Below are 144,179 nucleotides of genomic sequence, written 5' to 3'. Positions count from 1 at the left end.
GTAGTTTGTATGCTAAACATAAACATGAACTTACTGCACCACAAGCCTAATCAAACAAATGATTTATGCTTTCAGAGTTGGCCACAGGGGGTCGCCATCTTGTAACTATGTTAAACACCTTTGCAAGACCAAGACTGTGCACATGCTCAGTGTGGTCTGGGCTGCTTAGGGATAAATTATCAAAACAGCGCAAGTCAAATAATATCTGCCAGAAGCCGATACAGCAAGACTGATTAATAATCAGAATATACAGACTGCACTGGGTCCTGTAATCTAATGTGGATTTTATAGTTTTTGTATTGTTTAATTCAAACTTTCTCCAACTCTGCAAAACCAGTGGTTGCAGCAAAATAACCCTCCAAATAGAATCCCAGTTTATCTGTTTAAATCTGGCTCCATGATCTTTGTCCCTGCAGCTGGAGTTGGTAACAGTAAGGGCAGAGACATACGCTGCTATTTCGGGAGATTAGTCGCCCAGCGACAAATCGCTGCTTCTTCGGGCGACAAATCTCCCCGAACTCATTTTCCGAAGTCTTCCGAAGTTGCAACTTCGGGGGACTAAGGAAAGTTGAAGTGATCTGAATGACATCCCACCGGCAATTTACATTCTAGCCGACGTGAAGGCAGTTCGGGGATATTAGTCGCCTGAAGAAGAAGCGATTTGTCGCTGGGCGACTAATCTCCTGAAACAGCAGCATGTGTCTCTGCCCTAAAGGGGTAGTAAAGCCAAAATAAAATCCAATACAAATCTGTACACAGTCGCCAACTGCTCTACAAGGAAACAAACAAAGCTGCTTGAGTTCTGCATGGCTAGGAAGTAGGCGGGGGCTTCCCCTGCTGTTCAAGAGTATGTTTGTTTCCCTGTCCAGCAGTTAGAGCCCGTCTGACAATTCCTATTCACAGCAGTAAATGAAGGGAGAATTTCACTGCATACAGTCAGGTTTCTTATAAAATCGGTACACATTTTTTATTAAAGAATATTGGAGATAGGTTTCTTTTTTCATTAAAGAAAGTAAAAATTGGATTTTATTTTTTTGCCTTTACATGCCCTTTCAACTACAACTGGGTTGCGACCTGTCTCGTTTTGAACAAGACAATCCAGTTTTTGCATGGGTTGTCTGGTTCAAAACTGCCTGTCTGAAACCCAGAGAGGACTCTTGTAATGCTCATAACTCAGCACCCTGATGCCATTGTTCTCGCTGCCCCCCACAGTGTCACCCTTGCTGTATGTCCTCAGATGAAAGGTGGCAACCCTACACCACAATGACTATAAAGTTATAGTTGAAGATTCCTAGAGGTAGAAATACCAAGCATGAATTTGCTGTGAATTTCCTTGTTTTGAGAAACTGTGGCAGAAATTCCCCCTGCAAAAAAACCAGCTTGTCAAAAAAATTTGGGCACGCGTGAAAAAAGACTGACGCGGACGTATATTTTGGAGCTTCCAATAAATAATGTTGACGTTGGTGATGGTGTTTTTTTTAGGCATTTGGTGCTAGAATAATAACATAGGAAATCAAGTATACACAGAGGAGTGAGGATGCATATTGGAGGCTCCCCTTGCATTCATTGGGTTTCTAGCCCTGAGGAGCTGGGAACATTTTAATCAGGCAATATTGTGTTAAAGGGGTTGTAAACCCTGCTGCACTGCGCTACTTAACCAAATTTTACTCATTTGTCGCTGGACTACAAATCTCAGAATAATGTAACATCAAGGTTGAAGTATGCTGGGAGCTGTAGTCCAGCAACATCAGGGTTGTATTCTTAAATCAGTATTGCACAATAACACCTTTCTAGAACATTCCTCCAAATCTCCACAGCCAGTGAATGCTTTAAAATGCAAAACATCCCCCAATGAGAATCCCAGCTGATCTGTTCTTTGTTCCTGCAATTGGAGTTGAAAGCTTAAGGGCGGATTAACTTGCACTCCCCTGCATTGCTCTTTCTTCCGTTCAGCCGCAGGGGAGTGCAGGAGTAGACGCACTCAATTAATGTGAAGTGGGCTGTACTCACACAGACGCATGTTTGCGCCAAACGCAGGGGAAATGCAACATGCTGCGTCCAACCTGCGTTTTCCACAGGTGTGAGTACAGCCCCCTTTGCAATAATTGAGTGCGTCTACTCCTGCACTCGCCTGCGGCTGAACGGAAGAAAGCGCAACGCTGGGGAGCGCAGGTAAAACCGCCCGTGTGTAAGGGCCCTTAAGCACAGTTTCCCTACACTGAACAAGTCTGTCCTTTATCCCCATGTTTGATAATAATGAAGAAATTACACAATTATCTAAGATATCAGCAAGATGCCTGACATGTTGCTGGGATTCAATATTCTTATTTGTTATAAGTTCTTGTAGGGCCCTATAGGGATACAGGCCCTATAGAGTTAATCTTTTCACCATTTCCTTGGGTTATTGGGTAGAATCCCTGTTACAGAATAACCTTTACAGTGATAGGCTGAGAGATTTGGTGACACTGCTCTGACTCACTCCTATATAGTGTGTGCAGGGAGTGGCCTCTTCCTCTTTTGCCTCTGGATGTGATTCCAGCTGGATGTGCTCAGGGGGACTGAGTGCAATAGGCCCAGAAGAAGTCATGTGCCCAAGTCGGGGACCAGGTAACCCCGTGAATGAGGAACAGATATACTAGGGCAGACTTGTCATAGTCTCTCTAGGAGAGAAAGGCAGATAGGATAGAGAGAAAGAGCAGCTGAAGCTCCAACAAGGATTTGCAGTAAGGGAGTAGCTTCCCAGAGGCTGTGTGTTGCCTCCAGTCAGGGACCTCAGTGAAGAGGGACTGTAGGGTAGAAGCTGCTTTCCTGACAATTTCCAGGAGGGAAAGGTTGTACTGCAATTGCCTGTGTACTCTCTGTGTGAGCCTGCCTTTGATCTGTGTGAACTCTCAATATGCTGTTTTCCTCAACTCCTGCGTGAGTACTGAAACCTGTGGTCATTTGCCCTTTTGGCATAATAAACCGTTCCTGATTGTTAAGAACCTCCTGGCGCCCAAGTTGTTTTTGTGTGCACAGTAGCCTGGGGGGGATGTAGTTGCACTATACCATAGAGGGAACACTTCCACTTAGCGAAGGCCCTGCCCTGGGTGTAAGTCGCATGTAACCCATGCTCTAATGTTCTAGCTGGTGAATTAACCCCGAGTGGCCCAAATAAGTGTTACATTCTTTTGCATTAATAATAAGGTTTTTGATCAGTAGAACTCATACTTGAATTTTCTTGCATTTAGAATTACGTTTTGTTTTAGCAACTAATATAGAAAGCTAGCGGGGCTGTGGGACGATGTTATGGCTGGGTTTACATCCCCTTTAAATAACTCCTTCATGTCAATGTTGTCCTACCAAATGTTGCTAAATTACAGCATTTTCTAACATTATCAAGGGTTAGAGCATGATAGGAGCTTCAAGTCCCTTTTAACAATCAATCCTTGATGGTGTTGGAATATTGCTTCCAACATACTTAACTCTTTCCAATATGCCACAAATGTTTGGCAAATGTGGTTAAGCACCAGTCAGTGGTGGAACTACCGGGGGAGCAAGGGGTGCGAGCGGGCCAAGGCCCGCACCCCCTCAGGGCCCCCCCCGGCAGTCTGTTCGCCGCTGAAAATGCGGCCGTACGGAGGGGGACGGGGCCCAGCTGCGCGTCACGCACCAGGGCCCGCCCCCCTCTAGGATCGCTACTGGCACCAGTGTTTACAATTCTGTATTATAATGACTCTATTTCTTGTTCTACAGATGCCAAAAGAGAACTATGCAGTTACAATGCCAACGAAAAGGAGCAGCAACCAGTCATGTGACCCTCGGAAAATAACTTTCTGATCCTCATCCGACTGGAAATGAAATGGAATATCAGCATTTAGCTGTTAATTGGAAATCATACTTATTTAGAATCTCCTTAACATTCACAATCTCAGTGGGCAACATCTCAATTACCTGCTCTAAATACAATGTTGATGAATTGAATTAAGCGCAGATTACACACTAATACTCGTGAAAATATCTTTTTATTTTTTCCCTGAGTAAATAATGGATTTGACCTGCTGGTTTTGATACAGTCTGACTGCCGCGTCTGTTCTCTTACAATTTGCCTCCCCATTAAACTCTCGCAGAACAGAGCTCGGCACAAAAGAACTGAATATGTATACGTACAGCAATGTCTAACCGTGAAAAGAATAAAATGGCACTTTCAACAGCTTTTAACAGAAACTTGAAAATGAACCAATGAGTAATTAAACCACTTGCAGAATAAAAGACCACGTAGTCCTTGCACTCTAGGCAGGAACAGGGTCACATGAGAAACTCCATTTCATCTCATATAATGGAAATGTTCCAGTCTCTGAATATAATGCTTTGCAGGAGGCAGACTATGGATTCTCTTTCTGTTTGGCTGCCGCAGTGGATGTCACAATTTATTTGCCGAATCCATGCTACATGTGACGTCCATGTCAACACTGTTGTATTGTTCATTGAGGGGGATTTAAAGAGAAATGAAGTTGCAACGTGATTATTATAAATGATGATAATGATTAATTAAAATAACAAATTACACAAGGGCACTAGAAAGCTCATTTACGAATGCAACCACATGTTCTCATTAGTGCCATTCATATATAATACCTAGGGATGGGCACATTTTTTTCGCCTTGTTTTGCCGCAAAAATGACGCCCATAGACTTGTATGGCATTGTGCGTTGTTTCAACAGCATTTTTTGGATGCCCATAGACTTTAATGGGCATCTGCGACATTTCGCCGGTGGCAAATTTTTGCCGAAAGGAAATGGGTCAAATTCGCCCATCCCTAATACCTTAGATGTGACTGGGCCACCGCAAATTGAATTGAGGACCCCCAAAATTTTGGTAAATTGACCAAATCTACCAAAATACTGTACCCACTATGCTCCTGCACCCCCTGCAACTACAGGATCTGCTACCTCTATAGTTATGCCCCTGTTCCTCGCAATTAAACGCACCAATGTGCCTGCCCAGATTCTACTGATGAATAGGGTGCAACTACATACTAGTGAGGATCCCTCATGACAGGATTGCTCACAATTAAAAATAAAAGTCAGCACATGCATAGTAAATCAGTTTGCCACCTTCTTAAAAACATTCTTATTGACCAGTAAGGGGGCAGGCATGAAAAGGGGTGGACTGTGATGTAATAGTGGGGGTGATGACATAAAAGCGGTGGAATGGCGCATGGACAGACTTGGAGTGCATTGGGTAGAAAAAGGTGGACCAGGGTCTCAGCTTAAAGGTATTATAATGTAGTTGTAATACCGGCTCTAGCTTTGGCTGGTGTTTTACCACTAAGATGCTGTCTTGGTGGTAACCCTAGCAGTAAAGCAGCACCAAAATGATTACTTTTATTGTGCAAACAGTGGCACAAGGGATCCCAGTCTGGACTGGGAGTCAAAATTGACCCTGGCATTCCAAGTGCACAGAGACCCAAACAGCCCCCCACCAGCCTAATAAATACTAACTTTCTAAGGCAGGGGTCCCCAACCTTTTTTACTCGTGATCCACATTTAAATGTATAAAGAAATGGAGAGCAACACAAGCATGAGAAAGTTCATGGGGATGTTAAATAAGGTCTGTGATTGGCTATTTGGTAGTCCCTATATGGTCTGGTAGCCTACATGAGGCTCTGTTTGTCAGTACATCTGGTTTTTATGAAACCAAAACTTGCCTCCAAGACAGTAATTGAAAATAAGCACCTGCTTTGAGGCCACTGAGAGCAACAGCCAAGGGATTGGTGAGCAACATTTTGCTCGTGAGCTACTGGTTGGGGACCACTGGTCTAAGGCAACTTACACCAGTCCCTCTAGTCCTTTGTCCCCATGTTTGATTCCAGTGTAATATAATGAAGAAAATAAATGACATAATTATCTCTATATGTCACATAACAGCAAGATGCCTGACATGGTGTTGAGAATCAGTATTCTTGTTTGTCAGTTCTTTTGTATTTATAATTCTCATTCGTGAATTTTCTTACATCTAGAATTACGTTATTCAGCAATTTCTATAGAAAACCAGGGGGCATTGTGGGGCGGCACAATGTGGCTGGGTTCACAATTTTCTATGTATCGTCTTAATGAGGTCTAGTAACCCATAGCAACCAATCAGATGTTTGCTTTCAGATTGCATTTGCTGGTAACATGTTTAAACGCAATCTGATGGTTGCTATGGGTTACTAGACCTCATTAAGACGATACATAGAAAATTGAAAAAGTTTTGTTGCTCAATGTTGTTTCAAGAATAGTACTAGTATCGCAGAATAAATATAATAGTGTTGCTGGACTATGGCTCCCAGAATGCTTTGACTCTTGATGTTATTTTGAAATATGCTGGGATTTGTAGTCCTTCCAAATTTTGTAGGGACTGGTCAACAGTAGTGATGGGCGAATTTGTCCCATTTCGCCACGAATTTCCCATGAAATTCGTGAAACTGTCAAAAAATTTGCAAAACGGTGATTGGGCGCAGGCTTCAACCTTGAAATTGGCGCCCATTAAAGTCAATGGGTGTCCATTAATCATCCCCATGCCCGATTTTTCACAGCAAATTCGCGCCTTCGAATTGTAAGAATAGATCCGAACACAGGTAGAACACAACGTGATGTGTCTTGCAGTTTTGTTACCAGTTGCCTAATTCTGTAAGCAGGAGTCCCTGGTCAATATAGAAGGCAGTCACACTAGAAATTGCTGCTTGACAAGGTCCCTTAATCTTTTTTGCCCAGACCAAAAGGAAAGTTTTATGCTGGGTTCAAAATGGAGACACAGACACATGTTAATGTTTGACACAGTGTTTGTGTTATACAAATAGATACAAGCACAAACAAACCAAACAAAGCTTATTAACTTTATTTTTTTTGCATTACATTCATCTGTGAAAAATGTCCTCTTTATGTTATTTCATAGAGCACCGCGCTTAATGTTTCCTATTTGCTTTACTCAGAGGAATTTCTGTACGGTACGTTAAAAATGTCAGGTGAATTCTCTAAGGGCTTGAACACGTTTAAATAGAAGTTAGCTGGCAGAGCGTGAGCGCTATTAAAGTTTAGATCATTCTGTGCTGTATGAGTAATCTGTACAAATGTTTCAGCTCCTTAGCAAACACTAACAACTAATAATGGTTATTTTACGGCTTATGTAAGACAATCACGGTGTAATCAATATATTATTTTGTATTTTAAAAGGAAAAAAAGGTTTTGCACAACTCTACTTCAGGCAGTACCCATGAGGGTTAAGAGCTGGTCCTGTTTTGTGGTTGGGAGGGGGAGCTGTTTCCCTACCCAAAGTCATTGGATAGGGAAAAAGAAGTCACCATTTGCTTGGTCTCAAGAGGTGGTTGGTGTCAGTAGAAGAGCCTGAGGTAGAGGTAAGCTTCAGTAGGAAAATACAGTGATACGAAAGATCTCCAAATAGCTCAAACTTGTAGTTAAAGGCAGGATTAGGGTAGCTAGTTGAGCAAACCGAGGCTTCAGCAAGGAGGACAGAAGGTCTAGTATCCTGACTTATTGAAGCTGAGTGATGCGTCAATCACCCAGTGCGTTAAGTGACACAAAAAGTTCACACACAAAAGTGCCAGTTGACTTGGTCTTAAAAAACTTACTAAAAGTCATATGGTCAAAAGGTGCAAAATGAAAAAGAGTTATTATCTTCAGAACCACCTTTGCCCTAAGGATAGGATGGGTTACTTTATCAAGACTCCCTTTGCTGCAAGCAGGGCCGCCATTAGAAATCATGGGGCACCGTACAACAAAATTTTCTGGGGCCCCTGGGCCCTGCCCACCCCCTGGCCCCACACCACAGTTAAAAGACCACACAGACATCAGCGCTAAAAACCGTAACCCCCCTTCACATAAATTATAAAAAGCCATTGATGGTGAGGGCCCCCTTATAAGTTAAAAAACAAAGCAGTGGCGCCAGGGCAACCCATGAAAGTTTTTAAAAAATCATTGGTGGTCAGGGCCCCCCATAAGTTAAAAAAAAACGTTCCTGCAAGGAACCCCCATACAAGTTAAAAAGAAAGATTGGGGCCCCAGAGAATATTTAAAAAAAAAAAAACAGTAGTGGCAGGGGCCTAGAGTATTAAAATAATACACTGGTTGCCAGTGGTTTAAAAAAAAAAGAAAAATCACATTGGTGTTCAGCAGAACTGAACTTGTGGCTTCAGGACTTCAATGTCAGCTCCTTTCTCGGCTTCAGGACTTCAGCTTCTGCTCCTTTCATAGCTTTAGGCCGTTTCGCAGCTTCAGGACATTAACTTTGGCTCCTTTCGTGGCTTTGGGTGTTTTCGTGGCTTTGGGACTTCAACTTCGGCTCCTTTAGTGGCTTGCATGACCTGGGGCACTAGAACTTGAGCTTCATAATCTATCCGGCCCTTGGCCAGAGGACCAAGCTGTTCTCTGCCTCCCAGTGGATGGGGACTTCTATACCTCCCTTAGCTAAGAGGTATCTGGCCCACTCATAAGAACAGATACTACACCTGTTCTTGGCCAAAAGGTAGAGAAACAGAGAGTCCAGACCACTTTGAGGGTACCGACCCACTGCAGTTCTCTAACTGGAGCCTTGGCTTGTACATACTATCTAATCGGGGTATATAGTCAGGGTGAACAGTGAAGCGAATTGAAAGGGACAAATTCAACTTCCAATGGCATCTACACTTATAAATAACTTTAATAGTCAATCTTTCCTACTCTATATATTCTGGTGCCCTAGAAGGTATGGGATCTCCACCGGCTTTCTACAAAACCTAGCATTCATAGACGCACTGCTTGTGCTTCATTCTACTGCTTTCCCTTCTCTCTACCTTTCTGCATTCCCTTTGGATCTATAGTATATCCTAGTATATCCTTATAAAAGGAATGTAAGCTTTTTATTTTTGAGTCTCTGGTATATTATTTGTACGTCATTGAGAACTGGTGGTGCTCAATAAACGTCCCTCTCTCGTTCAAGACAGTCCCTAGTTTGCATTTATATCAACTCGTAAGTAAGACTGTATGACATCAATGGCTTTGCATTTTTTATTTCATTTTCAGTAATCACTAATTAATCCCAAACCAACCAATAAATACATTTTATGCACTATGTTCTTTTTACGCCTGATGTTCGCTAAACGTCCCATTAGCCCTTTCCATTATGATACTTCGATTTTACTGTATCATAAAAACAATAAACTGTCAGGGGTTGAACATACACAATGGTTTAATTAATATACAGTATGTTTTGTGATGTTTGATACATTTATAGCACTGGACAATGCCGTTATTTGCTAGTTATTTACTTACTGTTATAGGCAAAAGCTATTTGATACACAATGGCATTATATGTCTCAAAACGATCACTTGAATGTTGATAAATGACCACTCTCATAGATCTAACTTGGAAATTGTAATAAATACACAAGAGCTGTGCAGAGATTTGGGGAAAATATTGTAAGGCTAGAGATAGGAGAGTTCAAAAGCAAAGGAAAAGCTCAGTAATTGCACCGCAAACACAAAAAAAGCTCAGAATTGCAATGCAAGGAGAGAAGGTTATTGAAGTGAACCAGACTGATATCCCCATGTGTAGTGGCTCCTACAAGAGAGACTGTATGTCTGTAAAGAAGAATACACAAACAGATATAAAAGGAAGATAATGGGACCAAACAGATACTATACAGCAAGTAATGGATATTATTATGGTTGAACTACACCTTAGGCTGCTGCATTGCACCTGGTATTTTCCAAAGCACAAGTTTTGATAAAAAAAGCTGTGATTTCCACAACAAATGAAAGAAAGAAGACTGACGCTTGCCTCTGTGGACCAAGTAACTGAAACCTTTTTTTTTTTACAATATATAATAAATAATACTTCTTTAAAAAAAAAACAGACATTTGGAACAGGAGATACAGCATTTATGACTCAAAAGGCTTTGTATATTTATCTAAGGCAGGGGTGTCAAAAAGTTAGATCGCGATCTACCAGTAGACCTTTAGTTGGTGATCAGTAGCTCTCAAGTCGACAAACAGCTTGACTTCTGTTTTATTCTTTTCATTCAGATATTTATTCTGTAAAGGTTACATGAGAAATAGTTGTTTTTTTAAGTATAGCAATATACATTTTCTTCTAGATCAATATAATATTTCTGTAATCTTTTCCATGGAACCGAATGTTAACAGTGATATTGAGGATGTAGATCATAATGGGACAACATCACTAAAAGTAGACCCCTCATTAGTAAAGAATCTAAGGAATATTATCTAAGGTACCAGAAATATTATCAAGTCATGTTTAGCTGACAGTCAGAATGGCACAAGTTACCAGTTCCAGAGTAAGTTGGTAGAAATGTACCAGGTCCTGGCCTTACAAATTAATTTAATATATTCAAGAACAGCAGAAAATGCTTGACACCCTTCTGCTTCTCTCCAAATGAATACATTGCAATTCTAAACACAAAGGGTAATATAGATGTGGAATCTGTTATCCAGAAACCAGTTATCCAGAAAGCTTACAGAATGGCCATCTTCCATAGACTCTATTTTAATCAAATAATCCAACTTTTTAAAAATGATTTCCTTTATCTCCGTAATAATGGATCTAACTGTATTTTTAAATACTTGAATATCGATACGCCTACCTCCTGGAGAGTGTTGTTCACTTGTTTGGCTGTTGTGAAGGGGTTTCTCTTCACCATCGAAATGATTCGGCGATCATTCACCACTGTTGTCTTCTATGGACGTCCAGCTCTTTTTGCGTTGCTGAGTTCACCAGTTTCCTTGGCTTCTTTCACCTGCATGGAGAGCTCCTTTTGAACCCCTGGTCCAATTACTTTTGAGCCCCTGAAATGAAGTGATTGTTTTAAAAAAGGCTTTAGTTCCTTGCATTTTTATGCAATCTTTTTGTTCAACCCACTGAATTAAAGCTTTAATTGATGGATTAGCATATAAACAATCAGTCAGTAGGTTTCTCAGCTCCAGGTTTCTCTCTGCCAAATTAGCGGCGTTTTGTGTGGCACACAATACTGGGCTCGCCTGTATGATGTCACAGCCGATGCGTTTTGTCTAACAAAGAATATACCACCAAGGGTCATATAAGGACATTTTCCCAATGGCTCCTTCAAAACACTTCCATGTTAGTGCCCATAGCAATACAAGCAACATGGAAGCCCTGTACTGAAGATTATAAAGGGTAATTTACTCCCTTCTTACATTTAAAAGACTATTAAAAGTCACCTTGGGATTCTGTGACCCATCTCTCATCTGTGACTGTCATCTGTAGCCTCCTCAATTGTCATGAAACTCTGTCTGCATATAGATTTGGCAGTACATTATCCTCTGTATGTAAGTATATATAATTCTAGGTTTCAAGTCCTCAAAACATAGCAATTAGAAAGCATTATACATTTGTACAAACATACATTTGTCAAACTCTAGTCCCGAATCGGCATTGTGTAGCTTGCCACCTGATCAGTTATCTCTTGCTATGCATCAGCAGCTGACTCACCAGATCCGCATCAGTACAGCTGTGACGTGCATCTCCACTAAGCAAAACTCTTTGTGCAATTACCAACATTACATCTACCAAAAACATAGATAAATGTTTCCGTGGCTTCCTCAGACGAATGCACAGCGTGAAAACATGATATGAATGAAAGCAAAAACAAAATTGCCTTTTTCTATCATCTCTAAATAAACTGCGATGATTACATATTTGTGTGAGATAAATCACGTGTATTCTTTGACAAAATTACCATTGAAATCTTAACAGAACCAGAAAAGGCTATAAAAACGGAAAACTATGACATGGAGTGTTTAATTGCCAAACAGGGTTTCAAGGCAACTGACCCAACTTTGAAGTGCCATTGAAAGCCTTATGAATGTATAATTATTTATTACAGATAAAAAGAAGTTGACCAATATGTATCCATGGTTGATAGACTTATTTATAATATACACTACATCATTCATTGGATACCAAAGGATGGACTTTTTATGAATGTTTTGATTAAACTACACTGCATGGCACTATGTTGTATAGAGAACAGGGTGGCACCTGATGGGATGTTCCCTCCTCTCCAAACCTTTTCTCTCCCACATTGGACCCACCTCTTAATTGGTACTTTGCTAAAAAAAACTTGCATTGGATGATGACTTCAGGCTTGATAAAGGGCCTGAGACTTTGCTGTTTTGGTGTAAGTCTTTACTATGAACCAATAAACCACGTTTAAGCACTGTTAAACGTATCCAGTGTGCCCAAGTAACTTTGGATGTCTCTAAATAAATACAGGTATGGGATCTGTTATCTGGAAACCTGTTATCCAGAAATCTCCAAATTACTGGGTTGGCCATCTCCCACCAACTCTATTATAATCAAATAATTAATCATTATTAAAATGATTCCCTTTTTCTCTGTAATAATAAAACAGTACCTTGTACTTGATCCCCACTAAGATATAATGAATCCTTACTAAAAGCAAAACAAGCCTTTTAGGTTTATTTCATGTTTACATTATTTTTAGTAGACTTAAGGTATGAAGATCCAAATTATGGAAAGACCCCTTATCCCAAAAACTCCAGGTCTCAAATATTCTGGATAACAGGTTACATACATGTATGTGAGACAAAAAGGAAAACTGACTTTTTAAGGATAACCTGAACCCCAAAGGCTCCTTCCTCAGAGCATCCTCTTCTTCTAAGTGGTGGCCATCATCTAGCCTCATACACTGTATTCTGGTAGTCTCTTTCATGAGTCTAGGTCAGAAGCAGGAGAAAGTGTATGTTTTTTAAACCAACCAAAACGTAACTTCCACCAGCCACATCTCCAGTCAGCCCCCCATCATGAGTGCTCTGTGCGGAAAGGTCACTGAAGAAGTTATTTTCCCCACCTACAGAAAATAGCTCCCCTTTAATTTGCGCCCGAGGCATCTGCCTACCCTGCCTACCCCTAGTTCCAGCCTTGTATATCACAAGGTCTTCCTTCACATAGAATAAAACTCATCATCATCAGGCAAACAAAGGGCACTCAAGGCACTCAAGACACTCTTTTTTTATACATATAAAAATAAATAACATTCTGGTTCTGCTCAGAAAAGTTCTGTAAGCACCAGCACTTTCACAAAGGATTTTGGGCACCAGTAGTTCTTGAAAGGGAATGAAAATTTACCTACATCCTTAGGCCCATCCAAAGGCCTTCCATCTGGCTCCCAAACTGCAGACAAGCATCTGTGTTGGCAGGTGCCACCCCCGGTAACTGTCCTGTTCTGTGCGAGCTTGTTGCAGGAGCATGGGAGGGACCTGTGGTTGTAGGTGATGCCATCCATATTTGTACAGGAAAGCTTATTTTTAGTTCCCTTTACCAGGCTGAGCAAAAGGATGGTACATTTTGAGGGATGGAAAATTATTAATAATTTACTGTATATATTTTAGACAGCAGTTTAACCATATTTCCTGAATCCGTTAAGAATTGTTCACAAGGGGTTAGTTGTCTATTCCAGTCTTTTAATCTATTTGTTTGTGCATAAACATGGCATTGATTATATAGTAATCCCAGTTGTCTCTTGGATGAGAACCCCATTGTTTCTGGATAGCTGCTAATGGGAACATTTTATTTTTCTTGATTATATCCCGTATTCTAGTACCTCTACCTTTTTTCATCCATGGTGGGAACTCCGGGTTATTTAGTAATGATAAAAGTAATTAGAGGGTGTTCATAAGGTTATAGGTTCCCTTGTTTTTTTTGCCACACCTTTAAGGTGGCTTTAATCAAAGGATGACACAGTGCTACTTTGAGCTGATTATGATCGTCTGATCGTCTGATAATTTTCTATAGAATAAAGCACAAAGCACTGTTCGAATACACTCCAATCTTTATTATTTTTTCCAGTAACACAGTTGTATATGATGGCCAGATGGGCTTATATGTATGAAAGATATGAATCTGGTCGACCTAGTCCACCTCTTTCTTCGGAAGGATGAGCAGATTGCATTTTAGCCTAGGGTGTTTCCCTTTCCATATAAATCTTGTTAGCATTGATTAAGTGGAGTTAAAAAAGGAATGGGGGATAAAAATTGGAAGGACTTGGAATAAGTACAACAAGAAAATAATTTTAATGGTCTGGATTCTTCCAAACCATGATAGCTGTAGTTTTCCCATTTCTCTAGTAATTTCTGAAGTGAATTCATTAGAGGGAGACAGTTGTCTTCATAGGCTTTCCCTAGATTGGAAAGGTACTTAATACTTGGGTTTGCCCACTTAAATGAGAAGTTTTGTTTTTGCAAGTTGGTGGGGGCTTCTGGAATGTTAATGTTTAAAATTTCTGATTTCGATAAATTAACTTTTAAATTAGTTAATTTGCCAAAAGTTTTCATGAGGCTCAAAATGGTTGGGAGAGATGTCAATGACTTGGTTACACACATTAATAAGTGGTCTGTGAAGGCTGCACATCTAAATTTTTCCCTGCCACAATAGGGCCTGTTATATACTAAAAGAGCCTCCATTACAAGAATAAAAAGAATCGGGGAGAGTGGGCAGCCCTGTCAAGTCCCATTTATTATCTGACCTTGTGGGAATAGTGCACCATACTATACAGAGCCATAATTCTTTGTCTGATTATTTGTCTTAGGCGGAATCCAGATAATTTCCTATCTAGGAATACCCATGATACCCTATCAAGGCTTTTTTCAGTGTCCATAGTGAGTATTAGGGAGGGGATGCATTTCTTTTGAACATAGTGTATAAGAGATATTACTTTAGCTGTATTATCTTTCCCCTCTCTTTTAGCGACAAACCCTGCCTGGTCCGGATGAATCAGGAAAGGTAAGTATTTGTTTTAATCTGTTGCCCAGCATTTTTGCATAGATTTTCATGTCGATGTTAATTAGAGGTATGGGTCTGTAACTAGAACATAGTTGGGGTTTTTATCTGCTTTAGGAATGATTGTAATATGAGCTTCTTGAGCTTGTGGGTGGAAACACCTTAAACTAGATATAGAGGGGTTAATGGTTTCTTGAATGTTTTATAGAAAGCAGCTGTATATCCATCTGGTATTTTCCCATTTAGGAGGGAATCTATGCATTCCTTTATGTTGAGGAGCAACATAAGCATGGAAAATGTCCCTATGTGGACTGGCAGTCTACAGGAGGCTCTGTTTGGCAGTACACCTGGTTTTTACCAAAACATGTCTCCAAGCCTAGAATTGAAAAAGAAGCCCCGCTTTGAGGCCACTGGGAGCAGCAGCTAAGGGGTTGGTGAGCAACATGTTGCTCATGAGCCACTGGTTGGAGATCACTGGTCTAAGGGATTTCAATCTCTGTTCCTGAGTTTTACCTATTTGGGTGCCTAAATCTGGCAGGCATCGTCTGAGAAACTACTCCACATTACAAATTTCCACAGTGAAGCACAACATTACTCACACTTTCTTGGTCAGACTGTACTATAAGAGGAGCTACCTGTCACTATCTTCACTGCATTTATGGGATCCCTGACTTCACCAAGGCTAGAGTTGTCTGGAGACTTTTTGCTGATACCTTCTGCATCAGGCCCCCAGCACATCCAGGTGAACTAAAAAGACAGAACCTTGTTTGGTGGAGTCCAAAGAGACAGAACTTTGTTCATCAGCCAAAGTAATAGTACGAATTGGTCAAACGCAGGTAATTGCTGCAAATTTAAGGTGCTTTCATTGACACACCACATGTTTGGAGCAGGAGCTCTTTTTCTACACACTTAAAAAAGAGCTCCTGCTCGAAACATGTAGTGTGTCAACGAAAGCACCGTTAATTTGCAGCAATTACCTGCTTTTACCAAATTCTTACTACTACTACTTTGGCTGATTACATAGCTTCACTGGATGGAAGCAGTGAGAATGGTCTAAGTGAAAGACTGAATCTGTATCTTGTGCATGTATGAAGATAGAACTTTGCTTATCTTCCCCTAGGGAAGAACTACACTCACTAACCCTGGACCAGTGGAAATACCTCCCACCAACAGGTCATAGGTTACATTTCCTCATAGTAGGGATGGTTAACTCATTCACGTCCTACGTGTGTGTGTTTCTGTGTGCACATACTGTAAGTACACTAGGTGAATAAACATTTAAGTAGACAGAGAAAGAATAGTCACAAGGATCTGTCATTTGCTGTCTCAGGTAATTCATCTACATGAAGAACACAAGTACAGAAAAATGTAGACTTTTTTTCTCAGCAAGATTTAATGCTTAATCATGGAAGAGCTCAAAATTATTAAATACTAATAAAACATTGTCAGGCTTCAGCGTTTTTTGTGACAATTTTTTTTTTTAAAATAACAATGTTTTATTGTCCTTTTAAACTAAATATAATACAATTCATAATGCATGTTCCCACTATTTAACTAGAATAACCCAACTCTTACTAGTGACACATAGAGAAGGGTTTTTTTTTTAAATGAATTTTAAGATACTTTTCAGAATTTCAGGAGATATACAGGGCATAATGTATTGCTGTGTCAAATATAAGGCTACATACTGACCACTGAGAACACAACAAGGCTTATTAAAGAGGATTAGTCAAAGAACATTCCCTGGTTCCATGTTTTATTCAAATAAAATAGAGTATCTTCCAGCGCATTACCAATACCATGCATACATTGAGTGCATCAATCTTTTTAAAGGCCTACCACCCGCCTTGAATATGCTACCAATGACTGTAGTAAGGAGAGTACTTTACCAAGCAGGATACTGCTAAAGTGAGGTTTATTTCAGACTAACTGACAACACATGTTTCGGGCCCCCTGAATGGCACCCTTTCTCAAGTGTAACAGTGAACAAAATAAAATGGCTTTTTTTGATGTGTGGCTCCCTCCACAAATTATTAGCATAATTAGTCAAATCTAGTGTAAGTGCTCCCGTGATTGATTATTGGAGGCCAGAAAGTATCCAGAAAACATCCTTATGTTAAACAAAGTTGCAAAATATTCATAGAGTGTCCATGCATAAATACATAGGGGCAGATTTACTAAGGTTCGAATTTTCTAAGTACAAAAAGTTTGAATTTCGAAGTAATTTTTTGGATACTTTGACCATCGAATAGGATACTACGACTTCGACTTCGAATTAGTATCCAAGTAAAATCGTTCGAATATTCGACCATTGGATAAAGTCTCTTTAAAAAAAAACTTCGACTTAAATACTTCGCCAAATTAAACTTGCCGAATTGCTATGTTAGCCTATGGGGACCTTCTACAAATTTTTTCTAAGTCTTTACACATTGAATAAAAATCCTTCGATCGTACACTAAAATAATTTGAATTGTTCGATTCGAACAATTTAATCGATATTCAAATTCGAAGTTTTTCAATTCGATGGTCGAATTTCGAAGTTTTTTGTACTTCGAAATTCGACCCTTGATAAATCTGCCCCATAATGTCCATCAAGGAAAGGAAACAATGATACTGCAGAATTAATGCCTATCTAATGTTACCTAGAACATGATATAAGAAGCATTAAATATAGGGAAAAAAATGCATTTTTATCAATACTCTTACCAATACTTTGTCTACACTGCTGGTGTGTTTTACATTCTTAAATGCAGGACCTGCAATTATCAAAAACATTATTTATTATCAAAGACATGTTTTTAAACTCCAAGCATCAGTCATCCCATTAGGTATCAATGTATTTAGCTTTTTAATCCATTTACCTTCTTTCTGCAAATCTTTTCTGTCTGTCATCACCCTTTCTATTTACCTTGATTGCATTGGATTATGTTTAAACTCAATACTCTTGATACTTATATATCAATTGATATAATTGATACTTGTATATCAGACTGTGTTTCTTTCAAAATATCTTATATTTCCTTTATGCTCCTGTACCCTGGTTTTCACCTCTCTTGTTTGGCCAACATAGTCATGACCACATAAACATTTAAGAAAATAAACGACATGTGTGGAATTACAAGTGGCCTAAATATTAAGTATCAATTTCATAGCCTTTGGTTGGATTATTAATCTGAGATCCCCTTAATGACTGAACAACAGTTGCAACCTAAGCAAGGATGTGTGCCTTTTTGGGTTTACCAAAGACTATCTGTCTCATGTGTCTAGTGTCTTATAGGCATAACTTATCCTTAAAGGAACAGTAACATCAAAAAATGAAAGTGTTTTAAAGTAATGAAATATCATGTAGTGTTGCTCTGCACTGATAAAACTGATGTGTTTGTTTCAGAAACACTACTATAGTTCATATAAACAAGCTGCTGTGTAGCAATGGTGGAAATTGAAAACATGCTACATTGCACAGGTTAAATAGTGGATAACAGATAACACCAGTATATTCTACAGAGCTTATCTGCTGTGTAACCTGAGCCTTTTCTCCTTTGAATGGCTGCTTCCATAGCTACACAGCAGCTTAGTTATATAAACTATAGTAGTGTTTCTGAAGCAAACACACTAGTTATTAGTGCAGGGCAACATTGCATTATATTTTTTTAAAACAATTTCATTTTTTGATGTTACTGTACTTTTAAGAGTAGGGCCCCTTTTGTAGCAGAATAATGGGGGGGGGGGGTTAAATACATGTCCAACATTATTATCATTTTGGATCAATGGCCAGTATTTACTGATCACTCTCTACATCTTGCTGCTATTGTGCTTAAAAGTGTTTTATTCAAAATTGAGTCTGTACATAAGTTTGTGCATTTACTTAAAAAATATGGAAAAAGCCATACCTATTGCCCAATCTCCCCTATTTGGTATGCTAAAATATATAATATTATTAGAAGACACCAACGAGTTCCATGTTGTGGGGGAAAGTTATAGCTGGGGGAGGAGTCGGTTCCCATTTAGTGTTCCATTTTAGTTAGGTTAGCTGATTTAAAGGAGAACTAAACCCTAAAAATGAACAGGGCTAAAAATGCCATGTTTGATATACTGAACGTATTGTACCAACCTAAAGTTTCATCTTCTCAATTTTAGCAATGATCCAGGACTTCAAACTTGTTACAGGGGGTCACCATCTTGGAAAGTGTCTGTCACATGCTCAGTTGGCTCTGAGCAGCTGTTGAGAAGCTAAGCTTAGGGGTATCAAGCAGAAAATGAGGTTGGTCTGTAATATAAGCTGATGCTATAGGGGTGATTATTAAATTTCTGTGCTGCCATGTATTAATTATCTGTATTAATTACTAATCAGCCTTATATTGTGACATTTCTATTCTATGTGTACTGTATATTGTGAGTGGGTCCCTAAGCTCAGTAAGTGACAGCAGCACAGAGCATGTGCAGTGAATCAGTAGAAAAGAAGACAGGGAGCTACTGGGGCATCTTTGGAGACACAGCTCTTTACTGCTAAAAGGCTTTGGTTGCCTGGGGCTAATACAGAAGCCCAAATCATAATGTACAGCATTTCTAGCTACTTCTTAAGTTTAATTTTCCTTGTCCTTTAAGGTCAATCTTTGGCCGATGGGTGGGTAAATTGTTATAGTTTTTGTTTTGCTCCTTGTTCCTTATTTGGCCTCTAAGGGCCGAGGTACAATAATTGTTTGTTCACCAGTTCGGAGTATTCAGGTAAATTTACCCTAACCATGGAAGTTGTCACAGCTGTTAGGCTTGCCCTTATGATTATGCCAGGGGTTATTGCATGGTGTGTGAGGGGTATCTTTCTGTGATGGTTTACCCCTAAGGTTGGTGACCATTGGTATGGATAGAGTTAAGTATATACCATAACAAGGGGACTCCTCAACTGACCTTTCCATTTCAGCCATCCTACTGAACCCATTGTAACATACCATAATAAATCACCAGGAGCCAGAAATGGGGTAAAATGGCCACAGCATTTATTCACATTTTATCATATAAATAGGACCTTGTCAGCCTTACCCCAAGGCAATATTCAAAGCTAGAATTCCATAAGAGATCGCTACTATGCTGTTCCCCGCTGAAGATATGAGATCAGCACTATGTCATTATATCTGCCACTGAATATTAGGCTTCTTCTACCTACAGAGAGGATGGCCCCTAACTCTGCTACTGGCAGAAGCTGCATCTCCCACCATGAGAGAAGTTCAGCAGCTCTGCACATTGAATCTGCAGTGTGTCGCTGAGGAAATCCAAGCAAGCTGTTACCTAGCTCAAGCAGTAGTAGTGTCTGGATCAATCAACCCATTGTGCAGTCACAGAAGAGAACCTCCTTTCTTCCATTCCTAAAATTTCCAGTGCGGTACTCTGGCAAGGTCCTACCACTGCTGTGAAAATTAAAACTTAAAATACATTATCATATATGCACTGTTTTAATCCAGAGGAAGGCAAAGATCCCAGTCTGCCACCAGTGCCAATTTTGTCTCAAGGGAGGGAAAGAATTCCTTCCTGACCCCAATGGCGACTGGAAACATTCCCTGGATCAAGCATTGACATTCATTTAACAAGTATTAATACAATGTAGACTCTCATTTGTATACTGTTTAACCATTTAATATTATCCGTGCATAGAGGAAAACACCCACATTCAGTTATTAATAGATCATATGAGAACATAAAGAAGAGAAACACCTGAAATTTCACAAAATATGAAAAAAAGTTTTTGTGGGTGGGTGGGATGTTTCTACCTGCTCAGAAGATAAGAAAGTGAACTGCTTCTTCCCTTGACATCACATTCCTCTCTTTCTTAACAGCTAGTTCAACTTTCCCCCTTGACCCTTGCTTTTCACCCAATCACAGCGACATCTGTTTCTGCCAATCTTTAAACATAAACCAGTGTAATCTGGCTGCTGGTAATTCAGATTCCTTGTCATGCAGCCCCTGCACTTTTAGTTCCAGAGCTTTCCTTTTCATGGTGGGCCAATGGTATAATGGCTGCTCTAAACCAACTTGTAGAGTCCTCATTGTTGACTTATCCTATGAGCTAGGACATTGCAGCTAGAAGCCATTGCTTCAGTTTATAGAAAGACATGTTAACTGGATTGATGACATATGCATATTTGTATTGCTTTGTTTATTATTCTGCTTTGTTGTTTCCTCTTGCAGTGTCTTTGTAACCTCAATAAACCTTTGGCTAGTATCATTCCATCAATATTGTCAAGCATCAATATTGTCAAGTGGGCAGTGGCTGATGCTGGGGCATGAAAAAAAAAAATCACTTTTCACATTTTTCTAGACCTGGTTGAAAGCGGCATATATTTTTCTGACATAAAACAACAGATTTTAAAGCAAGAGGCATGAGTACATGGTAATGTGCAGTGCCCAAAACATCAGGGGGATCATCCAATAGGATTGGCTTCTAGACAATGGAGGAGAATCATAAACATGAACTTACTTCATCACAAGCCTAATCAAACAAATAATTTATGCTTTCAAATTTGGCTACAGGGGGTCACCATCTTGTAACTTTGTTAAACATCTTTGCAAGACCAAGACTGTGCACATGCTCAGCGTGATCTGGGCTGCTTAGGGATCGTCATAAATTATCAAAACAGGGAAACAAACAATGCTGCTTGAGTTCTGCATGGCTGGGAAGTAAGGCGGGGGCTCCCCCTGCTGTTCATAAGTAGTATTGTTTCCCTGCTCAGCAGTTAGGGACTGTCTGACAATTCCTATCCACAGTAGTAAATGAAGGGAGAATTTCACTGCATACACTCAGGTTTCTTATAAAAACAGTACACATTTTTTAATTAAAGTATATTGGAGGTTTCTTTTTCATTAAAGAAAGTAAAAATGGGATTTGATTTTTTTTGCCTTCACATGCCCTTTAAATATATTTTAACCATAAACAGCATTACACAGTATTATTAAGCTAAGGATCTCCAATGGGCATAAAGGCAGCAGGGTCCTGGACTTGTCTATATTAGGTGGTAATGACACCAGAGCACTGTATCTTGTACATAGTAATGGATTCAGTTCAAGGTGCAAAGCACAACCTACCCTTGAATTCTCCAAGTGTTTTGCCCATCATGCTCTACCATTGTCTTTTAGGGAATGAAAAAACAATGGCTGAAACTTGCTTGTGTCCAACCATTTGACTCCCTGGGTTCAGAGGACTCATACTGTATTGATATGTATGCATGGTATGACTGTCTTTCTATTTTTCGGTTCAGTCCAAATGATCAGAACAACAAAAAGTGTAGAGGGGCGTGGCTTCTCTTCACTTTCCTCATCTGGCAAGGAATCAAGCAGCAGATTCAGTTTTTCAACCTTTCTCAAGACCGTTATCCATGGCATAAAGATACCGGTCAACATTGTCTGCCCAAAATGCACATACTGAAATCCTAAACATCTTGACCAGCATCAGATAACAATGAGATGACAGATATAGACCTTATAATGATTATTTTTTATTGGATACCTCTTCCATCTGTCATCAAGTCCGGGATACTTAATGTGTAGAGCTAGGGGTGGTTTATATTCCCAAGGCAGGAAATACAACTGCTTCTGTTCAAGCCACATGTGAAGTGTCCATACCAATATGTAGATAAATCTAAAACATATTGATATAAGGCATTTCCCACTTTTTTATCCTTATGTGGCAGATACAACCAAAGAAAAACGACATCAGACGTTGCCTAAATGTCTTGCTCTGAAAGGGTTACAAGTGGTAGGAGAGGGGGCCTAATACCCCATTGTGAGTTTCCTTCTGCTGCTCAAGTTTTGTTGTGCTTGAAAGATCCAGTTTCTTGCATTTTAATTCCATCACGCGATATTCTGTAATTGCACAGAGCAAGTGTAACGACTGTGATGTCTTTATCAACCTGTTCCCGGCATTTCGTTTTTAGCATTGCCATCTGCCGCGCTGAAAGAGGCAGCTGCCATGTTTTACAAATAGCAAAGTAAAGCCCTTTTTTTATTCCGTACACACTGTAATGTGCTTATGTTTGCTAGAAACAGCTTTTGCTCATAGACATCCCCTTCACATTGTAAACAGTCACCTCATTCAGATGCACTTCCCTTCTCAATCCCCAGTCACGCATAGGGGAAGATGGAAGCGCCTGACTTTGAATACTTTGCAATCATTAAGGTGGGGGGAATGCATGTTGTACATAAATAAAAAGATCAGACACTTGTTACTCCTGCTGCAAAACCATCTCTTCACAGTGTCATACCTAGTGATGGGCGAATTTATTCGCCAGGCGCAAATTCGCGGCAAAATCGCCGCCGGGAGAATAAATTCACGAAAACCGCCGCAAAAATTCGCAGTGCCCATAAAAATGGGCATTTTCGCCAGCGAATTTGCGCCGGCATCCAAGATGTTTTTCGCCGTTTCATGAATTTTGTGGGAAATTCGCAAATTTTTCGGCGAAGCAGAACGCCCGAAATTTGCCCATCACTATTCATACCCAGACTGGACACTCAGTTAGGCCTCAGTCAAGAAGGAAGATTCTACTTAAACAAAAGGCAAATAATTGTTTTCCCCAAACAATGGCCATGTTAATGCAAGAAGATCCTTCAATGAGAACTCCTACCTGCAAGTGGTTCCGGTGACATTTCCATAACAAGGCAAAATAAAACCCATCATACTGGTAAAGAAAGCACTTTACCAGTATGACTCAAAGCAGGTTTGACTTAAATTAAACTAAAGACTGGAGGCTAGAAAGTATATATGTTAGCTCAAAACTAGCACAGTTTAAGATCTGTACCTCTGAAGATGGCCCAAGTTGCATCTACCTTCCCCATGCCCCCCAATCATGCACTCAACCTAACTGCACCCAGCAACGTAACTAGAGGGGGGCGGGCCCTGCGCAGGACGCGCAGCCGGGTCCCCCCGCTCCCTCCGTACACCCCGGGCTGCTGCTCTGCACTTCTCTACTAAACTTTACTCTTTACTAGTTGCTGCTGGACTACAAATGTCAGAATAATGTCACATATAATAAAGGTTGAGGCATGCTGGGAGCTGTAGTTCAGCAACAACAAGGTTGTATTCTTAAAGCAATATCGCACAATAAAACTTTTCCAAAACTTTCTCCCAAATCTCCACAGCCATTGACTGCTTTAAAATGCAAATAATTGTCCAATGAGAATCCCAGCTGATCTGTATCAATCTGACTCCCTGTTCTTTGTTCCTGCAATTGCAGTTGGAAGCTTTAAGCACAGTTTCCCAGCACTGAACAAGTCTGTCCTTTATCCCCATGTTTGATTCCAGTGTAATATAATGAAGAAATAATTATACCTAAGTATCACTATATGTAACAATGCCTGACATGGTGCTGATGGATTCAGCATTCTTAGGGTAGAACTGCATGGATGACTATGGTGCATTTCTGGCTGATCCGATGCGCTGTGCCAAAACGCAGGCCTCAAATCGGATGCGACGGAGAATAAGGTAAGCAATAGCAATGTTGGATTGTGTCGCATGCTGCGTCTGAATCCGTCATCTGAATCTGACAGTCGTGTCGTGTCGGACGAACGATGCGACAAGATCCGGCATTTGTATTTACCTTATTTTGCATAGCATCCTATTTGATGCCTGCGTTTTGGTGCATCACGTCGGATCCGACGGAAACGCACCAAAGTCACCCATGTAGTTCTACCCTTATCTGTTAGTCGGTTTGCTTTTATAATGAAGTTTTTGATCAGCTGAATTTTCATTGGGGATTGATTGCAGCTATAATTCAATTTCTCTGCAACTTCTATCAAGTTCCCCTTTACATTCCAAATTAAACTCACTATACTATAAATCTATTAATCCCAGTGTACTGGAAAGGTTGCCTTGACTTTTAACAAGTTTTCATAGGTCGGTTTTGGCAAGTATTTATGGTGGAATTGTATTTAGTAAAGGTGATATGAGGGGACGCCTATAACCTTTTGTTCACAGTCGACAAAATAACTTCTCCCACGTCTTGGAATAATCTTGCAAAGTATAATTCATGGCCATAGTTTTTAGATTCCCTGCGGAAAGTTGTTCAATGTTTCATAAAATAATATTTTAAATCCCTATTACTATTAAATGTGGGGGTAACTGCATTCTGTTGGAAAAAAATAGCTGCAAGTTAAAGATCTGGGGACACCTTGTGTGTAAAAATAATCCCTTGCTGCCTTTAAAGGGACACTAAACCCAGTGCACTGCATTGCTCAAGCACACATTACTTGTAGTTGTTGCTGGACTACAAATCCCAGAATTCTTTAACATATTATGAAGGTAAAGGCATGTACGTTGTCCAGAAATACACTTCACAAGCGTTTTCTGTGAGATCCAACGCGCTGCGCAAAAACTCATGCGCCAAATTGCATGCAATGAAAATAAGGTAAGTACCTTATTTTCTTTGCATACGATTTGACACGCTTGTGTAGGCCTACCCTTAAAGTAATATTGCTCAATAAAACTTTCCCCCAGCTTTCCAGGGCCCAGGGTAGCATTAAAATGCAAAATAATCCTTTAATGAAAATCCCAGCTGATCTGTATCTATCTGGCTCCCTGTTCTATTTTCCTGCAATTGGAGATGGAAGTTTCAAGCACAGTTTCCCAGCAATAAACAAGTCTGTCTTTAATTCTCATGTTTGAGTCCAATGTCATATAATGAAATTAAAAAAAAATGACACAATAATATCTATATAATATGCCTGACAGAGTGTTGGGAATCAGCATTCTCACTGGTTGATTCTTTTGCATATGTAATAAATTTTTAGGTCACTAGAATTCTCATTCTTGAATTGGTTTCTATGGGGCTAATTCACTAACCTGCAGAGTTACGCTAGTGCAGGCTTCGCCGAACTTCGCCAGGCTAAGTTTTGCCAGGGTGCCGCTAATTCACTTAAATCAAAAGTTGCGCTCAGGGAGGCGAAAGGTAGCGAAGTTCTGCTTCACGCCTTAGTGAATTTGCCCCTATGTGTCATTAAGTTTTTTCTTAACCTCTGTAGAGAACTAGAGGGTGCAGTGGGACACCCTTATGGTTGGGTTTAGAGTCCCTTTAACAAGCACAGTTGTGTATGCATATAGTTGCTAGTGATGGGTGAATTGTCCTGTTTTACTTTGCTGAAAAATGTGCAAATTTCTAGAGAAATTTGTGCAAATTTCTAGAGAAATTTGCAAAAAGGCAAAAAATTTGCAAAACACAATCACAATCGACGCCATTGACAATTCCGACCCCGGGACAATTTGATGCACGCTTATTTTGTTCAATTGCATCAAAGTCAACAGGTGTGTGTTTAATTGTCGCAAAAGTGGAAGTTCACTGCGAATTCGCACCGGGCAAATAAATTCGTCCATCACTAATAGTTGCACCTAAACCTCATTAATTAAAGGGACACTAAACCCAACCATAAAGATGTCCCCCCAGCATCTTTATCAGCCAAAAACCATCCAGTAAATACATTAGGGCAACACTGGACCTTTTTCTTTCTGCATCCCTTTAATTGACGATTTCCATTCTACTAAGTCTGTTTTGCAATATCACTCAAATACACTGATTCCAAATATGTGGCCCATACAGACCTTCCCATATCGTTCACATCTGGACACACTTGCCACAAACTACTATTCCTAGTCCCGGCCAATAGCAATGAACAATAAACCATAGAGATGTGCAGCTTGTGAGATAATGTGGGAAAACTGAGTAGATGTCCAGCTAATAACCAAGGGGCAAATTCACTAAAGGGTGAATTTTTGCTAGCAACCGCCTCGCTACATTTCGCGCCACTTCACCAGACGCAAGTACTCTACTAATACACTAATTTACTAAAATGCAAAGTTGTGTCTTAGACACTGGCAAATGTTCACTAGCGTTACTTCGGTAGTGTTCATTTTTGCCTAGCGAAACTTCGTTAGTACTCTTACGCTTAGGTAAATTTGAATAGGGCGAGTACATAAAAGTCATATGGACGTCTTTATTAGAGATGTTGGTGCAAATGCTTGAAGTGGCCACTTATTATTACAAATGTCCAAGGGACCATAAAAAAGACATAAAAGAGCCTCTCATGCCCTAGACATGAGCCCACCCTAAAACAAATGTGCCATGCCCCTCAAATGACTGAAAAAAAAAAAGTTAACACGAAAATATTTAATAGCTAGGACTTTTGCAGACAATCCCGCTTTAAAAAAGTAAAAGTCACCAGTGTTTTTTTACAACTTTTATGAATTTCCGGCATTCAGGATATGATGTCGCTGACATAAGATTGAGGAGGATGTAGCTTCATCTTATCAGCATACAGGATATGATGTCGCTGACATAAGATTGAGGAGGATGTAGCTTCATCTTATCAGCATACAGGATATGATGTCACTGACATAAGATTGAGGAGGATTTAGCTTTGTTTTATCAGTTCGCCAGGTCTAAGGGGGTGAAGGAAACTCTGGCGAAATTATCACTTGGCGATAGGGTGCGAACATACACTAGCAATGGTCTCTTTCGCTAGTAAATTGTCCTCTACGCCTGTTAGGAAATTGGCGATGTCCATGCGTTATGAGATTTTTGAAGAATTGTACCTAGCGACGGCCCTTTAGTAAATCTGCCCCCATATCTATGAAACATACAAGAGGTCCTCTGTTCTCAACCCATTAGCAATATATTAAGGACATTGAAAATTTTGTGCCTTACACTACTAAAATGCCTTACCCTTTCCACAAAACAGGGATTGTCCATATATTGCAATTATTAAAGCTGGACAACTACTGTATGTCACAGTCATCTCTGGTGTAGCCAGTTCCTACACTCAACTTGCAACTGATTCATTAAGAATTCTATTGCTTCATTATACATTTTATAAAGGGACTACGTTTTACCCGCTTTCAAAGTAAAACTCCCAAACTTGGTTGCCCTTTTATTAGCCACCAGTGGGGTCACCTGACTATAGCTGTAAAGGGTGGGAGCTACAAAATGGTCACTTCTCCTGTATAACTGATAGCAAACAAGGGAAAGTTGTGCTCACCACTTAGATATCATATATCTATGATATTGATGATATTTTTCATTCCGTTCAGCTGTGGACCAACCTATGACTCCAAGAAGTACCTTCAGAATCATAACTATCACTTCGAAACACATGTTCCTGAGCTGCAGTATTCTGCATGAACCGCACCCACCATGGACCATTCCTAATCATCTCTTCATCAATCAATCCAAAAGAAGATTGGCCTCTTCCTGGGCAGGTGGGCATCCTGCGGCAGCTGAAGTCACAATACATTACCTTCTCTTTGAGCGTTATGCTGTCAGCAATTTAGGGAGGGCTTTTTTTTTTTGTTCTTGCAATTTAACATTTCCAACAGCTGTCTTATTTTTATGCTGCTTCTGGCCTTGGCTGCGATACTCCTTCACAGATCAAATAACTGTGTTTACTGCTCGCTAATTCAAACAGCTGGTTATTACTCACCCAGTTCCCCATATAATTACCAAGGGAAGAATTATAAGTAAATGTATACAAGCAAACAGATGCTGTCATTTTAACCATCGATCCATCTACTAAGAAAAAAAAAACCCACCCCACTTAGGACATAAGTGGTAAATTTTCTGAGCATGTGTATCGATGTCATCTTAATATAATGCACAAACAATGGCAGGATGCCTGGCCCATTGATTTGAAGCAGATGAGAGCTGACAGGTTTTTTTTCGGTAGAGGCCGAGGATAGTAAAATATGCTGTGCTTGGACGGTGCACATGAATTATGATATGAGATTGCGGTCGGTAACAGCATGGAAGCAGACGTGATGCAAGTGACACCAGGGCTATAAAGGCTCTTGCCACTCTAATGCCACAGGGGATTCACATTCATAATACATTAATGTGACCTTGGGAGGCCAACTTATTCTTGCTGATGATGAATGCTTGAGCGAAAGCTCTAATGATGCAAAAGGTGATCTCATGCTGCTTTATACATTCCCAGTCGTTATTCTTCCCCGTTAACATAAGGTTATCTCCCGATGCACCATCCCTATCTCCCTAAGGGGCAAATTTACTAAAGGGTGAAGTGACTAACGCTGGAGAAAATTTGCCAGCATGACGTCATTTCGGTACTTCACTGATTTACTAACAGTCGCTGGTGTAACTTCGCTAGCGAAGGAGATAGACTCTAACGGTACTTTGATCCCTAACGACAGGCGAATTTGCGCTCTGGCAAATGGACGTAACTACGCAAATTCACTAAGATGCGGATTTTACTGAATGTTACCTCTTGCGCCAGACTTGCCATTGCCACCGCAGACCAGGCGAAGTGCAATAGAGTAGATAGGACTTTCTCAAAATTTAGTTGAAACATTTTCTAAGTCCCAAAAAATACTGGTGTCTTTTCCTTTTTATAGGGTGATAGGCTACAAAAGAGTGTAAACATTTTTTGGGGTAACCGGCTTCCCCCCTACATTTCCTAACATATGGCACATAAACTATACACTAGGCTCAAGTATAGGGCAATATAACAACTTTATTTTATTTATTAAGGTTTCCCAGGCTTGTGAAGTGTAATGTATTTGCTGCAACATATACAGTGCGACCATTCAACTTTAACTTGCTGCCGTATGCAACTTCGCTTTGCTTGGCGCAGTAACGCTAGCGCAACTTTGCCAGCGTTCAGCACCCTGGACGCAACTTCGGATTTTAGTGAATTAGCGTTGTCCTAGTGAATCTATGCCTGACGAAGTGTTGCGCTGCGAGTGAAGCCATCGCTGGCGAATTTTTGGAGGTTAGTACATTTGCCCCTAAATCTCTAAAGAAATCTGTTAAACTCTACAGTGTGCAGCGGTGGGTTTATTAAAATGAGAACTGGGAATCTCAATGTTATTTGAATTTTTATCACATTTATTAAAGGGACACTAATCTATACTGTACTGTACTGTTTTTTTTTTTAATTCAGGTAGAATTTTATCAAACAGATCTTGCATCATAACTTGACACGTTATGTACTTTTTTTAATGTATAACATAAATTTTATGTTAACTTTTCATATTTTATAGAATGACCAGTTCTAAGCAACTTTTAAATTAGTCTTCATTAGTGAAGGGCGAATTTCTTCAAAATTCGCATATGACCTGAAGCAGTGGGATAGATGGTGTTACTTAGTGATGGGCGAATTTATTTGCCAGCCGCGAATTCGCGGCGAATTTGCGCGATTCGCCGCCAGCGAATACATTTGCAAAACACCCGTGAAAATTTGCGGCAAAAATTCGCCGTTTCGCAAATTTTACGCCGTTTCACGAATTTCGCAAATTTGCCCATCACTAGTGTTACTGACCATTATTAAACTGTGCCTCGGTTTTTTTTATCAAGCCATTTGCCTCAGATTTTGTTAAACTTGTTGGTACAACCCCTTTTGAGGTAGATCATCCGTTCCATGTTACAAGTTTCATTTACACTATTTATCCAGATTTGAACCTCTGGGCGAGATCTACTGTTGATAGTAACTTAAATTCGCAATTTGTGAAACTGTTTTGTGGATATTTTCTCTGCCACCAAAGCTGTGGCGTAATTGAAATGCAGAGTGTGCAAATAAATATTCGAAATTTGAGATGTTGGCTTTATTTAAAAAGCTCTTATAGACATTCGCAATGTGAAAAACAAATTCGCAAAGCTGTTTGCACACTCGTATTCAGCTTTATAAATATAACCAGGTGCAGTGCAAATATATTCACTTTGCGAACCAATCTGCCCTGCGCGAAGTTTATAAATGAGCCCCAGTATGTCTGGTATGGCAGGGTTACTGTATGGGGTGAGATAGGCCATAGTGATGGGTGAAATGCATTGAAGTCCATGGGCGTCAAAATAATTATGACGTGCGTCAATTTTAACGCCTGCGACAATTTTTATTAGCCCGTCTATTTTGTCTAAATCCATTAAAGTCAATGGGTGTCTGAATAAATTTGACGCTCGTCAATTTTTTTACAATTCTGACGCACACCCAAATTTTCTTTTTGAATTTCGCTGGCCACAGTTTCACTAACTTATTTGCCCGCGGCAAAACTCCGAAATTCACCTCAAATTTGCACCTGTCTAATTTATTCGCCCATCACTAGTAGGCCCTATGCAGTACATACAATTGGATTATTCTCAATATGTAGCATAACTATCTGATTCCATTTGTTCCAGAGGTCTTCCAGTGGATCAGCTCTGCTTGCTTGCAGCTATAAGAGCATATAAACTGGAGATTAGACCCTTGGTGAATGATCTATTAGAAGGATAAACCGCTGATTCTCTTGTACCTTTATAGCTTTTGATTTATGTGTTATCATAAGAGCTTGTTTAAAGGGCATGTAAAGTCTAAAATAGAATAAGGCTAGAAATGCTGTATTTTGTATACTAAAAATAAACATGAACTTACTGCACCACAAGCCTAATCAAACAAATAATTTATGCTTTCAAAGTTGGCTACAGGGGGTCACCATCTTGTAACTTTGTTAAACATCTTTGCAAGACTGAGACTGTGCACATGCTCAGTGTGGTCTGGGTTGCTTAGGGATCGTCATAAACAAAGCTGCTTGAGTTCTGCATGGCTGGGAAGTAAGGCGGGGGCTCCCCCTGCTGTTCATAAGTATGATTGTTTCCCTGCTCAGCAGTTAGGGACCATCTGACAATTCCTATCCACAGCAGTAAATGAAGGGAGAATTTCACTGCATACAGTCAGGTTTCTTATAAAAATGGTACACATTTTTTAATTAAAGTATATTGGAGATAGGTTTCTTGTTCATTAAAGAAAGTAAAAATGGGATTTTATTTTTTTGCCTTTACATGCCCTTTAACCTTTATATATTGAAGCCACTGGCTGGCCAGTAACCCTTTAATTGTTTCTTTAAGCACACTTTACTCATTGCAGTACCAGAAATCACATACTTATCATACTTACCTTTAATCAGATTTACAATGCATACCTGTGATAAGGAGATATCATTTCTGAACATTGTGGTTTATAAGGAGGGGCTAAATTGATGCATCAAAAACAAATGCAATAAAAAGTTTTCCAAGTCTAGCTGGCAAATTTCCATTGTTCTGTGTGAGAGATATGTTTGTGTATGATTCCTTGTCGCAGTATCTATTGGCACTGGGCACTGAGGGGACCCTGGAGCTAGTGCCTGATCCAGAGGTGGCAGTTGGTTCCTTTATGTCAATACTATACCTCCCAAAATTTGGAAAATAAAAACAGGGACAAAAAGATTTGCCACGTGAAATTTGGCAATTTTTTTTAACCACACCCATTTTATGGCCACACCCCCTAAATACCATATCGATTTTACAAAAAAAATGGCAGGTTAAGGAAAGTTTAAACACATTTCTTGAGATTTCTGGGTCTGCCCTTTAAAGGGGTTGTTCACTTTCCAACAATTTTTTCAGATAGTTCACCAGAAATAAAGATTTTTTCCAATTACTTTCTATTTCCTGTTTGTGACCGTTTTTCTAATATTGAAGTGTAAAGTTTAATTTTTTTTCACCTTATGTCTTTCTAAAGCAGCTCTGGGAAAGGGGGTCACCGACCCTTGTAAACTTTTCTAAATTGATACATTTAGTTGACACATTTCTTATCTTTGTCTCTGCTGAGCAGAATCCCTGAGTTTCAATAAAGGCAGCTGTTAGAATTGATACAATAGTTGCTGATACTCCAGAGATGCTGCTGAGAAATGTATCAACTAAATGTTGCAAAATTGTAACAGTTTAGAATCTGCATCTGAATTACTGAGCTGACAGATTCAAACAGGAACATTAAACCTCAAACTTAGATTTTGAAAAAAATAGTAATAAATAAAAAAATGGAAAGTAAGTGAAAAAAGTATTTATTTCTGGGAAACAACATGAAAACTACTGAACTGAAAAATGTGTTTGGAAGGTGAACAACCCCTTTAAACTGCAAGTCACAGTTTTCCCAAGACACCTGCTTATTTAAAATTGTTAAAATTGTTTCTTTGCTTATCTAAAATAGTTACAAATGTGTTTAATTGCAGCTTCCTAGTATTCTGGGCCAAAAGCCAATTAAGTTAGAAACGGTGTATCACTTTCTGGCTGTTCAGTGAAGGAGATCAAAAAGAAAGTCGGGACATTTCAGTAACAATCCGGGACTGCTGGTTGAGTTGTCAAAATCAGGACTGTCCCGCACAACAATTGGTAGGTATGCAATAGGTTTACTTGGTTCGGAACGGGAGGAACTGCTCATCTTTGTTACATTTATTCTGTTTGTAATGTGATTTTCACTCTGGCCACTAGATGGCAAAATGTAATGTAACATAAACGCAGGTGTGACAGTTAGAATTACAAAGGGTGAGGCGGAACTGGGAAGTGTGAAAACTGTTACATGGTAGGTAAAACATTTCAGCAATGTGTGGTGCAAAGAACAAACTTGTATATTTACCAGTATCCACAAGAGGGCAGGGTATAACAATTTTTAAACAAGTATTAGTACAGTAACCTGACAACAGCATGATTATTGCACTTATAAAAATGTAATGTGAGTATGTTAAATGTTATCCTCATTCTTCTCTGCGATTGTTACTGATTTTCCTAATCTTTAGCATATAATTGAACATCAGATATCCTCCTATGATTATAGTTTCCTTTAAATTCATTATATTGTACATTTACTGACCAACGTTTTTCCTATAAGGAAAGTTCTGTAAAAATATTGACAGTATATTTGAGAAGAAGCCATGTATGAGTAACGGAGACCCTGAAGAATTGAAAGAATTGTAAAAACAACCATATCATGCAGCAGTAACATTCAGTCTCTCTTCCTGAACTGAATGATGGGACATGTAGTTCATGAATGTATCTGATAGTTGTAGTTATTTGCCATACAATTCTGCTTAGCAGGACAAATAAAATATAAAGAGTAAAGAGATACAAATACAATGTGTAATATTTTACTTATACAAATAAACATTTCATTAGAATTGATTCACAGATTTTTTAGGGAGACAGAAGAAGGAGGGTCCTGCTTAGGAGAGCTTACAATCTAAGAGAGAAAAAAGTGACATATGCAGTAAGAGTAACCAGTGTGATTGTATAGTTGCTGTTGGGTAGGAGTAATGGAAAGGACAAAGTGAAAGAGGGACACCAGTAGTAAGTGTGTGAGCAAAGAGTAGGGGTTTAAGTGGGTGGTCAGGTAATGTAGGGCTTAGGTTATAGGCTTGAATGAAAAGGTGGGTTTTAACTGTCCGTTTCAAATGGGAAGGGGAACAGTATTCCAGAGAGATGGATGGAGTGAGAAGAAATGATTATTGATAAATACCATTTTTGACAGGTATGGATATCTAGCACAATTCTGCACTGTGAATATTTTTGCTAAACTGCCACTAAACCCCCACAGACCACAATGCAATTTGCACAAAAGAAGGCACAGAAAAAAAACTCAACATCCATTCAGCATCAAAAAACAAATACGTGTTTCACAAATGTTTGCCATTTTGCTATTTTTCACGTGAAAGGGGGGGGCTAAGGAGGTTGTGTGCAAAACAGAGGTTAGGGTTCAGGAATCTTTCATTGCATGACATTTACATCTCCCGATATAAGGGTATGACTACACAATAAATTCCATCCTATTCATGCAAAATGTGCCATACATGACAACTGCAAGTTGTGTGGGACCAGACTAATGAACCACTACACTAGAAAATAATACTAGTTGCGACCCAAACCCCCTCCCTCCCCCTTATGTGGCCCCCACATAAAAGTCATAAAATGCTGCTGTGACTGCTTACTTTGTGTATTCTTTAAAAGGTATCAGTACTGAGAATAACTGGCCTCTGCGTTATTTTAAACCTCAAATTCAGACTGTAAACTCCTGCATTGTTCACACCTGTACTCACACTTGTAACACCTCTATTGTTCATCTCCCTGAAGCCCTGTAATGTTAACACCTCAGAATCAGACTAAAAGTGCCCACACCTGTTCACACCTCAAAACAAACTGCTGGAGAGGCACCAGCTTTGTGTCACTGTATGTAGGACACCTTAAAGTGGTCCTGATAGGTTTCCCTGTCTCTTGCTCTATTCTGCATTTCCTATGCTCCCTGTGTGTGCCATACTCTGCCTGCCCTATGTTCCCTGTGTGCCATACTCTGCCTACCCTACACTACCTGAGGGGGTTGGTGAATAACCCACAGTGGAGGAGTAGGCATATGGATTTAAAGCTATGTTTTGTTAGATTTTTCACATATGCAGCCAATAGTGATGGGCGAATAACATTGCCTGGCACGAATTTGCGGCAGTGATTTTTTCGTGAAAACGTTCAAATTTCACTTCTTTTTTTTTCGAGAGCTTTCCGATTTCACAATTTTTCGTGAAATTTTTTGCTGTTTTGCACATTTTGCAGGAAATTCGCAAATTTTTCGGTGAAGTGAAATGGGACAAATTCACCCATCACTAGCAGCCAACGTTTTTTTTTATTTTTTTTTGGTGTGCTACCACCATTAGTGTACATACGGTTCTAAAGTGGTTATTCCAGTCATTGGTACCACATAAGTTGAACAACACAGCTTTAAAAACTTTACTATGTAGTATAAGTGATCATTCACAATAACATTGTGTTCATTGAAAGATTTCTGGATGCAAACGGCAAGAAGCACTTCAAAAGCTAAGGCTGACATCTAGTGTCCCAAAAGAGGAAAACATGTGTATATTAGACAGTAGTTATGTCAGATGGTGAAAGATTTAGCAGGGCAGGGACCCAAATGCTACAGTGGTATCTGTGTCTATATACTGTATATTAACAAACAATTCTTAAAGGAACTGTTCACTGTTTAAATAAAACTGAATTGATAGATGTAAGAAATCTATTCATCCCAGCCTTTATACATTAAACTTTTGGTTTACTATATTGAATAGTTAAGTTTTATTTTTTACCCAGTTTTATTTTTATACTGAATGGTTCCTATACCAAGCGATGGGCGAAATGCGTATAGCTCCTTTAGCAGATTCGCAGCAATAACGATTGTTGCGGTGGGGAGACAGCACTTCAGGGGGGAGGTGGAATGGTGGAAAATCCTTTCTTTTTCTAAATACAGGTGTACGATGGATGGACCTTCCATATCCTCATCACAATTATACAGACTCCTCCTTTCCAATACCAGCAGGTGTTGCAACATAACTAGTGATAGGGAATAGGCCAAATCTATTTATTTGCCTCTGAGAGGACAAAGTGGCAGTTAACCCTTGTTTGCACACCGTATTGGATTTTCTTGCCTGTAGTGATGTATTTTACTTTTTGAATGGTCCACCTGCCGTTCCTATACACATCATTAATTATTTTATTTATTGTGCCGCATATACCCTCTCGAGATCCCCACAACATACTATATGTAACTAGAAGTCATTTAAGTCGATGTAAAATCTGGGTGGGACCAGTATATCAATCTATTATAGATGCTGTAATCCCAATAATCTATATACCAGATCTGCATACATCTATCAATTTTAAGGGGCCGATTTACTAACTTCGAGTGAAGGATTCGAAGTAAAAAAACTTCGAATTTCGAAGTATTTTTTGGGCTACTTCGACCATCGAATGGGCTACTTCGACCTTCGACTACGACTTCGAATCGAAGGATTCGAAGTAAAAATCCTTCGACTTTTCGACGATTCGATAGTCGAAGTACTGTGTCTTTAAAAAAAACTTTGACCCTCTAGTTCGCCATCTAAAAGCTACCGAAGTCAATGTTAGCCTATGGGGAAGGTCCCCATAGGCTTGGCTAACTTTTTTTGATCGAAGGATATTCCTTCGATTGTTGGATTTAAATCCTTTGAATCGTTCGATTCGAAGGATTTAATCGTTCGATCTAAGGAATAATCCTTTGATCGTTCGATCGTACTATCTGCGCTAAATCCTTCGATATTCGAAGTCGAAGGATTTTAGTTCCTAGTCGAATATCGAGGGTTAATTAGTGAATCAGCCCCTAAGTGTTTTGAACTTGTGAATTTTCCCCTCAATTTTTTTCTATTTTTAAAGGAGCCATTAAATGTTATGTTTTAATTGGGTTATTTATTTATTAGTGGAATGCTGCGTACCAGACAATTGGCACTTTACACACTATAAGCACTTTAACTATGAATTAACTATTTTTGGTTTTCACAATACTCAATAATGACATTTCTGTCTTTCACAATATGAATGTAATTATTAATTGAAGTAACCAATATTTAATTACACTAAGATGTGATTCCCTTGTTCACACTTTATTCCAGAACAACACCATTCATTTTACACTCAATTTGTGATACATTGTGTGACATAACTCTCTTTAGCAGTTCCTTTCTTCTGTGATACTTTGTTGGTCTATTTCTGGTACACCCACTAGCTGGAGGAGGTGTTATGTTGCTACTAGGGCCTAAGGTGGAGGTAGACCTCAGTATAGGAGAAAGTAAGTGTCAGGTCAGAAACTGTAATAGGTCAATTTAGGAGTGACAGCTAGGATTAAGTTAATGAGCAGCTAAGGCTCCAGCGAGGAGTTTAGTGCCCCTAACTTTTTACTTACCCCTCAGTGCAGATTCAGGTATTGGAGTTCACGGCAGCCATCTTCCAGGTCTTCGTGTCTTCTTCCGGCGCCTTGGCAATAGGGCATGCGATGCCACTCCGTTCTCGTTGTAAGATTACTGAAGACCCGGAAGATGGCTGCCGTGAACTCCAATCCCTGAATCTGCACCGAGGGTTAAGTAAAAGGTTAGGGGCATTTGCCCAAGGTAGCAGCTAGGCTGGGGTAGGGTTTTTTTTCATAAGGGGTTTGTTTCTCCTCTAAGAACCAATGGCACCCAAAGTTATTTGATCAAGAGTGATTCCAGTATGCTCATACCAGAGTTGTGTGCCTTCCTCCATTCCATAACCCATTTTCTATGGGTTGAAAAGTGTAAAATACTTTCACTGAAAAAACACTTCAAATTGGCCATAGATCACCCTTATTGACTTTTAGATGAATTTGGCAGCTTTTTGATGCCGAAATTTTACAGTTGAGTTTTGCAGATTTTTCCTCACAATTCAAATTCAGCTCAGCACAAAAAATTTAGAATTTTAGCAAAAATTCATATTTTAACATTGATAAATCACCCCCTTAGTGTTCAGACCCTCTTAGACCAGCTACCACAAACCAACCCAAAGCCAAATAAATACGTTTGATCCCAAATCTAGTGATGGTTCACAATTTGGGAAGATAAATTGTGGCCAAAGTTCCATACTCTTTGCATATGAAATATTTGGAGGATAACAGTTTCTTTTCCCACCAAGATATTGGGTTATTATACAAAAAATATGGCTCAGGTCAGGAGTATAGAAGAGAATTGAACATTAAGTAGTTGCATTATTACAAATTCAACTTTTAAAGTAGTTGCATTATTACAAATTAAACTTACTCTGATGACTTTAAGGGGTAGTTTACCTTGTAGTATATTATACAATGCCCTGTTGCTTGCAACTTTGCAATTGGCCTTAAATATTTATTTCTTATAGTGTTATAATTATTTGCCTGCTATTTCTATATCTTTCCAGATTTTGAATGGTGATCACTAACCCCTGGCAGTCAAAAAACGATTGTTCTGCAATAGTGCAACCAGATAGCTGCTGAAATTGCAAACTGGAGAGCTACTGAACAAGAACCCAAATAACCGAAAAAAACATAAAAACTGAAAACCAATTGCAAAGTGTCTCAAAAATTCAAAGTCTACATCATACTAAAATTTAATTTAAAAGTGCAAAACCCCTTTAAAAGTGTTAAAGGAGAAGTAAAGGTTAAAAGTAAGTAAGCTTTATCAGAAAGGTCTATATAAATATACCAGTAAACCCTCAAAGTAAAGCTGCTCTGAGTCCTCTGTCAAAAGAAACACAACATTTCTTTCCTTTTATTGAGTACACATGGGCTTCTGTATCAGACTTCCTGTTTTCAGCATAAACGTCCAGGAGGGCTTGAGCATGCTCAGTTTGCTCCTCTCCCCCTCCCTCCTCCCATCCCTGCTGTAATCTGAGCTCAGAGCTGTATGTGAGCAGGGAGAGACTCAGGCAGTAAGTGATGTCACATCAAGCTTAAATGGCAGCTTCTAGCCTAAACAAACAGAGACAGTGTCTAGAGCAGTTTACTCTGGTATGGTAAAGCATTTTGCAGAATAAAAATAGTGTTCTAACTTGCTCTATTGTGGCTAATCTGTTGGCAATAAACTGGCTTGGACCTTTCCTTCTCCTTTAAAAGTAGATACAGAAAGTGAGTGAGCACACAATATTTTCAGTTTTCATCATTTATTCCTTAAATTTATTTTAACATAATATTATGACTATTCCAATTGTATCTTTATCATTAATGCAATCAACAGATGATACAAAGCCGTTAAAAATAATCTACAAACATTTTAATTGTGTTTTAATCAATATTTCTAACCATATTCATATGTAATCGTTTTTACTTAAACTGCAATTTCCAGTTTGTCTTGTTTTAGCAACATGGAAAGTTTAAGATAGATTATACAGTATATTAATTAGACTGGCCATTTGCCATGATAATTGAAGAATACCGAATTGAATTGGGTTGCAGGTTCCAGAAATCTTACACCTTTCCAAAATATTCCAGTGTTAATTTATCAATGTTAATGTCAAAATGATGTCAAAGCTGTACTTGTTAACAATTTACAAAGAAAGATTCTCCTTAAACAGAATATATATATATATATATATATATATATATATATATATATATATATATATATATATATATATCAAAAAGAGTGCAGATTGTCCACAATAGTTGAAGAATATTGCAGTGCCTTGGTCTGTGGGGTCTAGAAATCCAGTGCAGAAGATAACTACTTTCCAGAAAACAAGACTATTGACAAGAGCATAAGAACAGTAAATGTCCACGATGCTTGTGTGCCTGGGGGGAATATGGATAAAGGCATTACAGAAATGAATCTCACATTACTTGACAGTGATGGGCGAATTTGCGACATTTTGTCAAAAAAATTGCGAATTTCCAGCGAAATTCATGAAACGGCGAAAAAAATCGCGAAACGGCACCAGCACCTGAATTTTCTTTTTTCGCCGTGGGCATTTTTTTTTGTCACTGGCAAATTTTCGCCAGCGAATCTTCACGGCCATTTCGCAAATTTATTCGCTGGCGGCGAATCGCACAAATTCACGTCTGGCGAATAAATTCACCCATCACTAATTACCGATTGTTCGTAAATATCTCCAGAACAAAATTGGAGACAGTTTACTTGTATGGAAAAAAATATATAACAAATAGAAGCTTCCTAGCAATTTTCAATGTACAGGTACGGGAACTGTTATCCAGAATGCTCAGGACCTGGGGTTTTCCGGACAATAAATCTTTCTGTGATTTGAATCTATGTACCTTAAGTCTACTAGAAAATCATGTAAACATTAAATAAACCCAATAGGCTGGTTTTGCCTCCAATAAGGATTAATTATATATTTTGGATCGTTTGGATCAAGTACAAGGTGCTGTTTATTTTTATTACAGAGAAAAAGGAAAACATTTAAAAAAGATGGGTATTATTTGTATTATTTGGATAAAATGGAGTCTATAGGAGATGGCCTTCACATAATTTGGAGTTTTCTGTAAAATGGGTTACTGGATAACAGATCCCATAGCTATATAACAATCTAAAAGAATATGTAAAGGACCGTAAGGCTAATAAGAAATGCAGTGTTTTTTTTTCCAGATAGAGAGCTGCCTGTACAAGTGGTTACCACTGAAAACAACAGAAGGCTGCTAGCACAGTTTTAGGCTATGAAATATAATTAGTGATGGGCGAATTTGCGCGATTCGCCGCCATCGAATAAATACGCAAAACGCCTGCGAAAATTCGCAAAAAAAATTCGCCGGCGTCAATTTTTTTTTTTCGAAAAAACGGATGCCGGCGTCAAAAACGGATGCCGGCGTCAAAAACGGGCGCCGGCGTCAAAAACGGGTGCCGGCGTAGAAAAAACGGGCGCCAGCATCAAAAACGGGCGCCAGCGTCAAAAACGAGACGCCGCCGCCGTTTTGCGAATTTTTCGCCGTTTTGCGAATTTTTTGCGAAATTCGCAAATTTTTCAGCGAATTGAAACGGCGCAAATTCGCCCATCACTAAATATAATAAAACAGGAGCAATGGTTGGCCACTTCTGATACACACTTGGGGGCAGATTATCAAGGGTTGAATTTCAAAGTAGAAAAAACTTCGAAATTCAACCATCGAATTGGAATATCAAAGTCAAAGTTTTTTTTACATCGAATGGTCGTATATTCAAATTATTTTACTTCGAATCGAAGTTGAAGTCGTAGCATCCTATTCGATGGTCGAAGTATCCAAAAAATTACTTAGAATTTCAAATTTTTTTACTTTGAAAATTCCCTCTAATTCACTTCGACCCTTGATAAATCTGCCCCTTGATTTCTCCTTTCAGAATACATGGTGGCAAATCAATAAAATGGCAGGTCAAATTATTATATATAAAAAAAATATATAGAGATATATTTATTTATTTATTTAATTTACAGCCAAGAGAGTAATGTGTGTTTACACTGGCCCAAGAAAAATCAAGTAGCAGTTAGCGATTGCTTTTAATAGCAAATTCACAGACAAGTGAAGTTTTACCTGAAGCTGCACCGGCAGATTTAGAATTGGACAAATGGAGTAAATCTGAAAAATACAAGAAGGTTTATTATATTTACGAGTCCACAATTGTTGTGTATTAAAGAGTAGACATTTATGACTATGCAATGTGCACAATGTCTTCCTCCGTTGACAAATTACCACACATCTTTGGTCCCTATTTTGGAACTCAGAGGCATGTAGCCACATTTAGTATCCTAAGAGAGCCGGGAGTGAGTATTCACATTTAAAGTGACAGGAGCATACAAAGATTACAGAGACTGTATTGTGTTGGACTGAGGTTGTTCTTTCTTTATTTAGAGAGATCATTTGTATGGGCATAATTAGTTAGCAAGGTCTTTTTGCCACTGTGTTAGTGGTACTGCTTGAACTAGTTGCCCTTTTCTTTTTAGATAAACAGTTATTTAGTTCACATTATCATTGTTGGGGCGACCCATAGGTGCATTCTTGAATCCCATAGGTGGAGGCACTGCACTAATAAGTACCAGGTACCCAGTCTCATCCAATATCACTGCGGAGCGGCTCCGATTTGTCCCGTGCCATTAGGGACATTATATAATAAACCAGGAGCAATGGTTGGCCACTTCCGATACCCATTTGAAATCCCCTTTCAGAATACATGGTGGAAAATCAATAAAATGTCAGGTCAAATTATTATATATAAATATATATTTATTTATTTAATTGAATTTACAGCCAAGACAGTAATGTGTGTTTAAACTGGCCCAAGAAATATCAAGTAGCGGTTAGCTTTTAATAGCACATTCACAGACAAGTGAAATTTTACCTGAAGCTGCAATGGCAAATTTAGAATCAGACAAAGGTCGTAAATCTGAAAAATATATATTAAAGAGTAGACATTTATGACTATGAATGCAGTATGCAAAGTGCACAATGTCTTCCTCCCTTGACAAAATTCCACACATCTTTGGTCCCTATTTTGGAACTCAGAGGCATGTAGCCACATTTAGTATCCTACGAGACCCTGGAGTGAGTATTCACATTTGGGGGCATATTTATCAAGGGTTGAGTTTCGAATTAAAAAAAAATTTGAATTCAAAAAGACCAACCGAAATGAAGTCAATTTGGGCATCAAACTGTTAAATGGACCCCTGGCATTCATATTTACGATGTTTTTTCTTGGTACCTAATGCTATGTGGGAGACACAAACTTGCAAAGTGAAAGTGTTGAGGTAATTTCTCAGAATTTTCATTATTTTTTATAGAAACCACTAAGTTCAGTAAAGTTTTTTGATATTTGGTAATTAGGAGTATAAAGCCATGGTTATCCATTATGGATTTCACAGAATTTGTACCTTTCAAAAAAATATATGGTTTCCTGTTCTGATGAAGTGGCAGGACGCCACGAAACGCGTTAAGCGGGCAGCCAAGGGTTCACTGCTGCTGTAACCTGTTTTTATGTCTACTGAATAAAATCTTTATTTTTTAACATTTTACTGAATTCTCACGGTGCTCCGTCCTTTTTCTGTTCCTGGAATTCTTTTTGACCGCGTGGGATGGCGGCTAGCAGTGCAGCACGTTTGAATTCAGCGTCCGGTAAGTGCTCCCACTAAAATACATTTTCCTGTTCTAAACCTACCGTTCCAGAATTTATTGGCTTTGGAATCCAAAGTGCGCCATAGTCTACTATAGTGCTTTGAAATTCTGTAATTCTGTGAGGTTTTAATCTATAGAAGTCAGAAATCTCAATAAAACTATACATATCTGGTATTCAAGACACTTGAGTCTTTCCAAAACAGCTGATTTTCTGTGCATAAAATTAAATATTTCTGTGTTTGTGGTATATATCCCTATAAAAAGGCAATTTTTTGTATTTAGCTGTAAATCTTGTTCTAGAAGTGGAAATACAGAAAAACTCAGGCAGATTTAAAAAGTCCAGGTTCACACCCCCAAAAAAATGTATAGTTTCAAAAGGTAAAGAAAAAAAAAAACCAGGAAATGCCTCTAAAATTAGAGAGCACAAAATGTTCAAAAAATGTCTGGCACTGAGTGCAAATGAAATGTGAAATTCTGCTGGCACTTAAAGGGGCTGATTCACTATGGGTCGAATATCGAGGGTTAATTAACCCTCGATATTCGACTAGGAATTGAAATCCTTCGACTTCGAATATCGAAGTCGAAGGATTTAGCGCAAATTCTGCAATTGTACGATCGAAGGATTATTCCTTCGATCGAACGATTAAATCCTTCGAATCGAACGATTAAATCCTTCGAATCGAATGATTCGAAGGATTTAAATCCAACGATCGAAGGAATATCCTTCTATTAAAAAAACTTAGGCAAGCCTATGGGGACCTTCCCCATAGGCTAACATTGACTTCGGTAGCTTATCTGCCGAACTAGGGGGTCGACGTTTTTTTTAAAGAGACTATCGAATGGTCGAATAGTCGAACGATTTTTAGTTCGAATCCTTCGATTCGTAGTCGTAGTCGAAGGTCGATGTAGCCCATTCGATGGTCGAAGTAGCCCAAAAAACACTTCGAAATTCGAAGTTTTTTTACTTCGAATCCTTCACTCGAATTTAGTGAATCGGCCCCAAAGTGTTAATAATGCATTTGGTTTGATGGTAATGTGTGTTTACACTGGCCCAAGGAAAATCAAGTAGCAGTTAGCCATTGCTCTCAAAAGCCCATTTACAGACATGTGATGTTTTACCTGAAGCTGCAATCTCAATTTTAGAAGGGGGTAAATCTGCAAAATACAAGAAGGTTTATTACATTTATGAGTCCACAACACTGATATATATTAAAGAATAGACATTTATGACTATGAATTCAGTATGCAAAGTGCATTTCCTCCCTTGACAAATTGCCACACATCTTTGGACCCTATTTAGGAACACAGACACATGTATCCTTAGTATCCGGGAGACCCGGGAGTGAGTATTCACAATTAAAATGACAGGAGCGCTCAGAGATTAAAGAGACTGTAATGTGTTGGACTGAATTAAAAGTTAGTTAGTAAGGCCCTTATTGCCACTATGTTAGTAGTGCTGCTTGTATTAGTTGTCCTTTTCATTTTAGATAAACAGTATTTAGTTCACCAAAGTCCATGTTCATTATTATTGTTCCTAGTGGGGCCACCCATAGGTGCATTCCCAGATCCAACTAGGTGGAGGCACTGTGCTAATAAGTACCAGGTACCCAGTCTCTCCCAATATCACTGTGGAGTGGCTCAGATGCCACCAATGCCATAATACTTGCAAAAGTTCTGGTGAATAGTTAATAAAGTTGATTAAATCCTTAATTTACTCAGGCGTTATGCCAAAGAAAATCACTTCTATCAACCTAAAAAGCTTGTACATGCACATTGAATTAGCACATCAGTGCCGATCCACTGGGGGCGTAGCTTCCATAGATATAACAAAGCCAATCGACAATTATGTCAGGTTTTGAAACAATTTGTCTGTTGTCTCAATTCATCTCATGGGTCAAACAGCTATACAAGAAATCTATAACTCAGGACTGGATCAACTACAACCTCTCAGCTGTATTTGAGCTGCGGAGAGACACTAGGCAGGAATGCCTCCTGTTGCCCCTCCTATTTGCTCTGACCATCGAGCCATTGGCAACAAAATTAAGACAAATGCCACTAGTTAAAGGAATCATAGTTGGCAATAAAGAGGAAAAAGTGGCACTGTATGCCGATGAGGTGTTACTATTCCTTGTAGATGTCGGCCCCTCATTATTAGCTGCGCTAGAAATTCTTGAGAAGTTTGGGACGCTAAGCGGCCTATGGACAAACAAAACTAAATTGATACTATTTCCTTTGGGGAACCTAAATGCCATTGAAGGCACCCTGGCACTCATACTAGACACTAAGGGGCCGATTCATCAAGAGTCGAATATCGAGGGTTAATTAACCCTCGATATTCGACTAGGAACTAAAATCGTTCGACTTCGAATATCGAAGTCGAACGATTTAGCGCAAATCCTACGATCGTACGATCGAAGGATTATTCGTTCGATCGAACGATTAAATCCTTCGAATCGAACGATTCGAAGGATTTTAATCCAACGATCGAAGGAATATCCTTCGATCAAAAAAACTCAGGCAAGCCTATGGGGACCTTCCCCATAGGCTAACATTGACTTTGGTAGCTTTTAGCTGCCGAAGTAGGGGGTCAAAGTTTTTCTTAAAGAGACAGTACTTCGATTATCGAATGGTCGAATAGTCAAACGATTTTTAGTTCGATTCATTCGATTCGTAGTAGTAGTCGAAGGTTGATGTAGCCCATTCGATGGTCGAAGTAGCCCAAAAAACACTTCGAAATTCGAAGTTTTTTTAATTCGAATCCTTCACTCGAGCTTTGTAAATGTGCCCCTAAGTTTCACTAACTGGATATTATAGTTACGACGGACCCATCACTAGATGTGAGAGGGAACTTGGACCCATCCTCACAAAGATAAAAATAGTAACTCTACACTGGATCAAGTTACAAGTAATTATGTGGGGTGGGGTCAATGTATTTAAGATTTATATACCCATTGTGGATTCAACATAACCGATCAGAACTTCAGTAGTGAACTAATCTTTCATTTGGGCTCATAAATCACAAAGACTAGCGGGGATGACTCTCACCACTCCCAAGAAGAAAAGAGAACTTGCCCTCCCTCATCTACAACACTACTATTTTGCATCCCAGCTTTCTTATATACATAATTGGTTTTACCCAGATTGGTGCAACTCTCTGACAGCATTACATGCAACTCTTGCAAGGTCTCTAGAAGCTAAACGCAACTAGCCCTACAGGTAGGAATGTGACCTTTTCTCATTGTCAGATGCTAACTACCCCCATAAGAATTTGGCCAATGTTATGTGGATGAGGATCGTTTGTTTTAGCTGTTTTTGAATAAAGGCTTTTAAATATATCGGTTGGCTCTTGGAGTGTGTGCTTCTTCGCTGAAGCACACTGTTTTCTTGTTTACCACTGTTCAAAATGTCTCCAACCTGTCTCAAATGACACAATTGATAGATTTCCCAACTAGGTATAAGGTATCTTGATGATTTACTGGTTGATAGTTGGCTTGCATCACTAGAGCAACTAAAGTCCAGATTCAACTGCTCAGATATTTAACTATTTTGCTACTTTCAGCTACGGCACACATTCTAAGCTCAATTTCAATCCTATCAAATCACACCCATGCTGTTGGCAGGGGAAGCCAAACTTTGGGCTCTAGACCCATCCAAATTACTGTCTCAAGTGTACAGCATAATCCACTCCTCCCAACCAGTTTAGTTTGACAGCAAAACAGAAATGGATGAAGACAAATGGGAAGAAGCCACAGACAACTTATACACATATATAATACCACTCAGGGACAGGGTGGTCCAATTTAAGATGGTCCATCAAATCTACATTACACCCTTGAGGCTCAAGGCCATGGGTAGACTAGATGGAGACAAATGTATGAAATGTGGTATTGGAGAGGCAGGATTTTTCCACCTGATTTGGGAATGCCCTAAGGAAGCACTATACTGGACCAAACTTATTCGCAACATTACTGTCTACCTATCTTCCAATGCTTATTGGGTAAACTAGGTGAGACAATTACAAAAATCTAGCGTCCTAATTATCTTACACTCCAACAGTGGGTTCAGCTAATAAATAGTACACAACCCCTAATAAAATTGACATACAATGCTCGGGGCACACCTGTGAAATTTGAGAAAATTTGGGAACCAAGGTTAGATGCCAACCATGTACCCCTACCATATGACTGAAATCTATTTTTAACACTGTAACTTAATGCTGCATGTTTTAATCTGCCTTGGAAATGACGCTGTGGGCATGATGTAAATAATTGTACCAGACTTTGATGTAAGTGCCAAGTACTCTAACTGCTCTCTTGTTTATATTTTCTTTGTTTTGTTTTTGTAAAATGAAAATTAAAAGCTTTCAAAAAAGTTAAAAAATACTTTACCACTAAACTTAACCACTATAGTGACTTAACCACTAACAGAAAAATCATGGGTTTTTGGCTTTTGTCCCATTGCACATGTATGGTATGGGATAAAAGTAGTTATTTTGCACCACAAAAATAACACCATCTTTAGACTTAGGTCAAAAATGCTCAATTACAATTACCTATATCATAAACTACAAAATGAGCCCAATTGAGTGTTGTCGTGACCCTTCCTGCTCTACTTAAAGAACCAGGGCCTAGTTGGGAATTTAACAGGTGTCTGTTTTTATGTAAAGCTAATAAAGGTAATCTTAGTGATGGTCTTAGTTTCAATCGCTAAAAGTTTAATATTTTATTTGGTTTTCTTATAATGATTATATAAATTAGCCTTTATAACTAAAGTGTTAGTAATACCAGAACATGATTTTGTTAACTTAAAGGGATACTGTCATGGCAAATATAATTTTTTTTCAAAATGAATCCGTTAATGGTGCTGCTCCAGCAGAATTCTGCACTGAAATCCGTTTCTCAAAAGAGAAAACAGATTTTTTTATATTCAATTTTGAAATCTGACACGGGGCTAGACATTTTGTCAATTTCCCAGCTGCCCCAAATCATGTGACTTGTGCTCTGATAAACTTCAATCACTCTTTACTGCTGTACTGCAAGTTGGAGTGATATCACCCCCGTCCCTTTCCCCCCCAGCAGCCAAACAAAAGAACAATGGGAAGGTAACCAGAGAACAGCTCCCTAACACAAGATAACAGCTGCCTGGTAGATCTAAGAACAACACTCAATAGTAAAAACCCATGTCCCACTGAGACACATTCAGTTACATTGAGAAGGAAAAACAGCAGCCTGCCAGAAAACATTTCTCTCCTAAAGTGGAGGCACAAGTCACATGACCAGGGGCAGCTGGGAAATTGACAAAATGTCTAGCCCCATGTCAGATTTCAAAATTGAATATAAAAAAATCTGTTTGCTCTTTTGAGAAATGGATTTCAGTGCAGAATTCTGCTGGAGCAGCACTATTAACTGATGCGTTTTGAAAATTTTTTTTTTTCCCATGACAGTATCCCTTTAATTTAGATCTTTGGAGCTAGAACCTATTATCTTTTTTCTCTGGCAACACCAAGAAGAGAAATCAGATATCTCACTTTCTGATCTCACTGTCATCTTTCGTCAGTGTAGGCTAGTGGCCCTATGGACATGGAAATGTTTTTTTGTGCCATGTTGCTTTAAGAATCTAAATCTATGTATGTTTGACAATAGCTCCAACTATGCCTAAATCTCTGATAATATTTATAATGAAATTCACACATTAAAATAAAGATCTACCATCAACTTCAGTCGGTAGTTTTGGGGGTGAATCTGAAAAATAAAAGAAAGTTAAATACATTTAAGAGACAGATTGTTGGTGTAATGATTATATAAATTAGCCTTTATAACTAAAGTGTTAGTAATACCAGAACATGATGTTGTTAACTTAATTTAGATCTTTGGATCTTCGGAAGGGGTTTTTTACAGTGAGAGCTGTGAAGATGTGGAATTCTCTCCCTGAATCAGTTGTACAGGCTGATACATTAGATAGCTTTAAGAAGGGGTTGGAAGGCTTTTTAGCAAGTAAGGGAATACAGGGTTATGGGAAATAGCTCATAGTCCAAGTTGATCCAGGGACTAGTCCGATTGCCATTTTGGAGTCAGGAAGGAATTTTTCCCCCTCTAAGGCAAATTGGAGAGGCTTCAGATGGGTAAGTAAATTCACACATTAAAATAAAGATCTACCATCAACTGCAGTCGGTAGTTTTGGGGGTGAATCTGAAAAATAAAAGAAAGTTAAATACATTTAAGAGGAAGATTGTTGGTGTATATTTTAAAACATTACTATGTGCTAAGTAGCCTATATTTAAAGTTTGCAGTTTGCTCTAAGGCACCCATTCAGATGTGCAGACCAGAGAGCACCAAGGGTCATAAAATGCCAAGAGATCACCCTAATGTCAGACATTAAACGGGTTGTCATGTGTAATTTTTTTATGACGCACAACACTTTTTTTTTCTCCTATTGGAGTTTAAGGGCGTCATTTCCTTGGCGAAACTCTGCAAAATATACTTCACAAGTTAGGGTACAGTGCTAGTCAGGATAAATAGTGAGTGTAGGCTTCAGGCCAGGACAACCGAAAAAGAAAAAGTCCTGTCCAGAATAACAAGGGGATGACAATGCGAAACGTCAGGTTGTTGAGGACAGGTGAGGATAGAGAGATCCTGAGAAGGACGGTGGAAGGAACTCGGACCTAACTGCAATAGGAGGTATTGCTACACAGTCAACCTGTTGAGAAGTGGGGAAGGTCTATATAATACAAAGTGCTGTTGAATCACTGGATATATGTCTTTGGATGGATTTCCTGGTGTGCTTCCAGAAAATAAAAATCTTACGGTTTGGAAGAGAATGTCTGCTGCCTTCTGATTTTTAGTATATACTCAGCCTGCCCTCCTTACACTGTTACCTCTACACAGTGTGGTATTTATGGAGCAGTTCAGAATATTTCAACATACTGTACAATGTTCATTGCTAAAAACAGGGAAATGTAATAAAAATTGCTCATTAGCATTAGCAATGCAAACATGTTTTCCTTTGAGTCAATGCATAGAATATGTAATAAAATATCTTATTAAAAAAGGATATTACTTTGCACCAAAAAAAATAAAGGCTCCAATTTCAAGCTAGTCTTAAAAATCCACTTACAAATGCATTTCCAATGTAATAAACTTTAAAATGAACAATATCACATTGCAAAATCCAATTATTATATAAATATATATTTACATCTTTTTTTACTTTCCGCTCCATGCCTTTACTCACCCAGGTTGATGAATGGTCCAATTTTCAGGTTAAAGGTATTTTCTGTAGTTACAGCCGTGGCACGGCTTTTGCATGTCTGCAATACATAAATACATAGATAGATTTTTATTTGAAGGGGGTAGCTGAGGTAAAATTGACAATTGACATGTGTTTGATGTCAGATGCAAAAAATACCAGATAGAAAGAGAAGGCACTGTCATTGCTGGATACATAAACATTGTAAAATGTCTTCATTTTCCATTCCGAAAAATTGGTAGTCATGTGAATATTTACCCTCTGATTTTGTAAAAGGCATTTTTCATAATTGGCTGTACTCACAGGCAAGCAGGTTGAGGTCATATTGTTACATGCATAGATTTCACAGTGTAGATAGACCTGGTTATAATCTCCAACAAATGCAAACATCTGGAAAGAAAACTGTGCTTGGCTAGATAAGCCATTTTGTACTACATTGACAGTGTTGTCAGATCTGCTAGGGCACCTGTAAAAAAGACAAAAAAAAGTAATGAAAAATGACAGTAAAATTGTCTCTAGAATCAGCTAATTTATAGGGATTATTTTGAAGTCCCTCAATGCAAGATAGAGAACAGGAAGTTCCGCATTCACAATGCAGGAGAACTGAAACAAATTTAAATTCTCACAGTGCAGGATAACTGACAGGAAGGTCAGCTCTCACAATGCAGGAGAGTCGACAGGAAGTTTAGCTCTGAAGCTGCAGTAGAATCAACAGGAAGTTTAGCTCTCACAATGCAGTACAATTGACAAGAAGTTCTGTTTTCACAGTGCAGGAGAACTGACAGGAAGTTCAGTTCTCACAGTGCAGGAGAACTGACAGGAAGTTCAGCTCTCACAGTGCAGGAGAACTGACAGGAAGTTCAGTTCTCATAGTGCAGGAGAACTGACAGGAAGTTCAGCTCTCACATTGCAGAAGAACTGACAGGAAGTTCACCTCTCACAGTACTAGTTATGAGTTCTGCATTTTCTGCACCGGGGACACTTCAACCCCCCACTTGGGTCAGCTGCAGTAGTACAGATATGCAGGGTTGAGATCTGGGGGGACGGCGGACTTCTATAAAATGGTCCAAGATGGTCCAGCATTAAGTATATGGCTGTACGTCATAATTAAGTTACAGAAAAAGATTAAAGTAGTGATGGGTGACTTTGTCCCGCTGCGTAATTCGGGAAATGGCGAAAAATCAAGCAGCATCAATAATTTTGATGTGCATCAATTTTGACGCCTGCGTCAATTTTTATATGCACGCCTATTTTGTCTAAATGCATTAAAGTCAATGAGTCAATTTTCGCTGGTTTCGCAAATTTACTCGCCAGTGGCGAAACGTGGAATTTCCCTGTGAATTCGCACCTGCCAAATTTATTCCCATCACTAGATTATAGTTGTCATTTTTGTTATAATTACAAGTTTCACAATCTAGGAAAGAAAAGCAGAGTTCACCTTTAGTCTCAAACTCTTTGTTCGTTTTATGTATATGTTTATGTTTCTGCCATATTTTTGCTAAAGGCCATAAAAAAAAACCCTGATTGTCTGCTTGATGATTTGCAGTGACCCCAAAGCTCAACTTCTCAGCAGCTACCTAGACCACACTGAGCATGTGCAGTGTCACTGAGACGTGTAACAAAATCCAAGATGGGAAGCACCTACAGTATGCACAACTCCGAAGGCCTGGATCATTAGCGATATGAAGATGCTGAACCTTTAGGCTGGTGCAGTACGTGTAGCACAGTGATCCCCAACCAGTAGCTCGTGAGCAACATGTTGCTCTCCAACTCCTTGGATGTTGCTCCCAGTGGCCTCAAAAGAGGTGCTTATTTTTGAATTCCAGGCTTGGAGGCAAGTTTTCACTGCATAAAAACCAGGTGCACTGCCAAACACAGCCTAAATGTAGGTTGACAATCCACATAGGGGCTACTAAATGGCCAATCACAGCCCTTATTTGGCACCCCAGGAACATTTTGCATGCTAGTGTTGCTCCCCAACTCCTTTTATTTCTGAATGTTGCTCACGGGTTCAAAAGGTTGGGGATCCCTGGTGTAGCATATACAATACATCATTTCTAGCCATATTTGTTTTTGGGGTTTAGTTCCCTTTTTTTTCTTTTTGGTGCAAAGCTGAATAAAGTGGTTAAGCGTGTGAAAAGTGTAAATGTGTTATTTTCTTTTTTTCCCCCTTACATACAGACCAAGTCAGATTTATTAAGAATCGAGGGTGCAGTTTTATGATAGTTAAAAAAAAACATGACATGAGTATTCATTCTCTATCGTTTTTTTAAGCATCAATTGTGTTTTTTTTTTTCTCGCATATAAAAATTGTCGAGCGTCAAAAGTATTCGGACACCCGTTGACTTGTTGAATGAATTTTCAATTTCAAATTTTTCCCCATTTTGCAAATATTTCTGTAAATTTGCAAATTAGCGAAATTAGCGAAATTAGCGAAATGCCACAGATTCGCCCCTCAGTACAATTAATAAATTAAAGCGTGTTATTAATCTCGCTCCATGTATACACCATGATCACCCCACAAATTCTTTTATCATAGTACTTTACCTGTTTTGGATGATATAATACTTAATGGGATCATCAGGATTGCTTGATGGAGTAGCGTAGCAGTTTTTCAGTACCAAGGCATACTGAGATGGATCCGGCCCATCAAGGAACACTCCAATATAAATCACTGTTTTGGTGTAAAGATTAATTTGTGCTCCTTGGTATGGATATTTATAGTCACTGTTGTTGTAAACTGCCATGTAAGCCTTAAACTCTCCAGTGCCAGTAATGGAAATATCTGTAGTGCTACAAATGGCAAGAAAATGGCAAAGGAATTATTGTAAAAAAATATTTCTACGGTCAGGGAGAAGTCATACTCTAATATGAAACAGTGGAAACTATGTAAATCAGTTCAAGTGAGAATGAATAATCACCATTTGGCTTTTAGCAGAACAAACCTATTATGCAAATGTGAAGGACAAAACATTTTTAATCAGGACACTTGTAGGGCAGATTTATCAAGGGTCGAATCTCGAAGTCTAAAATACTTCGAAATTCGACCATCAAATTAAAATACTTCGAATTCGAATATCGAAGTTGAAGTATTTTTCAACGAATTTGGCCATCGTCCGATCGAAGTAAAATCGTTCGATCGAACGATTAAATTGTTCGAATCAAACGACGCATCAATTTTGACGCCTGTGTCAATTTTTATATGCACGCCTATTTTGTCTAAATGCATTAAAGTCAATGAGTCAATTTTTGCTGGTTTCACAAATTTACTCGCCAGCGGCGAAACGTGGAATTCCCCATTGAATTCGCACCTGCTAAATTTATTCCCATCACAAAACGAATTTCAAAGTGTAAAATACTTCGAAATTTGACCATCTAATTAAAATACTTCAAATTTGAATATCGAAGTCGAAGTATTTTTCAACTAATTTGGCCATCGGACGATTGAAGTAAAATCATTCAATCGAACGATTAAATCATTCGAATTAAATGATTCGAACAATTTTAGTGTACGATCGAATGATTTTACTTCGATGTGTAAAGACTTAGAAAATGGTTGTAGAAGGTCCCCATAGGCTGACATAGCACTTCGGCAGATTTAATTTGGTGAAGTATTGAAGTCGAATTTTTTTAAAGAGACAGTACTTCGATTATGGAATGGTCGAATATTCGAACGATTTTTACTTTGAATCGAATTCAAAGTAAATTCTAAGTCGTAGTATCCTATTCGATGGTCGAAGTATCCAAAAAATTACTTTAAATTCCCTCAAATTCACTTCGACCCTTGATAAATCTGCTCCGTAGTGTGAGAACATTTAAGCACCTTCCCCATAGGCTAACATTGATGTTCTGTAGGTTTTAGGTGGCAAAGTAGTTGGTCGAAGTTTTTTTTTAAGAGACAGTACTTCGACTATCGAATGGTCGAATAGTCGAACGATTTTTAGTTTGAATTGTTCGATTAGAAATCGAAGTCGTAGTCGAAGGTCGAAGTAGCCAATTTGATGGTCGAATTAGCCAAAAAAAATTGAAATTCGAAGTATTTTTGTTTCTATTCCTTCACTCAAGCTAAGTAACTATGCCCCTTAAAAAAGAAAGTGTTTTAGTTCTGATTTATAGTAGTGATTGAAATAAAACATAATTTAGGGGTTTTGAGCCATCTTCAGCTTAGAATGCATAATCCTTAAAATGATGGTACAAATAAATACATTTACCTGATAATGGGATCCAGGGCAGTGATAAGACTTAGCCTCATATCAAGTGGGTAAATACAAGTTGAAGTCATTGTCAGCTTTTCTCTGATTATATTCCCGGGAAGTATAAAATAAAAGTCATAACGGTTTACATAAGAGGCATGGGTTCCATTTGTCTGAAAAAATAAAAACAACAAACTATAATCAGTTGAAGCATGAATTAATTGTTCAGTATAAAAATAAAAACTAGGTAAATAGGCTGTGCAAAATAAAAAATGTTTTCAATATAGTTAGTTAGCCACATGTATAAAGACTGGAGTGACTGGAGGTCTAACATAATAGACAGAAACACAACTTCCAGCTCTCATGGTTTCCACTGATTGGTTACCAGGCAGTAACCAATCAGTGGGGCTCATTTATCAACACTGGGCAAATTTGCTCATGGGCAGTTACCTACAGTATAGCAACCAATCAGTGATTAGCTTTTTGAAGCCAGCTGTAAGTAGAACAATCAATGCAGCAATTTGATTGGTTGCCATGGGTTACTGCCCATGGGCGAAATTGCCCAGTGTTGATAAATGACCCCCCAGTGACTTTATGGGGGGGGGGACACATGAGTTATCATTGTTGCTTTTGAATCTGAGCTGAATGCTGAGGATCAATTGCAAATTCACTGAACAGTTATTTCCCATGTGGCCTAACTCCGAGTTAGAGAGCTGAAAAGCAGGAAGTTTTGTTGTGTTCTGTTAGACATCCAGTCACTCCAGCCTTTATACATTATATCTTTGGCTAACTAACTATGTTAGAAACATTTTTTTATTTTGCACAGTCTTATCTATTCAACCAGTTTTTACACTGCACTGTTCCTTTAATATCAAGGATTCATGGAAAGGTTATTGTCAGTACAACTATACATGCATTACTGCGTCACACCTAGGAGAACCAGCGCTGAAGGAGACAAGACACATGCTGCGGGCGGCGGGGAGGGTAAACCACTAGTGATGGGCGAATTTGCGCGAAACGGCGAAAAATTCGCGAAACGGCGCCGGCGTCTCGTTTTTGACGCCGGCGTCCGTTTTTGACGCCGGCGCCCGTTTTTTCGACGCCGGCGCCCGTTTTTGGCGCCGGCGTCCGTTTTTCGAAAAAAAATTTTTGACGCTGGCGAATTTTTAGCGCGAATTTTCGCGGGCGTTTCGCGAATTTATTCGCTCGGCGCGAATCGCGCAAATTCGCCGCGAATTCGCGCCTGGCGAATAAATTCGCCCATCACTGTAAACCACTAGACCACCTGGGTAACTATTCGTCACAGTTCCCAGGGGCGACAAAAATGCTGCACCTGGTAACTTTAAGAGCCGAATTTCTGGTTTTCAAACAGGAAATCCGGCTCTTCTAGCACAGAGAGTGCAATTATTGTCTTCGTGGACCACCAAGGCACCAAGCTGCCTCAGGTGGCGGAGGGGCCAGGATCGCCCGTGGCTAGAATTAATGCCAGGGGCGTAACTACAGAGGAAGCAGACCCTGCGGCTGCAGGGGACCCAGGAGGTACAGGGGCCCCATGAGGCTCTCATTGATGAGCAATTTCAACATATATTGGTAAAACAGGACAAACAGTGGATATGTTGTCGGCCCTAAAATTAATTTGCTGTGGGGCCCAGCAACATCTAGTTACGCCACTGATTAATGCCTCTGATGATGACTCTTTGAACAAAGAACAAAGTGTACCTAGGCATGCAGGACATTGAGAGCTTTGAATGGTTGAATAGTCAAACGATTTTTAGTTTGAATCGTTCGACTCCCAATATTTCCTAATCATCCCTTCTGGACCAATAGTTAATATTAAATGCTAACACTATATTATCAGTATCCCTGCTATGCTGATGTGGGAATTAACAGGTACTAATAGTGATGGGCGAATTTATTTGGCAGGCGAGAATTCGCAGAGAATTTGCGCGATTCGCCGCCAGCGAATAAATTTGCGAAACGCCCGCGAAAATTCGCGGAAATTGCGCCGTTTCGCAAATTTCGCGCGAAATTCGTGAATTTTTCGGCGAAGCAAAACGGCGCAAATTCGCCCATCACTAGGTACTAACACTCACTGTCAATAAAAATAGGCAATGTCATGTTTTGTATTTAGTCCCTTTGATACACTAGTCTATAATTGTAAGGTCCAGAAAGCCTCCCTCAGATTTAGAGAATATACCAGATCTCCTCCTCTAAGTGGAACCTTAACCTGTTCAATCACCTAACCTTCAGGTCTTGGGCAGCATTCGGGTAACATTAAGAAAAATGTTTGCCTACAGGGGACCACTCATCCTTCTTTGTAATGGCCTATAATTCCCCAATTCCCCAGCCTTAAAATATATTGCATTCATTAAACCCTTCAGTTGACTAAACTATTTTAACAGGTGACACCCACTGCTAAGATCAGATCATTTAATGTAGAGATTGTTTTCAACAATTCAAGGCTAAACATGTCTTATATAAATTTTAAGTCTTGGCCCAAATGGTCCTCCAGAATAAACTGACAAACGTCAATTTTTTTTGACATGGCGGATTTTTCTCCAATGAATTGTCTCCGCAGTTCCACAAATTAATTTGCTTGCAGTGGAACATGAAGAACTCACCACAAATCAGTTTCTGGCGAATTTATTCGCCCATCACTATAAGTTACACCTACAGTACATGCTGGAATAACAGGAAAAGTATTCTCCAGGCTCGATGCCCAACTGCACTCCTCATCTGACTTTAGCTGTCCTTGTGGACTAGCCTGATTGTTTCACACATCTGAAGCAAGTTTTAACATGATTAACCTGTTATACATATACTTACCTGCCCAGTCTTGCCAATGGAACTACTTCCTGGCTCCTGTTGTCCATCCAAGACCAAATAAGCTCTTCCTCCCTCCCCACCCACCTACGTATATAGGCTACAAGACCTAGAACCTAGCTTATATTAAACCTTTCCCAAAGGGTTCTTACAAGTACACCATTATTATATAGGCAAACAGTGTGAGCATCACTTACAGTCAACTTCATCCCGCAGTTTCCAGCTTGCAAAGGGGACAGAACTGAATATGTGTTGGTAGTATAATCATTCAGGACAGTGAAGCAGGAACTGTTCTCAAGTTTTATATAATTTACATCAATTTGCAGAGCCCTCAGCTGACATTTTCGGAAAGATGTTTTCATATTATGCAAGCCGCAGCTAACGGATGGTGTTAAGTCTGAGAAAGCTTAAAACATATATTTGGTTATTGTGAAATATCAGCAAACTTGAACAGTATTCTTTGTGTAAATTAGACTGATGTATTGATGTTAGGGTTGAATTAATCACATTGGATAAACCTGTGCCCTTAAAACCCCTTTTCTATCAAGAACGTAGGACCAGGGGAGATATTTGATAAACGTGCCCCAAACTGTGTGCACTGTTCATGGCTTTTGATTTTGTTATTTATGGTAGGCCTCCAGGACACAAGTGTTTTTAGTACTAAGGGACACAAAAATGCTCATTATTTTTCATTGAAAAAAAATTTGTTTCTGATGTTTGACTTTGCACCTAGCATACTTCAATACAATTTGTGCCTTTTGATAATACATACCAGATATAGCACGACTTTCCTTGCAGTAGCACCCATAGGATCCAGACACAAATCTGCATTCTTCATCGTCAGTGCATAAGCAGTCACCATTAATTGAACTTGGATCTAATGAGATCAATAATTGAAATTAATTCTTCAATTTTAGTATCTAGAAGTCTTGTCTAATGGTAAATTATTATCCTCATTTTAAAATTCTGATCTTTAAAGATACTCTAAACTTACCTCCAGTTTTGAGTGGTAATTAGGAATAAAACAAATCTGGGACTCAGTTTGGACTTTGGAAGATTGGAACTGAATCTGACATTTTTTTTTAACTTTTTAAATTTATCATGTCACTTTAGACCAGAAGTTGACCTTTTTTTTGTTTTGTTGCTAATCTTCATACGTAAAATATGGTTCTGATTCATTTTGGTCCAAATCTTTTGTGGTGGATTCTGTTTATCGCTAATATTAATCAATTATCATTCTGTTCAAGATAAAATACTACATTTCGCAAACACAGGTGTGGGATCTCTTACTCTATTTGAAAGTCAAAGGTGAAATATCACAGAAAGGAAAATGTAATAGTTTCATCGCAATGAACTAAAACATTTCAGTTACAATTTTTTTGTAGAATTTCTGAAATAATCAAGTTATTCTTTACTATCCCCCCTTAGCATCTGTCTCAGTTCATTCTTTCCTCATGCAGAAGTTAGTGCCATATCTTAAAGGGGAACTATTGCAAAAATGATAATTTAATATAAGCGTCATCATAGTGAAAAAAACATCTAAAAACAATCAGTTAAAGATTTTGTACCATTTCTGAAATAAACCAGTTTATCTTCACTTTCCCTCTCTCAGCATCTGTTTCTCTTCATTGTGTCTTCATGCAACTGTTGGGTTTCAGATATTCATTGACAGTTAGATCCAACATATATACTCAAGTATAAGCCGACCCGAGTATAAGCTGAGGTACCTAATTTTACCTAGGAAAACTGGGAACCTGTATTGACTCGAGCATAAGCCTATACTACACTTTTGCCTGCAGAGTCACATTTTCCTTTCCCAGAACAGCTACCCGCCCACTTCTCCTTCTAACCGGACCTCAGGACAGGCATGCAGGGAGGATTCTGAAGTTTAAGGAGCCTTAAATCACGGGGGTAAGGGCTTTTTGATCTAAAAACCTAGCGTTTGGGTAGGGGCAAGCCTTTAAGGGGATCTTTCGCGAAATTAAAAATTGGTAAAAAGATTCATTGCATGAAGTTATTAAAATGTCTAATTATAATGTGTTAAAAAAATGTACAGTTTTAAAAATATTGCAATCATTATAGTGAATCCATTCCCAGCTGCTTCTCTCTACCTGCCTCTGGCCAGCTCTGAGGTCGGGGTCAGGTTTCTTTGCATAACAGTTCTGTCCTCACACTCATTGGCTGTCAATGCTGTCAATCATAAGTTGTGAAAAGCCAGGGTCGCTTGGTCAAAGTCTCCGTTATTCGCACTGTGCTGCATTTATCCTTTTCTCCCTTGCAGCCAGACACCCCCTCGCCAGTTTCAGTACTTTAATAACTTTAATAACGCCATTTCACTAAAAGCTGCTCTCTTTCTGCAGCTCCCTCTCAGACAAGCAAGTGGAAAGAAAGCTCTGAAACAAGCGCTCCCCCCTGCAACCAGCCTCCGTAGTTTCAGGTCTCCCGTGCCCTTTCTTAATGCTTTCCTTTCCCTCTGTAACACCCCCTCCCTCGCTGTGTATGCTTCTTGCCGCACATTCCTTTCCATGCGCTGAGCACTGACACACGCGCAAATGTCACATAAGCAGCATAATTCAACTGAAACAGCACCTTCTATACTCACATTTTCAGTGCTGAAAAATTTGGCTCCCTTTCCTAGCAGATGTATTAGAGCAAAATCAAACAAAATAACTGACAAACAAAATCTAACAAAATAACTGACTTTGGCACAAACCCTGCATGTAGGGAAACAAGTTGTCTGGTGATCTTAAAAGAGTAAGCTCTAATACATCTTCCAGGCAAAATGAGCCCTCGCAAAGGCTGCATTAGACTTAACTATCAATCAAAACCAGACTCCCAACTCCTGCATGAAGACTGTATGAAGAGAGACAAATGCTGAGGCGGGACAGTGAAGAGCAACTCTTTTTAGAAATGATTCAGAATTTTAAAATATTAAATTTTGAAAATTATTTCAGTATGAGAAAGCTTATATGAAATTTTAATTTTAGTGATAGTTCCCCTTTAATTGACAGTTAGATGTAATTCAGCATGTGTGTGTGTGTGTTTGGAGGGTAGAGTTCCTCCTTTTGCCAAAATTATGTATTAAAGCTCACACTTTCAAAATAACGCCTACACAGTAATTTTTTTTCTGGCTGACATTCACCCCAGGTGCATGTTGATAGATTGGTCACATGCAGGTACTACAGGCAGAAAGAAAACATTTTAATACAGTTACTGTAGACAAGGGGAAGAAGTTAGCCAAAACAGTGTGTTCTCTGTAGTCAATATACCTGTGCAGTATGTCATGGAGCAGCCGGGTGTTCCATCCAGTTTATAGACATGGTATCCACCAGGACAATCCTTAATCTGTACAGTTGATGACCACAGACAAGAAACTCCTGCCCAGTGAGCACAGGCATTGCGACTGACTATACCATCAGCTGGAATGGGATGTGATCCATTTAACCACATAGGTATATGAGAGTTACACCTCCATGTTGGAACACAGGATTCTGGCATGCGTATTCCTCCACTTCCAATAAAACGATACCAGCCCACTTTGTCATAGTCACATTTGATGTCCACAAATTGTGCATTGGAACTGCTTCTCCAGGGTTCATCAAGAACAGTGTGACTGACACATGGATCAGAACAAGAGTAGGAGCTGCCATCTGTCAGGCACTCCATACCGACCCCACACACACCTCCAGTACATGGATCAATTTCACAGTGAAATCCATTACCAAGAACACCGCATGGACACTGACATGTGTAAGTTCCAACATAATTAATGCAGGTGGCTATTGGGTGGCATTTATTCAGGTCTGGACTAGAACACTCATCAATATCAACACATGTGTTTCCTGCTCCTTTTGTGTAGCCAGTAGGACACACACAATAATACGAGCCAATAGTATTCACACAATATCCATAAGCACAGTTATTTAACCAGGAATAGGCACATTCATCAATATCTGAGCATGAGAAGCCATCTCCAGAGAATCCATCCTTACAGGTACATTTTAAGCTGTCAAGATTTGCTTTGCATATAGCATTCGGGTGACAGTCTGAGCAGCTCCCAGGGCCTGAAATAAACAATAAAATGTGTGATATTGATATGTTTATGTTAAATCACTAAGTTTAAATTTTAAACCCATCTGAATGAAGCACCAGGGTCATGTACATGTATTGTAGGTTTGGATATCACCACCCTTTCTAATATCCTCAAATATAAGAATTAATCCAATAAATGTTTTTAAAAGTGACTGTTTTTTTAACAATTACTAGCCAATGGGCCAAAAATTCTTACCCTTTTCTTTGGGGTAAACATTAGGACCACTTATAAAAGGAGGATGGGATAATCACACTGAAATCCCTTCCTGCAAATGTTAATGCTTTTGGTCAATAAACTTGAACATAGGAACAAAAAAATGGTAATTGGGAGCATGTGCATGTACAGAAGTCAGTATTTTAGTAACATACCAGATCCATTAAATGTTGCTCCAACACATGCTCCAATTTTCTTTGTTCTGTTGTTTTAAAGATCATCAAATAAAATGCAACTGTGCATTTACATTTGCAAAAAAAATGCATATTTTAACACACTGATTCCTGAAGTAGTTGTTGCAGGAATCCTGAATATGATCCTTTGGGGGTGAAAACACACACATTGAGGACAAATGGTGGATTCAAGATTTACATTTTTTGTATTTTTATTGCACTTATATATATTATTTTTTTTACTTTCATATTTTGCCTTGGAGTGCTCCCACAACCCTCCTTTTCGTATTTCTGTATTTTAGCAGAGTTGCTCTGCAGGAAGCATGACCAAACTTCCAAGTGGTTGTAGCACCACCACACCAATCCCTTTAATGGTTATTGGTCCGGGCCATTTCTATTTCCCTCTCTTAAAAGCTAAAAGCAGTGGAGGTTTAAGCCTGTGAAACCAATGTTATGGTCTTTGCAATCTCTCGCTTATAAAAATGTAATGGCCGGAAAGGTTTAAGCCCAGAGGGACCAGCCCCTTGGTCGACACTTATCCCAAGAACAGCAGCTATGCAGGGTGGTTGCAGTCTATGAAAAACAAGGAAGTAAATAGTTAGAACCGCCATATTGGGTTTACTTTGTCATGGTATGGTGGCTTGCAATTTATACGATAATACATTTGTAATTAAAACCCCCTATATTTAATAGTATATGGACTTGCACAGACCCTACTACTATTACTCGTGAAACAGGGGAACAGAGAATGTGCATTGATCAAATCCATCTCTTTTTTATATTTTCCTAAGCACTACTACATTAAACACAGCAGAGAGGGCTATTTTTATGAGACAGTGAATTGAATAGAACCTTCTCATTTCACATTTGGTTCTAATTAATAGAAATAAAAAAAACATTATTTATAGTTTGTATGTTTTGATAATGTTAATTAAGAACAACTTACATGAAGAGTGGGCTGCAAGAGAAAAAAAAAATCAAATGTCATAATTTAAAAACAATTGAAATAATGCAATACTAAAACAGTGTTATAGTTATCTGCCTACCATACATAATAATCTGCATGTTGTTAATACTTGAACAGTAGTTATTATTATTATTAATAATAATAATAATAATAATATTCATAATTTTACTAACTTTTAACTGCAAGAACATTTTTAACATGCAATCTTCATGAAAGACAGGAAGGAACAGGAAAAGCAATTGCCATTGACAATTAGGGGCAGATTTATCAAAGGTCGAATTGAAAATTCGAATTTCAAACAAATTTTTGTGTATTTCGATTAGGGAATAGTCCAAATTCAATTTGAATTTGAAAAAATCTCGACAATTTGAATTGAGAAATTTATCATGTACTGTATCTTTCAAAATTCAACTTCAACCATTCGCCATATAAAACCTGCCGAATTGTTGTTTTAGCCTATGGGGGACCTCTTAGATCCTATTTTGCGTCAATTGGTGGACTTTGAAAACTCAACGTTTTTTTGGGGGGTAAAACTTCGTATGTTTCGAATGCGCTATTACGATTTTGATTCATACAATTCTATTTAGATCAAAAACTGAACTATTCGGTCAAAAAAATCTTCGATTTAATTTTGGTTGGTCTTTTTGAATTCGAATTTCGAAGTTTTTTTTAATTCAAAATTTGACCCTTGATAAATCTGCCCCTAAATTGAGCTGTCTAAGGAAAATAACTACATTGCATGACGCAAATTATTTTTGCACGTTTTTATTTCATTTACATCTTTCATTCTGCTCTCAGTGTACACAGAACTGGTAGGATACTCATTGAACAATACTCTTGAAACAATCAGGCAATAGTCTTTTTCCAGCGACCTTTTCAGAATTTTTTTCACCAAAAAGCCTGCAGTTTAGCAAATTGGCCCCTGATGGGTAAGTCTATGGGCACAATTTTTGCTGAAAAACTTGGTGAACAATTGAGTTGTTCTGCACTTAGTACTGGCCATCTGCATGGGGCTCAAGGCAGCCTTCCTGTTCTATGTCTAATAAGTTCAGGTATGAAATCTGCATTCCTCATCGTCAGTGCAGAAACTTTCACCATTCGCCATTTTGGTTCTGCCCTGTTTTTCAGTTTCTATGGGATGACATCCCTACTTTCCTGAGCAGACTATTACATAGACCAATATATACAGATGCTATACTTTTGTATTGGCCAAGTCCATACATAAGACTCATTAACAAACACAAGCAGACATATTCTGGTAAACTAGATTTTTAGGCTAACCATCTAGCAAATGCAGCAAAGTAGAAGACACCCTATACTTTTTCTCTTGAAGAGATAAAATAGAAGGGTGAGTAGCAATAAAATATTTGCATCCAGTGTTCAATATTTAGGGGTTTATTTACTAAAACTTTCTGGTTGGGCTTTTTGGGGCAAAAACAAAACTATCACAACAAAGGAAAATATACTATAAGTTTCACCACAATAAAGTACAACATTTTCAAGTATTATCATTTAAAATGTTGTACCAATTCTAAAATATTAAAATTATTCTTTACTATCCCCCCTTAACATCTGTCTTTCTTTATTCTCTCAATACAAAAATCCTCAGCACACCACTTACTTGATTTTCAAGGGTGCATACATTTCCTGGTTGCTTCAGAAACCAAATAGTATCCAGGGACTTTGTATGGAAGGAGCACACCTATGGCCAATGTTTTTTCAGTCCATTTATTGCAGCAGAAAAAACAGCACAAGCTTTCGGGGGATACCCCCTTCCTCAGGCACCTGAAGAAGGGGGTATCCCCTGAATGCTTGTGCTGTTTTTTCTGCTGCAATAAATGGACTGAAACCATATTGGTTATAGGTGTGCTTTCTTTATTCTCTCATGCAAGAGTCAGTATCAGATCTTAATTGAGTTACAGTAGGTCTAATGCAGCCTTTGTCGAGTGTCTTCTTTTAAGCTCAAAAGAATGACTCTGTGCACATGTAACAAACAGATTTCAGGCAGAAATCTATTTTTCTGGCTGACATTTACCCCATGTGCACATTGGCAGATTTGTTACATGCAAATCATCACTACAGACAGAAAGATTATATTTTAAGACAGATACTGCAGACATGAGGTAGAAGCTAACCAAACCAGTGTGTAGTCAATATACCTGTGCAGTATGTCATGGAGCAGCCGGGTGTTCCATCCAGTTTATAGACATAGTATCCACCAGGACAAGCCTTAATCTGTACAGTTGATGACCACAGGCAACAAACTCCTGCCCAATGAGCACAGGCATTGCGACTGACAATACCATCAGCTGGAATGGGATGTGATCCATTTAACCACATAGGTATATGAGAGTTACACCTCCATGTTGGAACACAGGATTCTGACATGCGTACTCCTCCACTTCCAATAAAACGATACCAGCCCACTTTGTCATAGTCACATTTGATGTCCACAAATTGTGCATTGGCAGTGCTTCTCCAGGGTTCATCAAGAACAGTGTGACTGACACATGGATCAGAACAAGAGTGGGAGATGCCATCTGTCAGACAATCCATACCGACCCCACACACACCTCTGGAACATGGACCATCTTCACAGTGAAATCCATTACCAAACACACCAGGTCGACACTGACATGTGTACCCTCCATCATAATTATTGCAGGTGGCTAATGGGTGGCATTTATTCAGGTCTGGACTAGAACACTCATCAATATCAACACATGTGTTTCCTGTTCCCTTTGTGTAGCCATCAAGACACACACAGTTATAGGAGCCAATAGTATTCACACAATATCCATAAGAACAGCTGTTTAATGAGGAGATGGCACATTCATCAACATCTGAGCATGAGACACCATCTCCAGTGAATCCATCCTTACAGGTACATTGGGAGGATTGGCCAGAATAGCCTTCACATGTAGCATCAGGGTGACAGTGTGAGCAGCATCCGGGGCCTGACATAAACAATAAAATGTGTTTTATTGATATATTTATTCTAAATTACTTAGTTTACAGTTAAATACATTTGTTTACCTAATCCAATAATATTGACAAAGGTTTCGAAAAGTATTTAAAATTTTTAACAATTACTGGCCATACTGCATTGTACCTAGGTTAGCAAAGCCAGAATAAGCCAATAGGCTTATAATACTAGCCTGTGCAGTAATGTACTCATAACCCCCTATAAAAGCAGTGGCTAGTGGGAGAGGAAAATAATGAAACATATGGTTTAATTCTCATCACTTCCATGCTGACAATTGCCAGCTTTGCCCATTTATTTGTAGTACCATTCCCATGTGCCAGTTAGGCATACAGTTTCACACCAATTCTTTTAATGGTGGTCTTTAAAAATGGCCTTAAATAATGGATGTTGGTCTGGGTCATTTCTATTTCCCTCTCTTAAAAGCCACAAGCAGGGGATCTTTAGACCTGTAAAACCAATGTTGTGGGATTTGCAATCTCTCTCTTATAATAACGAAATGGCTGGGAAGGTTATGTTAACTTTGTAATTAAATTAAAAGAGTATATGCACTAGCACAGACACTACTACTATTACTAGTGAAACAGGGGACCAGGGAATGTGCATTGATCAAAACCCCTCTCGTTTCTACATTACCCTAAGCACTTCTGCAGTAAACACAACTGAGAGGGCTACTTTTAGGGGACAGTGACACTTTAATTGAATAGAACCTTCTCATTTCTCATTCGACTACAATTCATACAACAATTTAAAACATTATTTATAGTTTATATGTTTAGATAATGTTAATTAAGAACAACTTACATGGGGTGTTGGTAACTGCAAAAGAAAAAAAAATATCAGATGTCATAATTTAAAAACAAAATACAATAATACAATAATAAAACTGTTATATTTATCTGCCTACCATGTTTTAGTCGGTATATGTAATAATTTGTATATTGTTAATGATTGAACAGTAGTGATGGGCGAATAAATTCGACAGATACAAATTCGCTGCGAATTTCCAAGTTTCGCTGCAAGCAAATTTATTCACAAAACTACAGCAAAAAATTGTCGTGCATTAAAATTATTTGGATGCCCATTGACTTTAATGCATTTGGACCAAATAGTCGCGCATATGAAATTGTCGCTTGCGTCAAAATTATTTACGTTGACTTCAATGTCTTTCATGAATTTTTTGGCACAGATTCATCCATCACTATTGAACGGTAATTAATATTAATAATAATCATGTAATTCTTCATTTTTTTTCTAACTTGTAATTGCAAGAACATTTCTAACATGCCATTTTCATGAAGGGCAGGAAGAAACCGGAAAAAACAATTGTCATTCTCAATGTATTGAGCGGTCTAAGGAACATTATTATATTATTATTATTATTATATGTTGGATGATGAAAATTATTTTTTCACATGTTTACTCTATTTACATCTTTATTCTGCTCTCAATGTATACAGAACTGGTAGGATACTCACTGAAGAATCCTCTTGTAGCAGCAAGGCCACTGCCTTTGGAGGAATTGCCAAACATTTTTTTGTGCAACATTGCCTATATGATATGTTCATTTTGCATTACAAAAGAAAAGGGGGAAAGTCTATTTTTGAATAAAAAGTAACAAGTACATTTATTTTTGTATTGCTTTAGTTTTTTATGTAATGATTTCAAGAATACCTTTTTTGGTAGTTATATTTCTCTATATTTTGTGAAATTCAGTGTTCATCTTTTCTGGAAATAAAAATTCCTCCTTTCCTACATTTTTATGTTAATTCCTTATTAATTACACTGGCATCATACATTATTATTATTCATGGCAGGCCAGTAAAATACTGGCCAGGTGGCAGCCCTACAGACTAATGTATGATTTTATTTTTTGTTTCTTCTTGATTTCTGTCAGTGTTAAATGTAAACCCTTGTAAAAAATGCTCATAAAAATCTTCCTGCTGTTGAATTTCCCACAGGCTTTTTTCCTGTGTCAGTTTTTCCTGCTTCTTGCTAGGGACCATTGTTGATATGAATGTGAAAAAAATCAACCTGTCGGAAAACACCATGAAGGCTATTTAATATAGGCATTCAGGCACTCAAGGAATCCACATAGGCCACAAAAGATTAAAAATCAATTCATCAATAAATCCCCAAAGTGTTGGAAACATTGTGTTAGGCACCTTTCCTTAGATTTTTGGTTCTGCCCTGTTATTCAGCCTTTATGTAATGAAATTTCAACCTTCCTGAGCAGGCTACTAAATAGACCAATGCATACAGACAGCTTCATTTGTATTGACCAATTCCACAAATAGCAAAAAGTTGACAAATTCTGTTAAACCAGATTTTTATGCTAACCACCTACCAAAGTAGAAAACTCTCAAAGAGATAAAAGAAAAGAGTGAATAACAATAAAACATTTGTATCTGGAGCTCAATACTTCTCAGTATCTAGTGCTAAATAGACATTGTTAAAATTATGTTTTTTAAATAGTGATGGGCAAATTTATATAAATAAATTTGCGAAGTTGCCCTAAAATTCTCCAGCGTCAATTTTTTTTTTCTGCCTACAACAATTCTGATGCAACGACTATTCCGACGCTGGCGACAATTAATAGGCGCTCATTGACTTTAACGCACGTCAGAATTGTTGCCGGTGTCGGAATTGTCGCCGGCATGAAAATTTTTTTAAACACTGCAATTTAGAGAGACCCTAAAGTGACCTATAATTTAGTTGTGGGTGTTAATTAGGGATGCCCCAAATCTTGGACTAGTTTTGGGATTTGGTTAGTTGTCTAACCTGAAACCTAATTATCATTTAAATTTGAATTCAGCTTCTAAATTTAGACCAGAAGTTGACCTTTTTTTTGCTAATTTGCATATGCAAAATGAGGGTTCTTCACCATATTGGCCCAAATCCATTGTGGTGAATTCAGAGCATCCTTAATATTAACCATAATCATTCTGTTCAAGATAAAATTCTACATTTCAAAGATACAGGTGTGGGATATCTTATTTTATTTTAAGTCAAAGGGGATCTATCACAAAAAGGAAAATGTATTACAAGTTTCAACACAATAAAGTATGACATTTTCAAATATAATCATTTAAAAATTCTGTACTGTTTCTGAAATAATAAAGTTATTATTTACTACCCCCCCTTATCATCAGTCTTTTCTTATTCTCTCTTCATGCAGGAGTCAGTGTCAGATCTTAATGGAAAGTTAAGTCGAATACAGCCTTTGTGTGGTGTGCTCATTTTGCCTAAAATATGTGTTAAAGCTCACAATTTCAAACAACTCTTTGCACATGTAACAGATGTGTGTTTTTCTGGCTGATATTCAATCCATGTGTACATTGGCAGATTGGTCATATGCAAGTCATCACTATGGATGGAAAGATTACATTTAAAGGCAAGACCAGTGTGTAGTCAATATACCTGTGCAGTATGTCATGGAGCAGCCGGGTGTTCCATTCAGTTTATAGACATGGTATCCTCCAGGACAAGCCTTAATCTGTACAGTTGATGACCACAGACAGCAAACTCCTGCCCAATGAGCACAGGCAATGAGACTGACAATACCATCAGCTGGAATGGGATGTGATCCATTTAACCACATAGGTATATGAGAGTTACACCTCCATGTCGGAACACAGGATTCCGGCATGCGTATTCCTCCACTTCCAATAAAACGATACCAGCCCACTTTGTCATAGTCACATTTGATGTCCACAAATTCTGCATTGGCAGCGCTTCTCCAGGGTTCATTAAGAACAGTGTGACTGACACATGGATCAGCACAAGAGTAGGACCTGCCATCTGTCAGGCAATCCTGACCGACCCCACACACATCTCCGGTACAGGGACCAAATTCACAGTTAAATCCATTACTAAAAGCACCAGGTGGACACTGACATGTGTAAGTTCCATCTTTATTAATGCAGGTGGCTATTGGGTGGCATGTATTCAGGTCTGGATTAGAACACTCATCAATGTCAACACATGTGTTTCCTGCTCCTTTTGTGTAGCCAGTAGGACACACACAGTCATAAGAGCCAATAGTATTCACACAATTTCCATAAGTACAGTTGTTTAACCAGGAGTTGGCACATTCATCAATATCTGAACATGAGACGCCATCTCCAATGAATCCATCCTTACAGGTACATTGTACGGATTGCCCAGGATATCCTTCACATGTAGCATCAGGGTGACAGTCTGAGCAGCTTCCAGGGCCTTAAATAAACAAATAAAATATGTAATAATGATTTATATATGCTAAATGACTTTGTTTCCATTTTAACCCATGTTTTTATCTAATGCATCTGGACAAAACATTAGGATTGGGTACATGTACTGTAGGTTTGTGTACCACCACTCTCTTTAATATCCTCAAGTCAAATATAAGTATTAATCCAATAAAATTGAGAACTGTTTTTAAAAGTTTTTAGACAATTTTTAACAATTACTGTTTTGTACCTAGTCTAGCAAAACCTGAATAAGCCAATGGTCCAAGAATAATAGCCTGTGCAGTGGGGTAAACATTACAACCCCTATATAAGCAGGATGGGGTAATACCACACAGAAATCCCTTGGCTAGTGGGAGAGGAAAATAATCAGAGATCATCATTAATTCTCTTCACTCCCATGCTGACAATTGCCAGTTTTACCCATTTATTTGTAGTTCCATTTCTGTTTGCCAGTTAAGCATACAGTTTCACATATAAACCATATAGTGAACATTCCTCACTTCCAATTCCAGGATCTTCTTGGGTCACTGTCCTGCATATCTAAAATCTACCCCTAGCGTTTAAAGTTTGTGTAAGTCAGGAGATTTTACAAAAGCTTCACTTTGCTTTTCCTCAATGAGCTCATGGTGGATTCTGAGGCATGTTAAGGATCATTGTCTTTTTGGATGAACTGTGCCCTCTTTTCAACTATAAGTTCTTGGTTTACTGTTAAACAACTGAATCACCCCACAGTGGAAACAGTGGCTAGTGGGAGGATTGAGTGTGCCAGGCTCAAAGAAGGCCCAAACCTAAGGGAATGCAGACAGAAGAAGTACATGCTCAGTGCCCCTTTAACTTTGTGTTGTAGGCATGTGGTTCTTTTGGCCCTGCAGCATCAGACTGGTGGGTCCAGGGCCCACAGGAACTGCTACCTCAGGGGCCCCTGCCCCAGGTGCAACCCCTCTCCACACATACCTTATTCTTTTTGTGGCTGTGACCAAGGCCACATGGGAAGGTCAGGGGACAATGGCCAGAGTTTCCGGTCAAGGCCCACCAGGTTTTATCTCAGTGTCTCGTTGGCCCAGTCTAAGCCTGCAGACCTGGTCACACAATCCAAAAGCATATTGGATAGACACCCAAACCCCTCTCTTTTCTATATTAACCAAGGACTTCTGCGATAAACACAACTGAGTGGGCTATTTTAGGGGACAGGGACCCTTAATTGAATCGAACCTTCTAATTCCAAATTTGACTACAATTAATACAATTAAAAAACATTATTTATAGTTCGTATGTTTAGATAATGTTAATTAAGAACAACTTACATGAAGTGCTGGTAACTGCAAGAGAGAAAAAAACAAATGTCATAATTTAAATATCAAATAAAATAATACAATTATAAAACAATGTTATATTTATCTGCCTTTCATATTTCAGTCGAGATATACAATAATTTGAGTGTTGTTAATACTCGAACAGTAGTCAATAATAATAATAATATCCATAAGTTTTCTAACTTGTAACTGCAAGAACATTTTAACAAGCCATCCTTATGAAGGGCAGGAAGGAACAGGAAAGCAATTGCCTTTCACAGTGGATTGAACTTTCTAAGGAACATTATTACATTACAGGAGTACAGGACACAAATTATTTTTGCACATTTTTATTCCATTTACATCTTTCATTCTGCTCTCAGTGTACACAGAAATGGTAGGATACTCATTGAAGAATCCTCCTGAAACAGTCAGGCCACTGCCTTTGGAGGACTTGGAAAAAAAATAATTCTGCAGCATTGCGTGATATGATACGCAGATATGTATATTTGCATTTTTTAAAAATGAGGAGAAAAGTCTGTTTTTTAATAAACAGATAAAAACATGTATTTTTTTATATTGTAGTTTTTTGAGTTCAAAGGGATGTCTTATTTTATAAATTATAGATTGTGGTGCTTATTTTGGAATTCACAATTTTATTTGGTCTTGCAGTCTTAAGTACATTTATTTTTGAATATGTATTTTGTACAACAATTTCCATAAACCATTTTTTATTTCTTTATCTTTTGTGAAATTGTGTTGATTTTTTTTTAATTTCTAGGTAGTTTGAACCATATATCTCATAACAGACAACTGGGGGCAAAAGTAAAATCCTTCAATTTCCAATATCGAAGTTGAAGGATTTATCGCATTTCCTGCGATCGAACGATCAAAGGAAAAATCGTTTGATCAAACGATTAAATCCTTCGAAACAAATGATTCGAAGGATTTTAATCCATCGATCAAACGATTTTCCTTTGATCCCAAATTGGCTAGAAAGCCTATGGGGACCTTCCCAATAGGCTAACATTGATGCTTGGTAGGTTTTAGGTGGCGAAGTAGGTTTTTTTAAAGAGACAGTACTTTGACTATCGAATGGTCGAATAGACGAATGATTTTTAGTTTGAATCGTTTGATTCGAAGTCGTAGTCGAAGGTCGAAGTAGCCATTTAGATGGTCGAAGTAGCCAAAAAAATACTTCGAAATTCGAAGTATTTTTTATTCTATTCCTTCACTCGAGATAAGTAAATGTGCCCCTTAGAGTTGCCATCTTTTCTGGAAAAAAACATGCCTTCCTATATTTTATGTTATTTTATGTTGATTCCCTATTAATAAGATTGGCACCATACATTTTTATTATTATTACCACCAGGCCTGTAAAATACAAGCCAAGTGGCAATCCTACAGACAAACGTATGATTTGTTTTAAAAAATGTCCTTATTTCTGTCAGTAGTAAATAGCGATGAGTGAAATTTTTCACCAGCCATGTGTTCTCAGCGAAATTTTGTAACCTGAAAATGTTTTCGTGAAACTGCGGCAAAAATTCACAGTGGAAAAATTCCACAAAAAGTTGCCAAAACAAAAAATGCCCATAAGAAAAAAACACCCCTTGACTTTAATGCATTTGGATGAAAAAGTCGCAACAAAACAATGTCCATTGATTTTAATGCATTTGGACCAAGAAAAATTGTTGCGGGCATAAAAAATTGTCATGCATGAAAAAAAATTGATACCCACTGACTTTAATGCGTTTTGCGAATTTTTCGCAGTTGTGCAAATGTTTTCACAATTTCGAGAATTTTTCGGTGAAGCAAAACAGGACATATTCACTCATCACTAGTAGTAAAAATGCAAAAAATGCTCAATAAATTCTTCCTGCAGTCATATTTTCCTTTAGACTTTATTGTGAAAGGTAAAAAAAATTTCCAGCAACTTGCTCGGGACCATTTTGGGGGAAAAAACTAGGTTAAAATTAAAAAAAATTATAGCTCACAAATATTCATCTCAAAAATTCTGAAAACAATTTAACTTTTTTGAGTTTTGAAAAAAATCAACCTGTGGGAAACCACCATAAAGGTAATTTAATATGAGCAACAAAAGTAAGCATTCAGGCACTCAAGGAATTCATATAGGCCACAAAAGTCTAATAATCAATTTACCAATAAATCCCCAAAGTGTCGGAAAGATTGTGGCACATAAAGTACCCTTCCTTTCTCCCTGTTATTCAGCTTCTATCGGATAAAATCTCAAATTTCTGAGCAGACTACTGCATAGACCAATGCATACAGATAGCTATAGTTTGGTATAAGGCTTTATGCGGATCAGTTAGTAGAAGAGGGCTCACAAGCAGCTTTCACCAGCGACAGACTAACCTGAGGATGGAACAGGAAGAATGCGCTGTGAAAAGAGGCCGGAGAGTCCAGACGAAGTAACAGGAGTATGAAGGCTGAGGTCAAACAGGTCCGGGTCAGAGGCAGGCAGCTCAGGTTCATAAACAGGCTCAGGTCGGGGTCAGATGCAGGCAGAATAGGTTCGTAGTCAAAGTCAGGCCGAGGTCGGGTGCACCAGAGTTCAAGCGAGTCAGGGATAGCCGGGTCAACAACAGGAGATCAAATCTATAACGCTGGGGTCTCTTGGAAATGAACTAAGATAACCTAGCAGTTTGTTTGTATGTCAACTGAGTTGATATAGGCCTGGCGTGAACTCGCATGCGCAAAAATGCCGGGCGACGCAACGCACGCACGAACATACGCAGCGCGCGCAAAGACGCGCGTGCGACAATGCGCACGCGCATCAAAGCGCACGCCCGCGCACAGGCGCACAGGCGCGCTTTTGCCGGCGACTGCAACAAACTACTTGCCTGCAAGGACGGACAGAACCAGACATCCCTTCCACACAACGGTGAGTGGCCTTACAGTGCCTCCCCCAAAGAGCGGCCTCAGGACGCGAAACGAACCTGGCTTCTCTGGATGAGCTCGATGAAACCTCTGAAGAAGACTGGGAGTATGGAGATTAGATGCGGGTTCCCAAGAGTTCTCTTCCATACCAAAACCCTTCCATTTGACAAGATACTGGATTCGTTTACCTCGAAATCTTGAATCCAAAATTTTCTCCACTTCAAACTCCTCCTGACCATCAACCAAAACCGCAGGAGGAGGAGGAATAGTCCGTTCTTGAAAGATGTTAGGAATCACAGGTTTAAGAAGAGCCATATGAAAAACAGGATGTATCTTCCAAGAGCACGGTAGCTCAAGTTGAAATGTAACAGAATTAATCTGTTTAATAATGGAAAAAGGTCCCAGGTATTTCTGACCCAACTTCTTACTAGGGCAAGTTAGTCTCAAATTTACAGAAGACAACCATACCTTATCTCCAACTTTGAAGTTTGGCCCCGAAGAACGTCTACGGTCCGCATAGTCTTTATAATCACGTTGTGCCTTGGCCATTGTCTGCTGTAGAGTTTTGAAATTTGAAGACAGAAAAGCAAGGCGATCCTGGACTGCAAGAACAGGTACTTCAGGTACAGAAGCTGGAAACATAGCCGGGTCAAGACCAAAATTTGCAAAAAATGGTGATTGTTGTATCGAAGAATGATGGGCATTATTATAGGCAAATTCTGCCAGAGGTAATAACGTTACCCAATCATCCTGAGCAAAGGAAGAAAAACATTGTAGATACTGCTCAAGAGTCTGGTTAGTCCTCTCTGTCTGTCCATTAGATTGTGGATGAAAGGCAGAGGATAATGAAACTTTGATCTGAAGTGCCTTACATAGTGCTCTCCAAAATTGGGACGTGAACTGAACACCACGGTCAGACACAATTTCAGGAACTCCATGTAGACGAATCACCTCTCTAATAAAAGTTTCAGCCGTGACTGCGGCTGAAGGTAATTTATGTAATGATGAAAAGTGTGCCATCTTGGTTAATCTGTCGACACAAACAAAAATCGTAGTTTGTCCTTGTGAAGGTGGCAACTCAGAAATAAAGTCCACTGAAACGGATCCCCAAGGACGCATTGGGATAGGAAGAGGTTGAAGTAATCCCACTGGCTTGGAACGTGGACTCTTGAATCTAGCACAAGTTTTGCATGATGATACAAATGCCGTGCAATCTTTGGCTAAAGTTGGCCACCAAAAGAATCTTTTAGCTAAAATAATAGTCTTTTTAATACCAGGATGACCAGCAAGTTTCGAATCATGAACAGTTTTGAGAACATCGAGCCGAATCTCACTTGGTACAAAAATCTTTGCTCCAAAAAATAATAAATTAGACCTTCGAGACAAGAAATATCGACCAGAAATAACATCAGGTACCGAAGATGATGCTCTCTTTAAACAATCCATTAAAGATTCTTGAAGAAGAGAGAAAAAATTACTTGATTTCAGAATTGTTTCAGAAGAGGAGTTTGGAGATGGGTCTGTGGAAAACATGCGAGAAAGGGCATCAGCTTTAACATTTTTACTACCTGGACGATAAGTAATGTGAAAACAGAATCTCATAAAAAACATTGCCCAACGAGCCTGTCTTGGTCTGAGACGTTTAGCGGAACGTAAATATTCAAGATTTCGATGATCTGTATATACGATGACTGGATGTTTAGCACCCTCAAGCAAGAATCTCCATTCCTCAAATGCGAGCTTAATCGCCAACAGTTCTCTGTCAGAGACATCATAGTTTTGTTCCGCTTTATTCAATTTCCTAGAAAAAAAAGCAACAGGATGATGCTCCTCCTTGACTGTAGTTCTTTGAGACAAAATGGCTCCCACTGCAGATTCTGATGCATCTACCTCAACCACAAAAGGTAGAGTTGGATCAGGATGACACAAAATTGGGGCAGAAGTAAAAGTCTTCTTCAGAATGGAAAAGGCTACTTGTGCTTCGTCAGTCCAAACAAATTTTTTATTGGAACATGTAAGTTTAGTTATAGGAAGAATAATCTGAGAAAAATTTTTGATAAATTTCCTATAAAAATTAGAAAATCCTATAAAACTCTGAACAGACCGGCGATTAGTAGGGATTGGCCAGTCCAGAATGGCAGAGACCTTCTTGTGATCCATTTGAATTCCTTTAGACGAGATGATGAAACCCAAAAATTCCACAGATTCTCTTTCAAATTCACACTTCTCTAATTTCACATACAGACGATGGGTTCTGAGACAAGTGAAGACTTTTTTCAAATGGATTCGATGCTCCTGAAGTGACTGTGAAAAAATAAGAATATCATCCAAATAAACAACTGCAAAAATATCAAGAAAGTCCCGTAAAACATAATTTGCAAAATGCTGAAATGTTGCGGGCGCGTTGCAAAGCCCGAATGGCATAACCAGATATTCAAAATGCCCATATCGGGTACGAAAAGCAGTCTTCCACTCATCTCCCTTGCGGATCCTCACTAAATTATAGGCTCCTTGCAGATCAAGTTTTGAAAAAATCTTTGCACCTCGAAGCTGTTGTACCAGTTCTGGAACAAGAGGAAGCGAATATCGATTTTTAATGGTTATTTTGTTCAATTCCCTGTAATCAATACATGGCCTTAATGAACCATCCTTCTTCCCTACAAAAAAAATACCAGCTCCTGCTGGGGACGTAGAATATCTTATGAACCCTTTGGCCAGGTTCTCGTCCACATAATCCTTAAGAGTCTTTAGTTCTGGCTCGGATAGTGGATAAATACGTCCAAAGGGTACTTGACTGCCAGGCAAAAGTTCAATCGGACAATCATATATTCTGTGAGGAGGTAATATGTCCGCACCTTTCTTGTCAAAAATATCTGCGAATTCTTAGTACTGTTCCGGAAGAGGATTAAGTTTGATACTTGAAGGCACTGCACATAACTGTTTCCCAAGGGGTTGTAGACAAGACGTTCGACAAAGTTCAGAGTAAAAGGTTAATTTTCCGGAGACCCAATCAATAACAGGGTTATGCTTACGAAGCCACGGAAGACCTAAGATGACTGCAAATAATGGGGAGGCAACAACATCAAAACTCAATTGCTCAAAGTGAATTTTATTCAAACAAGTGATCAGGGAAATAGTCTCTTGAGTCACAGGTCCGGAGCTGATTGCAGAACCGTCCGCGACTAATAAAGACAGGACTCTCTTTAGACAGAAGAGGAATGTGAAGATTATCAACTACTTGAGAGTCAATAAAGCACCCACTTGCACCAGAATCAACAAGGGCTGGAAGATTCACCTGTTCCTCTCCCCACTGTAAAGAAAGAGATACAATCAGTAAAGGGGAGTAGCTTAATGACTGATTAGTAACGGAAAAGGAAGTTCTTTTACTTGGGGAAGCTGGACGAATAGGGCAGGTTCGAAGAAGATGTCCTGCTTGCCCACAATAGAGGCATAAGTTAAGCCTTCGTCTTCTCAATCTCTCTTCAGTCGAAAGAGTGGGTCTGATAGTCCCGATTTGCATTGGCTCAGGGTCAGGAAGCACAGGAATGTTTCTCACTGGAGGGGGAGCTCTGGGAGTGACCCAAGAAGGAGAGGTCTCAGCAACTCTTTCAGTTCTCCTTTCGCGCAGTCTTATGTCCAATTGTACGGCCAGAAGAATCAATTCCTCCAGGGAGCCAGGAATTCCCACACGAGCAACCTCATCTTTTAAACCTATGGATAATCCCAAACGAAATTGATGTTTGAGTGCTGCATCATTCCACTCAGTCTCCACAGCAAGTTCCCGAAACTCCATAGCATAGTCCTCTACAGGCCGTCGGCCCTGAGTGAGAGCTCTTAATGCAGCTTCAGCAGTCTCAGTACGATGTGGATCGTCATAAATGACAGCCATGGCAGAAAAGAAGGTTTCCACAGATGAGAGTGCAAGGTTTTGTTGTTCCATAAGACGAAAGGCCCAGGACTGAGGTTGACCTTGAAGCAAGGAAATAATAAACCCCACCTTCACTTGATCTGTCGGATAAGATAAGGGTTTTAACGTAAAAAACAACTTGCAATTGTTAACAAAAAGTCTGAATTTCTTCTGGTCACCGGAAAATTTCTCTGGGAGAGATAACTTGGGCTCAGCAGCAGCGGAAGAGGCAGAAGTACTGGGTTGCTGCATATTTATAACAGGAGGTGGTCCAGCAGCAGGTTGCACATTCTGCAGCTGGTCCTGGAGTTGATTGTATCCTCCTTGTAGTTCTTGGACTGCTTGGGTGAGAGCAGCCAGTTGCTGTGTCATTTGACTTAACACAGATTCCTCTTCTTCTTGATCCATGGCTAGGTTATACTATAAGGCTTTATGCGGATCAGTTAGTAGAAGAGGGCTCACAAGCAGCTTTCACCAGTGACAGACTAACCTGAGGATGGAACAGGAAGAATGCGCTGTGAAAAGAGGCCGGAGAGTCCAGACGAAGTAACAGGAGTATGAAGGCTGAGGTCAAACAGGTCCGGGTCAGAGGCAGGCAGCTCAGGTTCATAAACAGGCTCAGGCCGGGGTCAGATGCAGGCAGAATAGGTTCGTAGTCAAAGTCAGGCCGAGGTCGGGTGCAGGCAGAGTTCAAGCGAGTCAGGAATAGCCGGGTCAACAACAGGAGATCAAATCTATAACGCTGGGGTCTCTTGGAAATGAACTAAGATAACCTAGCAGTTTGTTTGTATGTCAACTGAGTTGATATAGGCCTGGCGTGAACTCGCATGCGCAAAAACGCCGGGCGACGCAACGCACGCACGAACATACGCAGCGCGCGCACGCCCGCGCACAGACGCACAGGCGCACTTTCGCCGGCGACTGCGACAAACTACTTGCCTGCAAGGACGGACAGAACCAGACATCCCTTCCACACAACGGTGAGTGGCCTTACAGTTTGGAATTGGCCTCTACTGACCTCTACCTAAGTTTTGAGTGTTAATTAGGGATACCCCCAAATGTTGGACTTGGTTCAAGATTTGATTGACTGGAACTAATTATGAAACCTTATTATTGACTTTTTAAATTCATTATGTGACTTTAGACTAGAAGTTGAAGATTTTTACTTTTTTGTTGCTAATTTGCATATGAAAAATCGGGTTTTGATTGAGTTTGGGCCAAATCTATTGTGGTGGAGTGTGTCCCTAATATTAACCATAATAATTCAGTTCAAGATAAAATATTACATTTTACAGCAACAGGTGTGGGATATCTTACTCTAAGGGGAACTATCACAAAAAGAAAAATTTTATATAAGTTTCATCACAGTACAACATTTTAAGATATAAGTATTTAAAAATGATGTACCAATTCTGAAATAATCAAGTTATTCTTTATCATCCCCCGTTAACATCTCTCCTTCTATATTCTCTTCTCATGCAGGAGTCAGTTAGGTCTAATACAGCCTTTGTGTGCGTGTGTTTGTGTGGGGGGGGGGTGGAGGTCCTCATTTTGCCTAGAAGATGTATTAAAGCTCACACTTTCAAAATAACTCTGTGCACATGTAACCGATTTCAAGCAGAATGTTTTTTTTCTGGCTGATATTCAGCCCATGTCCACATTGATAGTTTTGTCATATGCAGGTAGTCACTACAGACATAAATATTACATTTAAAGACAATTTACTGCAAGGGGCAGAAGCTAACCAAACCAGAGTATAAATATACCTGTGCAGTATGTCATGGAGCAGCCGGGTGTTCCATTCAGCTTATAGACATAGTATCCACCAGGACAAGCCTTAATTTGTACAGTCGATGACCACAGACAACAAACTCCTGCCCAATGAGCACAGGCATTGCGACTGACTATACCATCAGCTGGAATGGGATGTGATCCATTTAACCACATAGGTATATGAGAGTTACACCTCCATGTTGGAACACAGGATTCTGACATGCGTATTCCTCCACTTCCAATAAAACGATACCAGCCCACTTTGTCATAGTCACATTTGATGTCCACAAATTGTGCATTGGCAGCGCTTCTCCAGGGTTCATCAAGAACAGTGTGACTGACACATGGATCAGCACAAGAGTAGGAGATGCCATTTGCCAGGCAATCCTGACCGACCCCACACACACCTCCAGTACATGGACCATCTTCACAGTGAAATCCATTACCAAAAACACCAGGTGGACACTGACATGTGTATGTTCCATCATAATTAGTGCAGGTGGCTATTGGGTGGCATCTATTCAGGTCTGGACGAGAACACTCATCAATATCAACACATGTGTTTCCTGCTCCTTTTGTGTAGCCACCTGGGCACACACAGTGATAAGAGCCAATAGTATTCACACAGTTTCCATTAGAACAGTTGTTTAACCAGGAGTAGGCACATTCATCAATATCTGAGCATGAGACGCCATCTCCAATGAATCCATCCTTACAGGTACATTCGAAGAGGTCAAGAAACCCTTTACATGTAGCATTAGGGTGACAGTCTGAGCAGCGTCCAGTCACTGAAATATACAATAAAATGTGTGATAGTGATATATTTATGTTAAATCACTTAGTTTACATTTAATCCCCCCTTTGTCTAATACATCTGGATCAAACACTAAGGTTGGGTACATGTTCTGTAAATTTGGATACCACAACCCTTTTTAATATTCTCAAATATAAGGAATAATCCAATAAAACTGACAAATGTTTTCCAAAGTATTTGACTCCATTTTTAACAATTACTGATCATAGTGTAGGTACCTAGGTTATCAAAGTCTGAATAAGCCACTGGACCAAGAATAATAGCCTGTGCAGTGGGGTAAACATAAGGACCCGCTATATAAGCAGGATGGGGTAATACAACACTGAAATCCCTTGGCTAGTGGAAGAGGAAAATAATCAGAGATCATCATGAATTCTCTTCACTCCCATGCTGACAATTGCCAGCTTTGCCTATTTATTTGTATTCCATTCCTGTTTGAAAGTTTGGCATAGAGTTTAAAATAAACCATACGGTGTACATTTTGCACTTAATATTAGTTCCACGGACATGAAGAAATAACTGTTTAAGTCTGTAGAACGAATGGCCAAACTTCCAAGTGGTTGGAGCTCTCCAACATCCGACCCTTTAATGGTGGTCTTATTCTTTTTAAAATGGGCAATGCCATTTCTATTTCCCTCTCTTAAAAGCCACATGCAGGGTAAGTTTAAGTCTGTGAAACCAATGTTTTGGTTTTTGCAATCTCTCTTATAAATGGCCGGGAAGGTGTAAGCTCTGTTTGGAAGATACTAAACCCAAGAAAAGCAGCCATGCAGGGTAGTGCCAGTCTATGCACCACATGACCAAATGTGCGACATGGTGTGGTGGCTTGCCAATTATATGATAATAACAAAACACTATTTATGTATTTGCACAGACACTAAATTATTAATGAACAGGGGACCAAGGAATGTGCATTGAAACCTCTCTCTCTTGTCTATATTACCCTAAGCACTTTCACATTTGACTACGGTTAATAAAACAATTGAAAACATTTTTTATAAACTGAATGTTCAAATAATGTTCATTAAGAACAACTTACATGAATTGTTGGTTACTGCAAGAGAAAAAAATATTTCAAATGTCAGAATTTAAATATAAAACAAAAGTATACAATAATATAACTGTTATATTATATTTATCTGCTTGCCATGATTCAGTTGCTAATAATAATACTACTATTATTATTGTTATTAGTGATGGGCGAATTCATTTGGCAGGCATGGATTTGGGGCGGATTTCCGCCCTTGCTGTCCGTGAATGTTTTCGCAAAACTGCTGCCAAAAAAAATTGTCATAAAAAATTGTTGCACGCATAAAATTTGTTGTATGTCAAAATTATTCGGACACCCATGATTTGGACCAAAGAGTTACGTGTCAAAATTGTCGTCCATCGACGCCCATTGACTTTAATGCGTTTCGTCAGATTCGCCCATCACTACTTATTATAATTTGAATGTTGTTAATACTTGAACAGTCGTCAATAATACTAATAATAATAATGTCTTTCATAATTTTACCAACGTGTAACTGCAAGAACATTTTTAACATGCCATCTTCATGAAGGGCAGGAAGGAACAGGAAAAGCTATTGCCTTTCACAACGTATTGAGCTGTCTAAGGAACATTATTTCACTGCTTAACAAATTATTTTTGCACATTTTTATTCCATTTACATCTTTCACTTTGCTCACAGAACTGGTAGGATACTCATTGGAGAATCCTCTTTAAACATTCGATTTATAGTAGCAGTTGGAAACACTCACAAATGCAGCATAACTGCAATTAGGCTCTTTTTATTCCATTACCACACAACATGTTTCGGGCACCTGGCCCTTTCTCAAGTGTGAACATCAAATAGTGTAGAAAACATTTTTATAACACCACAGATGTAAACCCGCCCACCAATTACCAGGTGTATACCTTATTAACCCTTCAAGCGTTTTTCTTGGCTCAAATGGTTGTTAGATAAAAGTGTGCCGTAAATTTGTGTCCATTGTGTAACTTGTCCCAGTCCATATTATCCGTGTTTTTCTTTTTTGCTTTTTCAACCATAACCTGAACTCCCAGCACAATTTCTACAAACTGTAAAAAGTGTAAAAAAATTTTAAAAAACATTAAAATTCATGCATTACACACAATACAGATCAATTGGTACTGCTTCACTACTGAGCCTACCACAGATTCACTTAGAGAGTTACATGTATATTATTCCTTTTAATAACTTTTACTTATCTTACCATTAGCTGGTCTCTAGTACATTGCTATTTTATACTGGAACATCCTTTCAGTATCTGTGGAGGAAATTACATAATTCATTATACCAAGAATGGTGTGATACTCCAATGGTCATTCATTCCCATTGGAGCCATTGTATTCATCTTTTTAATCCAATAGGCTTCCTTTTGGGTCAAGATTTTTTTAATATCTCCACCCCTGCTGGGCATTTTTATTTGCTCCAGACTCATCCATTTTAGTTGACTAACATTGTGTCCCTTGTTGTGGAAATGTCTAGACACACATGTATCAGTTGCAGTTCCCGTTTTAAAGTTTCTAATGTTTCCCCTGTGTTCTTTTATTCTTTCCTTAACTGCTCGAGAGGTTTGGCCTATGTACGCTAGTCCGCAAGGACATGAATAACGAAGAAATTTCTCAATAAAGGGTATAAGAAAAATAGACTTACATCTATAACTAGGGAGGTAACACAACTAGATAGAGAGGAATTGCTGAGATCAGAGAACAAAACTAAAAAAGAACGAGCCAGAATCCCCTTTGTATCCAAATATGGGAAACAGAGCAGAGCTATAGAGAAAATTATCAAAAACTATTGGCCAATTCTTGAGCAAGACGCCAAATATGGGCATCTTTTTCATACACCTCCCATGTTTTGTTACACACGAGGTCGCACTTTAAAGGACACATTATGCCCATCAGATAGTCAGGAAACAAAGAATAGCCGGTTTCTAGGAAAACCAAAGAAAGGCTCATTCCCTTGCTTAAACTGCATTTGTTGTGCCTCAATTATAAAAGGTAATACAGTGAATCATCCAACTAAAGGCACAAAAATTTAATTGAAAGACTACACCACTTGTGATTCGAAATACGTAGTATACATGCTTAAATGTCCTTGCGGACTAGCGTACATAGGCCAAACCTCTCGAGCAGTTAAGGAAAGAATAAAAGAACACAGGGGAAACATTAGAAACTTTAAAACGGGAACTGCAACTGATACATGTGTGTCTAGACATTTCCACAACAAGGGACACAATGTTAGTCAACTAAAATGGACGAGTCTGGAGCAAATAAAAATGCCCAGCAGGGGTGGAGATATTAAAAAAATCTTGACCCAAAAGGAAGCCTATTGGATTAAAAAGATGAATACAATGGCTCCAATGGGAATGAATGACCATTGGAGTATCACACCATTCTTGGTATAATGAATTATGTAATTTCCTCCACAGATACTGAAAGGATGTTCCAGTATAAAATAGCAATGTACTAGAGACCAGCTAATGGTAAGATAAGTAAAAGTTATTAAAAGAAATAATATACATGTAACTCTCTAAGTGAATCTGTGGTAGGCTCAGTAGTGAAGCAGTACCAATTGATCTGTATTGTGTGTAATGCATGAATTTTAATGTTTTTTAAAAATTTTTTACACTTTTTACAGTTTGTAGAAATTGTGCTGGGAGTTCAGGTTATGGTTGAAAAAGCAAAAAAGAAAAACACGGATAATATGGACTGGGACAAGTTACACAATGGACACAAATTTACGGCACACTTTTATCTAACAACCATTTGAGCCAAGAAAAACGCTTGAAGGGTTAATAAGGTATACACCTGGTAATTGGTGGGCGGGTTTACATCTGTGGTGTTATAAAAATGTTTTCTACACTATTTGATGTTCACACTTGAGAAAGGGCCAGGTGCCCGAAACATGTTGTGTGGTAATGGAATAAAAAGCCTAATTGCAGTTATGCTGCGTTTGTGAGTGTTTCCAACTGCTACTATAAATCGAATGTATAAGGGATGCCAGAGGCAGAGCACCCAAGGAATCACCACAAGAATTGTTTGAATTAACGCTAATCAGTGTAAAAAGCCTTTTTGGAGCATCCTCTTTAAACAGTTTTGCCACTGCATTTGGAGGCAGAAATTGGCAAAAATGTTATTCTGCAGTATTACCTGTTATTGATATGTGGATTTTGTATTAAAAAATTAAAAAAGAGGAGTAGACTATTTTTGAATAAACAGGTAGAAAAATATTTTTAATTTATATTGTAGTGTTTTGAGTTCAGTGGGATGTCTTCTTTTATAAATAATAGATTGTGGTGCATATTTTGTAATTTACAATGTGATTTGGTCTTGCAGTCTTAAATATGTTTATTTCTGTATTGCTATAGGTTTTCTATGCAATGTTTTCCATAAAAACTACACATTTTTGGTTGTTATATTTCTCTATATTTTGGGAAATACAGTGTTGATTTTTTTATTTTTAGATCCATATATCTCATACCAGACAAATAGGGGGTTATTTACTAAGCTCCGAATACCCAAAATTCCCCGAAATCCGAAAAATTGTGGATTTTTTTATAAAATCGGACTTTTAAAAAAATCACTAATTTTTTCAGAAATTTATTAAACCCCGAGGGCTAAAAAGCCCGAATATAAAACCACAGCATCTCAAACCTGTCGAGGTTGCTATAAGTCAGTGGGAACAGTCCCATTGATTTTCGGTTGTGTCTGGGGTTTCAGACAATTTCACAATGTTTTCAGAGCTTTCGGAGGAAAACTTCGAAAAATACTGAGTTTTCGGTGACAATTCACAAAAAAATTGTGACATTCAGAGCTTTTCCCGCAAAGGTAATTTTCGGGAAAATGTAATAATAAATAAGCGTGGAAAACCCGAGCCCAAGGGTTAGATCGGAGTTTGTAGCAGCCGATATTGAGATAAATTTGGACCTTGATAAATAACCACCATAGGGTTGCCACCTTTTCTGAAAAAAAAATTAGCTGCCTTCCTATAATTTTTTATGTTAATCCCAGATTAATAAAAGTAGCATCATTGTTTATTATTATTGCCAGGCCAGTAAAATACTGGCCAGATGCCAACCCTACAGAAGAATGTTAAAAAAAGGTTAAAACAATTCTAGCAGTCCAATTTGCCATAGACCTATATTGTGAAAAGTCAATGTTTTTCCTGCTTCTTGCTAGGTACCACTGTTAATTGGTTATTATTGTTCTCACTATTTCAGACCTGGCTGATCATTTGGGAAAAACACAACAATGTTGAAATTCAAAAAGTTATAGTTTGCAAATATTCAGCTCAAAAAATGCTGCTGTGAGAAAAATTCTGAAAAAAATTGAACTTTTTTGATTTGACATGAATGTGAAACAAATCAACTTGAGGGAAACCAGCATGAGGGTCATTTAATATGATCAACAAAAATAGGCATTCAGGCAGTCAGACAATGTTCCCTCTAAGCTGTGCGCTCGTGCACAACAACCATGAATCAAAGAAAGATCTTCCAGTAAAATCTGCCATTGACTACTACAAGATTTCGACTGGTTTTAGCTGGAGTATATTTTGGATTCGGAAAAGTCCTGTGATTTTTTCAGATTTTTGGCATCAAAAAAGTTGCAGTTTAGTAAATTGGCCCCTTAGTTGTTCTGCACTTAGCATGGGCCACCAGCAGGGGGCACAAGGCAGTCCTGTTCTTTGGTCATTCAGTACAGGGTTCTGTTGTGGCCTGTGTTCACTGATAATCCCCAATTAGTGCATCTCGATGACTAGCAAGTTAATGGATGGGTTGGCGGCAGCAGAGGGCTTGTGTACTGTAGCCTCTTTATGTTTTTACTTTGTAAAGCTCTGCATGCACTTGTAACGATATATAAATAAATATAATGGACTACAATATGTGCCTTTTGATAAGGTATAGATTGTACATACTTAATATAGTGCAATTTTCTTTGCAGTAGCACCCATAGGATCTAGACACAAGTCTGCATTCCTCTACTTTAGTTTTGAGTGTTAATTAGGGATGTACCAAATGCTGGACACGGTTCAGGATTTGTCCAATTGGATCTAAATCTGAAAACTTATTATCACTTGAGTTTTTAACTCATCATTTGACTTGAAACCTGTGATTCTGATCATTTTAGGTCAAATCTATTGTTTCTATTAGATTCAGAGCATCCCTATTAATAACCATAATCATTCTATTCAAGAAGATACAATACTACATTTCACAGATACAGGTGTGGATAGCTTACTCTACCTTAAAGTCAAAGGGGAACTATCACAAAAAGGAACATTTTATAAAAGTTTTGTCTACATAAGTACAACGTTTTCAAATATATTCATTTAAAAACGTTGTACCGTTTCTCAAATACAGTAATCAAGTTATGCTTTTCTATCCCCCCTTAACATCTGTCTTTCTTTATTCTCTCCTTATGCAGCAGTCAGTGTCGGATCTTAGGTGTAATAAAGCCTTTGTGTGAGTGTGTGAGTGTGTGTGTGTGTGGGGGGGGTCCTCTTTTTGACTAGAAGATGTATTAAAGCTCAACACTTTTCATAACATCTCTGTGCACATGTAACATAAAGATTTTAGGCAAATTAGTTTTTTTCTTTGCTGACATTCACCACATGTTCACATTGGCAGATTGGTCACTTGCAAGTCATCACTACAGACAGAAAGATTATATTTTAAGACAGATACTGCAGACAAGGAGCAGAAGCTAACCAAACCAGTGTGTAGTCAATATACCTGTGCAGTATGTCATGGAGCAGCCGGGTGTTCCATTCAGTTTATAGACATGGTATCCACCAGGACAAGCCTTAATCTGTACAGTTGATGACCACAGGCAACAGACTCCTGCCCAATGAGCACAGGCATTGCGACTGACAATACCATCAGTTGGAATGGGATGTGATCCATTTAACCACATAGGTATATGAGAGTTACACCTCCATGTTGGAACACAGGATTCTGGCATGCGTATTCCTCCACTTCCATTGAAACGATACCAGCCCACTTTGTCATAGTCACATTTGATGTCCACAAATTGCATATTGGCAGCACTTCTCCAGGGTTCATCAAGAACAGTGTGACTGACACATGGATCAGAACAAGAGTAGGAGCTGCCATCTGTCAGGCACTCCATACCGACCCCACACACACCTCTGGAACATGGATCACAGTGAAATCCATTACCCAAAATACCAGGTGGACACTGACATGTGTAAGTCCCAACATAATTAAAGCAGGTGGCTATTGGGTGGCATTTATTCAGATCTGGACTAGAACACTCATCAATATCAACACAAGTGTTTCCTGTTTCCTTTCCTGTTCCTTTTGTGTAGCCAGCAGGACACACACATTTATAGGAACCAATAGTATTCTCACAGATTCCATAAGCACAGTTGTATAACCAGGAATAGGCACATTCATCAATATCTGAGCATGAGACGCCATCTCCAATGAATCCATCCTTACAGGTACATTTTAAGTGACCAGTATATGCTTCGCATATAGCATTATGGTGACAGTCTGAGCAGCTTCCAATGCCTGAAATAAACAATAAAATGTGTGATATTGATATATTTTTTTAAATAACTTTGTTTACATTTTAAACTAATATCTAGTACTACTGGAAAAATACTAAAGTCTGGCACATGTATTGTAGGTTTGGATATCACCACTCTTTCTAATACCATCAAATATAACGATTAATCCAATAAAACTGACAAAAGTTTTCCAAAGTCAGTGACTGTATTTTTAACAATTACTGGCTATAGTGTAAGTACCTAAGTTAGCAAAGCATGAATAAACCACTGGGCAAAAAATGATAGCCAACGCATTGGGGCAAACATAAGAGCCCCCTATATTAGCAGGATGGGGTAATACCACTGAAATCTCTTTCTGCATTCCTTGGCTAGTGAGAGAAGAAAATAATCAGAGATAAGGTTTAATTATCATCACTTGCATGTTGACAATTACCAGCTTTGCCCATTTATTTGTAGTTCCATTCCTATTTGTCATGTTTGGTATATGGTTTCTCATATAAACCATATAGTGTAAATTGAGCACTTTATATTATTTCCACAGACACATAAATGACTATTTACTTCCGACCCAAATTTACTATACAGTGGCATGCAATCACAATGCATATCTCTCATTATAATAACTCTCAAATTAAGTGATTTTGTCACTATTTTTACTAAGCATAAAGACCTAGTTTATATCCAGTATTAATACAAAAAACAATCCCAGGTTAAAACAAAAAAAAAAAACTTTGCAAATGTTAGTGCTGTTATAATTTAATTTACAAACTTTAACATAGGAACAAAGAAGATAGTAACTGTGCACATGTGCAAAACTTTGGATGCCTTAATAAGTCAGTTTTAATCAACACCCCAGATCACAGCTAGTTTGTACGGGGATAGGTAATTGATGTTCATTGCGACTGTGAAATGATGTCTGGAAATGTTGTAAAGTATAAATGTTGATTTCATCTGTGTTTTGTTGCATTTAATAATGGGGAACAGGTGTAATGTGTTATGTCAGCCAGTAGATGGCAATAATTTGAGTTGATTTACGTTTAAGTGCAGTTCAGATCCCAACCACTAGAGTGCAAAGGATATTAAAAGAAAATACGCACCCAGGGCAGGGTTTTTCCTGATATTTGGTTGGACAGGTACAAATAGAGAGAAGGTCTCCTACGGGCAAATTCACTAAAGCGCGAAGTGGCTAACGCTAGCGCAAATTCGCCAGCCTGATGTCATTTCGTTACTTCACCAATTTACTAATGGGCACTGGCGTAAATTCGCTAGCGAAGTGGACCTACTCTAGCGCTGCTTCACACCCTTACGCCAGGCGAAGTTGCGCTATGGCGAAGGGACAAAACTACGCTAATTCACTAACTTGCGGATTTTCATGAACGTTAACTCTTGCGCCAGACTTGCCTTTGGCAACTGAGACCAGTCGAAGTGCAATAGAGTAGATAGGGATTGCTTCAAAAAATGTTGAAATTTTTTCTAAGTCCCAAAAAACACTGGCGTCCTTTCCTTTTTTAAGGGTGATAGGCTGAAAAAGATCGTACATTTTTTTGGGGGTACCCTCCTTCCCCCCTACATTTCCTAACATATGGCACCTAAACTATACAGTGGGCACAAGTATAGGGCAAAATAACAACTCTGTTTTATTTTATGAAGCTTTCCCAGCTTGTGTAGTGTAATGTATTTGGTGCTACATATACGTCCATTGTACTTTAACTTGGCACAGTATGCAAATCAGGCATCGCTAGCCTAACTTCGCTTTGCTTGACGAATTAACGCTAGCGCAACTTTGCTACCGTTCGCCTCCCTGAGCGCAATTTGGCAAAGTGCGGCGGAGTGTGGAGAAGCTGTCACCGGCGCAACTTCGGATCTTAGTGAATTTGCCCCCTAGTGATAAGTACTAGGTACTTCAGCTAGACAGGGAATAGCAAGTATGGGTATCCCAGACGCGACCTAGAGGCCATGGCTAAGCCAGAGATTGGGTGGGAGTGATAGTTGTAGGCCCAGTGAGTACATCCTGAAGCGTGTCAGCTAAATCTGCATGAATCTGGATGTGACCACATGAATGTGAGTAGAGTGTATCCTGCTAAATAAAATGTGTTTCCAGTTACTAGTGACTGAATCCTGCATTTAAGCTATTCCGTTATTGAGTCTTACAAGTAAAGACCTTTTGTATCCAGCCAAGAGTCTTTCATTTATTGTTGTAGGGATTTTGATCAACTCTTTCATGCAGATCACTTCTAATTCTGAGATCTTCTTTGGTGAATGTCTGGCATGTTTAAAATCTACTCCTAGATTATCAATGATGTGTAAGTCAAGGGACTTTGTGAGGAACATTACAAAAGCTTCAGCTTGCTTTTCCTCAATCAACTCATGGTGGATTCTGAGGAATGTTTAGAATAATTGTCTTTTTGAAAGTTCTTAACTGACTGTTTTACAATTGAATCACCCCACAGCGGACACATCGGCAAGCAGGTACATTCAATATAAAAGAAGTACTTGTCCAGCACCCCTTTTAACTATGTGCCCTAGGCATGTGCTTCTTCCACCAACCCCTAGTGCCAGCCAGTGTTGGTCACTTTGCCTTTAGTAAATTTGCCACATAGATGGATTTAAGTTTTAAATTTTTTTGTATTTTAATGTACTTATATATTTTACTTGGAGTGTTCCCACAACCCTCCTTTTCCTGTATTTCTGTATTTTAGCAGAGTTGCTCTGTACCCCGCACCCATCCCTTTAATGGTGGTTTTATGCCTTTAAAACTGGGTGTTGGTCTTGCCCAATTCTATTTCCCTCTCTTAAAAGCTGTAAGTAGAGGAGCCTTGAGCCTATGCACTCCTGCATTAAACAGCTGAGAGGGCTTTTTTTTAGGATAGATTAGAACCTTCTCATTTCACATTTGACTACAATGAATACAACAATCAAAAAACATTATTTATAATTGATATGTTTAGATAATGTTAATTAAGAACAACTTACATGACGTGTTGGTAACTGCAAGAGAAAAAAATATATCATATGTCATAATTTAAAAACAAAATAAAATATTGCAATAATAAAACCATGTTTCAGTCATATATAAAATAATTTGAATGTTGTTAACACTTGAACGTTAGTTAATAATAATATAGTTAAATACAAAGCTGCACAATATGTTGGTGCTCTAAAAATAAATGTTAAAATAATAATAATGATAAAAATGATAATAAGAAGGTTGTTCATAATTTTACTAACTTGTAACTGCAAAAATATTTTAACATGAAGGGCAGGAAGGAAAATGAAAAGCAATTGACATTCACAATATATTGAGCTGTCTAAGGAACATTATTTAATTACAGGACACAAATTATTTTTGTACATTTTTACTTAGTTTGCACATCTTTCATTCTGCTCTTGGTGTTCACATAACTGACTGGTGTTATTCTTTACCTATCAATCCCTCCACCTGAACAGCATGAGGGTTGCTTGAAACAATACACAATGTCCATGCTCCTTTGGCAGGCCTTTTAATCTCATGCAATGAACCCCAGGTTTCAGACACAAGTGTCTTGGGGTTTGGGTCTGTAGCTACAATAGAAAAAGAAGAAAAAGAAAAAAATATACATAATATATAAACTGTTAAGATGCAAGAGAAAACATTGGATTACAGAAAAATACAGTTTGTCAGTTCCGTAACTCGAAAGAACTAATAGGTAGGTTTTATTAACCTGAGGAGACATGGGAAGATACTACTTGCCACCCTTAGATAAGTTTATTAGACATCCTATTTGTCTGTGCATGGGCCAAAAATCATTCCCTCCTAGAGATGGGCGAATTTGCGCCGTTTCGGTTCGCAGAAAAATGTCGTGAATTTCGCAAAACGGCGAAAAATTCGCGAAACGGCACCGGCGTCTCGTTTTTGACGCCGGCGCCCGTTTTTTTGACACCAGCGCCCGTTCTTGACGCCGGCGTCCGTTTTTTCGGAATTTTTTTTTGACGCCGGCGAATTTTTGCCGCAAATTTTCTCGGGCGCTTCGCGAATTTATTCGCTGGCCGTGGATCGCGCTAATTCGCCGCGAATTCGCACCTGCCGAATAAATTCGCCCATCACTATTCCCTCCCCAATAAATATCTAATCGGATTCAGCTGACTGTTGGGTAGGCTGACAAATCTTATCAGTCATAAACAATGTTGGTCTGTGGAAGGAATGAATGACCTTAGGGTTTCCATTGTTGTTCTTATGTGACCAATTTATTGACACAAGGGCTAAATAGCAGATCAGACAATTTTGACCCCAAATCAAGCAATTTGTCTTGATGTATTGCCATCATTAACATGGAATATTGAATGCAATCTTATTAGTTGCAATGGGCTACCGAAACTATGGTTCTTCATAAGTGTGCCAGACTGGATACTGCAACAAATCTGTCTGCATACTCTTTATATTTTATAGCACTACCCAAATCTAGAGAAAAAGAGGATAGTTTCAAAAGGAAAGAGAATGGAGGATACAGTATGGGGCACATTTACTTAGCTCGAGTGAAGGATTAGAATGAAAAATACTAAGAATTTCGAGTATTTTTTTTGGCTACTTCGACCATCGAATTGGCTACTTCGACCTTCGGCTTCGATATTCGAAGTCGAAGGATTTAACTTCGTTGGTCGAATATCGAGGGTTAATTAACCCTCGATATTCGACCCATAGTAAATGTGCCCCTACATGACTTTGTTTCAAAATCTGTGTCTAAGTTGTTAAAGGATAAGTAAACTTTTAAAATAAGTGAATGTAAAATGGATGAGGGTGCTATTCTAAGCACTTTTGCAGTGCACATTCATTATTTAATTATTTATTTAATTTCAAGATGTTAAAGGATACTTGTTCTGTTAACATGAACCAGTCTGACCACCGAGTAGTCAAAGAAGTTGTCAGGAGAAAGAAAGAGGGCTGCTCTGATGCTCTTCTGCTTAGGAAAAAAATGTGAAACCTGTCCTAACCAGAAGAACATCAGAGCAGCCTCTTCCTTTCTCCTTAAAAACTTCCTTGACTTCTTGGTGGTCAGACTGGTCAGGAAAATGACCAGCAGGTGGCGCTGCGGTAACAAAATTCATTCATGCTAACAGTACATGTATCCTTTAATATTTTGAAATTGAAAAACAATGTACATTGCAAAAGTGCTAACAATAGCATCTTCATTAATTTTAAATTCACTTATTTTTTATAAGTTAACTTATCCTTTAATAGAAGAAAAATCAGAAAATGACGATAGTATCTAAGGAGAGGAATGAACAAAACATAACATCACATTACCTTTGTGAATTGTTATCATGTCCAGAAGGACTGGATTACTAAAATTAACTAGCCTATTTTGTGTGAACACTTTGGATTTTTAGAATCTTTCAAACCTACCCCATCACGACCTTTAAAATAGCCTGGCTGAAAAAACAAAACCCAGATATATCTTGATCCTCCAAGAGTGAGGTATACATGTATCCTCAATCAAATATTACTGCTCCCATAATAGGTCAGATGAAGCCAAGTCAGCAGTTAATAGTGACGATGTATGAGCACATTAAGGGCCATTTTTTATACAGTTTAAGGATAACAACAAAAAAAATGCATCACAAATGAATGAAACAAAAATAGAATATAGCCCATGGACACATCCTCATTTTTAAGTCACATGAATTACTGTTTATGCGTTCCATTAACTATTTTTAGTTTTCCCCAAGTTTTCTCCCAATAATCATTGACTGGGAATACCAACTAGGACAAAAGAGAGCGACATTTGCTTGTACGAATTATTATGCGATACATTTTAATAGCACATAATAGGATGCTCCTAAGATTATTTGACCCTAGTCGGTCTAGTTCACACTATTTTAATCTACAATTTCAAATAGTTCCAATTAATTTGACAGGTTTATCAATCATTTATACAGGTATAGGATCCGTTATCCAGAAACCCGCTATCCAGAAAGTTCCAAATTACGGAAGGGCTGTCTCCCATAGACTCCATTATAATCAAATAATCCAAATTTTTAAAAATGATTTCCTTTTTCTCTATAATAATAAAACGGTACATTGTACTTGATCCAAAATAAGATATAATTAATCCTTATTGGAAGCAAAACCAGCCTATCTGGTTTATTTAATGTATACATGATTTTCTAGTAGTCTTAAGGTGTGAAGATCCACATTACAGAAAGATCCCATTATCTGGAAAGCTCCAGGTCCTGAGCATTCTGGATAATGGGTCCCATACCTGTACTACAGAATACAATATCTAAAATAGGCATCATATTTAGTCATGGGCATAATGAAATAGCTTAACTTATTACCATAAATGCACAGTAACAACAAAGACATGGGGATACCAGTTAAATTGAATATAATGCACTTACAGCCAGGTCCCAGAATTCGTATTGAGGTAATTGAACCATCAGTGATCATCAGTAAGTTTGTGAAGTCATCTGTTACTGTAAAGTTGTCGCAGTGATTTATGCCATTATAGTATTGGTAAAAAACCCTTACTGTACTGTTAACAGGCCTTGATAGAGTGAATTCCAGATAATTAAATACCTTGGGGAAAAATATTAAAATTCTGGTTATACTTCAAGTAATGCAGACAAAAGACATTTGCACAGTACATCTTAAGATAAACTCTGAAACAGTCTCCATTTTATTTTGTAAGGGCAATACAATATTATCTTAGATACAAAATGGCATCAGACCACTCCCAGGATCAATAAACGTACTGTAGAGGCAGAATTATTTATTTTTAAGATCATGTTTTGGCCATAATTCAAGAAAAGCAAAAAAGAAATTGAATTCACAATTGTTTTTTTTTTTTAATTTAAATATTGAGATTTATCATGTAAAAAACTTGAAAACTCAAAAGAACTCTGCCACCTTACAGCTGTTGAGATGTCATAGATATCAATGAGAAATGTATATCCAGCACCCCAAATTTTTCTTTTGGATTCCCCTTGCAGAATGATGTGGGTGTTGCTGGAGGCCTCAGCAGGAGAGGAACATCTTTATCAAAAGCTAGTGTAATAGCTCACTTGTGGGGGCCTGTTTATTAAATTGCAAACTTTTTCCACTTGTCACATGATAACTACGACTTTTTCATATTGTCACACAAAAACCAGTGCCATAAACACCCAAACCATAACAACCACAAAGCAAAAAAAAGATTTTTCAGTTGGAAAGGTGACATTTGCCATTGACTTTTTCATGATTTAGCTGGAGTATTTTCTGATTTGGAATTATCACAGTTTTGTCGCATAATAAGTCCTGGAAAAGTCAATTTTTTTTCTGCAACTTTTTGGGATTTTTGACAGACTGAAAAAGTCTCATTTTAGTAAATTGACCCCTAAGCATAAGATATTGGATGAAGGTAGTTAGTAGAGTAAGTAAAGTAAAAATTGTAGAAATGTTTAGTACCCTAGATGTCAACCATCAGAGTAGGTTGTAAAGTATTCTCAGGGATAGTGATTAAACTAACTGTGAGGGCCTTGATGTCTAGGAATTGGGTACCGATTGAGTAGGCCCTACCACTGCTTGTAAGTTGCAACTAATATTCTGCCTGTGCTCATGTCATCAGGGGAGTAAATATATTAAATGTTGTATTTTAATGTGTTATGTAATATCTCCGAGATCTAAGAACATTTTGATAAGAATCGGGTGTGATGTTCCCCCAGATAAACAGTTAACTGATGCCCTTAGATATTGTACTATCTGTATATGCATTAGAGGCTAGTGTTTGAGGACAAGGACAGTGTATTTAATGGAGAACAAAAATCCCTTATGTATTTTTAAAAGTTCTTCCCCTAAAAAGGGTTCCCTTCCTCTTCTGACTTCATCTAATGTGCCTCCTGAAGCTGCCCCATGCCTTGCTCCTAAGCAGTGAGGCTGGCAACCTCCATCTCTGGCCACTTTTTTTGATCTTTGACCACACTATAATACCTGAAAGGATTGTGCTGTGCATGCTCCTTTTGGTGATCATCCCCTGGGATCCTGAACACTGGATGTTATGTGACCAGACTTGGCAGATTCCACAATAATTCCATCAGTGCACTTTCTCATCTTAAGTATAGGGCAGTTGTGTTTCCAGTGTTAGATATTATGTGGGAGGGGGACAGAGAGTTTGTTTTTTTTGGAGCCCGGTGGGTGTGTCCTTTAAAGCATGAACAAGGCCATTTGCTAATAGTGGTACGATTTGTTTCAGGGGCATTCCTTAGATGGCAGCAACCCTTGATGTCATCTCCTCCCTTCCTGTAACTTGCTCCATGTTTACTTCTTTGACATTGGAACAGGTCAAGGGGGGTAGCAGCATCCCTAGTGCAGAGAGTGTTACTGCAGCAGCCCCTGATGCCACCCCCTTCGCCTCACTTGCTCCATGCTTACCTCCTTTGGCATTGGAGCGGGTCAAGGGGAAGCTGCATAACTGGTGCAGTTTTAAAAAACGGAAATTCGCCTCTTAAAGGTGCCAGAGGCGAGTTTATGCCACTGGTAAATGGCCACTCACTGCCGTCTGAGGCAAGGTTCTTCAATACCCTGATTTGCCTGTACTCTTATTGCCCCCCCACATTGCTGGAATCAAGGGAGTGTGCTAAAGCTAAAGGGTACCTACCTTGCCCAGATCTGAGAGCTCAATTTGAAAAACATGCCCATAACTCAGAGAAGCAATATCTCTGTAAATGAGGAACCCAGGTTCATTTAAACCAGAGCAAAGCCCTGTAATCAAAAAGAAGACCTAAGGAAAAAAAGAACAGTGAATATGAGGAAATAAATAATCACTGGACATTTAAATTGTAAGTTAAAGGCCAGAAACTCTATTAACTGATAGAAATTTATGTACAGATAAATATGTTCATCCAGCAACCGCAAATTAAATATTTCTTGGTGCAAAATGCCTATTAATATCTGAGTGGAGGCATTTGACCCCTGTCTATCTCCTCTTAATTGTCTTCAAAAATATTAAAATTAAGCAGCATGACAGTAGGAATCTATCAGTTTTTCTAGTATCACTTCACTGCTTTAATAATTTGGTAGTAGAATAATTAATGTTATTAACAAAATCCAATAAGCGTAATTTAATAAATGTCGTACTGTACCTGTGACTGTTTGGTACTTAGAAGTGAACGTATGTTGTTGAGAAGGGCAGTACTTGTATAATCTTTAGAAGATGCATCTGTGAGCACTAGAATAAAAGATTTGGGTGGGGAATTTTCTAAAGCCAATTTGAGACCATTCATCGTTAATTCAGGGCAATCTCCTCCACCAGAGGCCGTGAGGTGACTGAAAAATATCTTAAACTCATCTTTTGAATGTGTCAGCCTGACTGGGCCAGTTGCTGAAAAACAAAGGGTGATAAGGATTGTTTGATGGAAACAAGTCAGTACAAGCTTGCAAAATGGGAAAAAAAAAACAGTGAAAAATGAGAATTCAATGAATTGCTCAATTATACTTTACTAAAATAGTCCATATCTCAACAAACTTGAAGAACATACTTTTTCAGAGCTAGGAAAACTGCTTAATAAGACATTTCCCCCTCGGCAATGTGCTCGAGGGCATGAGGGCTCTCTCTCACATATCCTATGTTATTGTCCAAAGTTATCTGAATTTTGGAAGAGCATCAGGACAATTATCTTCTTTTGGGAAATGCCTATTTGGGACCCTAATGCCCTCCTAGGCCTACCGCATATGAACATTCCCCCACTGAATAGAAACTCCTAAACTTTATCTACATGGCAGCTAGACTGTCAATTATCTCCAACTGGAAAGCACCTGATGCCCCAAGAGTAGGTGAGACTTTCACCCACATTCAGGACATGAAGCTATTGGAGGAGATGACAGCAAAACTTAGAGGGTCTGTCCCTCAGCATGAGAAAGTATGGTCAAAATGGGACTATTTTGTTTCTGCCCTGACTGGGTAGGTAATCCCAGCAGAGGTGACAACTTCTCCATGTTATTTCTTTGACTGCCCTTTTTTTGTGATACTAGTAGTGTTACTATTACCTGTCCAAGCTCTTGCAATTCCATGATAAGACCACTCTTTAAAATTGCAACTATGATTTTATATATCTGTTCCGCAAACCGCAATGTCTGGAAATATAACTAATATATTAAAACCAAATAAAACTTTGTTAAAAAAAAATAAGACATTTCCCAATTTCAATGACCACTTTACTATAGGAAAGCTTTGTGAAGCATTTATATCCTCTTTAAACAGGACATACATCTTTTATAGTAGTCCTGCTCCACTCGTATATTGCCGGGCTGCTTTAATGACACTGAAACCCCAGTATAATAAATGGCCAGTGAGCATTATTCAGTTTTTCATTACAGAGAGTTATGAAAAATGAATCCCTTATAGTCATTGATGTAATATCTACCAAATATTAGAGTCTTAATAGTATATTTATTTTAAAAAGAGGTGTTTTGGGCAGTTGGGTTGAGCAGCGGACAACGGTAGGTTAGGGACTAGAAATAGTTAGGAATTAGCAATGGCTTGGTTTGACAGAGGAGAGTTGGGGGCACATTTACTAAGCTCGAGTGAAGGATTCGAATGAAAAAAAATTTGAATTTCAAATAAATTTTTTTGGGTACTTCGACCATCGAATAGGCTACTACGACCTTCGACTTCGATTCGAACAATTCGAAGTAAAAATCGTTCGACTATTCGTCCATTCGATAGTCGAAGTACTGTCTCTTTAAAAAAACCTTCGACTATAAACTTCGCCAGTTTAAACCTACCGAGGTTCAATGTTAGCCTATGGGGACCTTCCTCAGCACTTTTCAGCTGTTATGCTCAACCTTTTTCTAAGTTTTTTATGATCGAATTAAAATTTTATCGTTCGATCGAACGATTTTTATTTGATCGTTCGATCGAAGTATTTACGCTAAAATCCTTCAAATTCTATATTCAAATTCAAAGGATTTTACTTTGAGTGTCGAATTCGAGGATTTATTAACCCTCGAAATTCGACCCTTGATAAATCTGCCCCATAGACAAGAACAGAGTGAACCTGTAAAGTTCACTGCCATTGGCTAAACTAGTAGGTGGTGCAGTCAACATTGACCAGTGTGGAACATCAATACTAAACCGTTATTGAGTAGCACATTTGTAACTGCAACATTCCACAATGAGGTTTTCAGTCCACACTGAGGCATCTCTCTCTAGCTCTAGTGGAACACTACAGTCTGTTCCTACTGTCCATATGCTAAAAAGCAGTTAAAACTTTTGTATATTGGACTTTCCCCATACATTCGCTTTTTTATCCAGATGAAATCCATATTTTTATCCCCACAACAGTTTCGTACATTATCTAATGGCAAAAATCTTTATTAAAAAGGTTCAGGAGCTGTGGCTGGAACTAGAGCAGACATACAATTTCTACAAACATGTATAGAATATCAAGAGTTTGATATACGTTCTTTGCAGATAAACATAAGGGGAAAAAAAAGAACGGAGAATCCATACTTGGGTCATTAAACTCAACCATTGTATACTGCCGTACTCCGGATGGGAATTGTGCCGTTATGCTATCAAGAAGCCAATCATTCACCAATTTTAGCTGCTGGAGGTCATCGAACATTGACCCTGTAGTGTCCACTAAATAAGTCAGGGATGATGTGGCTGAAAGAGAGAAAAAAAGAGTTCATGCAAAACTGACACAAAGTTCTTTCCTAAACAAGTTTATTATAATTCTACAGCACTGTACAACATGTTGGGACTAAATAATAATGATATTCTAGCAGCTGTGAATATTCTTCCAAGTGCTTTGTGTTTGTTTTTGAAAAAATCACTGCTTAGTTCACCTAGACTCTGGGTTTGACTGCAAGCTACCGCTGTTCTGCTTGGAGTTATCCACCAATGATGCCTGCTCAAAAGAAGGCTCATACTACATATGAATTAACATGGAGGACAACAAGCTCATGTTGTGAACACAGTGCATTAATAATTAAGGGAACCAATACATCAGCTTGACAATATGTGGTGAGGCTCAGGCAGTACTACCTGGTTTCTCCTCTGGAATTCCACCTTGATCTTCTCCATCATTGCAGCCCACTGCTGAATAATTCAACCCTCCAGCATCTGCTGACAGTAAATAACACAAGCTTACTTTTATACTTAAACACATATATTTTGGGGGGGTTCACATCAAACCTACAAACACATGCAAACACATACACAAACCGCAATCTCTATGTATAGGTGTACACACAGATATACACACTTGCACAATATTTTCTATTTTTAATTGTAGTGTGTGCTTTTTTCCCTACATATAAAAATGTTTTAGCACCACTGTGACTAGCACTGTGTAATTACTTTGTATTGTATTATACTTTTGGTGATTTTATTGCATTTTTCCTTATAGATGTTGATTGCTGCCGGTTTGTATCTATAAAACTTTTGCAAGACTAGTGAAACTGGGTTTTTGACCACTGACCTAAATATGCAAAAAAACTTTTTATTGCTTTGATTGGTTGTATTACATTTTTTGCCATTTTATTACATCTTTAGCTCTGCATAGATTATCTGCAAAAAAAACTTTTTATTGCTTTGATTGGTTGTATTATATTTTTAGCCTTTATTGCACCTTTAGCTCTTACAATAACTGGCTGCTGCGCTTTTAAGTGTACAGTACCCGAGGTTTCTTTTTTTCTCTTTGTGTGGGGTAAGCAGAAGGCTAAAGACGTTTAGTACAATTTAATGGGGAATAGTTACAGGGGCAATAGGGGCACATCTTTTAAAGTTAATAGGGGGGTTGTTTTTACTGCTGGTAACAAACTGCAATTTTTTTCCCTCTTCTCTCTTCCTACTGATTAAGGGAGAGGAGTTAATCAGGTACATTCTGAACAGGCTTTGGGTTCTTTCGTTTGATACCTCTATAAGGTTCTGACTGCACAGCAAGTGTGGGAGCCGAGAGTATTGCATGTGAATTAAAACATTTATTTTTTTTTCACTAGAAAACTCAAATTTTTAGAGGAAAAAAAATCTAATTTTTAGAGAAATTTTAAAAAATATTTTAAATATTTACATAGTTACATAATTAAATCGGGTTGAAAAAAGACAAAGACCATCAAGTTCAACCACTCCAAATGAAAACCCAGCATCCATACATACACCCATCCCTACTTTTACATAAATTATATATACCCATTTAAAAAGCGATTCATTATACCCCAATGCTGCAAAAACGCCCAAATCTGAAAATACGGCATCTCAGACCTGAGATCTCAGAGGCACTTATCTCAATTTGAAGTTTTCGTGGTTTGTACTTGGTTTAGCCCGAAAATCTGACTTTGGGCCAAATTCAATTAATTGAGGAAACGTTATCTCATGGTTATTCAATTGAGGATAAAAACTTTTTTTCAAATTCAGTTCTAGTTTTCGGGTGATTCGAGTTTTCACTCGATTTTTTATTGAGTTTTTCCGTGATCCGATTAAATCGAGGTTTTTTTTATTAATAAATAAGCTAAAATCGGGCTTGGCAGTTTGGTCGTGATTAGGGATGGGCGAATTTTACCCGTTTCGTTTCGCCAAAAATTCGCCGCCGGCGAAATGAAGCTGGCGCCTTTTAAAGTCTATGGGCATCATTACCATGGCGAAACAAGGCGAAGAAATTCGCCCATCCCTAGTCGTGATTTTTTTAAATAAAATAAGAGATGAATTCAGATTTTAATAAATAACCCCATATATGTTTAGTAGCGCAGTGGCGATCATGGGCGCCATCAGCATGTTAGGATTTCTCCCATAAGGGAAAGTCATTCAATCGCAGTTGGAAACAGTCTGGTATTTTCACCTACTGTCCATGCGCTGGAAAGGTCCACAAATTGCGGAAGAAAAAAGTAGAGCATCCAAAGATACTGAAGATGGTGTCCATGAGCTCCACTGCGCTACTCTGCATGGTTATGTCAATGTTAATGGATAGAAGAAGTTTGAGACAGCACCACTGTATTATTCTTATTTCTTAAAAGCCTTTAATTGTGCATAAGGGCATCACAGCAACGTTTCAGGCCTTGCGGCCTTTTATCAAGCTTAAAGCATTATTTATCAAGCAAGCTTGATAAAAGGCCACAAGGCCTGAAACGTTGCTGTGATGCCCTTATGCACAATTAAAGGCTTTTAAGAAATAAGAATAATACAGTGGTGCTGTCTCAAACTTCTTCTATCCATGATGTTTCCAATGGAGAGTGGCCATTGAAGTGACGTGCACTGCCTTGATTGAATCTGATAATCGTTGTGCTGACTATCTACTACTATACACTAGTGATGGGTGAATTTGCGCCGTTTCGTTTCGCCGAAAAATTCGCGAAATGGCGCCGTTTTTTGACGCCGGCGCCCGTTTGTGACGGCGGCGCCCGTTTTTTCGGAAATTTTTTTTTGACGCCGGCGAATTTTTGCCACAAATTTTCGTGGGCGTTTCGCAAATTTATTCGCTGGCGGCGAATCATGCAAATTCGCCGCAAATTCGCGCCTGGCGAATAAATTTGCCCATCACTACTATACACTATGTCCATGTTAATGCCAGGGACACTTTTTTCAAGTAATTGACTATGGTGATGAAAGCAGGGAAGGTACCACCGGAGGGAAAGGGATGGGGTTTTCCTTAAGAGGGGTTTAGTTCTCCTTTAAAAGTTATAAATAGACAATAATAGGCACTTTACCCATTAAGATCTAGTGAGGCAGGGATTGACGTTAATGATATACAAACTCTGTAAAGTGCTGCAGAATATGTTGGCACTATATAAATAAAAGCTAGTAATTATAATTATAGTCAACACTGTTGGCACTAGAAGCAACAAAAGTCTCTGTAACATTTAAAAGAAGAAAAAAAACCATATATGAAATAAGTGCATTTTGTACTACAAAAACTACAAACTTCTAAACATCATCTAAAATAATACAAATGAAAAAGCATAATCAGTAGAATAATGGTTCTAAAAAAAAGAATAATTGTGGTGCCTGGCACTTACCAATAGCTGGCTGTTCCTGAGCAAGAGCTCTGTCAGATGCCAAGAATAAAATCAGAGAACGGAGCAAGATCTGCATTGCCATCTTACCCTGAAACAAAAAACAGAAATTTGTTACATATCTCAAAGGAACGTTCAGAATTAATGTTCAGCACCTTGGGTAGCTGTTCCTTTTATAAGGATTTTTAAAGGAGGAGTCATGGTGACCTTTGTATCTGCAATATTCCCATTTTGTTGCATGTTCATGTTAAGATAAACAACAGGCAATATGTCATTTAGCAATAATATGGCACAGAAGGAAGTAACATAACTGAAAATGTTTAAAGAGTTATCATAATTTAACTGGAATTTTACATCCTTTTTTTTTTGTATTTTAAATCAAGTTCTATCTGGTCTTGTATCATTTAATGTAGCCGAATAGGCATTCCCACATGTAAAACCAGTTTGCATATAGAATCTACGTTCTGTGGATAAAAGTACTGAAGTGCCGCAGTCAGATTGTAGATTTGCAAGCACTGCACAGGCATATAAATGGGCTCAGCGTTTATTATTCGGAGCAGAACCCCCTAGGCAATGACCAAATGTGGTCCTATTCACCGATCCGGTTCGCGATCGTTGCCAGCCGCCAATGGATGAAGAGGGCGCGTGCTAATGATATCCCTTGGCACCCCCTATAAATCGAGCCCCCATAACTCTGCCTCTTCACATCTGCTGCACACCTGTGACTACTGGAACCCTCCTGCTGCCTTCCTGCGGTTCTCCTGCTAGTTTGGTCGTCTGGATTGCTTGCCTTCAATTGAGTGAGCTGAACTACACTACTGCACTGTTTATTTTATTAATTTTGTAGGGCTCTATAGGGTTAATTGGCCCTATAGAGAGTTAATCTTTTCATTCTTTCTTTGGGTTATTGGGTAAGAGACCCTGTAGTAGCATAACCTTTAGCATTATTGGTTGAGAGGTGTAATGACACTGCCCTGCTACACTGCTATATAGTGTGTGTAGGGAGTGGCCACTTCCTCTTTGGCCTGTGGATGGTGATCCAGCTGGGTGTGCTAAGGGGAGCCTGGGCACAGCTAGGCCCAGAAAGGACCATGTGCTTTGGAGAAGAAGTCGGGACCAGGAAACCCCGTGAATGAGGAATAGTTACACTAGGGCAGACTTGTCATAGTCTCTCTAGGAGAGAAAGGCAGAGAGGTTAGAGAGAGAAAGAGCAGTTGAAGCTCCAATGAGGATTTGTGAGTGAGTACTAAACCTGTGGTCACTTGCTTCGTGCATACTTAATAAACCGTTTCTGTTTTACTGCAAGAACCTCCTGGTGCCCATCTTTTGTATGTTTTGTGTGCACAGTGGCATGAGTGAATGTAGTTGCACTACACCATAGAGGGAACATTTCCACCTGGCGAAGGCCCTGACCCTGTTGTGTAAGTCGCATGTAGCAATGCTCTACCCTGCTAGTGGGTATTTGGTCACATACCGCCAAATAGGTGCTACAATTTATTTCTAAAATATATACATTTTCTTTTTGTCTATTTTTCTTACTTCTGTCTTTCTCGTTAGCACACTTTTGCACACACACAAACACTTACAGGCAACTTTGCCAAGCACACACATACACACACATTTACACACATTTCCCCCCATACTTATTTTCTTTCTTTCTTTGTGTGCTTTAGTAGTTGTGTTTTATTTTGCTCAAATTTTATTTCTGATCTTGTTCGATCTTGTTCAATAATTATTGAATTGATTTTATTTCATTTTTGTAATTTTTTGCATTTTCACTTTTGTAATGCTGTTTGGTGCTTATCATCACCAGTAAATAGGTTGTGTTTGCAGTGACGTTGGTGGATCTAGGTTTGTGACCACCAATTTCACCCCAATAGCTGTTATTTTTATAGATTTGACTGATTTTATTGGATTTTGTTGATTCTATTCTGTTTTTCCATTGCAGTGCCTTTTACTGTTTGTTTATTGCCCCAAAAGAAGATTAGGCAAAAAATTGCACACGCACACCTGGCCTCTCCAAAAGGTTACGTACGGTGTATAGGAGGACGGCCCCTCCACAGTTAATGAACACAAAGTAACTCCAGCACACGTAACATGCTCAAGGGATTGCTCCCGTGTTTAATGTCAATCCAACAATACAACGTTTTGGGGGCGTGCCTGACCTGACGAAGGGGCACGCCCCCGAAACGTTGTATTGTTGGATTGACATTAAACACGGGAGCAATCCCTTGAGCATGTTACGTGTGCTGGAGTTACTTTGTGTCCCAAAAGAAGATTCCCTTTGAGGTGATACTGGTGGATCTAGATTTCTGACCACCGATTTCACCCCAATAGCTGTTATTTTTATTACTTTAGCTGATTTTGTTTTATCTTGTTGATTTTATTCTGTTTTTCCTTTGCATTTCCCTTTGCTGCTTGTTTACGGACCCCGTATGTTTGCAGTGACACTGGTAGATGGACTATAGGTTTCTGACCACCAATTTCATTCTAATATTGTTCTTTTTATTGCTTTGGATGAATTTATTGCATTTTAGTGAATTTATTCCAGATTGTTCCTTTGCATTGTAGTTTGCTAGTGATGGGCGAATTTGTGAAAAATTCACGAAACGCATTGAATCAATGGGCGTCAATCAATTTTGACGCCCGCAATAATTTTTATACGCATGCCTATTTTGTCCAAATGCATTAAAGTCAATGGGCATCTAAATTATTTTGACATGTGATCATTTTTATTCACGACTATTTTTGAGCGCAGGGTGGCAGAAATATGATGGTCTTCTCTTCAGATTTCCTGTTGGTATAGGCATTCAGAGAAAGGTGAGTAAAATACATTTTGGGGTTAATTTGGGGTAATAGTACCTAGAAGCACTTTACAGATCCAGGAAGCAGTCTCAACATTATCTAGGAGAATTCTCTGGGAGAGAGCAAACTTTGTTTCTTTTTTCCTGTGATTTCAGACCAATGTGCTGACTTCTATGGGTGACTATTGTCAGATTTCTTCATGTAGAAAAGCAAAAATGGTGTCTCTGAATAGAGGAAGGTGTGTATTTTCAAAAAATGTATAGTTTGTGGGGTTATTTCACAGGCAAGGTATGGTTTAGGCTGAAAAACTTTGAGATGTACATAAATTCCAGCCCCAATATTATGCATTATCCCTGTTTTGGAAAGTTTGATAGCCATGTCTCTATGTGTGCTCATACATATTGGATATTGTTTTATTCATGGGAACTTTTAGATTGATATTTAGCGGATGTTTGCTAGTTGCCATGGAAACTTATGGCGAAATATAACTTTGCATCTGTTTTTTCCTTTATTTCACAGGTATTATTTAATTGCCCTTATGCATTGCTCCTGTTTTGGTGAGTTTGGTGGGCGTCTCTATGTTTACACCATGCAGATTGATATTAAACAGGTTTTTGATAGCTGCCATGGAAACGTATGGAGAAATCTAACTTTGTATCCATTTTTTTCTCAATTTCAGACCAAAGTGGTGAATTCTACGAAGGACTGGGGCCACAATTATACATGTAGAAAAGCAAGAATGGCATCTTTTCTTTTCAGAAATATATGGTGTGTGTTATTTCACGGGTAGGGGGTGTTTAGACTGAAAAATTGCTAGTAGTACACATATAGCGCAGCCCCCAGATTTTCATTTGTAATTGCCCTTATGCATTGCCCCAGTTTTGGGGTGTTTGGTGGCCGCGTCTCAATGGGGCAGATTTACCTAGGGTCGAATATCGAGGGTTAATCGACTGTCTAATGTAAATCCTTCAAAGTCTAGAATATCAAAGTCAAAGGATTTACCTCAAATAGTTTGATTGAACGAAAAATCGTTCAATCAAACTATTAAATCCTTTGAATCGTTCAATTTTTCTTCGACCTAAAAATTGTTACAAAGCCTATAGGGGCCTTCCCCATAGGCTAACATGGCACCTCGGTAGGTTTTAGGTGGCGAATTAGGGGGTCGAAGTTTTTTTTAAAGAGACTTTTATCGAATGGTCAAATAGTCTAATGATTTGTAGTCGAAGTCGATGGTCGAAGTAGCCAAAAATAAATTCGAAATTCAAAGTTTTTTTTATTCTATTGCTTCACTCGAGCTAAGTAAATGGGCCCCTATGTGTACTCATACATGGGATATCGTTTTATTCAGGAGAAGTTTGTCATTCAAATTTGTTGTGGTTTGAACATTTTTATGGGAGTTTTTTGTGTCATATTTACATTTGATCCTGCATCTAAGGTTACATTTTACATGATGCACTGATAATATGTAATTTGACTTTTGAGACATCTTGAGCACCCCTAGAAACCTGAAGGTCTGCAGTTTCTAGCAATACCAAACTTGAGGGGATATTTTTTTTTTACTTAGAAGTTATGCTGCATCAACCTGTGCTGATCTACTTTGTTCTGTTATAAACTCCTACAAAATGCTGCTTTAGTTTGTGGGTTACTCCTGGACAAGAAAACTGGGTTACTGATAAATTTGTAGTATTTTTTTTTTTTTTTTACATATTTCACCCAAAATACATGTTAAGTAAAAGTTGCAAAATTCCATTTGTATGTCAAAGCCCGATTTGTAATGAAAAAAATATATAATTTCTTTAGTTTCATTGCGGTTTTCCAACAAAAAACCTTGTTAAACTGAACAAATACAAAATGTTTAAAAAACGTCTGCCACTAGGTGCAAATGAAATGCTCTCTACCTGCTCAGAAGATAAGGAAGGGAACTGCTTCTTCCCTTGACATCACTTCCCTGTCTTTCTCTGCCCCGGCCTAGCTTTCCCCTGCCTTAGCTCAATCCTTCTCACCCAATAGCAGGCGCATCTGATTCTGACAGTCTTTAAACATAAACCAGTGTAATTTGGCTGCTGGTCATTTGGATCCCTTGTCGTGCAATCTCTGTGTTTATAGCTCTAGGGCTTTCCTTTCTAGGCTGTATCGTAATTATAGAGGAAGCAGTCATGGGGGGCCCAGGGGACAGGCGGGGGAAGACTATGGGGTCTGCTTCCTCTATAACTTTAAGAAATCCCTCTAACCCAGTTGCTCTTTTACCTAATTTGCATGTGCAGTGGGGAGCATGGGTTTTGGTCAGGCGGGTGGACTGGCAGGTGGAGGATGGACTGCGTAGACAATGTCAGACTGGGGCTGGGGTCCGGGCCTACTAGGGCTGGTGCATGAAGGGCTCATACACACCGCCCCGTAGTGTGATCAGACAGGCAAGCAGAGTTCGGCAACAGGTAGTCAATATCAATCAAAGTAAAAAAAAAAGGGTTAAACAGGAGTGTAGTCAAATAATCAGTAGCAGGGTCAAACCAAAGTTCAGATTAAGTAAAGAATCACTTACTCCATGTAGCTAGGAAAAAACGATGTCCGAGCACTGGAATCATCAGTGTGCTGAAAGAAATAGGGTTGCCTGTGTCCATACGCTGCGCCCTATCGAATCCCCTGCGTCGGCGTCATGATGTGTGCGCCGTGACGTCACTGGAACACATCGCTGGAACTCATCGCTCAGAACAGAGGATCGGTGAGCACCTGACAACTTAAAGAAGCAGGAAGTAGTGTTCTGGCTGTTATGTTACACATCCAGTCACTTATTTTTGTCTGTCTATTTACCCAGTTTTTATTTTTACACTGAACAATTCCACAAGTCCTTGAAAAGTAGGCTGGGTGACTGAACATGATAGTATTGTTGATAGTGATGGACAAATCTCTCCCGTTTTGCTTCGCCCAAAATTTGCCAAATTTCCCGCAAAATTCGAAAATCGTGGAAATGGAAAGTTCACGAAAAATTTGTGACATTCGCCCATTTTCACGAAAAATTTGTGACATTCGCCCGTTTTCACGAAAAAATTTGTGAAATTCTGACGTTTTCACGGAAAAATCTAGCAATTCAAACTTTTTCACTGAAAAAATCGAGCATTTCGGCCATTTTCACTGAAAAATCGCGAAAATCTGAAATTGCAGCAGATTCGTGAATTTATTTGCCGGCGGCGAAAAGCTGGAATTCGCCAAGAATTCGTGCCGGGTGTAATTTTTCGCTCATCACTAATTGTTGATTAAGTTCTCAGCTGCCCCAAGTGTTTATTACAATGATCTCAGGATATCCATATATATAGTGTGATCTTATCTACGCCCTATAGGAGTTGGAAGTCCCAAACTATCCCCTCCAATTACTGCTAGTCCCTACTCTCTTCTCTCTATATATATATTTTATATATATTCCATTACATAAGTCATTTTGTTAAGTAGAGTTTAATTATACTAATTCATTAAGTTTGATTGGCTTTGAAAGACTCTTTACAAACAACTTCCTCATAAATCCTAATTCTGTTTTTCCTTCATTGCCATAATGGCATATGTTTATGTCTAACCATAAATAAACCTTTTTGAACCACCTTAAATTCAGTTACTGATAATATATATTATTCCTTGTGTGGTTTTATTAATTAATCAAAATAATTCAGCGTGCATCTTTTTAATCTACTAAATGATGTACAGGATTCATGATATACCTTTGTCATGTTAAATTTAGAGATACTAAAGTTGGAATGCTATTTAAAACCATTCTCTTTCATAAAGATACAAAAATAGTATGATTCACACTCCTATTTGGCAAGCTCAATTTTTATAGATAACACATTAACTTGTATATAAACGGAGTAAAGGTGAATACTTTATTTAAAACACAGGGCGATCATGTTTAGGACAATAGGTCAGTTTCAATTCTTATTTCAAAAATCTTTTTTTTATCCGTATTTCCTTTATGGTTGGCCTAGGTGACTGTCTCTATGCAGAACAAAGACAGATCAATATGATTTTTGCCTGGAAATCACTTGTATAACATGGCAATTAACCATGCATAATTACTCCAAAAGCTTCTTTTTTGTCAAGAGAATCCTTATAGTTTTGAACTTAGGTGGGAAGCAATGGAATGGGAGTGCAGAACAAAGTGAGAGGCAGGGGGTGTGGAAACTCTAGCAAAAGCTCAAAAAAGTATATATATATATATATATATATATATATATATATATATATATATATATATATATAGTTCCAGCTGTGGTGCACTCCAGTCAAGCATTCTCTTCATGCCTGGGTGCTGTCAAATCTGTTGTAGATAGTAGTTCCCGAAGATTGACACACTCCAGGACTTCATAATGCAGTTTAGAAAAGAAAATTTATTGTCAACGTTTCGGTCCCGTTCTGGGCCTTTAATGTCTTGAGAAAGGCACAGAAACGTTGACAATAAATGTTCTTTTCTAAACTGCATTATGAAGCCCTGGAGTGTGTCAATCTTGGGGAACAACTATATATATATATATATATATATATATATATATATATATATATATATATATATATATATATATAGATAGATATATATATATAGATATAGATATATATATAGATATATATATAGATATACTGTATATATATATATATATATATATATATATATATATATATATATATATATATATATATACACTGTATATAGCAACAGTCAGTCAACCATAGCCAGAAAAACATCTACTTGTTATTTAATGACTACTGATATCTAATCTGATGTTAATCAGGTCAATTCAACCCAAAATTCTAAGTAGGGTTCCTAATTATTGTTCTGTTGGCTCTCTGTTTCCTGGTAGTAACCAGGGTGTAAAAAGCTATAGTCTAACCAAATTGGTGTAAAAAGCAGATCTTTGTAAGTAAGTTCTGGTGGAAGTTGCTAAAAGAAAAAGAGCATTATACCGTTTTTTATACCACATTATATATCTGCCCCCTAATTTTTATAATAGGTGGAATTAAACCTATAGCAGTGGTATAAATCTAGTCAGTGTCCTCTTCCTTTGTATATACTGGCTGTTACCCCAAAATAGTTTTAGTTTATAATAGGGATGCATTGAATCCACTATTTTGGATTCAGCTGAACACCTGAATCCTTTGTGAAAGATTCGGCCGAATACCGAACCAGAACCCTAATTTGCATATGCAAAGAAGTGAGGGGGAGGGAAAAAAGGTGAGCCTGCATGCAGATCTCTGTGACCTCTCTATACACTGTTGCCTCAACTCCTGCGTGAGTAGGAACCTGATGTCACTTGCCTTGTGCAGAGTTAAATAAACCTTGTTCCTGTTTTATTGAAAACCTCCTGACGCCCAAGTCTTTTGTTATTGCACAGTAGCCTGTGGGAGTTGTAGTTACACTACACCACACATTTAATCTTCCATATAGCGAAGGCCCTAACCTGAAGTGTTAGAGTCACGTGTAACCCATGCTCTAGTGCACTAGCTGGCGAATTAACCCCGTATGGCCCAAATAGGTGTTACACAATATTATCTGTAGTTAAATTATGGTGAAAAAATTCCTCTATTTTAAGTTCTAATCCCTCATCATTATTTATAATGTCCAACCAAATAGGATTAAAGGACCACGACTGAGGATGCAAGGGGGTCCCATTATCCCAAATCACTTGCCATGGGGCATGGTCTGAAATCCCCCTTGGGAGGTAAATGGCCGTACGGATGTTAGGAAGTAAGTCACTAGAGACAAAAGCCATATCAATCCTAGATAGGGACATATGAGAGGCTGAAAAACATGAAAAAAACCCTTTCTTGTGGGTACATATGCCTCCATGCTTCTTGAAGGCCCATAGTAGACATTAACGTAGAGAGGTTAGTGGATCTAATCTCCTGAATTGTACCCCGAATACGCTGTCTATCCATACAATCATCCAACACAGCGTTAAAATCACCAGAGGCTATTACTTGGGTCCTTGGACATTCGGCTACATAAGACATTAGTTGAATAATATATTTGTCAGTAGAGATGTCGCGAACTGTTCGCCGGCGAACTTGTTCGCGCGAACATCGGGTGTTCGCGCTCGCCGGAAGTTCGCGAACGTCGCGCGACGTTCGCCATTTTGGGTTCGCCATTGTTGGCGCTTTTTTTTGCCCTCTCACCCCAGACCAGCAGGTACATGGCAGCCAATCAGGAAGCTCTCCCCTGGACCACTCCCCTTCCCTATAAAAACCGAAGCCCTGCAGCGTTTTTTCACTCTGCCTGTGTGTGCTGAAGAGATAGTGTAGGGAGAGAGCTGCTGCCTGTTAGTGATTTCAGGGACAGTTGAAAGTTTGCTGGCTAGTAATCGTTTTGATACTGCTCTGTTATTGGAGGGACAGAAGTCTGCAGGGGTTTGAGGGACATTTTAGCTTAGGTAGCTTTGCTGGCTAGTAATCTACCTTCTACTGCAGTGCTCTGTATGTAGCTGCAGTGGGCAGCTGTCCTGCTTCTGATCTCATCTGCTGCAATAACAGTAGTCCTTGTAAGGACTGCTTTTATTTATTTTTTTGTTGTTTTACTACTACTACTACTACTACTACTATAAGAGCCCAGTGCTATTAGTCTAGCAGTGTTGGGGAGTGGGACTGGTGTGCTAATCTGCTGCTCCTAGTAGTTCAGCAGCACCAACTTTAATTTTTTTTTTTTAATATTCATTTTTTTTTTATTTTACTTTTTTTTATTTTACTACCGCTGTAGTAGTGTATAAGTTGACCTTTTAGGCATTATTTGCCCTGTAGGCATTATTTGCACACTGTTTTCTTCAACCCGCCATCGAGCTGTGTGACCTTGTTCCCATTCTGTCTAAATATCCATAATATTACCGTCTCCAGAAAAAACACCGGAGTCACTTTTTTCAAGCAGCCATAATATATTTTACGTAATCCGTATCCACCGCTGTAGTAGTGTATACGTTGGCCTTGTAGGCATTATTTGCACACTGTTTTCTTCAACCCGCCATCGAGCTGTGTGACCTTGTTCCCATTCTGTCTAAATATCCATAATATTACCGTCTCCAGAAAAAACACCGGAGTCACTTTTTTCAAGCAGCATTCATATATTTTACGTAATCCGTATCCACCGCTGTAGTAGTGTATACGTTGGCCTTGTAGGCATTATTTGCACACTGTTTTCTTCAACCCGCCATCGAGCTGTGTGACCTTGTTCCCATTCTGTCTAAATATCCATAATATTACCGTCTCCAGAAAAAACACCGGAGTCACTTTTTTCAAGCAGCCATAATATATTTTACGTAATCCGTATCCACCGCTGTAGTAGTGTATACGTTGGCCTTGTAGGCATTATTTGCACACTGTTTTCTTCAACCCGCCATCGAGCTGTGTGACCTTGTTCCCATTCTGTCTAAATATCCATAATATTACCGTCTCCAGAAAAAACACCGGAGTCACTTTTTTCAAGCAGCATTCATATATTTTACGTAATCCGTATCCACCGCTGTAGTAGTGTATACGTTGGCCTTGTAGGCATTATTTGCACACTGTTTTCTTCAACCCGCCATCGAGCTGTGTGACCTTGTTCACATTTTGTCTAAATATTGATAATATTATCGTCTCTAGAAAAACCACTTGAGTTACTTTTTTTCAAGCAGCATTCATATATTTTACGTAATCCGTATCCACCGCTGTAGTAGTGTATACGTTGACTTTGTAGGCATTATTTGCACACTGTTTTCTTCAACCCGCCATCGAGCTGTGTGACCTTGTTCACATTTTGTCTAAATATTGATAATATTATCGTCTCTAGAAAAACCACTTGAGTTACTTTTTTTCAAGCAGCATTCATATATTTTACGTAATCCGTATCCACCGCTGTAGTAGTGTATACGTTGACCTTGTAGGCATTATTTGCACACTGTTTTCTTCAACCCGCCATCGAGCTGTGTGACCTTGTTCACATTTTGTCTAAATATTGATAATATTATCGTCTCTAGAAAAACCACTTGAGTTACTTTTTTTCAAGCAGCATTCATATATTTTACGTAATCCGTATCCACCGCTGTAGTAGTGTATACGTTGACCTTGTAGGCATTATTTGCACACTGTTTTCTTCAACCCGCCATCGAGCTGTGTGACCTTGTTCACATTTTGTCTAAATATTGATAATATTATCGTCTCTAGAAAAACCACTTGAGTTACTTTTTTTCAAGCAGCATTCATATATTTTACGTAATCCGTATCCACCGCTGTAGTAGTGTATACGTTGACCTTGTAGGCATTATTTGCACACTGTTTTCTTCAACCCGCCATCGAGCTGTGTGACCTTGTTCACATTTTGTCTAAATATTGATAATATTATCGTCTCTAGAAAAACCACTTGAGTTACTTTTTTTCAAGCAGCATTCATATATTTTACGTAATCCGTATCCACCGCTGTAGTAGTGTATACGTTGACCTTGTAGGCATTATTTGCACACTGTTTTCTTCAACCCGCCATCGAGCTGTGTGACCTTGTTCACATTTTGTCTAAATATTGATAATATTATCGTCTCTAGAAAAACCACTTGAGTTACTTTTTTTCAAGCAGCATTCATATATTTTACGTAATCCGTATCCACCGCTGTAGTAGTGTATACGTTGACTTTGTAGGCATTATTTGCACAGTGTTTTCTTCAACCCGCCATCTAGCTGTGTGTATTATCGTTTCCAGAAAAACCAACTGAGTTTTTGTTGTTGTTGTTGTTTTTTTAAAAATAATGCCAGGCAAAGGCAGGCCGCCACGCAGAGGCCGTGCTAGGGGCCGTGCTGCTATGCAATCCTGTGGCCCTAGCAAATTGCCCAGTTTTAAAAAGCCAATGACCCTGAACTCCCAAAATGCTGAAGAGGTAGTTGACTGGCTTACACAGCACACCCCATCCTCTACCGTTTCTAACTTTACCACAACATCCTCCTCATCCTCCACTGCTATGGCCACCCCACGTAACACTTCCTCCACCACCGGTGCCCCTTCTTCACTGGGGTCAGAGGAGTTATTTTCCAATGAGTTTCTTGAACTGAGTAATGCGCAACCATTATTGCCAGAAGAAGATGAAGGAGATGAGGACCTTACACCAGATTTAATTCTGGCAGAGAACACGATAGAGATGGACATAATGAGTGATGAGGAGGAGGTCCCCGCTGCTGCTTCCTTCTGTAATGTGTCAGAAGAAATTGATGCATCTGAGGAGAATGATGATGAGGAGATTGATGTTTTGTGGGTGCCTAGTAGAAGAGAGCAAGAGGAGGGTAGTTCAGATGGAGAGACGGAGAGTCAGAGAGGCAGTAGGAGAATAAGACTTAGAAGAAGCAGGGAGGACAGCCCGCAGGGATCTGTAGGGCAACAACATGTATCGGCACCTGTGTTCAGCCGGCCAACGCACCCGCCATTGCCGCCAATACCGGCAACTCCGCCAACTTCTACTGTTACCGCCAGATCGCACACTTCCAAAAAGTCAGCAGTGTGGGATTTTTTTAATGTGTGTGCCTCTGACAAAAGCATTGTAATTTGCAATGAGTGCAGTCAGAAACTGAGCCTTGGTAAGCCCAACAGCCACATAGGTACAACTTCTATGCGAAGGCACATGAGCGGCAAGCACAAAGCACTTTGGGAGCAACACCTCAAAGGCAACAGGCAAACTAAAAGCCACACTCCTTCTGGTCCAGCATCTTACTGCTCTACCTCTGCTCTCCTTGACCCGTCTGAACCACCCTCCACTCCGCCTTCCACCTTGACCACCTGTTCCCATTCCCAGTCATCTGCCACCAGCCAAGTTTCTGTGAAGGCCATGTTTGAGCGTAAGAAGCCAATGTCTGACTGTCACCCCCTTGCCCGGCGTCTGACAGCTGGCTTGTCTGCACTCTTAGCCCGCCAGCTTTTACCATACCAGCTGGTGGACTCTGAGGCCTTCCGCAAATTTGTAGCAATTGGGACACCGCAGTGGAAGGTACCCAGCCGCAATTTTTTTTCTAAAAAGGGAATACCACACCTGTACCAACATGTGCAGAGCCAAGTTACCGCATCTCTGTCACTTAGTGTTGGGCCAAAGGTCCATATGACTACTGACGCATGGTCCTCCAAGCATGGTCAGGGCAGGTATGTCACCTACACTGCCCACTGGGTGAACTTGGTAATGGCTGGGAAGCAGGGAATGGGTAGCTCAACAACAACAGTGGAGTTGGTGTCACCGCCACGGATTGCACGCGGTTCTGCCACCACCTCTACTCCTCCATCGCTCTCTACCTCGTCTTCTTCTTCTTCTTACTCTGCTGCTGGGTCCTCCTTCTCCTCCTCCACACCTGTGCACCCCCAGCTCCCCCTAGGCTATTCGACGTGCCAGGTACGCCGTTGTCACGCTGTCTTGGGGATGACGTGCCTGGAAAGCAAAAACCATACCGGATCTGTACTCCTGTCATCTCTGCAGTCACAGGCCGATCGGTGGCTGACCCCACACCAACTGCAGATCGGAAAAGTGGTGTGTGACAATGGAAGCAATCTGTTGGCAGCGTTGAGACTAGGCAATTTAACACATGTGCCCTGCATGGCACATGTGTTAAATTTAATAGTCCAACGTTTTGTCTCCAAGTACCCAGGATTCCAGGACGTTCTCACCCAGTCCAGAAAGGTGTCGGCCCATTTCAGACGTTCCTACACAGCCATGGCACGCCTTGCTGACATTCAGCAGCGCTACAACATGCCAGTCAGGCGTTTGATTTCTGACAGCCAGACTCGCTGGAATTCAACGCTCCTTATGTTGGAACGTCTGCTGCAACAACAAAGGGCCGTCAACGAGTACCTTTTTGAACTGGGTGGTAGGACTGGATCTGCACAGCTGGGGATTTTTTCCCCCGTTACTGGGTGCTTATGCGCGATGCCTGCAGGCTCATGCGACCTTTTGAAGAGGTGACAAATATGGTCAGTCGCACCGAAGGCACCATCAGCGACCTAATACCCTTCGCTTTCTTCCTGGAGCGTGCCGTGCGACGAGTGACAGATGAGGCTGTAGACCAGCGTGACGAGGAGCTGGAAGCGCACGATTTCTGGTCGGAATCACCAGAACGAACCCAGGCACCTGCTGCAACGCAGGGAGAGGTGCCAGAAGTGGAGTCAGAGGAGGAAGGTGGCTTTGTGGAGGAGGAGGAGGAGGACCAACAGGAGCAGGCTTCCCAGGGGGCTAGTGGTGACCTTTTGGGGACCCCTGGTCTTGTACGTGGCTGGGGGGAGGAGACCGTGGATGATGCAGTCCTTGATAATGAGGAAGCGGAGATGGATAGCTCTGCATCCAACCTTGTGAGAATGGGGTCTTTCATGCTGTCATGCCTGTTGAAGGACCCCCGTATCAAGAGGCTTAAGGAGAAGGACCTGTACTGGGTCGCAACGCTACTAGACCCTCGGTACAAGCATAAAGTGTCAGAAATGTTACCAACATACCACAAGTCCGAAAAGATGCGGCATTTACAAACCAGCCTGCAAAACATGTTGTACAATGCTTTTAAGGGTGATGTCACTTCAGGAACTCATCAACATTCCAGGGGCAGAGGTGCCAGTAATCCTGCCACGAGCACACCTGCAAGGACAAAGCCCTTTGGCCAGTCTGTAACGTCAGACATGCAAATGTTTTTCTGTCCAAGGCAGCGCCACAACCCTTCTGGATCCACCCTCAAAGAACGCCTCGACCGGCAGGTAGCGGACTACCTGGCATTAACTGCAGATATCGACACTCTGAGGAGCGATGAACCCCTGGACTACTGGGTGCGCAGGCTTGATCTGTGGCCAGAGCTGTCACAATTTGCCATGAACCTCTTGTCTTGCCCAGCCTCAAGTGTGCTCTCAGAAAGGACCTTCAGTGCAGCAGGAGGGATTGTAACTGAGAAGAGAACTCGCCTAGGTCACAAAAGTGTCGATTACCTGACCTTTATTAAAATGAATGAGGGGTGGATCTCGGAGGGTTACTGCACGCCGGAAGACTTGTTCTGACTTCTATGCAGCTGTCCTTCTCTTCAAGCCTCATGACTCCACACACAGCTGTCCTTTAGCGTCCTCCTCCTCCCTCCGCCACCGTTACAAACTAGGGTGCAAACCCTACTGGTTTAATTTTTTCTGGCCTCTGTGCTTCAGTGGCTGCGACCAAAAAAATGCCTATTTTCTGCATTTATATGACATAATTTTTCTGGCCTCTGTGCTTCAGTGGCTGCAACCAAAAAAATTTATATTTTCAGCATTTATATGGCATAATTTTTCTGTCAACTGTGCTTCAGTGGCTGCGACCAAACAAATGCATATTTTCAGCATTTATATGGCATAATTTTTCTGGCCTCTGTGCTTCAGTGGCTGCAACCAAAAAAATTACTATTTTCAGCATTTATATGGCATAATTTTTCTGGCAACTGTGCTTCAGTGGCTGCGACCAAAAAAATGCATATTTTCTGCATTTATATGGCATAATTTTTCTGGCCTCTGTGCTTCAGTGGCTGCAACCAAAAAAATTTATATTTTCAGCATTTATATGGCATAATTTTTCTGGCAACTGTGCTTCAGTGGCTGCGACCAAAAAAATGACTATTTTCAGCATTTATATGGCATATTTTTTCTGGCCTCTGTGCTTCAGTGGCTGTGGCCAAAAAAACTGGGCAAACAATGCCTACAAGGTCAACGACGTTGACCTTGTAGGCATTGTTTGCCCAGTTTTTTTGGCCACAGCCACTGAAGCACAGAGGCCAGAAAAAATATGCCATATAAATGCTGAAAATAGTCATTTTTGCCATACGTTGACTCAACGTATATGGCAAAAAATGACTATTTTCAGCATTTATGTGGCATATTTTTTCTGGCAACTGTGCTTCAGTGGCTGCGTCCAAAAAAACTGGGCAAACAATGCCTACAAGGTCAACGTATGGCAGTTGTTTAAAGAGAACAGTAGATTACTAGCCAGCAAAGCTACCTAAGCTAAAATGTCCCTCAAATCCCTGCAGACTTCTGTCCCTCCAATACAGAGCAGTATCAAGCAGATTACTAGCCAGCAAACTTACTATCATCTGTCCCTGAAATCACTAACAGCTCTCCCCCTACACTATCTCTTCCAAGCACACACAGGCAGATTTTTCAGATACATTTTTGCCCTTGATCCCCCTCTGGCATGCCACTGTCCAGGTCGTTGCACCCTTTAAACAACTTTAAAATCATTTTTCTGGCCAGAAATGTCTTTTCTAGATGTTAAAGTTCGCCTTCCCATTGAAGTCTATGGGGTTCGCGAACCGTTCGCGAACCGTTCGCATTTTTGCGCAAGTTCGCGAATATGTTCGCGAACTTTTTTTCCGACGTTCGCTACATCCCTATTTGTCAGAATAGGGTGGTGGAAGATAAATATTGAAAAATTCAAAAATATATTTCCAGTCAATTCTCAAAGTTAAAAAAATCACTTTTTATTCATCATAAATATTAAAAAGTAGGCATACAGACCAATTGATACTCTGCCTTATGCGTTTCGCACCCACAGGCACTTATTCATAGGCATTACTGTTGTTACATTTGGTTACAAAATTTATACCCCAGGAAATCCCTCCCCAAACGTTAAAACCAATCACGTGTTGCCACCTCACGTCTCTTTTCTTAAAGCAACATACATATCAAATTGGTCCTATTAGCAATGTTTTTCTGCCTATACTCTGTTTCATCTCACAAACATTTTATTAGGATACCCACATTTAAACAAGTATTTAAATGGCAATTACTGCCCCATTACATTGTATTTTCCTCCTAATATTATTATCAATATATATCACATTCTCTTATCTGCCCCATATACTTCTATACATCCACCTCATTGTAGACATAGCTGGCCACATTATAATTTATGTAAAACATGTTACATCAAACTCGTAGTTCAAACCAAGTGGTAACCGAGTGTGCAAGTAAAAAATCCAAAAAAGTTCCCTTTTTGCTAACAGCCCCGCCAAATTACCCCCTCTATTACCCAATCTTACTTTTTCTATTCCCTGTACAGAAAAATATGCTAAATCACTCCCATTGCATCTTGAGAAGTGTCTCGTTATATTACTCTTTTCAATTGTTTTTGGATTTTTTATTTGACTCAGATGTTCCCGTATTCGCTCCTTTAGCGTTCTGCTTGTGCAACCCACATATTGTTTCTGACATTTCAGACATGTTATCAAGTAAACCACTGTGGATGTATTGCAATTGATATAATCTCTTATTTTGAAGCTAGTATTTGTCACCGTGGACTTAAATTCTTTTGAAATTTTCATATGTTGACAAGTTATACATCTACGACTACCACACTTGTGGCTCCCTTCTACCTTCAGAAAGCTCTTATTACTTTGGTCCCCCCTATTCGTTTCCCTGTACATACTTGGTGATAAGTGGTCCCTCAATGTATGAGACCGCCTTGGTATGCTATTAACTCCTCCTTTTAATATTTTATGAAAATCATCATCTGCATATATATATATATATATATATATATATATATATATATATATATATATATATATATATATATATATATATATGCAGATGATGATTTTCATAAAATACTGGAGTATTAAAGAAATGCGTAGTTCCATTCGTCTGAACCCTGAGTCGCTCTGGGTATAGCATAGAAAAAACTATTTTTTGATCCCGAAGCTTTCGCTTGACTTCCTGGAATCTGGCCCGTTGTTTTTGAACTTCAAGTGAGAAGTCAGGCTAAATTGCAATTTTCGTGTTCTCATATAGTAGTTGCCCTTTAATTCTGGCCATTGAAAGTATTGCATCCCTATCCTTGGCATTCAGAATACGGGCTCTCAAGGCTCTAGCAGGGGCCTCCGGGATAGGGGCCTTAATAGTAGGGATGTAGCGAACGTCGGAAAAAAAGTTCTCGAACATATTCGCGAACTTGCGTCAAAAATGCGAACGGTTCGCGAACGTCGCGAACCCCATAGACTTCAATGGGAAGGCGAATTTTAAAAGTTAAAAAAGACATTTCTGGCCAGAAAAATGATTTTAAAGTTGTTTAAAGGGTGCAACGACCTGGACAGTGGCATGCCAGAGGGGGATCAAGGGCAAAAATGTTTCTGAAAAATACATTGTTGACACAGCGCTGCGTTTTGTGCTGTAAAGGGCAGAAATCACACTACCTCACTCAGGTGATGTTTCTGGACACGGAATGTGAAAAAGCTCACACAGCTAGGTGGCACTTGGTTAAAGACTGGGCAAACAATGCCTGCAAGGGCAACGTATACAGTAGTGGGTACGGAATATATTATTGCTGCTGTAAAAACATCACTCAGGTGATGTTTACGGACACGGAATTATTATTGTTATTTAGACAGAATGTGAAAAAGCTCACACAGCTAGGTGGCACTTGCATACCTCCCAACTGTCCCTCTTTTGACCACTCAACCCCCTGTCCCTCTTTTGTACTGGAAAGTCCCTCTTTTCTCTGCACTGAACAGCCAGAAAAAAAACAGTTTCTAACTTAATTAGCTTTTGGCAGAGAGCTCAGAACAGCTAACAGGTGCAAATAAGATACTTTTTTTAACAATTTTGACTCTGGTTGGTGCTGGTAGTGGTGAACTACTAGGAGGAGCAGCACACCAGTCCCACTCCCCAACACAGCTAGACTAATAGCACTGGGCTCTTATAGTAGCAAAGTAAAAAAACAAAAAAGAAAATAAAAGCAGTCCTTACAAGGACTATTGGGTTATTACAGCAGTCAGCAGATGAGATCAGAAGAGATCAGTGCCCACAGCAGGCAGCTACATACAGAGCACTGCAGTAGAAGGTAGATTACTAGCCAGCAAAGCTACCTAACCTAAAATGTCCCTCAAATCCCTGCAGACTTCTGTCCCTCCAATACAGAGCAGTATCAAGTAGATTACTAGCCAGCAAACTTACTATCAACTGTCCCTCAAATCACTAACAGCTCTCTCCCTACACTAGCTCTTCCAAGCACACACAGGCAGAATGAAAAAACGCTGCAGGGCTTCAGTTTATATATGGAAGGGGAGTGGTCCAGGGGGTGTGGGGGTGGTCCAGGAGGGAGAGCTTCCTGATTGGCTGCCATGTATCTGCTGGTCTGGGGTGAGAGGTCAAAAAAAAGCGCCAGCTAAGGCGAACCCAAAATGGCGAACGTCGCGCGACGTTCGCGAACATTCGGCGAGCGCGAACAAGTTCGCCGGCGAACAGTCCGCGACATCCCTACTTAATAGGAATACGATGCGCCCTCTCTATAATAAAAGTAGAGGAGAGATTATTTACCGCAAAAGTTTCTCGCAGCCTTTCCTCCACAAAGCGCTCAGCGTTGTCACCCTCGGCCCGTTCCGGAAGGCCGACTAGCCGAACATTATTACGCCTTAGGCGGTTCTCTAAGTCATCAGCCTTAGACTGCCACTGCGAAACTGTGCACTGTAAATCCACTGCAGTGGAAGAGGATTGCAGACATTGTCCAGCACGTTAATACGCTGCTCAGCTTCCACAGTTCGTTCACTCAGCCGTTGCATGTCTTGCTTTAATATGGAGAACTCCACCTTCAACGCCTCCGTTTTCGCCTTAATAATAGTTGTTGAAATATCCCTGTTGGCCTTTATTTCCAGTAGCAAATCTGTTAGGGAAGGTTCCAGATCACCGGCAGGGCCCTCGGGAGGTGACGAGTCTGAGGAAAGGGTGTGATGCGAAGCTGCGCCATCTTGCGCGGGCCTTTCCTCTCTGGCAAACTTTTCCAACTTAGCAGCAGTTTCCGTGGCTTTTTTTGGACCCATATTTTAGACTTAAGGCAGCCAAGCGAAAAGGTATCCAAAAGCCCCCTGGTCAGCAGGTAGTTAGGCAGATAGCATGAGAAAAATGGTCCAGAGAAGCAGAGCCCCTCGAGAGAACGTCCGCTCACATAGACTAGGTAGCCACGCCCCGCATGGTAATACATCTTTAAATGTATCAAAAAAAAATGGTATAGAACCAAATTCACTGGGGTAAAAGCAGGGGTGATGCTGCACCCTTGGATTACCAAATTTCCAATTTAAGAATCATAATTTCAGCTGTTAACTGAATGCATTGAAGCCAATTTTTTCTTGCACCAAATACATTGCAATCAATGAGCATTTTTGTAACATTTCTTTCTTTGCTCAGTTTATTGCAGATTCTGAGTGTTGCTGGCTCTTCAGTCTTAGAACATTAGATCAGACAACAAAAGTTGGAGGAAAGATAGGCAATAGAAGATGCTGTTGCCTTTTCTAAGTGAGCACCAAATTTTAACTTTAATATAGGAAAAATGAATGAAGGAAATATAGGTAGAATAACCTTTTAAAAAAAGGACATGCTGTAAATGGATTTATAGGTTAGATCATTGTCACCTCATTCACAAGTATACGTGATGGCTGTAAAAATTTCTATAAAAGTCTTGCTATGAAATAAATGTTATATCTTTATGGATATGGTGAGATCAAACTAATCTTGATAAGATGTACTGAAACAAAGTGAATGTGTGATACAACATCTTTAAAGAAAGAAGTCAATCAACATTGAAGAAGAAAGTGTGAATTCCTAATCTGTGATGAAATAAAGGTTGGGGGGAGCTTTTATGGAAATGCCATGTCAATATGTTTTCACGTAAATTAGTCAAAACAAAAGTTAGCAGAGTGAGAGAGCAAGGAGTGGAGTCACGTCACTCACAAATCAGAGCACCATAATGTGATATTTGGCATAGTTGGGAGCCTAATTAAAAGTACTGCATAAATGGTGTGCTGTAAAGATGCCAAATACTGTAGAATTGCTAAACAGGTGAAAGCAAACTTGGAAAAATGGTTAGATCATTGACATTAAAACATTGTACCTGAAACATAAAATACAAAATCAATGCAAGCACATTGACCAATAATGTGATAAAGCTTCATACTTTAAAGTGCCTTAAATGGTTTTTAAAGGCAGAAATATGTTTGTCTTTTTTAAAATTTAAGAACAAAATGTTCTAGTGCTACAATGAATCAAACCTGCCTATACTTTTGCCTTATCAAAACAAACGTGTATAAGCATCAAACGTTGCAAGTAGACCAACTCAACAAATTGAATAGGTGGCCCAGGTGCTTCTGCCCCAGGCTCAAGGGAATGGACAAACCGTATACAGGAAAACAAAATGTTGGAGCAAGGCGCTCAAATAGGTCACCCATGGATCAGATAAAGTTTAAGTAAAAAAGAAAATTTTATTTGTATAAACAACTCATGCCTGACTCGTTTCGTGTCTAAGACACTTGGTCATAGGCTCACGACTAAGTGTCTTATAAAGCACTTTAGAAATGTGGCAGCAATAGTGCTTGAATTGTTATGGCATCCTGTTACTTTTTTTAGAAGACTGCAATTTATTTCTCTCCATCATTTTGTTGCAGACACCTGGGGAGAGAATTAACCCAATCTCAAGAGACCAGAGAACACTAATGGCCCCTGACCTGGTGCATGACCCTGCATCACACAAAAAGTCACCACTGGGTCAGGAAGAAGAATGGGCACTGCTATGGAACAGCTCAAGGCAAGAATGCAAGCAATGGAGGAGGGAAACTGGGAGAAGAGATGGGAGACTCATAGTGATGGGCGAATTTGCACCATATCGCTGAAAAATGGCACACTTTGGGTTTTCTTCCCCAATATAGAAACACAATTGATTGAATAAAAGACCAAATCAAGTGTGCCACAGTTTAAAAAAGGCAGAATGCTCTAAATGGTAAGTGGCAGAGCCCAATTTGACTTGAAGGAGATCAACAGAGATCATACAGAAATTGAGGACACAAATGCGAAGGATATATAGAACAGAAAGGTTAGAGTAAGTCCGGCATTAAGAAAAAGAAAAGGATGGAGAGCAGAATGGAGAAGAATATTTTGTGTGATGATATGGCAGCAACAGTCCTGTTCTTGTTGGCATGGGCATCTGCAGAAAAGTTTCACGGGAGGGGGCAATATTCTCTGTGAAGGAACCATGGCATGTTTGATATAATATAGAATTCCACAAGTTTTTAAAATATCTGAAGATAAACTCAAAACCTGAGCATGTCTCTGGCTCTCCTCCAGCCCTCTGCCCTTCCCCCGGCCAATTGTTTGCCCACTGTGGGTTTTATCGTCCTGAGTTAACAAACACTTCATTTCATGCATGTAGCTAGATTCCTACTTGTGTGCACACTTAACTGCATGTTCTAACCTGCTCATCATGTCCTATTCTATCCATCCACGTACAGAAACAAAAGTTCCCCCTACTGTATGTAGAAGCTTTTTGGGCCTCATATTCTGTCCACAGCATTGTCTACTCCATGAACTTTTTAAAATAATTTTCAATAAAGTATCAATTTTAGTGCTGCGAGTGCTCCAGGTCCAAGATACTTATTCTGACTTTCCAAGCTTCGGGGGCGTCTACACATGGCAGCACAGTGGAACATGTTGTATGGATCAGTGATCCTCATTCATATTTTACTCCATGAACTGGCTGTCATGTCTCCATAGCAACTGCATGTATGGTGTAGACATTAGTAGATAGCTCTATTGGCTTGCACAAGCTACATCATGATGACTTAGGTGAAGCAGCTGCATGGTTGAAGTAGGCAGGGCAGTCACAGTTCTAGTAGCTAAATTGGATGTACTTGGACCTGAAATAGGAGGAGTTTAATAAGTTAGGACAGGCAACCAGCTACATGCATGCAATAGTAAATGATACTACAGGCATGGATAGAGTACCGAGACTCAGACGTGTATGTGGTTTCCATTATTGAATTTTGACAGTTGCCTCCCTGGTGGACTCCCATGCTGGCTGGCCATCGGCTTTCTCTGGAAATATATGTATAGCTACAGAGCCTACAGAGAAATACCACAAAGAAAAATAACATAATAGATTTGCTTTAGAGTGGGTAAAACCAAAAAGTGTTAGTGAGCATGGCCTATTGTAACAGTGGGTGTGGTTTACAGTTGTGAAAGGGACTTCAATTAAAGCATTTGGCGGTGCTATATAAATATCAGGAAAAAAATAAAATAAATAATCACATGCCTGATTAGTTGCCCAATCATTTTGTGCCATTCCATGTGCCATTCCATGGTATTAGCGAACTACCTAGAAGGGAAAGAAAACATGTACATGAAATCTTTAAAGGTGCTGGGCTTCAATCAGCCATTCATGTAGCCCTAAATCAAACCCACCCATTTTATCATTACAATTTTATCATTCCATTGTGCTGTAGAACTATTCAGCAACACATTGCAGAACATGACAAAATATACACAGAGGATTTCAAAGTCGCTGAGAAACCCCATTGACACACATCCCATCTGACCAATTGTACCATTCTGTATCAGAAAACGGTGCATTTTACAAAAGGAGAAGCATTGGTGAAGGGGGTTTTAAAGTCAATTCCTTTTCGTTTCTTAAAGAAGGTGTGTTTACAGTATGGGGCAGATTTATCAAAACGGACCTATTAAATCAAAAACAGACCTATTCGACAAAAAAAAACCTTCAATTTCATTTTGTTTGGTCTTTCTGAATTCGAATTTCGAAGTTTTTCAAATTCGAAATTCCACCCTTGATAAATCTGCCCCAATATGTGATGATTATTCTTGAAAAATGTGCCAAGCTTATTAAAACTGTTTGTGTGCTATATTTGCATGAAGTAGGTAATTTGCAGGGTGTAAGTCAAAAATAAAACAAGCAAATATGTGTGTGTTTGTGTTTTTTATCTTCTCTTCAAAATTAAATTCTTAAAAATATCCTCAATAAACTATGCTTGTGATTCTGGTTAATCATACAAACAAGGCAGAGTCTATGAAACACACCTGGAAATATAACAAAGTTCATGTATTCAGCTTGTGTTTTCAATAACAGGTTATTTTCGAGATGAGGTTTATAGTTTGCCAATTGCCAATAGATTAGCCACAATAGTGCAAGCTAGAACACTATATTTATTCTGTAGAGTGCTTTACCATATCTGAGTAAACAGCTCTAGAAGCTCTAGACGCTCTCTCTGCTCAAGCCCTAGCCCTGGAAGTTTATGCTGAAAACAGGAAGTCTGAGACAGAAGCCCATACACAAAAGATGGAAAGAAATGTGGTGTTTCTTTTGACAGAGGACCCAAGTAAACCACAATCCAAGGAAAGAAGATAAATAAAAATAAGGGAAAGATCTCACAATTCACTCCAGTCTAAAGGTGCAGATTTATAATATAGATAAACTGAGGTGTTTCTGAAAAATAGTTACAAATACAAAATAATTTTATTAGGAAGAGAGCCTGACGTGTTTTGTGTCTCTTGGGGCAATTACTCATACGATCATGAGTAAGTGTCTCAACAGACATGACACATGTCAGGCTTTTCTTATGTCCTAATAAAATGAATTTTAAATTTTTAACTATTTTTGATTGATTTTTTGGGACACTCACCTTATATAGTCAATCGGAAGAATACCTGTAGTAAACCCAGCGCACCATCCAGACCTGTGTGACAAAGATGCCTTAACTGCATTACACGTTAACCTTCCCATTGATCCCAATAACTTTTTGTGATATTTTGCAGATTTTTAGCAAAAGCAAAACAAACACATTTCACTCATCACCTTCCCAGCTATAGTCAGGTGATCCCACTGGTGTCTAATAGTGATGGGCGAATTTGCATCGTTCACTTCCCACAAAATTCGCGAAACGGCAAAAACTTTGCGAAATGGCGGCTGTTTTTTACTGTTTTGGTCGCCGGCGACAAGTTTTTTTTGACGCCGGCAAATTTTCGCGCCTGGTGAATAAATTCGCCCATCACTAGTTTGGGAGTTTTACTTTGAAAGCAGCAAGTAAGTTGCAGGTAAAACTTAGTCCCTTTGTAAAATGTATTATGAATCAGATGAAAATTGAGTGTAGGACTGGCTATATGGGGTATGACTTTGACATAGTTGGCCAGCATAAATATATTGATATATTTAGACAAACAATCCCTGTTTTGTTTAAAGGGGAAGGCAGTGGTGAGCACAACTTTACCTTGTTTGATATATATATACTAAATAGTAAATGGTTAAGATTAAGTCAAAATACATATTCTGGTGCTGCTGTGGCGGTAGAAATGGAATAATTATTTACACTTGGTATTAAAGGAAAGATTCTATACACCAAAACAACTTTATTATATAATATTAGGATCAGTGATGGTCGATTTTGTCCTGCTTCACCAAAAAATTCACGAAACTCTGAAAATTTGTGAAATGCATTGAAGTCAGTGGGCATCCAAATAATTTTGACATGCAACAATTTTTTATGTCAGTGACTATTCTGATGCACTCCCAATTTTTTTTGACACAGCAGATTATTCTTCGGCAAATTTTTGCTGCAGTTTCGTGAATTTATTCGCTGGCGGTGAAACGTGGAAATTCGCACTGAATTTGTGCCTGGTGAATTTATTCGCCCATCACTAATTAGGATATATAATTACTGGGGATTCTAAAAGCCAACCCAAAGGAAATATTATAAATTGACTACTAATCAGGCAGTCCACTGGATCTTGTTTTTGCTTTCTTCACATTTACTTATTATTGAGTATGTTCATTTTGTTATGTATTTACAGGCACATGGAAATTGTACACTTTTGGCATTGCATAGAAAATGAGCCTATTTTTGTGATGTTAAAGCCACTAATAATCTGCTGATGTTCTAACATGATAAACTATTAAAAAACCTTTCTTTTTTCAAACGAGACAAAGGACTTTATTTACTGTTAGTAGGTTAAGAGCAAACTAGAGTGCATGAAAACACCATCCAGAATGTGCTTGCACCTAGTGACAATGAACCTAGAGAATATACTGGCCCTTTAAAAATACCTAATGATAATCATAATGCTTCAAAGCAGCCAGGTACTTTGCTCACCATTTCTAAATGTGAATAAGATTTGCCCTTATATTCCACCATAAGGAATTTGGGGGGAGGGGCATGTCATTTTGAATGGAAAAACATGGCCCAGTTCACTGATTTATTCCATTTTAACCCTTTCCACGCCAATCACGTAGATTTTATGTTTTTGGGAAGAAAGTTACAAAATGCCACATTGGAGACATTGTAGTTTAATGAATGGAAAAACCACTGTTCCCAAATCATGTTTTGGCCTCTGGTGTTCAGAACGGTTAAAGGAACAGTTCAGTGTAAAAATAAAAAACTGGGTTAATAAATAGGCTGTGCAAAATGAAAAATATTTCTAATATAGTTAGTTTGCCAAAAATGAAATGTATAAAGGTTGGAGCCAGCGGATGTCTAACATAATAGCCAGAATACTACTTCCTGTTTTTCAGCTCTCTAACTCTGAGTTAGTCAGCGACTGTTCTGGCTATTATGTTAGACATCCAGTCACTCCAGCCTTTATACATTACACTTTTGCACAGCCTATTTATTTATCCAGTTTTTATTTTAACACTGAACTGTTCCTTTAATGAATGAAACCCCAAGAGATGTATTTAATAAAGGAACTACATTTGACATAATTACATGTACACATTTGCATGTACTGTAAGTTATATATTTCTTTTGTTATGGTGATAAAGCAAATGAAAATTAAGGCTTGATTAGGGCAGCTGGAAATTGGAGCTTTAATTCATTGTTTTTATTGTAGGTAATTTACTGTATATTTTAACAGGAAATCATAGCTTCTGCTCTTGTATCAAGTATAACATAAAGATAAGAACATAACCTTCTGTTAAACTGAGAGTAGTGATAGTCCTATACTTTACACTTGGATCACTGGTAGCACAATGTGGCCAATGGATAAAAATGGATCAAAAAGTCTTGTTAATTGTTTATTTCCTGAGCTCTGGAATCCAAAAGAACCGCTGTTACTAACATGTGATATATAGTCAAATTATACTATAATTAATATTTATATGCATGGATATAATTAATCATAAGGTATTAAAATGCTCTGTAACTTCTTCATGTGGGCTCACCCAGCCATGTATCAATAAATATCCTATCCTCCTTTAAGGTTTGCAGCAGCTCTTCAGTTTGGAATTTCAGCAATCTGGTTGCTAGGGTCCAAATTACCCTAGCATTGATTTGAATAAGAGACTGGAATATGAATAGTAGAGGCCTAAATAGTAAGATGAGTAATAGAAAATAGCAATAACAATAAATGTGTAGGCTAACAGAGTTTTTGTTTTTTTTATAGGGTCAGAGAACCCCATTTCAAAGTTCAAAAGAGTCAGAAGAAAAAGACAAATAATTCAAGAACTATGAAAAAAGAAAAAATGAAGGCCAATTGATAAATTGCTTAGAATTAGTCATTCTATATAATATGCTAAAAATTAAGTTAAAGGTGAACCACCCCTTCAAGCAGTTAATAACACAGTGTGCGTGTACATTTACAAACTAGTAAATTTTTCCATAAGCTGACGATGATGAAGGATGAGGAGCAGAAGAATCTGGAATGCAAAAGAAATTTGACAACATTTAATAGGCTGCAATAATATTTCAGAATGGAAAACCGAGACCTCAAACTACACTTATCATAGTGGAGCTCAAAAATGTCCATAGCCTATAACTATCATTCCTGTGAAAGGGGTTCATGCAGATATCACCAGCTACTGTCCACTAAACAAGTACTAGACAAGTACGTACAATTTAAGAAGCCACAAAGTGCCAACACATAACTTATGGCCACACCACCCTGAAAGCGCTCAATCGCGGAAGCTATCTGGGGCTGGGCTTGGTTAGTACCTGGATGGGAGACTGCCTGGGAATACCAGGTGTCATAGGCTTTTCAACTTTTTCCGCTTCAAAGTTTTCAATCTTTTCAAACTTTTTTTCCCAGCACAGACGAGTCAAGAAGCCACAAAGTGCCGACACTTATTGCCTATGGCCACACCACTATGAAAGCACCTAATCTTGGAAGCTATCTGGGGCTGGGTCTGGTTAGTACCTGGATGGGAGATCGCCTGGGAATGCCAGGTGTCGTAGGCTTTTCAACGTTTTCCGCTTCAAAGTTTTCAATCTTTTCAAACTTTTTTTCCCAGCACAGACAGTTCAAGAAGCCACAAAGTGCCAACACACATTGCCTATGGTCCCACCACCCTGAATGCACCCAATCTCATCTGATCTTGGAAGCTATCCGGGGCTGGTCCTGGTTATTACCTGGACGGGAGACCGCCTGGGAATACTAGGTGGCATAGGCTTTTCAACTTTTGCCACTTCAAAGTTTTCAATCTTTTCAAACTTTTTTTTCCCCAGCGCAGACAAGTCAAGAAGCCACAAAGTGCCAAAGCTCAATGCCTACTGCCACACCACCTTGAAAGCACCCAATCTTGTTTGATCTCAGAGGCTATCCGGGGCTGGACCTGGTTAGTACCTGGATGGGGGACCACCTTGGAATACCAGGAGTAGTAGGCTTTTCAACTTTTGCCGCTTCAAGTTTTCAACTTTTTTCCCCAGTGCAAACAATTTAAGAAGCCACAAAGTTCCGACGCTCATCACCTAAGGCCACACCACCCTGAAAGTGCCAGATCTTGGAAGCTAACCGGGGCTGGGCCTAGTTAGAACCTGGATGGGAGACCTCCTTGGAATACCAGGTGTCATAGGCTTTTCAAATTTTGCCGCTTAAAAGTTTTCAATCTTTTCAACCTTTGAAGCAGCAAAAGTTGCAAAGCCTCCGACACCTGGTATAACTCAGCCTGCAGCCTTTATATGGTCACAGAACCCCTCAGTGACTTCTAATATCCTTATCATTTAAAGTAGGGGATACACTATCACTTATAATATATGAGTGATACTCCGAGTTCCCTGTATAACTCAGCCTGTAGCCTTGTGTCTTTATATGGTGACAAAACCCCTCTGTGACTTCTAATATCCTTATCATTTACAGTAGGGGGTACATTATCCCTTATAATAAATGAGTGATACTGTGAGTTCCCTGTATAACTCAGCCTGCAGCCTTGTGTCTTTATATGGTCACAAAACCCCTCTGTGACTTCTAATATCCTTATCATTTACAATAGGGGGTACATTATCCCTTATAATACAGGAGTGATACTCAGAGTTCCCTGTATAACTCAGCCTGCAGCCTTTTGTCTTTATATGGTCACAGAACAACCCCTCAGTGATTTCTAATATCCTTATAATTTACAGTAGGGGGTACATTATCCCTTATAATACATGAGTGATACTCAGAGTTCCCTGTATAACTCAGCCTGCAACCTTGTGCCTTTATATGGTACGCTGTAGTGTAATTTTTAATTAATGTAATTAAGTGCAAATTTTCAGCCTTCTAAAGGGATAAAATACAGCTTTCCACAGTTTGTTTGTAAATAAACCCAGCGTGTGGTGACGTGTTTAAAATCTCCACAAACAAATTCAAAGTTTCTGCAGCCCTGCCCTTCTCTCTATCTGCTCTAACTTTACATTACACATAGATAGCAGTGAGGCAGGAGGAGGTTGCGTGGACAATTGGTCCTAATTTTAGATTAAGGATAGTTTCTGTGGTTACATCCAAGGCACGGCCACTACACGTCTGCAATACATAGGGGCAGATCTATCAAGGGTCAAATTTCAAGTTCATGGGAGTTATTTAAAACTCCCATAAACGCTCATGAACTCAAATTCCGACCAATCGAAATGTATTTAAAAAAAAAAAAAAAAAAAGTTCAAAGTCAGGTCAATAGGATCGCCCCGCAAACTCAAATCAAATTTGATTTTAATTTTAAAAACTCAATTTCAGGAAGGCTGCAAACAATTCAAAATTGATCCCAGGACGTCTTCCATAGGCTAAAACAACAATTTGGCCGGTTTAAGGTGGCAAATAGTCAAATTCTAGTTCTTAAAGGGCCAGTGTATGATACATTTTGAAAATCAAATTCAATTTAATTTAAAAAAAAAAAAAACTTGTGTCGAATTTTAATAATTTCCTAGTTGAATTTGACAGTTTTGGCCATAAAAAATACTTGAAAATTCGAAAATACTAATTTTTTACTTCGAACCTTGATAAATCTGCCCCATAATATATTGTTGTTGGTTACTTTTACTATACACAGACTTCCATATCTGTACAATATGCAGAAGTAAAGAAACTCTGTGAAGCACTGCACATTTATTTCCTTTCTGACAAGGCATTGCTACCGAAGGAAAGGGTATAATAAGGCAAGATAATGTCAATAATGTTTAAACAGCCCAGTGTACTTCTCTCTACACACAACTCTAGTGATCACACACCCATACCCACACATATAGGATTCAACTGGCAATGCTGGTAGTATTCAAATTTGTCCACAAGATGTCAGTCCTATATAGGGATTACATTTCTTCCTTGGCATGGTAACATTATAGGCATTTATACTGACTGATGGGCATGACTGTTTGCGTAGGCAATAATGAATAACATAAGCAGCTGGTTTCACTTTGGCCTAAAAATTATAATTTTCTTTAAAAATGTTCCCTTTATTGGAGCTCCCCATAGATCTGCTCCATGCACATGTTTTAAATGAGGGGTGGGTCCCTGCCAGAAGCGCAGTAGGAGGGGGATAGCCAATCACAGCCCTGTAGTCATTAAAGCAAAAACAGGATTTAGTTCCCTCTCAGGTCAGCCTAGCTGCTGATTGGTTCATATCCTACAGTGCAATGTGCTCAGTGCTGTCAGCTCCCCCTGCACAGTCTGGGAAAGGAGGCAGCAGGATATGGAGCAGATGGATAGAACTAGTAGGGTTGTTTCAATAAATCATCCCCAAAAAAAACTTTTCTTAGCACATATCTTCTATTGTTAAAGGAGTAAAATACACTGGCACATTCTTCTATGTTTACACAATATGCCCTCTTTTAGGACTGACTTACAATATATTATATATATATATATATATATATATATATATATATATATATATATATATATAAAGGTTAGAATATAATTCTGAATAATATAACATTCAAATTCTCATTACACAGCAGCTCAGAAACCAATGTAATTTCCATCAGCATTTAGTAATCAGTCCCTGTAACATCAGTTTCTATGACATGTGAATCTCATTTTCTGCTTGATGATTTGCACATACGTGTCATTGACACTCCTAACAGAATCCAAGATGGTGATCCCCTGTGCTTTGAAGGCCTGGATCAATACTGTTATAGAAATTCAGAATTTTAAGGCTGGTAAAGTAAACTCAGTATATAAAACATAACATGTCTGACTATACTTGTTTGCGGGTTTTGTTCTTTAAAATATGAATATAAACATGCAGAGTATGCCAACACAACCTTGTACTGTACCTGTGATTGTTTAGCATGTAGAAGCATACAGTACCTTGTACTAATATATAATTAATTCTTAGTGGTTGGCAAACATTCATATTGGGTTCATTTAGGGGCTATTTACTAAAACTCAAATTTATCTATTTTTTTTTTATTAAAACAAAGTTGACCAAAATCCCATCCATGAATTGAACTCATTAATCAATAATTATTTGAAAAAAAAGTCAGAACGGGAAAACATTGCAACAAAATCGAGCATCAATTCGAATTGTACAATTGATGCTCCAAAAACTCAGCTTTATCAAATTGTCACTGCAAAAACTCGACTTTATTGGATTCTCAAACAAAAAGTAAGACTTTATCGGATTATCCAGCGCATATTGCCATGTCAAGAAATGTCAAAAAAATTGCCTTTTTTTTTCTTTTCTCTTCTTTCTCTATGTGTTTATGTATACAGATAAATGTATTATATGTGTTAAAGATGACTATGTAATGAGAAAACATTTATTGCTCTATTGTCCCATTATGTAATTTATTTCTTGTTTTAACAAAAAATCTGAATAAATAAATTAAATACAAAAAAAAATGGGGCTATGGGTCCCATTTATTAAATCTCGATTTTTTCTGGTCAAGCTTTTTAGGGAGAATACTCTAATTTTTGATGGAAAAATAAGAACTCACAAATTTTTTTGGCGAAGCGAAATGGCGCAAATTCGCCCATCACTAATCAAGGGTCGAATTTCGAAGTAAAAAATAATTCAAATTCGACCATCTAATTAAAATACTTTGACTTCTAATATCAAAGTCAAAGGATTTTTCACTGAATTTTGCAATCGAATGATCTAAGTAAAATCGTTCCAAACGATTAAATCCTTCGAATCAAACGATTTGAATGATTTTAGCGTACGATCGAACTATTTTACTTTGATGTGTAAAGACTTAGAAAATGATTGTAGGAGGTCCCCATAGGCTAACATAGCAATTAGGCAGGTTTAATTTGGTGAAGTATTGAAGTCGAAGTTTTTTTAAAGAGACTGTACTTCGATTATCGAATATTCAAACTACTTTTACTTTGAATCGAAGTCTAAGTAAAGTCGAAGTCGTAGTATCCTATTCTACTATCCTGCCCCTTAAAGTATGTAGATCCAAATTATAGAAACAATCCTTATCCAAGAAACATTAGATCCCAAGCATTCTAGATAATATAAATACAGGCATATAGTGTGCTATATATATTTATATGCACATTTCTATTTTATTTCTAGTGTATATATTATTTTCAAACTACACTAAAAAATTTTGAACTTCTTTAAATAAGCAGGATGTACTGTAAATTTAAAATGTAAATTTTAACTATTCAAGCACTTTTTTTGGTATTGTTTTCCACAAACTTGCCTAGAACTTAGCACTAAGAATTGAAGCACCTCCTCTAATATCTACACTATGACAAATCCATTTATCGTCTATATGTATTTATATATTATTCTATGGATACGGACATATACAAATTGTGTTTTTTTCCATTCAGGTTAAGAATGGCAAATCTGTGTATTGTTGTGAAATGACCTTAGCACCATAGAGTTGTAAGGCGGCTGCAGATCACTTCCCTGTTACAACGCTATTATTCTTGCTCATTGGGATCACGCTACCATGGAAACTTAAACATGTTATGCTGTTCTTTCCATTAAATACTATTCTAATCACTTATAAAGGTCTGAAGCAGTATAAAATAATGGCAGCAAATCTGGTGTTCACATTGCGTAAGATAAAACTTACTTTGATTAATTTACCATTTATTGACACAGACCATTTTTTTTTAGTTTTACACTAAGGGGCCAATTCACTAACTTCGAGTGAAGGATTCGAAGTTTAAAAACTTCGAATTTCGAAGGTTTTTTTGGGCTACTTCGACCATCGAATGGGCTACTTCGACCTTCGACTACGACTATCGAAGGATTCGAAGTAAAAATCGTTCGACTATTCGACCATTCGATAGTCGAAGTACTGTCTCTTTAAGAAAAAACCTCGACCCCCTAGTTCGCCATCTAAAAGCTACCGAACTCAATGTTAGCCTAAGGGGAAGGTCCCCATAGGCTTGGCAAACTTTTTTTGATCGAAGGATATTCCTTCGATCGTTGGATTTAAATCCTTCGAATCGTTCGATTCAAAGGATTTTATCGTTCGATCGAAGGAATTATCCTTCGATCGTTTGATCAAACTATCTGCGCTAAATCCTTCGACTTCGATATTCGAAGTCGAAGGATTTTAGTTCCTAGTCGAATATCGAGGGTTAATTAACCCTCGATATTCGACCCTTAGTGAATCGGCCCCATAATAAATATGCGCCTAAATAGTGGAATAATTCATTTTCAAAAAGTCTTGTTTCCAATATTTACTGATAGGCATACTGATAACTTCTTGTTACCAGGTATTATGAAGGTAAATATCAGCAGGCAGATTGTTAATGCTGAGCTAAGTATTTTCATGACAAGTCAATTATTTTCATGAAGCCTCAATTGACCCTTCTCCTTCAGCCAACCCACTGAACCCCATTGTTACATACCTTAATGAAGCACTAGGAGCCAGAAATGGGGTAAAATGGTTGCAGCGTTAATTCACATTTTATTAAATAAATAGGACGTTGCCAGCCTAAACCAAGGCACTTTTCTAAAGCCAGAATTAAATAAGAGATCACTACTATGCTCTGCAGTTTCTCACTGAAGACTTGAGCTCAGCACTATGTCATTATATCTGACACTGAGTATTAGGCTTCCTCTACCTACAGAGAGGATGGCCCCAAACTCTGCTACAAGCAGGATCTGCATCTCCCACCATGGGAGAAGTTCAGCAGCCCTGCTGCCGGTCCAAAGTCTGGTGTATCTCAATGATAGTAAATCCAAGCAGGCTGTCACCTAGCACAAGCAGTAGTAGTGTCTGTATCAATCAACCCACTGTGCAGTCACAGGAGAGAACCTCTTTCTCCCTCTTCTAAAATGTACCTGTGCAGTACTCTGGCAAGGTCCTACCTATACTGTGACAAATATCATCAAATAACATCCACATTCAGGTAAATATCCGCATGCAGTTATTAATAGATAATATGAGAACATAAAGAAGAAAAAACTCCTGACATTTTCTCAAAATATGCAAAAAACTGGGATGGTGTTTGGGATGTTTCTACCTGCTCAGAAGGTAAGGAAGTGTACTGCTTCTTCCCTTCACATCACATCCCTCTCTTTCTCTGCCTCAGTCCAGCTTTCCCCTGCCTTGACTCATTCCTTCTTACCCAATCACAGCTACATCTGATTCGGCCAATCTCTAAATATAAACCAGTGTAATCTGGCTGCTGGTCATTCAGATCCCTTGTCATGAATCCCCTGCACTTATAGCTCCAGGGCTTTCCTATACTTCAGTTTAACATAAGAAAATAATACAGGTATGGGCATCCCTGATTCAGAAACCTGATATCCTGAAAAATTCCCAAATAATTCTGTTTATTATTTAATTTTTCTCTATTATAGGACACATGTATGTCTGCAAGTGTAGTTTTGAAACAAGGAACATTATTACGCACCTGCATCAATATAGTTCTACGGTGCAGAGTAAGGTACCTTTTTCCATGATTTTAGTATAGTTTTGTTTCCTGTATTTTATTTCAGAGACAGAGTGACTGCACTCTAAATAAGAATGTACTGTAGTATTCAGTGGCGTCTCTGACCTTGATAGAATTCACTTGTATCAGGCAGGTAGGAGTAATGAGTAAGCTGATGAAGTGAGCCAGCGCATTATTAAAGATGAAACACTGATACCATTATTTTTAACCAAACTTATTGGCCTTTCTTATGAGTATAAATACAAAGTGAGTGAGCACACAATATTTTCATTTCAAAGCATTGATTGATTTGCTTTCTAACATAATCATTTAAACTATCGCAAACTAGTTTTGTTACATATGTATTATTTATTGTTTTTGATGTCACCGTGGCTAATTAAATACATTTAAAAAAAACAAAACAATAATTGATTAAATTAATAAAATATCATCTATTACATATATATTTATTTATTTATTTATAAATACAGAATAGATATTTTTCATGATAATTGAAGATTAATTCATTCCATTCATGTAGGTTCCAGAAAACCAGTATAGAAATCCATTGCTTTGCACAAAATAAATGAAATAACAAATCTTGCTTTTTTTTTGATCAAATATTTTTAAAAAAACTGAAGCGCTTTCTGCAAAATGCTTCACTTGTTGCTTTTTTTTATTATTATTATTCTCAAGTATCTCTTTAAGGGGGCACTGAACATATAAAAACCTATACATTTTCCACAATAGCTGAAGAATATTGCAGTGCATTGGTCTGCAAGTTCTAGAAATCCAGTGCAGAAGATGGGCAAATTTTTTCGCCTTGTTTCACCGTGGTAATGATGCCTATAGACTTGTATGGCATTGTGCGTCAAAAAGAAAGAAAAAGACGTGCGGCAAAAAAATTTCTACGCCCATAGACTTTCATGAGCATCGGTGACATTTCGCCGACAGCAAATTTTTGGCAAAACTAAATGGGTCAAATTCACCCATCCCTACAGAAGATGACTACTTTCCAGAAAACAAGACTAACGAAATGAACATCAATAACACAGTAACTGTCCAAGATGAATGTTTGCCTGGGGGGAGAAATGGAAGAAGGCGTTACAGATATTCATCTCACTTTAGTGACTCCAATGCTACATTTAAGAACCTATCTTTGTACCTTTAACTGAATATTACTTCTAAATAGCTGATGTGGAAATCCCCACGCTACATAAAAAGATCATCCCAGTAAGATCAAAATTGAAGAAGAATCACTAACATGTTTCACACGTTTCCTAACTTCAGACTATAAAATTATACAAAACGATTAAACAATTAAAAGTATAAAAGAATAAATGTATTATATACATGTATTTTATATTAAACTATAAAAAATAAAAAATAATGACCAACTGAAAATTTACTTTGAATTGGCCACTCTAAAACATACTAAAGGTTAATGTAAAAGTAAACTACCCCTGAATGGCATGGTTTTATGCTCTATGCCACCAGTGAATAAAACACCCTATGAAGCTTAGCCATCTGCATTGCTTTTTTGCTCACAGTAGAAAATTATTACTGCAGCTTTAGGATTTCTACTGCACCATGTTGTTGATATAACACCAAAAGAATAACTGTTCAGATGCAAAGAGCAACCAGCTTTCCACCCTCTTACTCTTTAGATTACTAAGGGGCAGATGCATCAAGGGTCGAATTAACCCTCGATATTCGACTGGGGAATGAAAATCCTTCGACTTCGGATATCGAAGTTGAAGGATTTTGCGCAAATACTTCGATCGAACAATCGAAGGAATAATCGTTTGATCGAAGGATTTTAATCCAACGATCGAAGGATTATCCTTCGACCAAAAAAAGTTAGCCAAGCCTGTGGGGACCTTCCCCATAGGCTAACATTGAGTTTGGTAGCTTTTAGGTGGCGAACTAGGGGGTCGAAGTTTTTTCTTAAAGAGACAGTACTTCGACTATCGAATGGTCGAATAGTCAAACGATTTTCGGTTCGAATCATTCGATTCGAAGTCGAAGTCGTAGTCGAAGGTCGAAGTAGCCAAAAAAAAACCTTCGAAATTCAAAGTTTTTTTTCTTCTATTCCTTCACTCGAACTTAATGAATGGGCCCCTAATTGTTTCTGCATTGTTCATGTTTAAAAAAACCTGAGTATAATCAAAAATGGCACCTAGGGATATTTATATAACCTTGAGCATTCAGCCTGTGACTGTTGTGCTTTTCCTTTATTGTAAAGGTGGGGGGTCACTACAATGTAAGAGACCATATTGTGTGATGTTATGTCCCTTTAAAGGCAATAAATTGATAACTCTATGGAAAGGAGATTGCTTCCCATTTATTGTGACCAATGGCTGGAGCTCTTGATTGACTGGTTCACAATAACCCAAATGGTTGCACTCATAACTGCCATATCATCATTCTAGAGTATTCCATTAATGTAAGTGATATGTTAGGTAAAATAAATATATTTAATTTTTGGCGACACTGGTCCTTTAAACTGGTGTTCAGGTGAGATAAGGAAAATTAATATGCAAAAGTGGAAATATTAAATTTTTGAAAAAAGTGAGGTGAATGCAATGTATCACCTATGGTTATCTTAAGGCGAATATAAAGTTCTTCAATTAAGAATAAGTGAGGCTTTACCAGAATCTGCAGATGAATTTTTAGTAGTTGCAGAAGCAGCTGGATCTGAAAGGCAAAATAAAGTTTATTACATATAACAGGGAGTAATGAACAAATCTTTCCCATTTCTCTTTAGTGATGAACTATGGTAACATCTGCAAAACACATGGAAGTCAACTGGAATTTTTCTGCAGTGAACCTTTTCTGAGCATAATACACTGGAGTCTCTGGACTCTTGTCTCTGTGTCTTTTTCTGCTGCAACTTTTTACATTCAGAAAACATTGGACTCTATGTGCAGTTTTTGCCCCTGTGACTTTTATTGTGTGCAAAATACATTGGGATCTAAAAGCTTTTTTTTGTGCAACTTTTTCTGCGGAACTTTTTTACTAGGATAGGGAACAGGCCACAGCATTAGTACATATTTCGTTTCCGCATAAAAAAATATATTTAATTTGTGTTTCTTTAAATTAGCATCTATGTAAGATAATAAAAATTAGCATTAACATGAACACTCAAAAGGGAAAATGTGTAAGGGCTCATTCATGTCCGCAAGCTCAGTTGGGTTCTCCAAAACTTTCCTGCAGTCAAAAAGTAATGTAATTAAATCAGTTTGCTGGACAATGAAAAACGTATAGGTCGGCACTTAGGGAGAGTACTTTCTAGGACATTTGAATGTAAGTAAGACTTTACTTGAAGTTGTTGATTTTGAAGTAGAAGAAGCTGAAAGGTAAAAAAAAAGGTTTATTACATATAACAGGTAGTGATGAACAAATCTATTCAATTTACTTTGGAGAAAAATTTGCTAAACTACTGTAAAATTTGTGAAACACATGGAAGTCAATGGCTGTTTTTCTGCAGTGAACTTTTCTGAGCATAATACATTGGAGTCTTTGTGCTTATTTTCTCAGCAACTTATTTTGCTGCAACTTTTTACATGCAGAAAACATTGGACTCTATTGCATGAGCGTTTTTTGTTACTGTGACTTTTCTTGTGCAAAATACTTTGGAATCTAAAGGCTTTTTTTTAGTGGCAATTGTATCAGCAGCTTTTTCCATGCATTGGGAACAAGTCACAGCATTGGTACTTATTTTAATGTCCCCAAATAAATATATTTAATTTGTGTTGTCTTTATATTAGCATCTAGGTAATATAATAAGATTAGCATCAACGTAAACTTGCAACAGGGAAAATTTGTAAGGGCTCATTCATGTCCACAAGCTCAGTTGCGTTCTCCCAAACTTTCCTGCAGTCAAAAACTAAAGTAATTAAATCGATTTGCTGGACAATAAAAAAATGAATAGGCCAGCACTTAGGGATAGTATTTTATAGAACATTTGAATGTAAGTGAGGCTTTACCAGTAGTTGTAGTTTTAATAGTAGTAGAAGTTGCTGGAGCTGAAAAGCAAAACACATGGAAGTCAATATGTATTTTTCTGCAGTGAACTTTTCTGAGCATAATACATTGGAGTCTGTGGGCTTATTTTCTCAGCATCATTTTCTGCTGCAACTTTTTACATTGGACTCTATGAAAGTTTCTTGTCGCCGTGACTTTTATTGTGCAAAATACATTGGAATCTAAAGGCTTTTTTAAATGGCAACTTTATCGGCAGCAGCTTATTCCCTGCATTGGGAACAGGTCACAGCATTGGTACATATTTTTATTTCCCAAAATAAATATATTTAATTTGTGTTGTCTTTAAATTAGCATCTAGGTAATATAATAAGGAAAAGCATTAACATTAGCATGCAAAAGTGAAAATGTGAAAGGGCTCATTCATGTCCACAAGCTCAGTTGCGTTCTCCCAAACTTTCCTGCAGTCATAAAGTAAAATAATTAAATCAATTTGCTGGACAATGAAACATGAATAGGCCAGCACTTAGGGAGAATCTTTTATAGAACATTTGAATGTAAGTGAGGCTTTACCAGAAGTTGTAGTTTCAGTAGTAGTAGAAGTTGCTGGAGCTGAAAAGCAAAACACAGTTTAATACATATAACAGGTAGTGATGAACAAATCTATTCCATTTTGATTTGGCAAAAAATGTGCTAAATGATGGTAAAATTTGTGAAACACATGGAAGTCAATGTGTATTTTTCTGCAGTGAACTTTTCTGAGCATAATACATTGGATTCTTTGGGCTTGTTTTCTCAGCATCTTTTTCTGCTGCAACTTTTTACATGCAGAAAACATTGGACTCTATGGACGTTTTTATTCGCTGTGGCTTTTATTGTGCAAAATGCATTGGAATCTAAAGGCTTTTTATAGTGACAACTTTATCTGCAGCTACTTTTTCCATGGGAACAGGTCACAGCATTGGTACATATTTTTATGTCCCCAAATAAATATATTTAATTTGTGTTGTCTTTAAATTAGCATCTAGGTAATATAATAAGGATTAGCATTACCGTTAACATGCAAAAGTGAAAAATGTGAAAGGGCTCATTCATGTCAGCAAGATCAGTTGGGATCTCCCAAACTTTCCCGCAGTCATAAAGTAAAATAATTAAATCAATTTGCTGGACAATGAATAGGATGGCACTTAGGGATCGTATTTTATAGAACATTTGAATGTAAGTGAGTCTTTACCTGTAGTTGTAGATTCTAAAGTAGAAGTAGTTAAAGCTTAAAAGTAAAAGAAAATATATTACATATAACAGGAACAAATCTATTCCATTTCGCTGTGTTGAAAAATTTGCCAAACTACTGTAAAAATTGTGAAACACATAGAAATCAGTGCATGTTTTTCTGCAGTGAACTTTTTCTGAGCATTATACATTGAAGTCTTTGGGCTTATTTTCTTAGTAACTTTTTCTGCTGCAGCTTTTTACATGCAGAAAACATTGGACTCTGTGGGCATTTTTGTTGCTGTGGCATTTTTTTTGCAAAATGCATTGGAATCTAAAGGCATTTTTTTTTAGTGGCAACTTTTTCTGCAGCAACTTTTTCCATGCATTGTGAACAGGCCACAGCAAACATACATATTTTTTATTTCCCCAAATAAATATAGTGTTGTCTTTAAATGAATATCTAGGTAAGATAATAAAGATTAGCATTGAGTTAACATACAAAAGTGACAATGCGTAAGGGCTCATTCATGTCTGCAAGCTCTATTACATTCCCCCCAAACTTTCCTGCAGTCATAAACTAAAATACTTTAAAGGAATACTGTCATGGGAAAAAAAATTTTTTCAAAATGAATCAGTTAATAGTGCTACTCCAGCAGACTTCTGCATTGAAATCCATTTCTCAAAAGAGCAAACAGATGTTTTTCTATTCAATTTTGAAATCTGACATGGGGCTAGACATTTTGTCAATTTTCCAGCTGCCCCATGTCATGTGACTTGTGCCTGCACTTTAGGAGAGAAATGCTTTCTGGCAGGTTGCTGTTTTTCCTTCTTAATGTAACTGAATGTGTCTCAGTGGGACATGGGTTTTTACTATTGAGTGCTGTTCTTAGATCTACCAGGCAGCTGTTATCTTGTGTTAGGGAGCTGTTATCTGGTTACCTTCCCATTGTTCTTTTGTTTGGCTGCTGGGGAGGAAAAGGGAGGGGGGAGATATCACTCCAACTTGCAGTACAGCAGTAAAGAGTGATTGAAGTTTATCAGAGCACAAGTCACATGACTTGGGGCAGCTGGGAAATTGACAATATGTCTAGCCCCATGCCAGATTTCAAAATTGAATATAAAAAAAATCTGTTTGCTCTTTTGAGAAATGGATTTCAGTGCAGAATTCTGCTGGACCAGCACTATTAACTGATTCATTTTGAAAAAATGTTTTTCTCATGACAGTATCCCTTTGAA

General features: G+C 38.7%; 1 protein-coding gene and 2 pseudogenes across 4 annotated transcripts; 2 read left to right on the top strand and 1 right to left on the bottom strand.

Annotated features, from left to right (window-relative positions):
• Nucleotides 1-39,039: 39,039 nt before the first annotated feature.
• Nucleotides 39,040-103,946, bottom strand: LOC108701900 (fibrillin-1). Of its 4 annotated transcripts, XM_041576820.1 has the most exons (30): nt 103,834-103,946; nt 103,118-103,205; nt 100,152-100,232; nt 99,615-99,770; nt 97,246-97,484; nt 96,762-96,884; nt 94,528-94,705; nt 91,576-91,713; nt 91,126-91,140; nt 87,353-88,153; nt 81,633-81,647; nt 79,773-80,567; nt 71,214-71,228; nt 69,098-69,895; nt 66,482-66,496; nt 64,854-65,651; nt 62,674-62,685; nt 60,518-61,312; nt 58,021-58,125; nt 57,446-57,654; nt 54,444-54,598; nt 52,780-53,025; nt 50,536-50,698; nt 50,218-50,293; nt 49,143-49,175; nt 48,696-48,728; nt 44,107-44,142; nt 42,218-42,262; nt 41,413-41,457; nt 39,040-39,684 (listed from the first exon to the last, which is right to left on the bottom strand). In XM_041576820.1, exons 2-30 carry the CDS (start codon nt 103,197-103,199, stop codon nt 39,617-39,619), a joined length of 6,270 nt encoding a protein of 2,089 aa, XP_041432754.1. In that variant the 5' UTR covers nt 103,200-103,205; nt 103,834-103,946; the 3' UTR covers nt 39,040-39,616. The 4 variants fall into 4 exon arrangements, with proteins under 4 accessions (XP_041432754.1, XP_041432753.1, XP_041432755.1 ...); XM_041576819.1 differs by lacking the exon at nt 103,834-103,946 and having other exon boundaries at nt 103,118-103,263; XM_041576821.1 differs by lacking the exon at nt 103,834-103,946 and having other exon boundaries at nt 100,152-100,229; nt 103,118-103,263.
• A 27,029-nt stretch (nt 103,947-130,975) lies between these two features.
• Nucleotides 130,976-131,094, top strand: LOC121398442 (annotated as a pseudogene).
• A 95-nt stretch (nt 131,095-131,189) lies between these two features.
• On the top strand, nt 131,190-131,308 carry LOC121398453 (annotated as a pseudogene).
• The last annotated feature ends 12,871 nt before the right edge of the window (nt 131,309-144,179 follow it).

The sequence above is a fragment of the Xenopus laevis genome, chromosome 9_10L (assembly GCF_017654675.1).
Source record: "Xenopus laevis strain J_2021 chromosome 9_10L, Xenopus_laevis_v10.1, whole genome shotgun sequence".
Lineage (NCBI taxonomy): Eukaryota > Metazoa > Chordata > Amphibia > Anura > Pipidae > Xenopus > Xenopus laevis.
This window is presented reverse-complemented; position numbering and strand designations above follow the sequence as displayed.

Excerpts from the sequence above, each read along its gene's own strand:
- LOC108701900 (XM_041576820.1), bottom strand. The coding sequence starts at position 103,199 with ATGGCAATGCAGATCTTGCTCCGTTCTCTGATTTTATTCTTGGCATCT. Across the intron at positions 100,233-103,117 it reads TCAGGAACAGCCAGCTATTG|CAGATGCTGGAGGGTTGAAT; the intron begins GTAAGTGCCAGG and ends ATTTACTGTCAG. Across the intron at positions 48,729-49,142 it reads ACTACCGACTGCAGTTGATG|ATTCACCCCCAAAACTACCG; the intron begins GTAGATCTTTAT and ends TTTATTTTTCAG.